The 143,832-nt window shown below is 42.0% G+C and overlaps 5 protein-coding genes across 11 annotated transcripts; 2 read left to right on the forward strand and 3 right to left on the reverse strand.

Moving 5' to 3' along the window:
- Window positions 1-3,404: 3,404 nt before the first annotated feature.
- Window positions 3,405-30,635, reverse strand: PNISR (PNN interacting serine and arginine rich protein). 4 transcript variants are annotated; one of them, XM_057410840.1, is made up of 12 exons: window positions 30,617-30,635; window positions 18,413-18,531; window positions 16,981-17,166; window positions 14,061-14,284; window positions 12,214-12,400; window positions 11,753-11,943; window positions 11,022-11,159; window positions 9,928-10,027; window positions 9,172-9,225; window positions 7,734-7,904; window positions 4,012-5,107; window positions 3,405-3,765 (listed from the first exon to the last, which is right to left on the reverse strand). In XM_057410840.1, the coding sequence occupies exons 2-12, from the start codon at window positions 18,498-18,500 to the stop codon at window positions 3,735-3,737; spliced, it is 2,466 nt and encodes an 821-aa protein (XP_057266823.1). In that variant the 5' UTR covers window positions 18,501-18,531; window positions 30,617-30,635; the 3' UTR covers window positions 3,405-3,734. The 4 variants fall into 4 exon arrangements, with proteins under 4 accessions (XP_057266823.1, XP_057266822.1, XP_057266826.1 ...); XM_057410839.1 differs by lacking the exon at window positions 30,617-30,635 and adding an exon at window positions 30,166-30,281; XM_057410843.1 differs by lacking the exon at window positions 30,617-30,635 and having other exon boundaries at window positions 4,012-5,104; window positions 18,413-19,283.
- Window positions 30,636-36,305: 5,670 nt separating this feature from the next.
- On the reverse strand, window positions 36,306-86,119 carry USP45 (ubiquitin specific peptidase 45). Of its 4 annotated transcripts, none has more exons than XM_057410844.1 (18): window positions 85,999-86,119; window positions 76,937-77,046; window positions 74,651-74,820; window positions 73,429-73,532; window positions 72,825-72,925; window positions 64,927-65,072; window positions 63,552-63,647; window positions 61,379-61,509; window positions 51,690-51,777; window positions 48,222-48,303; window positions 47,265-47,356; window positions 45,140-45,196; window positions 43,309-43,452; window positions 41,267-41,936; window positions 39,487-39,584; window positions 39,015-39,101; window positions 38,406-38,559; window positions 36,306-37,454 (listed from the first exon to the last, which is right to left on the reverse strand). In XM_057410844.1, exons 2-18 carry the CDS (start codon window positions 77,034-77,036, stop codon window positions 37,321-37,323), a joined length of 2,454 nt encoding a protein of 817 aa, XP_057266827.1. In that variant the 5' UTR covers window positions 77,037-77,046; window positions 85,999-86,119; the 3' UTR covers window positions 36,306-37,320. The 4 variants fall into 4 exon arrangements, with proteins under 4 accessions (XP_057266827.1, XP_057266828.1, XP_057266829.1 ...); XM_057410845.1 differs by lacking the exon at window positions 85,999-86,119 and adding an exon at window positions 85,778-85,969; XM_057410847.1 differs by lacking the exons at window positions 36,306-37,454; window positions 38,406-38,559; window positions 39,015-39,101; ... (1 more) ...; window positions 41,267-41,936; window positions 47,265-47,356 and having other exon boundaries at window positions 85,999-86,051.
- A 4,545-nt stretch (window positions 86,120-90,664) lies between these two features.
- On the forward strand, window positions 90,665-93,142 carry TSTD3 (thiosulfate sulfurtransferase like domain containing 3). The gene is made up of 3 exons (XM_057410851.1): window positions 90,665-91,042; window positions 91,303-91,462; window positions 92,728-93,142. The coding sequence occupies exons 1-3, from the start codon at window positions 90,799-90,801 to the stop codon at window positions 92,789-92,791; spliced, it is 468 nt and encodes a 155-aa protein (XP_057266834.1). The 5' UTR covers window positions 90,665-90,798; the 3' UTR covers window positions 92,792-93,142.
- Window positions 93,143-96,085: 2,943 nt separating this feature from the next.
- CCNC (cyclin C) lies at window positions 96,086-113,077 on the reverse strand. The gene is made up of 12 exons (XM_057410850.1): window positions 112,934-113,077; window positions 112,176-112,282; window positions 108,543-108,627; window positions 108,230-108,299; window positions 106,703-106,754; window positions 105,027-105,082; window positions 103,740-103,775; window positions 102,155-102,246; window positions 101,376-101,443; window positions 101,162-101,241; window positions 98,465-98,583; window positions 96,086-97,811 (listed from the first exon to the last, which is right to left on the reverse strand). Exons 1-12 carry the CDS (start codon window positions 112,963-112,965, stop codon window positions 97,757-97,759), a joined length of 852 nt encoding a protein of 283 aa, XP_057266833.1. The 5' UTR covers window positions 112,966-113,077; the 3' UTR covers window positions 96,086-97,756.
- Window positions 113,078-129,991: 16,914 nt separating this feature from the next.
- Window positions 129,992-137,464, forward strand: PRDM13 (PR/SET domain 13). Its single transcript, XM_057410852.1, has 4 exons — window positions 129,992-130,569; window positions 132,254-132,385; window positions 132,484-132,604; window positions 135,980-137,464. Exons 1-4 carry the CDS (start codon window positions 130,429-130,431, stop codon window positions 137,431-137,433), a joined length of 1,848 nt encoding a protein of 615 aa, XP_057266835.1. The 5' UTR covers window positions 129,992-130,428; the 3' UTR covers window positions 137,434-137,464.
- The last annotated feature ends 6,368 nt before the right edge of the window (window positions 137,465-143,832 follow it).

A 143,832-nucleotide genomic window follows, 5' to 3' on the forward strand; every position in this document is an offset into this window, starting at 1 on the left:
GCTGAGGGCTTCAATCTGCATGGCTCTTTTGAGTGACTGTCGGAGATGACACACAAGGAGATCTTCTTCCCCTCCTGCCTCCCCTTGGCAGGCTTTGGCCTTTTCCGATCCACATGGTGAGCTAGTTTAACACGCTGAAATGGTAAAGAATTCAGGCAGTTTTTAAAAAGAATCGTTTTCTGACACTTTATTCAGCCACAGGTCTCATGAAGAAGTCCCATGAAAATCCAAGCTCTCAGGAAGGGAGGGGTATGGAGAAAGGCAAAGACAAGCCATGAAAGCAGGAGCTGGCAGCGCTCCCGTGCTTTCCACGCAGATGACTGCGGTATCCCGGTTCCCTGTCCAGCCACGTGGATGGATGTTGGCAGCCACAGGCAGGAGCATGGCCTGCACAAACCACCCGGCAGCAGGTTTGGAGCAGTACAACCTCTATCCAAAGCCAGGGTGCTTCATTAACTGACCTTGCTCAGTGCACCAACCCTTGCTGCTTGAAATCTGCCCAAATACAGTGTAATTCATCTACTAGGTAATGTTCGGATTTACTTTTTTTAAAGCTAATTAAGGACTGCTGAAAGGTCTCGAAAGACCAGGTCTTGGCAGCAAATAAATACGTGGCAAAGCTGCTCAGTCTGTATGTGCACCGCTTCACTATGCACCTACCTCCCATGCAGCAAAGTTCACATTGCAGTGGACTTAGGAGTCATGAATGACACCTCAGAGCTACTGGAAAAAGCTCAAAGAAATGCTTTATGCTGAGACACACAGTCTCTTTAAGACACAAAACTAACCTTTCTTTCAAGTGTGTTTCTGCATATTATTTATGCAGATTAATTTATTACTTGCCATTTATTTAGCACAGCAAATGCAAAATCTGGAGAGAGCCAATCCTTCTGTTGCCATTGCTTTTATATTTGTGACTTCTAAAAATTTAGTAACAAGCAATTAAATACATGCACAATGGCAAGTATTTTACTTAATAGGATAAGCTGGTTTTAAACTGGAGGCAGCTATTCCATTTTTCTGACCACAGACTTCTAAGGTAACTGTAATTAGGAGCAGCAGCCTGGGCACCAATCTCTCCCACAGGACACAAAGTCTCTCCTCAAAGACACGAATGACAACAGATTTTTTCCCCCCAAACCCCCAATTATCCTGTATTTCAAAAAGCATGTAGTTGTTCAATCTTTAAAGCTGGAATATTTTACCCAACTGGCCTGTCCATGGCCACAGCCGGTTCCTGTTCATAGATGGCGCAAGGGGTGCCTTGGGGTTTGCTCACATTGGGTTTGCTGTATTCATCTTCTAGACAATTTGCATGGAAACCATTTTTTACTCGATTCCACACCATCCCTTATTAAAACAATTTTTCAAGGGAAGTGCCTGCATCTGTCATGCTGCTGCATATCATTCAAACTTGTACGCCCTGCTCTCCTGCAGCACACCAAAATGGTTTTTGCAGTGTTTATTTCAAAAAGCAAAAGAACAGAGCAGCAGCCCAATTCAGATTTTTCCAAAATTATACATTCCCATTGTGTAATATTTGTATGTTTGAATTTAGGAACACTTTACATGTGTGGAATTAAAGACTAGATGTCATGTTAGCTTTACCATTGAAAAACAGCCAGAAGGGAGTTTCTAATCCACAAAGAATTCTAATGTAGGTGAAGCTGACATAGCACTGATGTATTTTTAATTACTGGTGTGCTGAGTATGCTGTTTAGTAAGATTTCTGAAACAGTTAAATACAGAGATCGTATGCTCTTTTTATTGGCATACACTCACTACCCATATAAGTGCATTTGTGTCAAAAAATAATTCTCATATTTACAGGAAGTGACAGAATTCCAGTTGTTGGCAGAGTATATAAAGCTTTCCATACACAATCTTTTTTATTATTAGACAGAGAATATAAAATCTGAACTGAAAATCAAATTCAATGCATCATGGAAACTGTATTCCTCAATAGCTTTTCTTAAACTTAATTCCTGCCCTGAAGAGACATCCTTCCGAGCCATCTGTTACGCTACCTAGTTCTCATAAAACTCTCCCTTTTACCAAGAGCAAATCATGTACTGCGAATGGATTAATGTATCATTATTTATATCCACACCAATGCAATTAAAAGTCCTGTGCTGCAAATTGTGCCTTATTTTGCTAACAGGTATGAGCACATATGCTATGTAAAAGGACTTAATTGGGTGGGGGAGGTATGCTATTTATAACCAATTAACTTATTATTTATCTGTAACAGTGTTTTGATAAACATGCATCATGTATTCGCCAGCCATTAGCTTGCTTAATAAACATGTATTTAAAATGTGATTCTTTGCACTGAAGCAGTTTACTTCTAACTTATGAAAAAATTACACTGGCAAAAATGCTGCATAACTGAGTTCTATTTTTAGTTAAATGGATTAAACTGTTCATGAAGACATGCTCTGCAAGTTGCCCATACTACTAGTTTGTTTTTCTCAGAAGATACAGCCATCAAAGAGCTCTTACTTTGATGTTAAGCCTGTTGTCTTTTTCACAGTTGGTATCATAACCAGACCTTCTAGGCACAGATCCCCAATCTTTTCCTGCATTAATGCTCCTTGTTAACAGTCACTGGCCTAGAGTTACGTAGTGTGGCTTTTTTTGTTAATTAGTATTATTTCACACTCCTGTTACTAACAGCAGCAGTTAATTTCCTGAAGAAGGAGGTATAATCAGTGACCTTTTTCACTTTATGGTGACGTTAAAATGAAAAATTTAGTTACGTTGCTGTCTCATCACTGTGATTTACAGGAATCAAAGTTCTCGTTCGTAACACTAACAAAAAAAAGCAGCTTTAATGTTTACTACACATTTAATGCATGTGCCAAAATGTAAAGTTAACCTACTCTCAATTTTCTACTGTGTACTGAGTGCCATTTATAAATATATTCCGTAAAAACGTCTAAAATAGAGTCTTGTTCCTGTAATATCCCTGGACATCCAGAAAGTCCTCTCTGAAAACTGGGTGAGGAATATAGTTCCAGAGCTTAACAATGTCACACAAGATCAGTTAGTTGCACATATTCCTAGTGGGGTTCAGTCTCTTTCAGTATAGCTTGTATTACAGTGACCCATATTTTACACACACAGCATATATTACTTGCTAGTTCAAATAAAAAGGTTATTAAAAATCTATTACACAGATCTGAAGAAAAAATAAGATGTCTTTGCTTTGTTCTTCCACCCCCCAATAGATTAATTTCATCATGTCCATGGATTACATATTCTGACAAGTGGTTTACGTTAAAATCTTTTTCAAGTACTTTAAAAACTGTTATACCAAAAAAGCTGCCTTTTTCTTCGCTTATTTTTTTCCTTAAAAAAAAAAAGTACCTTCTACAATTTAACACAAAATTCAGGTGCAAGAATTTTAAACAAAAAAAATGAACTAAAGAGCTTTATTGACATCACAGTACATTCAATAGTAATTTTAAGAACATTACAGCTGAAAGAGAATGGCGTGGTTTATATTCTTAATAAGCACTACCGTTCTTGGGGAGAAAAAAAAAAAAAAAGGTAATGCAAAGAAATCCTATTAGGTATTTAATTCTGAGCAGCATTTGGAAAAAATACACTTATTTACAGATAAAAAAAGGATTCTGGTTTCACCTACATAGCCACAATGTGCCTCTATAATGAGACAAGCCTTTATAACTCATGGAATTTTTAAACATCATAGCACTGGTGCCATAAATTCCTCAGCGTTTACGACGAAGAGGAGTCATTGATCTGAAAAATAGAAGGAAAAGGGGGCAAAAGTTAATTGGAAAAAATAAAAGACCCCCAAACCCACAAACACTTTAGGCTTTAGCTATTAACAGTTTTAAGAGATTTTTCCAAAGTTACTTTTGCCTAAGACAAAAAAAATTAACAAATACCATACTTTATTAAAAAACTTCATATGCCGTACACATGAAGACGAATATAAAAAAATAAAAGTAAAAAGTCAGACAAAATACTTAAAAAGTATACTACCTTGATCGTGACTTAGACTTGTGTTTGCGGCTTGCCTTCTTACCAGACCTTTGAGATTTCTCCATGGAGCATGACCGAATATGCTTCGATTTCTTAGCTTTCTTTTCTTTGCTGCTTCCTGGCGATTCAGAACTACTCCTCGCACTAGATTCGGAGCCTGACCGTTTTTTGCTATCTTTGGTAGTAATTCTTTTGCATTCTTGCCTGGAATCCTGTCTTATTATTTTCACACATATGGACTCACCGCGAGTGAAAGTTCTTTCGCTGTCCCTTTTTCTCTTTAATCTACTGTCGTCATGACTACCAGCCTTACTTTCTTTTTCCTCTTTTTTGGACCTGTCTTTCCTTTTTTCTTGATCTTTCTCCCTTTCTCTGTTCTTTTTTCTGTCCTTATCTACAGCTCCACCCTGCTCCTTCTTCCTTTCTTGGTCTTTACCCTCACTTTTATGTTTGTGCCTATTTCCAGGAGGGCTTCTACGCTGGTCTTCAGCTTTACGCCTATCCCTGCTTCTGCTGCGGCTTGCACGGTTAGCTCGCCTATCTCTGGAACGGCTACTACGTCTATCCCAGCTTCTCTCTCTTGAAGGACTCCGATTTCTTCGCCTCTCTCCTCTTTCAGCACTGTGATTTCTACTAGATCTTCTCCTTTCCCTTATTTTCTCCCTGCTCCTACTTCTCTCTCTCCTGTTTCTGTGGGTGTAACTCCTGCTTCTGCTGCGCCTAACTTTATGTGAAGGTGTCCTACTGCGACTGTGCCTCTTCTTCCTTTTAGGAGAGGAAGAACGTGAAGAGCTGCGACTACTACCTGAGCTAGTGCTATAGGATGAACTAGATACAGTGCTGCTGCTGCTACTGCTTCTGCTATTGCTGCTACTGCTACCACTGCTAGAGCTTCCTGACCCACTCCTTCCTGTCCTCTCTTTACCCTCTTTTTTAAGCTCTGTATCAGGAGCAATTGCATTTGGAGATCTTTTCTTTTCATGAACCATATCTGCTTCAATTTCTTTTGCCTCCTGTGATGCCGAGTTACTATTTTGTTCTTTGTTGATAAATTCATTCATCTCTTTTGAAACTTTTTCACTTTGTAGCTTTTCTTCTGGAAAAAAAAAAAGTGTGTAAAAGAAAAAAAGCAATTAACTTGGAGTGAAATGACAATAATTTCCATACCATTACTTTTGGCAAAACCAGATTTCCAAGCATCTTTCATAATACTTACAATAAATACACTGTCTGCCATCATGCCAACTACCCACCAAAAGACTTGTTTTCTCTTTTTGTAACTCTAGAAGAGCTGCAGTCCTGGTTTAGAAAAAGTGCACAACCCACTTTTAGAAGTCCTTGATGTTATTTCCTGTTTCAGTGGCTGAAGACAAAGTTCTCTAACAAATACCCTGGAGCACCAAAACTCTCAAACTCATCTACACAAACATTATTTTTCCTCCTGCAACTTACTAATTCTTTCCTTCTCCTTCCTACAACACTCCTCTAGCAGTACCTACACCTCCTGCTTTCCTTCCAGCCCCACTTATCTGGGTTCAAGTAATCACTGGCTGGTCTGAAGAAGCTGCATTTTCCATAGAGTGCACAGGCGGGCTCTCAACCTCAGAACAGCAGCTGTACCTGCATGTTCTGTAGGACCACAAAAAGCCTTAGAGGAATACCTTGTGCTGTAGTGACATGTTTGTTTTTTTTAAAGAAAACACTGGGTTTAGAGTGTAAGATAACTTAGATTAGTCCTAAATGCTAACAGGTACCAGCAATTCAAATTTTTCCTTGTTTTTATCGGGTTTATAGCAAATGAATTCTAAGGAAGGTAAGAACAGTATAAAAGAGAGACTTACAGATAATTCTTTGCTTAAGATTAAGCTCAAAAGTTAAGACCACAGTATTTAATGTGAATAGATTGTGAAGCTCTTACAAAACAAAAAATTAGTCAGTTTGGATTGTATGTAAGCTTGGTAGTCAGCATGGTAAGAAGACAACAGAATGTACAAATACGTTTCTTGAAAGTAACATAATATCAGGCCAAGATCTTCACAGAGAAAAGTACAGAAATTCAGACCCTCAGAGCATTTTCCAGAGATTTCCAACCTTAAAAATAGTTTTACTTATTTCTATTCAACCTAGGATCCTTTGCATCACTGGCCAGGGTTTATCTCCTCTTCCCATTTTAAATTGAGCTCAAGAAAAAAATATCTGACATACATTTTTAGCCAAAAAAAACCCAAGCACAGCCTTTTCATGTGGGCTATCACACTGATGTGGACTGAATTAACTTATGGAATAAAACTGCATCTGTAAACCCAGTGATCTTAGTGGCAACTGAGAGTCAAATCTAACCCACAAAAAGAATTCCACCTGCTCCCTTAGATATTAGGTGATAAAGGCAGAATCCAGACTACGTTAGAAGATGACGTGTTGTATTGTATAGTAGAAATATGCTGCCTTTCCTAAACACCACTACTGTGAGACCCTGAATTTAGTATTCTTTGGTATTCTGGATGTATAGAGTCAGCTTCTTTACTCCAGAGTTATATTTCTGTAAACAGCCTCATGGAGATGTCCCCAAAGTGACATACGGCTTCCTGCACTAGGAATACAGCAGTCACAGGCCACTACTCAGTCACTCTCCATAAAAAGCTATCCTATTATGCATACATCTTACAATACGCAGACAGACAGGAATATTAAGGAACCCAAAAGTTTAGCTAGTTCAGCCTTTTATTAAGAGATCCATATGTCTTATTTCTAGGCCTTTAAAATAAAAAGAGGAAGTCGTCCATCTTGAAATAAGAAAAAAGTATGCTATTGTAATAGCACTTTATTTCTTCTGCAGCTTATGAACTTAGCTCATGACTTCTGCCCACTGTATTTGTGGGTTGATCTACGCTGCTCTTCAGCAGTCCAAGGTGACTGTGATTCCCTTTTGACCTACATTATTGGTACAAAAGGACAAACCTTACCTTGCACAGAGAAGAAGAATTAAGTTAGAGATTTGGTTTTGGTTTGTATTTCAAAATCAAGCCTGCCACCTTACGAGAGGCGAAGCGTGAACTGACTGGATTCAGATATCTTTCCCCAGTATTAGGTATAAAACCCCAGTTATGAAGAACCAACATGTGGAAACAAACCTCTGCTACAACTGAGAACAGCGAGTTTGAAGAAGCTGCAGCCTACCACTGTACGTTCCGAATGGAGCACTGCTCAACATTATGTAACAGAAAAGCATGGTTTTTAGATGATGCAAAATATGCTTTATATACTTAAAAGTATATACAACTTTGAGGAATCAAGTTTATACAAACTCCAGTCTGGTGCAGAAAGGTGAAATTTACAGTCTAGTCACAACTGAGATACTAATAATTTTTAAAAAATATATTATACACACACATGAATTTTTATAAAGCAATACTAGTATTTATATAGTACAATATCTATAGCATATAGATACGCACCATGCCTTAACTCTGAAGTAAATATTTTATTGAAAACACTACATGGATTTTTTTTCTTCTTATAAATAAAAGCAGCAAACCCCATTTTGATCAAGTAGCTCAAACCACCTTTTTTGTGAAAACTTTTAAAAGAACATTATTTCTAAATTTGATAGTTATTGGCTTAAAATGTATTTTCTCTAAGTAGTAAACCCCATATACAGCAGTATATGTAGCATATGTGTATGTATGTAAGCAGTGTATGTAAGAAGACATTATATGATTTACCTTCTAGCTGTTTTTCTAGTAGTAGTTGCTGTTCTCTCTCTTTTCTCCAAAATGCTTCCTGTTTTTGCCTGATTCTGTGTCGTAATTCCTCATCATCAGTATCAGATGATTCAGAGCCTCTGTCACTCCTCTCATCTTCACTGTCTCCTGATCCATAACCACCCAGTCCACCTGCGTGCATAAAGTCCAGTCTATCACGAGGAAAGATTAAGCTTTGTTCCTAATATTTCTGTGGGGCAAAGAGGAGAGTAACATTGCCCTTCCTTCACTTCCTCTTCTCTGATGAAGTCACTTTATTCTGGTAAGCGCCAATGGTGTTTGACTGGTGTGACCAAGGCCCCCATATCTGCATTGATGCTCACTGTCTGGTTCTACTTCTTCTGGAATGTTTATTTTCAGCAGGCAACCACTGTGATCATGGTACTTTTTCCATTGCATGGAAGAGCAAAAAAGCTCTCTGTGGAGATCGTAACAGTGCCTGCCTCTGTATCAGCAACTGGACAGAAAATGCCTGGGACCTTTCCCAGAAGACACCTCTGAAATTACTTCAGCCGCCTCCGCAGTCCAAGGCTACAGAAATTCTGAATGCCATTTCAGTTTTCCTATATTGATTTAGAAAACACTGCACTTTGACAGGTATGGAGATGGAACAGAAATGGACTTTCTTCTCCCCTAGAGATATTAATAATTACTGGACTGGTAAGAAAGATAAAGTCAATTTAAACAACTGACATGGAGATATTTTACTTTCTTTCAGGCTGAGGTTCTTATGATCTTATTGACTTAGTTTTAAAACGTGAATAATTGTGATAACATTCAACCTAATTAATCAGAATTCCAAGTTACAAACACATACCTGATCACTGACACTGATAGTCTTAGATAATAAAAAGCATATTGGGAAAGATCTTTTGCTATTGTTTCTCAAACTGGGATTTCAAACTCTTTTTCTTGTGTTGTTTCTTGTAATATATCATATGGGAGCCTCTGTGCTTAATTAGGTAAAATGATAATACCAAAGATAAAAAAATATTTTTATTTCTAGACTTTCATGTTAATCTATCAGCTTTCTCTTCCTGCTTGGAAGGATCAAAATAGGAAAGAAATACAAACAGTATTCCTCTCTCTGAAGACTGCAGTATGCTTCTGAAACAATCATACTTCGAAAAGTAAATTTATCTGAAGTTTTTATGTATTTTCAAAATTAGGGCAAGATTCTCACACACTAACTCACACTGACTAGTCCTTTACTCCAAAAACCATCCCACTTATATCATTAGGATCACCTGTGGAACAAACAAAAGTGCTGATAAAGTTATCAGAAAGTGACCCATACTCCTGGGCAATGAAAATCTAGTTTCAAAACGCAATTCTAGAAACGCAAGGCAAGAGTGAAACTCCCCCTTTAAGCCCTCTCAAAAATAAGGAACATACTTACCGAGTCCAGTGAGGGAAGCCAGTGCACTGGACTGTGCCAGCTGTTTTGCAGGAGCTTTGTATCACATCAACAACAGGAACAACATGTTAACACAAATAGCCACGATTTCATAGTCATGAGTCTATGGTATTGTTAAATCTACTACTATTGCTGTTCTTTGGAGGGAGAGAAGAAACATTAAAAATGCATCATCCATTTAAAACCACTTCTAGATTTTCTGACCACGAAGATTTAGAATTTAACTGCAAATTAACAGTGAACAGAAAAAAAGACACAAATATACTCATAAATCACTTTCCAAGTTACAGCATCTGCACATCATTTTCAAGTTTCAGTAGTTACATGTTTAGATTACTCAGTTATGTTAAAGAAATCTTTTACGCAAGTACAATATGTGTTAATAGTGAAAGGAAATTAATTACTAATTGAGGACTCAACGCTTGTCTCTTTTCACTTCTGAACAGCTAAGAACTTGAGATAAAGATGACAGCATTAAGAAACAGCTACAACTCAAGAGACATTGACACACAGGTACCATTTTATCTAAAATGAATTGTATGAAAGAAATGAAGTAACTCACAATACACTGCACAGGATGACAGTACATGATCACTGGTTTTGAACTCTACCAAGTTGGATGCATTATACTAAAATTGTTCTTGGGGAGTAACTATGGAGTTTAAGTGTTCTAGAGACATGCAAATATAGAATATTCACTGAAGAAACTAACAAAAAACCCCAAAAGAGCTGGCATACCTTTAGTTGCTTTACGGTGAACATCTTTGGCCACATAATAAATTTCTTCATTTGTGACATCTAGGAGAATCTCTGTCAGCAGCATTTTTGTCAGCATCATCTGAAGTAAACGGTATTTACAATTAAAGGCCAAAACACCTTGAATAAATACTATGTTTAAATTATGTCCATAGAGTTTTCCTTCTTTTGATGGCTGTTAAAATACTCTCCTACATGTGTTATTTTATGACTTCTCGGAACATATGATTTAAAAACATAGGTCTGAAACTGTTTAAATTTGACCTGACTTCAAAAATTTTAGAACAGTTTGTATTTTGACTGTGAACTGTATCCATGTGTATTACACACCGCTGATTCCTAAAGTCAAAAATGATACAATGAATATGTAAATCAGAAATGTACTTGGACTGACCCCATTTATTTTTCAGAAAAGAATAAAGAGCACATTTAAGTCTGATATGCTGTCTCACTGACCCCAATCCTGCAAAAATCATCAGAGGTAACTTATGTAGGATTTTATTATGACATACTTCCTACAAAAATTGAAAATGTTGGTAGCTAGTTCTCCAAGCTGCTCTGCCTGGCCACGTGCTTTGCAAAAATACAGGGCTTTCAATTAACAAGGTTTCAGTTGTACAATTAGCATGCTACTTTGATTTCAAAATATGAAGTTTCTAAATTCCTGGTGACATAGAAAAATTGTTGCTCATCTAGGACTTTCTTGCAAGAATACATTTCTAAAACTCCCTTTCACAGGAACTGAGGTTTAAGCATAGATTTCAGACACTTAATCATCAAAAGTTTTCAGAAATTTGGCAAATTAAGCAAAACCACAGAATTAATAATGATCAGTGTGTAGAAATCACAGTCATTACATTATTTCACTGTTGTGCTAAATACAAATTATGTAACCCATATCCTTGTATATATGAGAAAGAGCAATATAGAGACATGCAAATATAACTCTGCTTTACAGTATGTGTGCTATACCTCTATTGATAGCATCAAGCAGAGAAAAAGTGTTTTACTTTGCTGTGCCTGGAAAACAGGAGCAAACAGACAGAAACACTTAGTGAGAACTACATTATTAATACCATTTGATACTCCTTTTCCTCCTCTGTCATTTCTGGTTCGCTTTGCTCCTCTTGAGGAGCCGGGGATGGACTCCTGCTGGTTTTCCCAACGCTTACAGCTTCTGTGTTTTCAGCATCTTCATCTTCCTCATCACTGTCCTACAAGAACAACATCATGTATTTCAGGGAAAACTTAGATGCCAAGCTCATTAGTGTCTATTGATGACAGTCAACTTAATTTACTTTGTACTGAAGTCTGTATTACAGTTATCATAAAACTCTCCTTCCCCCCTCCCAATAAACATGCAACTCCGTCTCTACCCACAGGAGATAACAAAATACAGAGTTGTCAGTTCACTGCCAGAGAGGTACTGAGAACTGCTAACAACTGAGATAACTGCTAAAGTGAACAGAACATAAGGTTTCCTAAATGGGCTCAGTTTAGCAAATACAGGTATCTAAATTTTTCAGCTGCTTCAAAGACCATGCATGCTCCCAAAATACAGAAAAGAAAAAAGCCCAATTTCATCCTTGCTTCTTTGCTACACACATCAAATAACATACTTTTACCTTTCAGACATTAGCAACTCCAAAACACCAAGTAATTATCTACAAAGCAGCAGCTTAACCTTAGTTTTAAGCTACAGAACCAAAGAGAACCAAGAATACACAGTCTTTCTTTTGAGGAGACCAGGAAGTTGATACCTTTCAGGAAATACAAACCTGAGCAAAATGCAACCACTTCTACTTACAAATTTACTTTTCTGAGGTAACCGTGGGCCATCCCCTTCTCCAGCCTCCTCACTTTCCTTTTTTTCTTTTTTAGACAACTGTGAACGTTGCTGCTCCATCCTCTCTTTTTCCAACTTTTTCTGTTTTTCTCGTTCCATCTTTTCCAGGCCCTCACGAATCCAGGCAGGCAGAGTTCTACGCTTCACAGCATCTGCATAAACAAGGTTTACAGTTCTGCAAGATGAACAAACCCTTCCCCAAAAGAAGAAAAAAAAAAACCAAACCAAGCAAACCCAAAGAAATAAACCCTTCACCCCGATCCAAAAATGCCACACATCTGATTGTGGGAAGAAAAAAAAACAAAGCATTTACAATAGCTTTGCCTTTCCCTTCTTTTGTACTTTATATATATATATGTAAAAAAAAAAAAAAAAGTCTTCAAATTTTTATTTTTTTTTATTAAGGAGTGGTTAACATGTACCAATCTGTGGAGGCTCCTGCTTCACAGGCATCGTGATAGGTGAACGCTGTCGGTCTCTGAATGAGGGTCTTTCCCTTCGATTTTGAGGAGGTGCAGAAGGTGCTGGTGGACCTGGTGGTCCTGGCGGTCCTGGCTGCCAATAAGGTGGGTGAAAGCCACCTTGAGGTGGACCAAAAGCAGCCCCATGCTGAAAGAGTAATGCAGTTTATTTTTCTTCACATGGTAACACTAAATACAGCATGTGTGCAAGTCCATGCAAGTAGAAATCCACGATTTCTAGGCTACTAAGAGCTCTTAATCTCTTTCTGTGGTCCCCAAGAAACAAGATTTCCTTAAATATTTAATGTGTCAACTTAGATTGAAGCAGAGATCCTAACAAAGCTGAAAGGGCTTCAACCAGTCTCCTTTTATACTGTCCTAAACAATAAGCCCAACAAGCACCACCTATCTCCAGCAGTTCCTTACCAGCTTAACATCAGAGCATGCAGTTAAATGAAGAGTATACAAAACTAAAAAGTCTAGCTATGGGCGCAGTCTTTCCTTGTAACTACAACATGAGGACAAAAATGGAAAGTTCAAGCTTTTATTACAGAAGTGTTTTGCACTGTGCACTTCCCAGAAATCTTTCATGGCTGCTGCTAATATGGCTGATTAAAATATTAACTGCATCAATATGCAAGTACAGTAGAGACCCTCGGTACTGAGGAAGCTGTATACAATACAAAAGTCACAAGTCTTGAAGCAAAGATGGGGGGATGGGAGTGCTTTAGTATTTTCTGCCCAGAAATGCCTAATTAAACTATTTAAGAGGAGAGTGTTTAGGAAGAGAGTTACAACATCAAATCTGGTTTTATTATATTTTACTGTGTATTTAAGTCACTAGTGCTAAAAACACTCTTCCACTACAATTTCAGCTTGAGCATCTTCCTGTTATTCACTGCAAAAACAAGTTTTCTGTAGAATTTAGAAAAATTAATTTTAAGAGTTGATCTCATAATAGTAAACAAAGGAAATTATACTAAACTACTGTATTTGAAAATTACTGGTTCACTTCCTAACAATATTGCTGAAAAGAATTTAATAATAAAGTAGGCCAGAAGATAAACACTCATTTCTACCCATCTTCACTTGGGTTTGTTTATGAACAGGAGGTGTTTTAACAGGTACAGATGGTCTTTTATAGCCAAGTTTTGGAAGAAAAATACTGAAAACAGGAAGAAGATCAAAAAAATTTTGTACTTTAAGATTTGCAATGCCCTCTGCTATTATGAGCACTAAAACCACCTACAGATTTATTATGCTATGCAATTTATATGCCAGAATGAAGAAAAAAAAGTGTATGTGGATTTTTTAGAAATACCATTGTTTATTCAAAGAATCACAGTAGATAGGTATAGAGAAGCTCAATGGATCATCTAGTCTATCTCCCTGCAAATACAGGACTGTTCCCTATGGTACGTTATCTAGTGGTTTTAGTACATATTTCTGAGATTATTTTTTTTTCCTCTTCCTCCTCTGTTTTTTTTTACTGTTTCTTTTTTTAACCACAAAACTACACAATGTTAATTTCTATACTGGAACATGATGATTCGTTTTAATACTGCAGACAACAGCCATTTCTCATTACTAGTATAGGAAAAAAAAAACCCTTTCGCCTCAGAACAGAACTGAAAACTCTGAAGTCTCTTCTGCAAGGTATTTGGTAAAAATGTATCTTAGCAGATAACAGATTCTGCAGATGTTTGTAGAACTGAAGAATGAAAGTCACCGCTAGATGATATTAGAGGAACACATCCACGGAAGAGACTCGGCACGCCTACAATATTAAAGCAACAAATATGTTTCACCTGATAGTCAAACTGGTTCACTGGCCCCATTGCAAAGTTATCGGGAGGTCCCCCAAAGTTGTGATTGTTCTGGTTAAACATATGCCTGTTGTCGGAAGCAAATTCCCCACTGTCCTGACTGTTGCTGTCTTCGGACGGAGGAACAATTTCCATCTGACCTGGGGTTGGAGTCATCCACTGCTGATCTGGAGGTGGGTGAGGGGGCTGGTGAGGCATTCCCCATTCTGTTTAGGATTTAGAATATAATTCAATACCAAGTTAGTACAATTTATGAGTCACCAATCACTCAACGTTTTTGTACCTCTCAAAAGGTTCCTTCCTCAAAGCAACACAGATGATGAAGTTATGAAAAATCATTAATCTACAGACTGTTCCACACTGTCTTAACAATTTCTTCAACTTACTGAAGGAAATACAAATAGCTGTAGCTGAACTAACACCCAGGGGCTGGGGGCAGAACTGTATGTACACAGACACACTGTACATCTGTTTTTATAAATTTCCAATGATACTCAGTCCATAGCACTTATAAACTGTATAAATTGTAGAAGAAGTGACCCTACTTCTCTACTTCAACTTTCTAAGTAATGAGCTATTTTATTCCTTCACATAACAGGCTTAGAAGACCTGTTAAGGAAAGCTAATGGTTTTCTGAGGAGCACAGCCACTGAAACCTGCTTTCCAAAGTCTTCTGTCTTAATAATGGGTGATTCCCAGGATTCTCCAATATCTAGCAGAGGTCCTAGCATAAGCTACAGTCATAACCCCTCAAACGAAAGTTACAGCTGGCTAACAGAGCAAGAAGTGCCTAAGGAATGAATTAATAGGTCATACGGCCATAACCTTTGTCTTCCTAGGAAATAAGTCTAAATACTCCTGAAGTATTCTAAAGGACAGAATCCTTTATCCTTTAAATACAGCTTACAAGAATTATTGTTAATAAATGCATTAACATTTGACACTATTTAAATGCTCAATTTACATCAAGTCAACTGATATGGAGAAAGATTAAGCTTTGTAGAAACAAAGTAAATATGTGAAGAGAACTTTGGGTAGCAGTGCATGGTATGATTCAGTTTGTCTACTTTTACACACTGAGAACAACACTGGCTAAATTAAGGGAAGCTAGGTCATATCTTCATCAGCATGGTCTTTTATTAGCATCCCAAAAAACTGGGAAAACAGCATATCCTTTGAATGATATACCCAATCATAACAAAATGCATTGGCACATTGTTTCCTGTCAATAAAAAGGGGTTCCATTCTTCTCACTCCTAGATCTAGGCTGTTTTCCTGTTCTGCATTTTCTGTGTGAGCTTGGGCACCAAGCATTTACGATTATCAGTAAAAATGTCTTCCTCATTTTTACTGTTCTGTGACTGTTTGCAAAAGATACTATTTAAGATATTATTCTCTTTCACCTTAGAGACAGCAAAGCATAGGATGAATATGCTTTATGTGAGCATACTCGCACCACAGGATCATATGAAAAACGAAGTGTCCAATGACACAGTATTTCTGTGAAAACCTCTACCTATATAGAAATACTGCTAGAATACACACTGTGTATTGCCACATAGTAAAGTTCACATTTTTGCATATGGCTACAATAACTTAGAGCCCAGAGCAGGCAGGTGAAACTTATGCAAAACCTGATGGCTACACCTCCCTTTTGTAAAGCATACCTAAGAACTGCCAAGGACATTTTCAGCCTACTTCTATGAAGCACTGCAATAAAACAAATGTGAATAGTCACAGTGAAAACTGGAGGTGTTACTCTTTCAATCATTAACAGAACCAAGCATGAAGTGCAGTTTTCACCAAGATGACAGAAAGCATGCATACAGGCTTACTAAACACCTTGCTCATGCATTTCCAATTGCATTAAGAGAATGGTGAGGTAACAAACTTTCAGAAAACAACTTCAGAAAAAATTCAGCAGAAAATACTCAATCTCTACCCCATGCTTATTGCCAGTGTTACTTTATGAAGTTTTAAAAAGAAAATGAATTTTTGGCCAAAACTGAAGTTTTGAGGAAGTTATAAAGAACTGAAATAACTGATATTAATAGAAACATTCAATCAACTTGTAACTGAAAAATTATGCAGATGACAATCAGATACATAAGCAAAAAATGGAAAATACTAAGTATATGAAACTGAGAATCACAGAAACAACTAGGTCAGAAAAGGCCTTTAAGATCATCAAGTCCAACAATTACCCCATGACTGCCAAGTCCACCACTAAACCATGTCACTAAGGGCCTCATCTGCACGGTGTTTGAACACTTCCAGGGACAGTATTCCACTACTTCCCTGGGAAGCCCATTTCAATGCATGAAAAAATATTTTACAGATAAAATTTTGCTCATCTCATTTTTCAACATTTTAACGCACCCAAACCCAGGATCTACAAGCTATATTGTGAACTCATTCTACATGTCAAGATTACGCAAGAAGCAGGTATTACACTACAGGAGAAGGCAACATATACTCTTCAATTCTGAGGCATCCTGTTGCATTCAGTGCTGCTGTTCCTAGGGCAGTGGGATAAGCAAAACACAACATAAGATGTAAGAATAAGAACCCAGGGAAATAGATAACTGCAATTCACACTATCTTTCTGCAACAGTCAGGGACAGAACAAATCTTTTGCTTATGTATATTATAAGCACGATTTATTTTATACAAAGATTACTGAATTGTGTTATCAGACCTTTGTGTCTGTACTGTTACACATTTTGTGGAACACTTGACTGGGTAGTAGCAGCTGTGATACTCAGTTACGATGCTACTGTTAGTTTTGCATCTTGAAACCTAAGGGACAGGGCATATTCGCACCCAAAAATGTCTGACAAAATTAAAATTTCATTATATATTAAATAAAACTAAAAACGAATGCATGGGAAGGAAGACAAACCTGGCTGCCACATTCTGTTGAAGTTGGGATCCCCCTGAAAATTATTATGGTTGTTTGGACCAGACTCTATTCCTGAAATATCCTGCCCGTTCGGCATCATTCCTTGTTGTTCCACTACACTCTGTTGCCCTGAGGCTTCTCGCTGAGCAATCCATGCTTGAGCTAATGCAGCCCAGTCAATCTGGCCTAAAATAAACAGAGGAAATATAAAAGGTTAGTATTCACATGCCTGAAGTTTAAATGTTTCTCAATTACATGTATCACTGCTCAAGAGAAATGGTCAACGTTTACCTTCAGCAAGTACCATGAGCACCATTGAAACACACAGTGTAGAGTAAAACAAACTGAAAGCAAATGTCAGTGTACATACTTGCTGAAGTAGCGTTTCTCTGCATACGTTTAAAATGCCATAAGGCAGATTATTTTAGGTTCACATTAGCACTGTATGGGTGGTAGCAATACATTTTTTACCTAAGTGATTTAGTTTTGATATCAGAAAAAAAAAATATATATAGCCTTAATTTCTAAACTCAAGTCCAAGAAAGATGCATAGTTATAAATTTATAAATATATAAATATACATTTTGCAAGGTATAGCCTTTGTATAACCCTCTATTTCTGGAATGCATATTTCTCTCCCCCCTTTTTTTCTTTACTACCATTCCTTCCTGTAAGTAAGTTGCACTCTCAGAGGAGGACACTAGTCTGTGTATTATGCTCATTATCAAGTCACGAAATCTCTCTAGTGAAGTTAGAGAAACTGAAGTGACAGAAAGCAATGTAAAACCAGTGTGCCCAATCACCCAGATTATCAAATACACACCTTCGCTTTCTTTTACCTATTCCTATATTTCTCTTCATGCTTTGAACTGCTGTCACCTCACTCTCAATTTCAGGTTTATTGCTTTGGTGGGTTTATTTTTTTGATGGGGGAAAGAAATCCAAACAAGAGATCATGATCATCACTGCTGTAACCTAAAATACCATACCAATCTTCCAGTGAGAGTTTTTCTGTGTATAAACTTGCATTAGTATTTCTGCCACACAAGCACTGAATAAAAAGCAGATTTCCTCAAATAAATAATTAATCTTGGCTATAGAACTGGCAGAAATACAGATTCTGTAACTCACAGGGACAGATTCTGTAAAAGTACGTAAGGTCTAAATGTTAATCAGTATGACTGGTAAAATGTTGATAATTTGTCCAGGATAACTCAGGTTGCTTGTCTGTACTTTGCATATTAAATATTAACTATGTTAAAACATTTGGAATTGACGCTATTTTTCTAGTTCTTTAGAAAAACATTATAACTGTATTATCTTGGGAGCAGCTACAAAAAGGCAACTATCAGTCATGCTCTGAACAAAGATTCACAAATCCAATTGACAACAGGAAAAATAAAAGAATCCACGAAGCTTTCCATATACTTACTTGGATCTTGCTGGTGCTGAAATGACTGCATCCACTGCTGTTGGTTCAAAGGCCATTGCTGCCAAGGTTGTCCACCTTGATCCCACATCTTTTAAGTCTTTATATAGTCTATATTTCAACTAAAAATAATAGTTGTATGTTTAAATAGATGCCCATGAAATATCACATAACTGAAACTTACATAACTGCAGACACAGTTAAGCCTTGCAAAGCAAGCTGAAGCAATGCTGGCTTAATATTTTAAGCTGGAGGAAACAGTTCATCCTTTAGAGTAATATCTGCAAACATTACCATCAGTTTCAGAAGCCCAGTATGCTTTCTCTGTATTTTCACAAAGAAATTAACTACAAAATGACGTTCAAGGAGAGGTTTGACAAGTTTATAAGACAAGAACTCATCTGACAGTAAATGCAATTTAAAGTCAAAATGTAAAAGACATTAAGTGATATCCTTGCCTGTTTCTTAAGGAAAAGATGTGTATTTTTCTATACAAGTGTCATGCAAGTCTGTTAAGCGAGACAAAGGAAAATCACTGAATGGTAAAACACATCATTAATGATTGCACAGGTACAACAAGGTGTCCACATGCATTTTATGTGCTGTACAGGCTCACTGTAATTTCTAAACAATACATGCTTTGTGAGGAAGAAGAAAAAAAAAACCCACAAGCCTCTGCTTAGCTGCGCATTTACCACATGGTCTCTTAAAATCATGAGAAACATTTGTTGGTGCTGTGCTCCATGCCCTGAGCAGGGAGCAGCAGCTCTAGGACCCGATGGCTCCATAACCTGCTTTAAGTGAAGCTCCAGGACCAGCTTTGCAAGAATCTGACAAGGCAGAGCAGCCTACCAGGTTGGTATGCCTATAATGGAATGCCAGCTCTTTTCCCGTCATTTGCACCTCCTGCGTACACCTAACCTGCTACTGCACATGGAGGACCAGTGGCCACCTGCACTGCTCCAAACAGCTTTTCTGAAGACAAACCCTGGGCGCAGTTTTGAGAACATTCTAGAAGCTGTTCCCAAACACCAGTGGGGTAAGACTCCCTCTGTCCTACCCACTTCGCAACAGGCTTCACTCTCAAAGAACATATCCTCTTACCATTCACCAGACAATCCTTGATTTCACGCAATAAAACCATCAACCATGTAGGCTATTTCAAATACTCCAAACTTAAAAGAAACAGAAACATTCATTCACAGGAGGTGCACACAAAACCTCACTGTGGCTCACAGCCAAGTGCAATACAGAATAGATGAGTACAGCCTGTCAACTTCAGAAGAAAGTAGCTCAGAGCAGCCAGTGCCACTCAGGTGGCCAGCCAGGAACATAACCACAACCGCTCTTACAGAGCAGGATGCAAGCAGCCCTGGCTCTGGCAAAGCCAGACAGAGCTGGCTTTCAGCACACAGAAAAATAGAGTAGATCCTACTTCCAAAGGGATCTCATGCTTAGTGCTTACACATTCATACAAATAATTACATGACTGCATAGGAAGAGAGCATCACGTTGCAAAAACGCACAACAAAAAAAGCTATACAGAACATCGCGGGGTGTTGGGTCATGCAGAGGTGAATGCAAGCTTGTCTCTTGCATACTTCTGTCATATTTTCTTTTTAATCTGAAAAATTGGAGAACACCTTTGTTCTGAAACCACTTATATTCAAGCCAGTACAAAAATTATGCATGTACGGCTCAGAAAAATTCATTTGCAAATGCCTTTTGGGGGAGGGGGGGGACACAACACAGGACTGCAGGGGGGGGAGCTTAAAACAAGACCAGATCAATTTTACAACAGCAAGAGCACTGGGAAAACCTACCTTACCATTTTCACTATCTTTTCCTACAAAATTCAGTATGGTGGTTGTTTTTTTGTGGTAAGGTTTTTTGGTTTTTGGTTTTTTTTTTCTTTCGTCCTTTTTTCTTTTTTACATTTTTATCTGTACCTAGGAAATCAACTTTCTTATACCAATTGCGTGCAAGGCTGGCTAATAATGCACTTAATGCAACATTTAAGCAGGCCCTCACATACATAACTCTCCAAATACTCCTATGTGCATATTTCATACACCAAGTATGAAGTAGTAACCTCATATACTATTTCCACCCTAAAGAAGAAAAAGATAAGTTTCTTCCTCCCCTCAGTTCATCTTTCCATCCAGAATCCAAATTCTTTCAATTGTCAAAATAAACTTGTTAACATCTTAAACCAAAGTTGTAACAACTGTGGTTCAAGATAACCACCAGCCCTGAACAGCCTCTCCCCTTGTTCCCAGCTGTTAAATCACAAATTCAACTGAAGTGCAACCTCTTACATACAGCTTTTACTTGATAGGATCAGATGAGATTTAATTTTATAGGACTGTTTCTGTCCTAAAATCTTAGATACTTTGGATTTTTTTTTTTTACATGCTCCAGCTAACAGAATTAGATTGTAATAAACTTTTGTACCTGATAAAATGCTTATCAGTTATCTGTTTCTCATGGATTCTGCACTGAAAAGGACATTCAGTATTTGAGCCTTTTCTTGTTTATTTGCAGGCCTTGATCCTCACTGTGGACAAGCTGAAGCACCAGTTTGGAGAGTAAGAAGGCCAAAGGTAGCAAATGCCTCCAGATCTCCTGTGCATATCCTGTCCCTGAAATAGCAACTATCTTACCATTTTATAAAGTGTTCAAAGAAATTAACTCAACTTTTTGGTGATAGGGAGATAAATTATTCTGCAGCTATATCAACTGGCATCTGAAAAGGTGACCACGAGACACAGAATACAGGCAGTGACTTTAGGCAGCAACACCAGGCAGCAGCAACATTCATTCCCCTCCTGGTTTCCCTCTCAGCATAGGATGCTGAGGCCAAATCCACACTCCAAAGGACTCCACCATCTCCCCATCAGAGAGCAGCACTGACCCAGGACACCTAGCATTCATCCAGGCTGCTCCCAAACACGTTTCAGGTATCAGCACAGACCTGGGACTCAGAAGGCAGTTAAGACGTGTTCATTCTGGTTTGGAAGGTCAGACACTCACCCAGTGCCAGCTGGCTTCAGGGCCAGAATGAATAACCCTGTCAGGTTTTAGCTGTTACCGTACATAGCTGCTTCTTCATCAGTCTGCAACATAATATGGCCTAGAGTCTTCAAGAGGTTATCTCACCTTATTATTGCTATTTTGGGCAGAGAAATCAGGTGGGGGAGTTCATTTCTATTTTGATGCACAAGAAGACAGCAACAGCTGTGTAAAACCTTGAAGAACTTCAACATTTGGTTAATTCAATTTATGCCATCCAGAACAGACTGATTTAAGATCACTGCTATTTGAACCTGCTAAATTTTGTTCATGGACTGTATTTGAAAGCTTTTAATTCTGTATTGCATTTGTACTTTCACTATTTTCCTGAAGAAACGTTGATTTTCTTAGGTTGGCAACTATAAAAAATGCTGGCTTTCAAGCACACAGATTTATTACCAAATTCAATATAAAAGCTTTCTTTACTCATGAGGAATATGTACTACACAAATACTTAAGCAATTGCATCACTTTCTTTATGAAACTGAACACGCAAAAGCCCTTTTTCAAATATCATGTGAAAACTAGCCAAAACTATTATTAATTCTTATTTTTATTTCAATTTGATCTTCAGTATGCTATTCTTTGAAAAGAAACAAACTAGATATGAAGGAATATGAGCATCTTAAAATGTTTATAAAACTAACCTTAAGGTATATTGGCTAAAAGACCACATGTATTCAAATTCTTTAATACTGAAAACGAAATGATATATTTTAATATGCTCTATTCAGAGACAGTGAACAGAACTGGTTTGCTGTATGGCCTCTCCATCTGTACGGTGACCTGAAAGAAAGGGACACCATTGCTAATTCCTCCGTTTTTTGCTCCCTGCTTGGTTTCCTGCACCTTTTCAAAGTTTTCACTCACTGGTATAAGGTAAACATGGAAAAGGTACTTGATGTACAATCTTCTCAGTACAGAGAGGCTACAGGCATTCAAAGATGATTTACTGTCTTTACAAAATATTCTGCTAAGCACTGTTTAATGGTTTCATCTCCTATTAAGTTTCTGAGGCAAACAAACTGGCTTTAGTTACTCCTTTTTACATAAAAGTAATGTAACTTTGTATACTGTTTGGGAAACTTTACTGCGTATATAAAACTCTTAAAGAGAATCTCATTGTCCCAGGAGACATCTCTGACAGTTTCCTTTGCTAATGATGCTAATTTAAAGATGTCGAAAATAAAAACAGTCTGAGGCAAGTCTTCTGATAACGAACAAACCAAATCGACACTTTTGAACCTCAGTGCCATACAATGAAAGGAAAAGGGCACAAACTGTTTCTAAAAGAACTCAAAAAACACAGCAAAGAAAATGTAGCCTGTTTCCAGCAACTTTACATTTACTGCAAGGGATTCACACCCAACCTGGGGAAAGCAGAGACAACACCAAACCCAAAACCAATAAACAGTGCCTCTCCACCAGCCAAATAGGTAACTTAGAGCTTGAAACAGTTGAAACCTCTTGCACTAACGTATGTGGACAAGAAGCAAACATTTTCCTGAGACACATAAAGTAGTAATAATGGAGAAAAGAGAAGCAAAGTCTTCTCCCACCTAATTAAAATCTGCACTGCCAAAACTAACTTAGGGTGCTGCCACATGAATTATAAATGAGTTTTAATTTCTTACAAAAAGAAAATAAAAAATCAGCATCACCTGAAAGAGGCTTCACCTATCACAGCAGGAGGCTCTTAGGCCCACTAATAACAACACATGGCCAAATACACATCAGAACAGCCAAATCGCAGTGAAACAAGTTTTATTTTCCACTGAAGGGGGGGAGGAGGCGATGAACACTGGCTATAATCTACTAAATTCAAACCTTAACAAGACGTTAACAGAGAGGTACAAGAACTGAGAAATCATTAAGACTCACCGGTTCTAACACCACCAGTGCTTACAACAGGCTTTGAAAAGCAAACAGGTTCAAAGAATGGATCGATTTTACAGGTACCTATTTGCAAAGGAAAATGCAGATACTACCCCTCTCATGATGATGGTGTAAGCTTTTTTTATTTACCTCTTCTATCCTCCATTTGGACACAGCGCTTCTGCTTTCTCTAGCAGACACAGAAGAACACTTATTGGTGCTTAAAGAGACATTCCTGATGTTAGATCACAGAATAAGAACCTGAATCTATTAAAAATCTGTTTACCAATGAAGACATAAGCCAATTCGGGATTCTTTTTGTTTTATACAGAGGCACAATCACACAGGAAAAATATCCCATCAATTCGCATTTAATTTCAGTTACATGTCATCATGAAAAGTTACATGTCATCATGAAAAGTTAACATGAAATCTTAAGATTTTGCTAGAGTATTTAAGAGCAGCCATGTTCTGAAATACATTCTGTCATATGTTTACAAGGGTCCTGGGTGCAGCAGTAGCAGTCATGTTTCTCCTTCTTGGTAGCTGGTGCAGTGCAGTGTTTTGACTTTCGGCCTGGGAACAGAGCTGATAGAGAAGTTCTGGTTTGGCCAAGGACTTTCTGAGCCTCATGCTCTGCCAGGGAGGAGGGGAAGCCAGGAGGAAGCAGAGACAGGACACCTGACCCAAGCTAGCCAAAGAGGTATTCCATACCACAGCACGTCATGCCCAGGATGTAACTGGGAGTTAGCCGGAAGGGCTGGGGGACTGCAGGGTTGGAGGAGGTATCGATCAGAGCTTGGTCAGGCTGGGGGGGGCGAGTTATTGATCGGCTGGTGCTGAGGTGTTGTATTCTCTTCCCTTGTTATTTCCTTTATCATTGTTATTATTGGTAGTAGCAGTAGTGATTTGTGTTATACCTTAGTTACTAAACTGTTCTTATCTCAACCTGTGGGAGTTGCATTCTTTTCGATTCTCCTCTCTGTCCCTCCGGGAGTAGGGGGAGGGAAAGAAGGGGGGGAAGTGAGTGAACAAGCTGTCTGCCTGGTTTTAAACCACGACAACAAGAAAAAGATTCCTATTCAAAGGAGGGACCAACTGGAACTCTATTCAAAGGCAGGATCTGCTGAAGTTCTATTACAGCAAATTACTGGTACTAAATGTGCCACCTTTGAAAGGATTTCTGGTGAAAACTCCTCTGTTGACAATAAAAGCTGACAACAGCAGCATAGATAGGACTTGCCTTGATCTCCAGCAGACAGCAACCTCTGACAGCCAAGAGCACCCACGAAAATTTAAAGTTGGTGTCAAAATCTCTACTATACTCCACTATTTTACCCAACAAAAAGCTAGGTTGAGACAGAGAAAGAATAGGTATTTTAAAAGACAACTTTCCACTTCTCTCCTCAATTGCGATGTGCATCTCAGCTATAGATTATACCTATTCTTTTAGGAAAATGCCATCTCCTTCAACATGCTTATCTGTCTGCAAAGTAAGTTATTATCTGATACGGTTGTATGATGTGTCCAGACACACCACACATACTGAAAAGTATTAGACACTACTTACCAGTAACCAGAGTTTTGACTGATAGTTCACATGCTCACCTTTTAACTCTGGGAGACTTCCCCAGCACTCCCTATAAAACACAGTTACCTTGATATAATCTGACTTTCACAGAGATGGGGATGCCACCCTGTCAAATAGAGCATGGTTTCCTGACAATTTCCCAATGGCACAGTACTTGGTGAAGGAGCCCTTCAGTTATTTGCCCACATGTAAAAAATGGGCCTGTTTTTTAGACAAGGCCACCAACCGAACTTGAGCTCTACCAGGCTCACTCAGATTCCTCAGACAACTCTACACTGGCAGCTTTGTAGTCTAAGATTATCAAATCTGATAGCCAGTTCAATAGCACTTGTGCAGAGGTAACTATGCTCAGCCCTCTCAACCATACATAGGAACAGTCTTAGGGAGCAAGGCTCAGTCCTGTGAAGTTCAAGAGACAAAGCCCACTTATCATCCTGGAGATGCTATCTTTCTTATACACCTATGACATTGGTTGCAGGAGAACTGAAAAATATCAGGAAGTTTCACCTGGAAAGGTAAGCAAGACTTGCCCCTACATAAAATTTAAGAGAGCTAATGGATAATCTCAATTTCTCCAATGGATGCAGATAGTCTAAGACAAGAAACACAGATACTTACAAAGTTAGCTCAGCTCCAGGTGAGCATCAGGAAAATAGCTAACCATACCTAGTTGGCCAGGCGAGTACATCAAGCACACTCTTTTTTTGCTCTAACTTCCTGTTGTGACATTATGCTTCTCCTCATTATGAATGTTACACAGCAGAACACCTTGCACACTGACACCTTCTGCAGAAGAAGAGATTTGGAGATTCTGAATGGGTTGTCCCAAGAAATTCATGGAAGTGAAATATCTTAGCAATGAAATACAATTAATCTCTGGAAAATGAAATTAAACAGGGTTATTTGTTAGAAGGAAGATTACCTCAACACCAAGAAAGAAGGAGAGAGCCTGGGACTCAAGCTGTCCCTAGGAGGAACAGAGCAGGCACCTTTTGCTGTGTCATGAGCTTAAAAGATCAAAGTCAGGAACTCTTACATTAGACATCAACATCATTTGACTAGATCTCCAGGACACACAATCTGGCAGTCTGGTTTATTCAAGCCTGTAGACAGGTAGACTAATAATATGATTCCAGAGCCTACAGAACCAAAGCCAATAATCAAGTGCTTTCTGATGAAGAAGAGAAGCTACTGCATCACCTTCCTGATAATGTTACTCATCACCCCTGAACGCCTGGTCCACAAGTGATGCAAGATGGCCTGACAAGTTTTACTTGCAATCTGAGCTCTAACACATAGCTGCAGAAGTTCTTGCAGTGACTGAAGAGCTCATCTTGAAGGCCTTCCAAATAGGCATTGCATTTTAGCAAAGTGTCCACCATCTAAATAAAGAAAGAAGCTGAAACCACAGGCAATCATGCATGCTTTGAGAACACCTACATAGCTAGCCTTTGGACCCCAGGATTTAAATGCAACACACACTTTTTGATATTGCCTTCATAGAGTAAAAAAAAAAACAACAAAACAAACCTACAGATCCTGCATCTCCTCTAAGACAACCTGCCACTGCAGCCATGACTTTTGGCTATCTTTTGATCTACAGAGCAGCTGAAGGAAAGGATCCCAAGAGGTAGGATTCCTGGTTTGTAATAAACTGCAAATACTGTTTTTGAAATGAATTAATATTAAATAATCAGTGCCATTAGCTTTCAGCATGAGTTCAAGACAACACAAGCAGCAGTCTCTGATGCTCTTCGTGGAACTCCTGGGCTGCAGGGAGTTACCCATCTCACATCCACAGAAGGATCTCAAAAGCACCACATACTGTGTGGACAGAGTTTCTCTGTCCCCTATAGGCTTAAGCCTGGAGATGGACCTAAAGGAAAAAGAAGATGTCTCAGAAGTAGAGGCCCTTGAAATCAAAAGCCTGATCTCTTGACCTTTTGTATAAGCACCTTGTTCTAATGTAAGGTATCTTCCTTTCATTCAAGGTAGTCGAAATTGACTTTGTGAAGTTTTAGCACAGTGACTGAAGGTTTACAGTGAATTTCTGTGATGAATTTTATGGAACCACTCATTTGCACACAGGCTAAATCTAACCATACATTCACAACACCTAGAACAAAGCAGGTAGCAGAAAGACAGGAATCAGACCAACAACATGAAGAGTTAAAGCTTGAGAGCTGCTTCTCTCCCACCTTCCCCCTCCTCCTCCCACTATGCTATTGCTTCATTAGGGTCATGACAGCAGAGGCATCACTGATGAGGCTGGAAGGACTAGTGGATAAATACAGATACAACCCCAACAGTTCACATGTTTCTCCCAAGGAATGACACAGAGCAGCTCATCCATGTGAACTGGAGTCCAAACTCAATAAAGGACACAATGTATAGATTCGAAGAATATCTATCTCAATGTACTCCAAACTGGAAGGAAATTTAAAACTAAGCACATCTTCCACTACTGTGCCACTGGAATAAAGAATAATTTACTGTAATAATATGTACACAGCAGGTGACTGAAAAGAGAGGTACAAAAGAAAAATAGCCTCACACAGCCAGAGGAGCCCTTCTACCAAGATGAAAAATTTAATGCAAAAGGGTACCACAAGAATCATCAGCTGGTGGTCCTAATGGGGGGGACCCACATAAATCAGAACGCCTCTGCAGCTGAAAAGATCTGGGAGTATGGGAGCATTCTGCACCCTATGCACCTGTGTAAGAACCAACTCTAGGCATTACTCCAGAAGGGCTGCAGACACACATTCACTCAGAGTCAGAACAAATTAGTACTATCTTTCAGACAAAAGCACACCAGCTTCCATTTCGTTTGGGAAAATGAATATTTAGTACTGTATTATACTCAGCTGCTGCTTAGAAAATGAAACTTTTCTGGGGTGAGATAAGTTTGTAATAAATTAGGAAAAAAAAATTAAAATAACTATGTTGACTGCTACTCTGTTTCACCTATCACACTTTAAGTTGAGCACAAACTTCTATACATCCCTTAGGGAATTACCCTAAACTGTTGCAGATGTTTAATGCCCAGAAAGTATGGATCTTTCTCTTAAGAGCTAGTAGCTAAACTGATGTGTCTGCTGTGTCCAGCCAAAAACATGCAAAATTCTTCCAGCCTATTTACATCTGTGCATTACTAGAATGCTGGAAGTCAACTTCACTTACTCCACTGCATCAGCGTAACTTCAGTTACACCCATTCTGCCACATCAGAACTATTCTTTCTCAGACTGAAGAACAGAGGCCTTCCAAATGTGTAACCAAGATACAAAATACAGAACCAGAAAAAGAACTGAAGAAAACAGCTTGTTCTGGGACAAAGTTTTCCAGAACCAGGTTCACACATCAGCATGTCTGACTAATACAGTGCTACCAAGATGAAGTAGGCTGAGCAAAGGCCAAATAAAAAAAAAAAAAAAGAAAAAAAGGAAAAACAAAAAAAAAAGTACTATGAAAACTTCTTCAGTGAGTCATTCAAGAAGTGCTTCCACAGTCTGCTATTTTAAACTTCAATCTACATATCCACTCAGCTGAAGCCAACCCTTTCAAAAGAACAAAATGAATTTTGGGGGAAGTCTGATCTGCTTATTTTTTGCACATATCATTCCAACAGAAGACCTGATGCTAGATCTGCAATTAGCATTATGTTTTTTCTGAAGTGAACTGTCCATCTGCAACTTCCTCCTTGATGAATATGCACTGCACAAAGAGTACTACCAATAACTAAACAAACAACCAACTACTCATTGCTGGTCAGGAGCAGATATTACCCTCAATGATACACATTATCACTTAAGGAAGAGAGCTCAGCTAGTGATGAAAGAAGGTTTAATAAAACCTACTCATAGTGTCACTTGTTGCCAAAGGCAGGTATCTCAGTCATGAAAAGAAGGGAGACAGGACACCACTGTGTCCATAGTATATCTGCATAATCCTGCACCTAACTGAAAATCAAACACTGTTAAGACTCCTCCCTATCACTATAGATTACATATGGTGAGCTGTCCACTAAAACACTGCAGAACTATGTTAAATTCATGGACTTAAGCCCTGCAATACCTCCGAGCCCAAAAGTGGAGAAACCACTCTTTGAGAGCAGGAGTTTGCATGTCACTCTGACAAAGACAATAAGGAATTCTTGTAATGACATAATAGCAGAGATGACACCAGGTTTGCTGCTGCCCCAGACTAATTAGAAATCAGTAGCTTGTCTTCTGATTGGTCACTGAATTGTCAGCAATTCCAGTACCTTGTCCCTGGACAAAGCTGAGGCTCTCAGTTCCCCAGTTTTACAATCACAGGGAGGCACAGCTTCTGTCACCTTCAGAAGCGGCACTATCTCTTAGCATGGCCTGACCTTTGAATTTGAAAGGGGTTTCTTACTTCTACACATGATACAGCTATTCAGCTGGACTGAACTGTTATTTGTAACTTTGCCTTTGTAAAATGATGCTTAAATACTGTCTGCTGGTAGACATGACTTCTGCTTTGAAGACTACCATTCCTCATCTTTAAAAGGTGGCTGACACTCTGCCTTAACACAAATCCTTTAGGGCATACCTCGTTCCCTGTATCCCACACCTTTCAATATTTTTTGCATACAAACATTTACAAGTATGGCTGTAAGAGAAGAAATAAACAATAACCAAGGTGGCTGAATAGTCTGTATACTAATTTGTTCCAGCCCTCTTACCATTTTTGTGGCCTCATCCTTAACTGTAAAGCCTAGCACATCCCATCCAAGTTTAGTTCAGTGTTTAACTTTGTGGGATTGTCCGAGAATCTGTGCATAAGTGATCAATGCAAAAGGGCTTGCAAACCTGTGGTTTGTTTAGGATCAATGTAGAAACATCCTGCGTTTACCAAACTACTGAACCAGGTTCAGGTATCTTCAAAATGTTGCTGCATGTAATTAAACTGTTAATGTTAGTTCTCTGGAGCCCTCCAGCGGAATGAGCTCACGAGAATCGCCACGAAACCCATGAAACAGCACAAATATTCCACGGAGACATTTTATCTGCAGAAGCCAGGCTGCTGACACGGTCAGCTACCCCTTACTGGTGCTCCTTAGCTAGGCTACTGACTGCATCAGTAGACGTTCTCCCCTACACATCCGGGAGCGTTGCTGCACGGGCACCGAGCAGCACCGGTCCCTCGGCGCGCCCGGGCCGGCTGCGCGCTCCCCCCGCGAGCCCGCTTACGTGCGCTCCTCACGGGCCGCTCCCGGTCACAGCGCTGGGCCACCAGCACCCGCGGCGGCTTCACTCCCGGCACGGGCGGCCCCGGGGCATGCGCACGGGCAGGTAACGGACCGGGCCTCCGCGGACACCGGAGACCCCGCAAGGAAAGCGGCGCATGCGCGCTAGGAGGGACCGGGATCCCGAGGGCTCCCCGGCGCCGGCAGCCCTTCGTCCCCCCACCGCGCATGCGCCGCGGACCACCGGGCGGCGGGGGCGGTCGAAGAGCTCGAGTCTGCCCTTCTCACTCAGGCCACCGGCTTCCGTTCGCAGCTGCACGCCCTCCAAAGACTGCCGGCCCGGCTCGGCTCGGCTCGGCGAGGAGGAGAAGGAGGAGCGAAAGGGAAGCTCGGGTCAGCTCGACAACCACCGGCCCCCGGGAGCGCTGGCGAGCGCAGCCTGCCCCGTTACTTACACTCTCCCCTGCCTCCCGCCGCAGGCGCTGCCGCTGCTATCGCTCCACCGTCGCCTCCTCTCTTTCACTCCCCGTCTTCCCGAACAAGACAATATGGCGCCTAGTGGCGGTCACCCGGAAGTAAAATGCGTCACGGCGTTGACCTTTGCCTGGAACACGCGAGCGCCTCTCGCCACCATTTTTGCTAAGGGCGCGCGGAGAGTCGGGTGGTGCATCCCTTGCTTCCCCCAGCGGCAGGAAGCGAAGGGCAGCGGGAAGTGCCCGGTGCCGCCATCTTGACTGTGGGCAGCTACACCAGTTCCTGTTTGTCGCCGCTCTCCATGGCAGCCGCGGCAGGGGAGAAAGGCGGGGTCGTGATTCTAGCGGTGTGCCCCTCCAAAGGAGCGGCGCGGCCTTCCCCATTCCGCCTGTATGCGTTAATGTGAGGGGAGCCGGGAAAAGTCGTCAGCCCTGCTGTCTCCACAGGTGATTGCTAGTGAGAGTGTCCCAGGGTAGAGGAGGGCTGAGTCGGCATGAAGAAGTATATAAAGTTGTTTTGTTAAGCGGGTGTAACTCTGGGTAGTGGTATTGCACTGAAATCCGTAACATACACGCTGTATGGCTGCAGGGTGTCGGCGTCCTGAGTAAGTCGGCCAGTGTGTGCATATGTGGAGGAGGGCAGTTCTTTAAGTCTATTGAATATCCAAATTAAAGTTATAGTTGCATTTTAACGTATGAAGATAAGCCAAAATTGGTATATAGTTGTTGTATCGACATGAGGGTTGTTTACCTAGGCAAGGACTTGGTGGTTGCATTGCTTTTTGTGGAACAGACATTGTCATTAGCTGGCACATTACTCATTGCCATGGTCACTGCCTGTCGTTCCTTCAGTGTCATCTGATGTAAATGCCTAAAACACCCATCGTCTCTTTGATCATTGGATAAATTAATACATGAAGTAGCAAAATAACTTTTTATAAATCTGTAGGAAAGTGTTGAGAAACTTGTGTTTTACTTCATGTAATGATTTAAGTGTGAGATTTGTTGGTGCCACTTACGCTACGTATTACTGTTAGCTGAAGTGTTCTAGAATTTTCTCTTTTTGTGTCACAAAGAATGGCTAGACAGAGAATGGTTTCCATGGATTTAAGTATTCTGGAAGTTCTAAATCTGTGCAGCATTGACTGACACACAGCTGGAACCCTGGAGTGATGCTTATGAACGGATGAGCTTCAAGCTGCTACTGAAGCTGGGGATGTGAGGGGGACCCACTCTTTGTCTTGCTCTTATCACAGAACTAGAGAGCTTGGTTTGTGCAAAGGAAAGAAACTGTCTTAATCTCTGACCTGTGCCACAGATGGTAAGGCAGGGGGAACAAATGGTGTAGGTTAAGGGTATGGACTCATCTCTGGGTAGCTTCTCCAAGTGCAGCGAAGTTGTGACACAAAGTGAAAGGAAAAAATACTGTCTTTTTAAGTTGAGGGGAAAAAAATGGAAGCTTTGTGAACTCAATTGTACAGCATACAGCTTATATTTAAACAATATAGTTTTCAAATGGTTGGATGTTCTATTTATACATTTGTCAAATATATAACATAGATAAAAGACGAAATGAATAGAAGACAAATGGCAGCTTTATTCTGAGAAACTTGTTAAAGCACCTAGGACAGGCTGGAAAATTGATCAGGTTTTCTAAATACAGTCTGTGTTTAAGGCTCTGTTTACTTAATAACATTTGGAATTATAAATCTACAAATTAAGTGTATCGGAATGCTATAAATTCTGAAAATATTCTTATTTAAATACCTGCAGAATAAAAGTAGGCTACTAATTCAAACAGATGAAAAATAAAATGAATGAAAACAAGGTGAAATTTCTAATATGCTTGATTTATTGCTCACAAGTATTTTGGACTTAGAAACGGGTTTTTTTGGTTACTTGGATTGTCTTTTGTTTAAGTGCAAGAACATATGAACGTACCAGGGATTATCTGAATGAATAAATAACAGTAGAATCAGAATTCAACTTGGTGAAATGGCTGCCACTGACATGGTGGTTTCCTTAGAGTTTGCTGTAATGGTCCCCGTGTTACACAGCTCAAAACCAAAACACTAACCTAGCAAAGCAATGGGGTAAGTGTTAAGAAATCATCAATGTACTCAAAATAAATACTTTTCTGTTTTCTTTTAAAAGCAGTACTGCACATTTTTATTTTATACTAGAAAAAAGAAGCTGCAATAGATGCAAGAAATACTTTTGACACTTGCAAAATAGTTTTTCTATGAATATCAATGAAGACAGGAGTATTTATAATTTTATGTCAATGGAATTTATGTCAAGTAGTCTTAGTAGTTGCAATGCATTGGAATTGTTTTAACAAATTCACTTAGGCTTTTTATATAAGGTTGTGCAAAGTAAGCGTTTTGACTTACACTGACAGACTGCTGTCTGAAAATGTATTTTGTAATCACATAATCTCAGTTAACAAGAAAAAAACAGATTTTAAATCATATTGAATAGTCACTTACCCACTGTTTCTGCAGTTTATTTATACACCAAGCCCAGCTAAAACAGCTAGCAAAATGACATCCTAGGACAGAGTAAATAGATACAGAAGCAAAAATAATCCATTCTGAAGTAATTAGACTGAAATGGTTCTGCTGAGCATTAGTGGCATCTCTTTATTATTTCATATGATTTCACACATAAATCTTTGTACAAATGCTTAAATGTGTACAGGGCACAGCAAGAGAGCTTCCAGCTGATAAAAACTGAGGAATATCAAATCTTTGTTTAACCAGGACTGCTGTGAAGCTGTTCAGTAAAGTATGCTGCCACTTTTTATTTAAAAGTGGATTTGCCAGTTTTTGCTAACAGAAGTGTTGTATTCAAATACTTTGTTCCCATTTTAATACATCTTCAAGTTTCTTCTCAAGAAATTATTCCTTTCCAAATCTTAGGGGTTTTACTAGTGTGTTCAAATAAGCTTTTTATAATGGGTTGAGAATGCAGATGTGTTAATTTCATATGTTCCTTTGTGATTCAGTTGGTGTTAAGGTAAAAAAAGAAGTCCAAAGAGAAGCAAATGGTGAAATTAAGACATTTCAGCCTTTTCATGAATTTATAAACCACTCTCACCTGCTACCACTTGAAGTCCATAAGCAAGAGCACTTCATTGATACAGAGCACGCAGATGGGAACAGGGGAGCAGGGTTTGGCATACTGCATAATTTCATTTCCTGAACAAAGACAGTCACACTGCATACATTTTGGGCAAAGAAGTTCAGGGTTGGTTTGCTGTTTTTTTTTCTTCACCACCGAGTTATTTGTAATCCTCTCTTAGGAGAACAGACTTATACAGACATGGTGTCTGTACATGTACTGGTGTAGGTAGGTTAGTATAATAAATCTCACCATCACCTGTTGCCATATTTAGTATAAATTGTACCTAAATCCAAAGGTAAAAAGGTTCTTTCTGAGGAGAAAGGCTTTATAATCTGGACTAATTCCTTAAGTGATACAGCCATCTTTATTGATGCCTCTGCTCCGGGGAAGCTTTGTAGGGCGTTCCAGTTGTCCATATGTGAATCAAGTACTTCTCTAAATTAGATTTACTTACTGAAGAGTGAGCAACTGTTTACTTTGCTTCCTTCCTCATTGTTTTGAAGGCACTGTCTTGTGACTGGTTGGCAGAGAGCTGCTTGGGAGTCACAGGTTTTCTCAAGATACCTGTACTGCAGTCTGTAGGAAGAGGCAAGACTGCAGTTACAGTAGCTCTTCCAATAGGAGTGTTTCTAGTTCAAAGAGTGCAAGTGATGGGACTTGGAAACGTTATGGTTAAGGATCAGTGAAATAAGACATTGACACAGGCTTATAGAGATCCAGGAAATGAACAGATGAGGCTCATGAGGAAAACGGTGGTGCCCTTGTGAGAACAGAAGGGTGGAACAAAGAGGGAGCCATTTCTAAGTTACTCCACATGAAGATGCAGGGTACTGCACTTTTTCAGGGCTTGGGGGAGGACCACAAAGGTACAGTGCAGCTCAATGAAGAGAAGGCGCTATAAGGCTGAAAAGATCTTTGGTCTGGTAACAGAAGATTCTAGACTAAAAAAAAAGATTAATATAGGTCCTTAAGTTTAGTAGTTTTAGAGAAGTCAGCAAAGCTAGGACCAGGGTTAATCTAGTCAGTCTCTCTGCTTTAGGGTGGATAAAATACACTCATGTGTGGTCTCCTAGCAAGACTGTGTCACAGAAGTGAAACTCAGTATTTGCTGTGATTCTTGCCCAGAACCAACTGGTCAGTTTTGATCAGCAGTATACAAAGAGGGCGAAGGTGTGTGTAGGTGGATGAAGGGTATAGGAAGATTAGGAGCCTAAAGCAAATTAATATATTTTAACTAACTCTGGTATAAATGTTATTTTTTCTTTCTTAGTGTAGACTCAGGTTAAGAAGTGTTTAGTTGGAATACAGATGGCTAAAGTTGACTGCTTGGTTTCTGTTTTAATCATAGAATCATAGAATAATTAAGGTTGGAAGGGAGCTTAAGATCATCTAGTTCCAACCCCCCTGCCATGGGCAGGGACACATCACACTAAACCATGCTACCCAAGGCTTTGTCCAACCTGGCCTTGAACACCGCCAGGGATGGAGCATTCATAACCTCCCTGGGTTAGTCGAGAACCTGCCAAATTTGCCTCACAGTCAAAACTAAACCCTGCAATTCAAACAGAGAGGACATCAATGGGCAGGAGAAAAATGTGGCCTCAAAATGATGATTTTAAAGAAATGTCATTTCTGCAAGGTCTTGCAGAGGGATTTGGTCCACGAAAATAGAGTCAGTGAGTCCATAACAAAATAGAAGGTCTTTGCAGGACTCAGCCTGAAAGAAAGAAAAAGGGTGGGGGAAAGAGTGTAAAAGGAGAAAGACAGACTTGTATAACCCAAAGGAGCTTAGGGATCAGTGGAAGAAAAAATGATTGCACTGGCCAAAATGTATAGCCTAATTTTGACCTAAACAGAGCAGTCTTCCTTTGGAACATAAAATCTTGTGCAAGCAGGGCCTCATTCCAGTATGACCATCAGCTGTATGGCCTAAAAATCCTTAGTGCCTTGCACAAGTATGTACAGGTAATGTGGCTATAAAATGTATCTCAGCAGTTTGAGCAAATGCTGCTATGGCAGGTTTTGCTATTTTCTTTCTACAAAAGAGTAAATACAGTGAGATGAAACCCGGAAACAGAACTAAAGAATAGGAAAGCTGTCCAAATAGGTATGATGACGTGTGGTACAGATAGTAACAGGGACAACATGGGTTGCTGGTTTTTGTTTGGGGTTTGGCTTTTTTCCAACAAAACACATTTCCATAAATTAAAATAGTAAACAGAAATAAACATAATTTTTTTCCCTACCAAAGAGCAAGTTGGACAGAATGGAACTGTTACAGAAGTAATTTGTATTGAAGTAACTGCTTATTAAATAATTGCCACATAGCTTCAAAGTAGTCATCAGATTTTGAGATTATGTATCTATTGCTCTCTGAGATGGCAATGAGAAATTGCCAAAAGAAGTAACAACTCCATACAGGGGAGCCAAACATGATACGGAAACAAGTTCTGCCACCAGGACACCTGCTGTCCTCCAGTGATGACAAATGGAAGTCCAGACACATATTGGAGGGCAAAAGTCATCATTTACTGTCCAACTCAGACACAGTGCAAAAATAATTTATAGTTTATTACTCCTGTGAGAAAAGTATTCAGGAACAGATAAACAAATTCATGTTTAGATCCAAAAGTAACAGAATTACCCAGTTACACTTAAATTCCATACATATTCATACACAAGCTTATATGCTGTACATTGTCATAAATACGAAGTTGAAAATTTACTAAATACAGAAGTATTTGCAATTGTCTTTCCTAGCAGGTAAAATGACCATATATATTGATGTATTCATGGTGTGCATATATACACACGTGTGTGTATGTAAATATATATATATATGGGAAGATATACATATGCACACCAAGTATATATTTAAACAGGAATACATTGCTATACCAGTGCCAGCTGGAGACAGCTGAAAGGGTACTGGGTATCTGAGGATTCCCTGTTACTTTGAGGAAGCCACGTTTTCCCAATCTATTCCCAGCTCTATTGGGAAAGTGCACTGCAGCCTTATCCAGAGACAGCTGTTGTTACTCCATTCTGGAAGCACTGTGCTTTCCAATTACTACATGCGGAAGCAACACGATTTGACAGGTTCTTGTTTACAGGATTCTTAACAGCTGACAACCAACCCAGAGATGGGAAGGGTCTGGACTAGATCACAGAAGCTGAAATACTTTATATAGTTACTTTACACCACCAAATCCAGGCACTTAACGCTATCAGTATTTTTATTCTCAACTGTTCTAGTACTATGGGTGAAAGCTTATCTTTATCAAAAACAAACTTTCTATAGACTTCAGTAGGATAGGACGTCATCTTACATTCTAACAGTACTGTATTTTAATTAATCCAGGAATTTTAAATGTTTGGAAAAGTGCATACTTCAAGAGAACAATTCAGATATTTATAATAGCTTGACTGAACTTCAAAGTCAACATATGATAAATTCTCTACAAGATGAAGGCACAATATTTACAGGTACTCTTACCACTGCAGCTTTAAATAAGATAAACTAAATAACCACTACCATCTTTAAATTAAATCGTTGAGACTTATAGTAATAATCTTTCATAAAAAAGTAGATATGCCTGTGCATTTAGTACTCTTGATTCTGGAACCATCTGAACATGGGCATCACTAACATACACCCACTGTCCTCCTGACGCTCCCATGGCTTCTTTTAAGCCTGAAATGCAAAAGCAAAGTAAGTTGTTTCTTGTCTTTCATGTCATTATCAAACAAATACAGTGGATATGTCAAAAAGCCCCAAGAAGAACTCATGACTTAGATGCAATCCAGTATTTTCAGTTTGAAATTTACATGCCAGAAAGTGCTGTAAGAGAAACTGGTGGAAGACAGAGCTTACAAATGTACACTTCCATTGCTTTTTTCCTATTTTGGTCAAAAAGCCTAACATTTCAAGTAGAGCGTGCTGAGTTCTAACAATAAGTTATAATAGCATACAACCAGTTCCGACACCGGTGTGAAATTAAGAACACAGAAAGATCTAATCTATTCTAATAAACACTGCATGGGAAGCGTAAGACTGAAGGAGACTTCAGTTTCAAAAATCATATTAAAAATTTTACTTCTGGGAAATGAGCTTCAAATGCAAAGTGACACATCATAGGACGGACAGGATACTGCTTGGTTCTCACTTGCCCCATGAAGGGAAAGAATATATTTACCTTGCTCTGACAGCTCAACATTCTTCCCTCCACAAGTCACTCACTAACAGATTCTATCCTAGAATCTGACTTCATTCTGTATATCCAAAACATATTAATGAGAACTACTGTGTTGTCCTCAAAATTCAAGCAGAAACCCTACAGCAAATCTCGCACAGCTATTCATCTGGACATAATACTTTGACTAGGAAAGAGACAGTTTTCCATTAATTCTCTCTTTAACAGCTGAACCAAAATTCCATTATTCACTCAGCTCTATGTGGGATTAATACAGAAGTAGGTCATGTAGTGGGTGTAACAGAAAAAGAGTAATTTCCTTATGTGATACAGAAATAACAGAGTATTCTGAGCTAAAACAATTATTTGCTATGAATCCCCTTAATGATAAGGAGCTGTAGCCAGTGCTTGCTTTTAGGTTTACTCACAGAGAAAAGAGGCTCTGTACATACCCAGAACATTTTTAGTGGTAGAAATATGCTCCAGTAATTTCTTGGAGGGTGTCCTGACTTTTACATATGCTGCATAATGACCACCTCTCATTGACCCACTGTGCTCCACTATTCCATAAAGACTGTACAGCACTCTTGCACCATCCGTAACATTCTGCATTCCCAGAAACACAGAAAATAAAAAGTAAATTATTTCAAGATGTATTTTACAGATATCTTAACTAGCTACCAACAGTATCACTTTAAAAGAAGCAGACAGACATCTACAGCTTTCCAATGGTGAAATACATCTATTAAAAAATACTCTATTAATTGAATTTGGTTACCATGGAAGCAGCAATACTTGCTTAAACGCTGTTAGATACACTAACACCATCAGGGCCCCATAGCTTAATTAATACTAGTTAATTTCTGTGATATTCTTGATATGAATGGAATTTCAATTCCCAGTTCTGACCTGAGGATACTATTTGAAAAATTTACCCTGCAATTTCTCTAGGAAAGGAAGGAATAATAAACATTATCATCATCATTATCATCAATCCAGTTTAACTTGTGCTCAAAGCAACAGCCTGAAGTACCATAACAATAAAGATTTGAAATGGGTACCTTGCAAGATGCAGCACAAAATGGTGCCAAGTCTAAAATCAGTGGGAAATCCACATGCCTATTCACTTTCCGTAGACTCAAACCAGCCTTCAAAAGAAAAGGAAAAAAAAAAAGACTGTAAAATAAATATTTTTACTAGGAAGCTTTTTAAAGCTAAGGTGCATTATTATACTATTAAAATAAACCAAACCCAATAGTAAGATTGTAACTGATTTAAACATTCTTTGTTATGCTTTCAATACAATGCCTGCTACACATAAGCATGATGGACACGTAAGAGGTTTCCCTGGATACATCTGAATGGCTAAATGCACTCTGAAGGTATGAGACAATAAAAAAAAAACAACACAGACATGTTTCAGATAGTGGTTCTCCATATAAAAAGCAAATATCAGTATACACGACAACACTGAAAGAACTGCTTGTCCACCAGTGGGGCAGAGGAATATACAGGAGGGTTTTGGCCTTTTACCTGGTGGAATCTTTTCAGATGGAGAATAAGAATAGCAGGAACTGAAGAAATCAGCAGCTGTTTCCGAGCATTTGTGTAGACACCTTCCATTTTCTTTTCTGTATTTATGAATATCAAAATAATTTGTAAAGTGAAGGCAGTCACACAGAATTTTGCTATTTTTTAAACATCTGACAGAATACTCTATGTTGCAGTGATTGTGTGCATGTTATATAAAATGCAAGGGAAAATTTTAAGAGTAGCAGAAAAATATTTCCTCTTTTTTCTAGTTTTTAATAAACAATCTGTCAAATCTGAGCATTATTTTAGCTCTTCCTGTGCAGATCAGATCAAAAGTTGAAAACGTACACTATCCAGGTCAGCTTGCACACTGAGATACCAACATCATCTGTTACTACAGCACCCAACTTTCCTGTTAAAACCATTTCATTTGAAATTAATGGATGATCACTGGAACAAGAATTGGAAGGCACACGTCCCTTTTACCTATGCTAATGTCCCAACCACTAAGATAGAGGTTAATTTTCCATTCTTCAGTTCTTTCTGAATGACTACACACTTTGTAGTCATTTATGTTTATTTAAAAGAAAGGTCTGAGGAGGGATGTTTACTTCAGGCCTCATAACCTGCTGACTTAAGCACACAGGACTGGGATATGTGGACTCCGATCTCCTCTGGTGTGGAGGAAATTGAACCTGGGGCTCTTGCCAAAAGTAGCTCAGTGATTAGCTATACAGTAAAAGGGAACATGGCATCAGCTTTTTTTTTTTTGCTGACAAAAAATAATTTATTTACTGGTTTTACACATGTCCAAAGGAGAATATTTCATCTGAGGTAGAATGGAGCATTTCATGTAAATGCAGGTGACTTCTTACATCTTTTGTTTTAGAAAGAAAAGAATAATGCTTAGTTGTGAACAGATTTTCCTCTTCCATTTTTCATTGTGCCTATGGAACCAAAACATTATTTATATAGCACTTAGTCCAGTAGTGAATGATTATAAAATACTACGCTTAATTATTTTTCTGAATTTACTCATGCTTAAATTGTATCTCTTTTAATAGCTATAAATGCACAGCATATGGGCAATTTTTTGTTACTTTACCTCCCTTTATATTTTTACAAATTATCTTAACAGCTTAATTTTTTATCCTTCTGAATTACTATACACCAAAACAAATCCTCCAGTCCTTTTTAATAGGTTATTTTTCATGATTTTAAATTTGTTTTTCTCACTCAGGTAACCCTAACGGTCTGCTTGGGCTACACAAACGTCAAGGAAACCATTGTCACAAGAAGGTAGTTCTCATCTCCATCCTTACAAATCTTTGTGTTTCCCCCCCCACCTTCATCACAAGTGTCTTTTTTTCCCTCGTACATACTTAACTACGTTACTTCCCTGAGGATGTAAGTTGCTACAGCTGAATATTACATACAGCATTTATTTCAAAGCTTCTAGTATTGTAAGGAACAGAAACAGCAGCGAAGATTAATATTGAACGATGCGTCTACTCAGTTTATGGTCATCTTTAAATTAGTTATCTTGTGTAAAACAAAGAAAATCTGCAAAATTAATTCTAAGTTATATCTGCAGTTATGTTCTAATATAGAATTTTGTCTTCGCCTTGTCAGGATTAAGTTTTAAATTGTTAAAAGTTTTACTTGGGAAGACATTTCCTATTTAGCCACAAGGGGGAGGCCCATGCTGGAGCAACAACCCAGCAGCACAGGTTTTGACAGGCGATTTTGTGAAGTGTCCAGACAGGTACAAGCACTTTACCTGTGGAGTTGGTTTTCTTCTGATACTTCTGCTTCTTTTCTGTGCAGCTCTCACATAAGAGCTTGTTGTTCCCCATTAGGAGCTCCACAGAGGTGAACTGGTAGAGGCAGGACTGAACAGAACATTCCTTTGAGCTAGTTATGTAGCTTTGGGAAAGTGTCTGGAAAGCATTTTGAGGGTTTTGGGACAGAGGGGATTTGTCTCCTGAGAACATGGAGTTATTTGATAAACCTGTTGCTGGATCTCCACGGCTCGATTTTTTATCTTCATGCATAGTATCACATAAGCTGAGTTTGGATATGGCACTAGAAATCATCCCTTCGTTACTGTCACTTGGTTTGTTGTGGGGCATTTTAACATTTATGTGGTTGACATGCAAACCAGACATGTTGCTGGATGGACTGAAAGCTGTTTGCTTAGAAGCACTTTCGCTTTCTGAGGCTTCACTGTCTGCATCAAAGCTGCTTTCAGAGCGGCTGGCTTCCTTCTCACTGCCATCCGTCTGACTTCCATTTACAGCAGAGTCAGCGGTCATGTCTTTGGAATACAGAACACCAGAGCCACCTTCCAGCTCAAGCTTTTTGTTTTTTTCCTGTATTATAACAGGACTTCTTTCTTCTTCATTCGAGGAAGCTTTTCTGGCAAGCCGTCTTTCCTGGTTCAACTGATTCTGTAAATTATGGCATTATTGTTTCAGTAATATAGAGGAAAACAGATCTGTGATCTAACATAGCTTTTGAAACATGACCAATTCAAAGCAAATTCAACCTATTACTTTATATTCTCCATCTCTCACATGTTTAAGCTAGTTGATTTCCTTAAGATCTTTTTAAACCAATTTAGGATTAGAAACCTACACCCCAGCCAGCTAAGAGCATTACACTTACTGCAAGATCAGTACTTCCCCCCAGCTAATTACATTCAGTTTGACAGCTGTGATGGCATGTTTGAAGTGGTTTGAAGCTTAATCTAACTTAAGCTTCTAAAAGTTCTTAAGTTTAAGCTAGTCCCCTAACCTCCCTTCAGAGGCCTTAGCTGATGGGCAGCTCCAGAAGAAAATCCAACTTACCTTGTAGGCATTTGTCTTAAAATTAAATAAAGCATCCCTGGCAGTAGTATGTTTGCTAATTTGTGTATCATCTGAAATTGCTTATTTTATTTTATCAAGATTGCAAGAAGGAAAAAACCCAAACCACTACCTTTGCTACCAGAGAAAACTAGTACTATAGATTAAAAAAACCCAATGCTGCCATAATTTAGGTGATTTATAATCATTCATGGTTCTTTTCTTTCTTTCATTTGGCTGCTTTCCAAAAGAAAGAAGCAAAATAAATTAGCAACTTTTTTTCCCCTTTGCCTTATAAATAGCAAAGGGAGAGAGGAACTTGCTCCTCATTTCAGGAGAAAAGCCTTACAAGGAGTGTTCAGGTATTCTGTTAGTTTACAAAACCACCAACAGGACACACCCCAAGTTTCACAAGCAAACTTACAAACCGATAAACTGAAGTCACAGAATATGAGCAAACACTGACTGAATTCAACAGCTGTTTTGGATTATAAATTTAGTGCAAAACAGATCTATTACACCGAAAATAATAGTAGTAACAGACTAAAATAATGATAAATACATATCTGAAAAGAGAACAGAGAATCACAAAGCCTCACCAATTAGACAGACATACTTCATAGGTCAGTTTATCTGTTCTTACTGAAAGCAGAGTTGTTGCTTCTTCTGTATTAGTCCATCTAGTCTACTTTATTGAATGATATTTTCTTATTTTTTAAAACATTTCAGTAATTGTGCTTGCACTTATAAGTATTAACACTATTATTCACACTATGTTGTAATTTTCCATGTCTATTCTAGTATAGATTCTAACTGGCCACATAACCCAATATGGACAAGAAGGCTTACTAAAAAAAAGTGTTAATAAGACACTCTATGTATACAAAAAAACCCCATTGGTATGTGTCAAAATTCTCACCCCTGAGCCATAGAAACTTCAGAATAAATGCAAGATTTAGTGTATTTCAGTTCTTACCTTATCTTTTGTTAAAGCATGTTTCTTGACAATTTTGGGTTGATTATTCAGTGTAGTGACAGAAGAACAGTTATACTGACCAAGATCTGCCTCTTGTACACTTTTACCTTTACCTGTTCTTCCCAAAGGCACAGGTTTTGCAACCTAAGAAATTAGACAGGAAATTAGGGAAGGAAACATGCAAATTTTGTATTCCTCTGCAACCTACAGAAAAGATAAATGTAGGTGTGTTTTTTTCCTTTACTGTAGAAAATAGTAACCAACATAAATCCAACTAACTGGCCCCTGAATTGTGGTACAAGACTACTTTCTCATTTTATTTATCATAAACTCACTGTCAACATCTTTGAAGGATTGAGAGCCACAAAAACAGGAATGATACAAAATTCCTGTACAGAACACATGCCAAACAATCTGTTTTAGTATTGTATAAGCACATATGTGTAAGTTGTGAATTTATCAAAGAAGACATAGCTCCACATCAGATAATCTCTGGAGCAGCCTACCACCATATGACATGATGCAGGAACTGCCGCACGTCCCCCCATCACATTAATGGCAGCAGCATATCTAGACTATAACGGAAAGAGATGACCATAAAGTAATGCATGTCCTCAGGTAAGTGCAGCAATTGCTAAAAAAAACCCAAAACATAGAATAATAGACTAGTTTGTGTTGGAAGGGACCTTAAAGCTCATCTAGTTCCAACCCCTCAGCCACAGGCTGGGACACCTTCCACTAGACCAGGTTGCTCAAAGCCCCATCCAACTTGGTCTTGAATACTGCCGGGGATGGAGAATTCACAACTTCTCTGGGCAACCTGTGCCAGTGTCTCATCTCTAACGTGAGGAATTACCTATGAAGTACTTGTCTGCTTCTAAAATTAATTTCTTGCACATAGAAACATACAGCTAAACATTATACTTGAACTATCATATAAAATTAATATGTTTTAAAAGCCAGCAAGTCTCTCTCTCAAACAGAACCTATGAAGATCCCATGTTTACACATGTGAGCCAGAAGCACAGGGGCCCACATACTCAAAATGCTCTTAAAGCTTTAACTCCCACAGACATCTGCACTCAATGCAGCAACAAAGATGAAGAATTTCTTATGAGCAAAACTGGTGTTTAGAGTACATTTTATACAGGATTGAATATTACATTAAATACTCTTCCTTAAATATACATGAACATATGCAGGATGGGGGAAGAACCACTCTCAACCCACCCTTCCTACTCTCAAATGGAAACACCAAGTCTCGCAAAAACAGAATGTGTGTGTGTGTGTGTGTATATATATATATATATACACACACACATATATATATGCTTTCAAAAGAACATAGTTCCTCTGCAGCTAATGGAGGCATTTTGTGAAATGCCAAAAAAAACACCCCAGAATATATTCAAAGCCTATCCATTTTTACACTGTCTCATCCCATAGGTACACTTCAGCCCAAGGGATTCGTGTTCTCTAGATGCAGAACCATATGCTAGAATCTAATTTTCTGAACCATCAAAAAAAGAAAAAAGTTTATAATAATTCTATTCATATAAGTATATAGTAAAACTACTGCCAAATTAAGCTCATCTTAGGCCTACATGTAATGTAAATTACTATGGTCATTTGTTGTAAGGTTGGACTAATTTGAAAATATATGCACTTAAGACACTGTATGTCTATATATCTATTTAAAATCATGAACAGACATATGACAGTAAAGCATACATTTTTAGGCTTGAAAACAAAACTGTATATACATAAACATCTTCATAAAGGTATGTAAACACAATCCACTGAAGCAATAGTTACTTATTCTGTTTCTTACCCTCTCCTCTATTATAGGTAGTGAAAGATCAATGAAAGGTTCTTTTACTGTTGAAATCTTGAAAAAAAGAGAAAACGCATATTAAATGCAGAGAACGTTATATGGGTTTAGCACATAGCTCCCTTTTTTAAACGAACTTATCAGAAACTATTAAAAAAAAAGCGAAAGAGTTAAAAGCTGTATCAAAACTACAATGAAGAACTTCCCAAAAAGTTTATTTATTTATTTATTTCAAATTAGCTCTGATTTTCTCTCTTAAGACTGCACAAAATTACAGCATACAGATAAAAAGGGGCAAGGCCATTCATCTGGGCATGAACTGCACCTCGAAGCAGGGTGGTGCTCAGTTTCACTGAGCTCCAGGCAGATTTTCAAGTCATGTGGGCCTTCTACATGGTACAATTCTGCTGAAAGCTAACTTTTAGAGCTTCCTGATCCTGGATGCTTCTGCACAGGCATTTGACCTCATACACTGTTAAGCAGCAGGGACTGGTTAATGACTGTTAATGACAGGTTCCAATCTGATCCTCTCAGAAAAGGTTAAGTCAGGCTTACTCATTACAGCCAAAAGATTTATTAATTTTTTTCATACCATAATATACTGTAGTTGTTAAAATAAATCCAATTAGTGGGGGAAAAGGGAATGAAAAAAAAACAACCAAACAAAACCCCTTCTTTCTTTTTTGTACTTAAGTTTTGTCATGGCTTATAGAAGCCATATGCAATCTAAGCTGAAACTGGAAATAACCTGGCAAAGCATACCTAAGGAGATTTTCTCTCAGTACTTTCCATCTGCCTTTATGACTAGAACATACCATCCAAGCCTGTTCCTTAAACTCTCTCCCTTGCTGTTCTCAAATTCCTTCCAGAACTGACTTATTTTATCTCTGGAAAGACTCTGAAAAACAAGGCCTTAAAAAGAAAAAAAAGGATCATGTAGATGTAAGTTACTGAATACAATCATGCCCTCAATTACTGTCATCATTGTCCATATCTTGTATTTGTGACCCTATCTTCCACCTGTGACATCTGATACAGACAGTAGGCTTATTTTCACTTGTTGTGCAACTCAGCATGATTTAGTTCCAGTGAAGCAATAAATGAGTCCAAAACTACTGTAACTATGATGGCTGACTGCCTGATGAGAGATGTTCAAACAGGGGTTCCTCTAAGGAGCAAGTGTGCATGAACAAACATTAGTCAAAAATACCTTTGCCAATGCAGGCAAAGGAAAGCGAACGCTAAACTCTTCCTCAGAGTGTTACAGCTAGCAAATTCCTGAGTCCTGTGCAGGCAGAATATAGGAATCCAACAAAAATAAATGAGACATGCAAAATACATACAACCTCTATTTTTTACACTGTCAAAGTTCTTCATTGATACTAGTAGCACAGTGAGGTGTAATCTGCACATCACACACAGGGAAGTTTACCTGGCACTGCAGGACTGTGCTTAATTATTCACACAGATTGATTTGCTTAATCTCTATAATATGAAATATAATGTTTTAAACCAAACACAAATGTAACATTCAATTAGAAAAGTCATGCAAGTAAGATTTTTCTCTTCCAAAGTTAAAGAAAATTATAAGGATCATGGAAAGTATTTATGATGAAATGTCAGTAATATTAATTATGAAAGGAATATGCTGTTCGTTAGGTTATTATGTTAATTATCAAAAATACTTCAAGAAAATAAAAGGTAATTTTAGCATTTCCCCACTCAGACTAATTCAAAGTAATTCCCAATTTTCAGATATATCCCAGAAGACCAGGCAGGAGGATTTATGTTTTAAGATAGGTATGTGTTTTAAAAATATCAAATAAAATCGTAGTGTAACACAGATGATTATAGAATTTGGAACCTCCAGCCTCAAGTTAGATGTAAAATCAAGGCCAGTACTTGGATCCTTTTTGAATTCAAAGGACCCCTCTTCTTAGGTTTGGGAGGATAATGCTTTATAGAAGGAATAAATCATTTTAAATGAGAAACTTTCAATAAAGTCTTGTTTTTACAAACAAACAAACAAGTATAAAATTGGCAGTACAATTTTATACTTTCAAGACAATGTAATCAAACCAGTATGTGATCTATTCCACATCAAACCAAATTCCAGAATACCTACATTTTCACATTCCTCACACATGACAGTGCTAGTCAATTCACCAACAAAGATCCTATCTATGAAGTTCATCTTCACACCCTCTCTTCCATATGCTGAAAAAACATTGCCTTTTTTAAATGTGAAAAATAACAGATCCAATGTACTATAAGTACAACAAAATTCTTTCCAAGATATATTATGAAAGCACAATTTTTAAACAAACTCAAAATGTTTTGAACACAATAACTAATACATCATATACTGTATTATCTCAACATTTTAAACTATTTTAGTGAGATGGTTCCCTTTTATCCTTCCCCTCCCCACCTACTGTAACACAATACTACCGTATCACTCAAGAAGAAGCCTTTAAAATGACATTTCAGTTTTCTTTTTAATGTATTACTTTGATAAAGATACTATGGGAAGGGTGACTTTCAAAATAGCTTAATCATTATTAAGACTTTAATTAAAAAGAAATAAATCCCCAAATTAGAACTTTTGCATAAATACAAAAAATTTAATCGAAAAACTAATTTTAAGAGAACATGCCTGCTTTTGAAACAGCTTCTTATCTCGGTTTTGTAATCAGATTTAGTGTCACAGTATCTCTGACAACTATTTCTGACAGGAATCAGTGTTATTTATATCAGTGGCCTCTCCGAGTGATACAGTAATTGTGGCTTTGTAACAAACCTGAAGATGCGGCAGGCTATTTTAGGAAACAAAATTAAATTCTATCTATCATTAAAAGAGGCATTATTAATACAGTGAAAGCCTTTATACTGAACACAAAGATGTAAGTCAGCCCATACAAAGCTCTATACTTTAGATACACACTGGGTGGCACTAGCATAATACATAATAAAAGTCTTGTAACTACAGTACTTCAGGACTGCTGTTTGCAGTAGTCAGGTTTGAAGAAAATGGCATTTAGAAACGTGTATTTTTAGAAGTTTTCAATAAAGAGTTGCATACCTTTGACTTTTCTTCTGGTTTCTTCATCTGCTGTCTTAGTAGTTGGATTATTAAATGCTTTTAAGATACCAGTTTGTATACGCTACAATTAAAAGAAAAAAAAAAAACAAAACATTTAGCAAGTATTGTAAGCCTAAACATTCTAAAAGCTACTACTATATTATTAGGTTTTATCTTGTCTTATTTCCATACAATAATTGTAATTCAGTATTTTTAATCTACTGTTGTTATTCACTAACAGTGTCAAAACTACATAAGCTTAACTTTAGTAAGTAAAGATCCAAAAATTTCCTCCCCTTAAAAAGGGAGCCATTGTAAAGCACTCAATAGGTTATCAAGAAACTATAAGTTTTTCAGTGAATAAATACTATCCATTTCTTCTACTGTTAGGGAAAAAATACACTGAAGAATGGACTATTACTGATGGACTAGGACACAGAATACTTGAAGACAGCTAAGTATCTTTAAACAGCCAGACTTCAATGACTGTGTTTGGACAGTACTTTTATTACTTCTGTTTATTTTCTAACACTGCACATTTCAGAGTTATGTTGGAAAACCTTAGGAGAGATAGAAAACTTTTTATGAGTCCACACAGATGTCATCAGCATTTGCTCAAAACATCCTAAACCATACATTTTTGAAAGAATCAGAAAGAAGCAAATTCATACGGGTAGCTTGAGACAGGGGGTGCTCCCTTCTCCATTGCTCAGTTGCCCTGGCACAAGGAGATGCTGTGTTCCTAACAGATGTATCCTAGCAGTAGTACAAAAGGCTGCTCAGCCCAACCTCCAGTGTGCCCTGGAAAGGGAAGCAGGAGGATGAACTGGGTGCCCTGACAGGAAACTGCAGCATGCATGACACGTACTTCCCTTTTCCCAGCAAAAGTACTGGCTCTCTAATCCACAAACTCTAGTAACATGTACAAGTCTCCCATGCTGGTGTGCAAATTATGTTTATAATTAAATGTGTCACTGAAGTCACACTTGGAGCAAAGTAACCATCTAGAGACAAATGGTGATACCAAACCTTCTGCAAGTAACTCAAACCCTGTGTCCTAACAGGAAAAGAATAATAAATAGCTCTTGTTTGCAGGAAGCAAAGTACACTTTCAAGCCATATATCACAAAAGCATTAGGATGACAGGCAGTGTTGGAGGTTTGGTTTCCAGTTCAGGCACCCATCAGACCAAGTCAAACTCCGACCTTACCAGTATGTGACCTGGCTTGTGAATTAACTCCCGCTGCCCCAAGCTCAGCTTTGTTCATCTTAAAGCCAACAATATACTAAAAGGACTAATCAATAGGTAATTCATGAAGTTGAGCACCATAAATGGGTTTAGGGCCATAAGCAACCCTTTTGTTGGGATTAGCGCGTTGAACCATTTATTTAGGTCAAAGAAAGACACAGTCTTTGAATGGGCAGGGTGCTGCGGACAATGGCAGCAGACATTAATCAATTAGCAGCAGGGTTCAGCCACTTCAGGCCCCGGTGTGAAACCATCTCCAGCCCACATTGCTGGGAACAGCAGACACTATGTCATCTTTATTGTAGTATCGACAAGCTTTTATCTTAAAAGTCCACTGGTGTGCATATGCACTTGCTAAATTTTTTTAATGGAGACAGGAAAATGTTCAATGCTGGTGTCAGATTCAAGATACAAAACCAGAGGAGAGGCAAAAGTGTAATATGACTTTTTGTTAGTTCCTATTACTAGTGCCGTGTTATGCATTGTATTTATTTCTCATCAAAACTCTTGGGGTTTACAAACAATGAATCCGATCAGGATAGGAAAGCAGGGACAGCTGTACAGGTTCAGCTCTCTCTCAGGTGGACAGCAAAGCAGCCAGCTGTCCTTTCAGTGGGGATATTCCTTCTTCTGAGAAGTTTAAAAGTGGTGTGAAAGAGAAAGGTTAGTGGCTGTAACCCCTGCTATAGGGCTCTGGTGGCAGACACGTTGCTGCAGTCTGTGTCCTGCCAGAGCCTGCGTGGTGGGGAGGCCACGTGGGCAGCTGCCTGTCTCCTGTGGCCAGCAGAGCTGCTCCTGCCTGTGTCCAGCCATCATGGGCCTGACATTTGGTGTTTGTCACACCATCTACAGACCTGAAACACGAGATAATTACAATTAATAGAGTGCTTTTGTACTGTCCACCACAGAGCAGCCCAAGGTGATTAAGACTGTTTGCAGTGATGTACTATTAGAGCAGCAGAGGGGTGTAATTGCAGGGACCAGCCTTTCTCTGCCTGGTGATGGGGTGGCAGAAATACTGCCCCAAATGTCACTTAAAATTCTCATTGGCTTCTATCACTCCTTTGTGGCAGCTCTGTAGCTGTCACTGCTCTCTAATAATAAAAGATTCAAAAGGCAAACACAAATGCAGGTTATCATAATGACAGCACATTCACTCATGAAACTGACTTGAAGGAAAATCACAACTGCCTACTGGAGAAGCTTAGTCATTGTAATAATTCTGCTTTCAGTGAATCCTCGTTTGTGAAGCAAATAACATTTTCAACCTTTTATTACATGAAAATCAACAAAGAAAAAAAATGAAGATTCCCTCTACTGCAAAAACATGACAACCACTTTCTACCTGAAGTCATCTGCTTCTGTTGTGTGTCCTGTTAAACACATACTCTTGTAAATGTGACAGTGTCGAAGTTCAGCTGATTCTCCCTGTAGTTCTGTTCATGATCAAGTATACTGCTGACAAGATCAAGGTATATTAATATTCTTTAAGGACGGTGATTTGTTCACCTCTAGTGCCAGGAACTGGGCTCAGACACAGCTTTGTATCTTATCTGCAAGATAATTCAGCTCCCGAGTCCTAGTCCTGATCCCGATCATGACATTCGTCACATTACTAAGTGGAGGGAAGAGGAAGTACACTGGTCAATACAAGATTTAAGGCCTTCCTTTTGAGACTTGGCAAAGAATATTTACCAAAATATCATCTGAAAAGGAGGGTCCAAGACTAGGGCAGCTGAAATGTGATATGGTCAAAATAGTTCAAGCAAGCAAACACACTTTCTTGCATTCAACAGTGCAAGAGGCAGAAATAATGAAGTAATTTTTCATATCATTAACTGCTTATATACTCAGCATACTTAAAAGCAGGTTTTAAGTAATGAAAAACAGCACTGTATTTATAAAACAAGTAGTTCTTCACACTTTCAAGAGGATACCCCCAAAGTCTTTTTTGATTCATTTTTTTCAAACACAGACAATTGAGATTCCTGGAGTAATCATGATCTACTTACCATACTCTTTCTAATGCTGACTGAAACTTTAATACCTATAAACATCTTTCAAATAAAGTCATTATTTTTCTCCAAACAACAAAACCAGCCACTCTTACTTCATTAAGTACATCTTTAAAACATTGGGAACATATGAAAAACATTGAAGCAATGACTAGTAGTTCACTATATAGTCAAGTAAGTTCTTTAAAAACACAAAGACGTTACCTTTGTTTCTTCAATCCTCATTGCATCCAACAGATAATGCAGAAGCTCCTGGCTGTCCTGCTGCTGGAACCCCTTAAATCGAGGAGCCCTACAAAAGAAGCAGTGAAGAATTTACATTGACCTTGGGAGGTTCTTAATGAGACAATGTCTACATCACAATCTTCAGGAGGCCAGGGGTACAAATAGGTAAAATCCCTGCTGGAACTCATGGTGCTTTTGGAAGTTCCTGCTGTGGCAGCAATTACACCAACAAGACTGCATTTCAATCTGAGTAACATTTTGACCCTGTTGGGTATAGCTTGACTAAAATACAGCTTTGCCAGTAGAGTTTCATGCATGCTAGCAGAACCTTCCTGACCATCTACATCAGTAGACAGCCATCATCACTGTTCAAAAACTGTAGATTCCCTTTTTTACCACTCATTGCAGCATAGATTACACAGAAATTGCAAAATACACTTATAATTACATGGATATATCCTTAAGGTGTTATCTTTGCTAAGATAACCATGGCGAGAAGGCTCCTACATCCCCACCTTCTTGCAACTCCAAGTGAGGAATTTTATGAAACTGTCAGAGCAGCCAGAGAAACCAACTTGGTTACTCAGTTTTATTAAACACATATTGAGCCAGTTTTCATTTCCAGCCTCAGACTGCATGCTCTGGATGACCAGTACATCCATCTGTAAACGCGTGTCACTATTTCCTCTGGGCACAATGATCTTACTTGCCCACCAGACACCCTCTTCACCTGCTGTAGGTTTCCTTCCACTCACACTAAAACTGCTCAGGCTTGCCTTGGAAGCTTGTGCTCATGGATAGGAGATACTAATAGCAATCAGAGAACACATCAAACGTGCAATGTGCCTACAACAGTAGAACTTCAAGCTGGGCAAGATGTCAAGATACAAAGTTGTGCAGAGTGGCTCTGGGCTACAGGCAGGCGAGTGACACAAGGGTCTCAGTTCTGAACTGCTCCCTGAAGGCAGCGTGGGATGTAACTGGAGAAGGATCTAAGGTGACAAGGCACCTAAGGTCAGTGCCTAAAATTAAGTGGAATCAATCTGGACCTGCATATGCAAAACAACGTGTTCACATTTACAAATACAACATTCTCACACTTGTACTTTGTATCTACTTTTTGACATAAAGTTGACAGTATCCCTAGTTTACAGTGATTCAATGATGCTGCTCTACATACGAGGCTTACTATAAAATCTACAATCAGTAGAGCGGTTGATTTTTTTTAAGCGTTCTCTTTAAAGTCAATTTTTTTTTTTTTTTGCATGTACAGGTCAACCTAAACAACTATTTTCAAATTAATTAAAAAAAAAATTAAACTTGAGGGACTGCTCTTAAAAATGAAGCATTTTAGGGGTTTTATGAAAAATGAATTTTTTTCTTCTATTAAAATCAAATGTTTTATTTCCAATTAATTTGATTATAAAACCCCAAATAAATTTTGAAAAACACTGACTCTATTTTGGTTCCAATAATACAATTAATATACATTAAAAAAAAAAAAAATACATGTACCTGCATGCAGTTTCGCTTTTCAATTTGCTAAAATAGTTTTCTCATTGATTGTTTCACTAAATGGCCAGGAATCTCAAAGAATCTCTTTTTAATTTTTTTTAACCTGTATGCCAGTATCAGTTCACTTCTGAGAAACCCAGTTAGTTAGCCACAGTGTTAACATAGACCTCACAGCAGCCTTCCAGTATCTGAAGGGGGCCCATAGGGATGCTGGGGAGAGACTCATTAGAGACTGTAGTGATGGGACAAGGGGTAACGGGTTAAAACTTAAACAGGGGAAGTTTAGATTGGATATAAGAAGGAAATTCTTTCCTGTTAGGGTGGTGAGGCACTGGAATGGGTTGCCCAGGGAGGTTGTGAATGATCCATCCCTGGCAGTGTTCAAGACCAGGTTGGACGAGGCCTTGGGTGATATGATTTAGTGTAAGGTGTCCCAGCCCACGGCAGGAGGGTTGGAACTAGATGATCTTAAGGTCCTTTCAACCCTAACTATTCTCTGATTCTATGATTCTATGATTAGTTTTATTTTTGAGAAATGCCTTGTTTTCCTGAGACAGTGAGAATCAGTGAGTATATTCAGCTCTCTCCTCCAATATATGCACATTAATAGCTCCAGTGTACAGTGAGAAAACAAAATGTTGCATTTACATGACTTGGATCCTTTTACTAATAGAGATTTTTTTTTGTTTGTTTTTTGGCCACAGAAGCAGGCCAACAGACATTACAGTAAAAAGGAAATAATAATAGTAACTACTTGACAAAGAAGCAAGCAAAAAGTGCACCGGCGTTACAGGAGGTCTTTCTCATTGTAGGCACACCTCACAGAGCTACATCTTCAATGCAAATCAGATAAAAGCCCCACACGTACCTTTCGTTACTGTTTATGGTTTGCAGTGTAACCTCCCACTGATGAACATACAGTAATCATTTCAGATGAAAACTGATTTAATAAATAATATTTCAAGGGAAAATAGTTTGCCTGTACATTTCATACAGTTTATTTTGTTTAAATGAAAGAGGGGGCAGGGAGGGGAAGAACTCAGCTATGGCAGTTTTTCATTTCTCTTAGTCTTTCACTTTACTAACACACAGCACATCTACAGCACATCTACAAGGACAAGATTATTTAAGCTTCTCTGTACTTGTACTAAATCCTCTTTCAGCCGCACACCAATCTACATGCTTGAATTTTTATGGCAATAAGTATGGTGGGAATGTAACAGCTACCACTTAAAAAGTGAAGTGGCAGGAAAAGTGACTTGTAAAGATGCTATGTAAGGTTTGAGTCATTTAATTGGACAAATGATGTAAGTGTTAACATTGCTTAATGTATACGTAATCAGTCACTCATGTACATGCATGCTATGTAATGCATATAATTCTAAATATCTCATGTTCTGTATAAAACCATTTGAGATTAGTGCATTTGTTTTCTGGGGAAACCACACATGAAAACCAAAAACCCACAATAAAGAGGAGGAAGGGAATTTCACACCACACAATGAATTTACTGGAAACTCCCTACACTTTACAAACCAGTATGAGGGAAAGAAAAAAAAAAAAGGAATTAATCCATGCTGATACACAGAAATCTGACAACTAAAAGATGTGCACTCTCGTCTCCTTGCAAATATGCTTCAAGCAAGATCCTTGGCAAAAGTGAGGGACTTGAAGATGGTTGGTTGAGTTGACCGCTCACAGATGTGCTGACATATGGAAGCCAGTGCCAATGCAATACAACCTGTTGTACAGTGTCAGCAGGATAATGACAGAACAGGTTGAACCCCTGCTAATGGCCATAAGTGGTGAAGGACAACTGTGACATCTACATGCATGCTACTTATCTAGCCTCTCCTTACTCAGCTGGAGACCAGTTATAACTGCTTGACTGTCAGTTAAAGAAATACTACTCATGTTCATCTACTTCCTAGAACATTTTAATAACAACGTAATTTTTTAAAGGAGAAAAAACAAACAACTACAAAAAAAAGTCCTCTAAGCATTAATTCTTTTAATTCTCACATTCGAGGGAAATTAAGCTATGCTTCAAAAGCAAAACTGGGCTACAATTACAGTCATTCAATCATACTGCACAGAACTCCCATACCTTTACTGTCTCTAATAAAAATCCTTTCACAAATCATCCTTTCAATAATTACTGTATTTGATAAAAAGATAGCCTAATACCTTGGAAAACTTCAAAAACAATAAGTGCTTGGAAGAGAAAACAGACCATACTAGTTGATTTTCTCTGCAAAATGCAGAGGAACCCCTTTAATACTGCTATACACTATAGAGAAGCAAAGAAAATGTTTACCTAACATTAGCCTGAAGGAATAAATTCTGCTTATCTGCAGATGAAGACATTAATCCCTCAAGAGTGAGCAGTTACCAATGAAAGTTACAAAAAAAAAGATGCAAGGGACCAGTTTGTAAAAGTTACCACAATTCACAAGACTTATCTTTCCCAGTTACAATATCAAAATATTTATGCACTGACATTACAGAATAGCTAGAAGAGAATGAAAAGTTTTGTTCTTCCTAAAGCAATGGTTCTCATTAGCAATCCCAAGTTATATGCAGCACTGTGACAGAAAAAAGACTGAAACCTCACATCATGATCCATCTCATCTCAAACCTCCCCACAGACATAAGAGCTTGGCTACCATGAGGCACTTGGTAAGAAAAAGCCCAACCAAACATGGGCTTGCCCCCACATGTATGGACAGACAACACTTAGCTCTCCTTTGGACATGCCAGCTGAGTTCTTTCTATCTTTTTTTTTGTCTCACCTTCCCCTCAAAAAAAAAGAAAATGAGGCAGTATCTCTTTCTTGCAATGCACCAGATCTCTGGTACCTGTGCAAAAAGCACTTGTTAAACATAGCTCTGAATGGATATGATAGCTGACATGATGCTACAACAAAACCATTTCCCACATAACAATCAGAGGGAAAATACAACTCTTTCATACCAAGTAATGAAAATACCTGTCTGGGGAAATTTTTTCCTACCAGCTGTTAGACAAGTGAAGGCCTTTATGCATGAGGCCTTGCATCCCTATAAAAAATGGTTTCTCTTTATATGTATGTCTCACTCCTCTTTAAGTCTTGCTAAGATTTTTCAGCAGAGCTCTGTGATAGCAAGTTCCACAGGTTAGCTCTATAAAATGTCTAAAAGAATCCCTTTTCCCCTGGCTCTAAATCCGTTGCCTTTCAGTTTCACAGACAGCTCCTTGAACACTCAAGATGGCAGTTAAATAAGAAAGCTAATTCATCTTCTATCATTTGCTGTCTTCTCTTGCTGTCATGCCTCTTTTTCGTGTCCTCACCAGCCTAAACTCCCATCATTGAAGTCCCTCTTTACATGAAGGCTTCTTTTTTTTGTTACATCTCCCTAAAGCTCCAAACTGGCTTTAACTTACAATGCTCTATTCCAGTTAACATGAACATTGCTACTGAGGATACACCTCCAATATACCTCATAAAATTACAGCTTTTCTCCTTCACTGTATCTACAAGCATAACTTACACAGCTCACCAATACCACACGCATTGCAAATACTTGTGTTGTCCAAAATGTTGCACAGGTCTTCCTCTGGAGTAGAACAAGTGAACACAAAACTCAGGAACAAGTGCAGATGATTCCTGCCACTGCACACTACTTAAATATGCCATTCATCTGCTTTGCACTCATAAACATCCAGCTTTGTTAACTTGTACCTAAATTAAGGAAACCCTGACACAGCCAACTGAAATAAAGATGTGTGATCTCTCAGCTGCACAGAGAAGATTCAATCTCCTCTGACCAGTGAGGTCCTAAACATGACACAGCACCATCAGCAAGGCATGTGGAGGCACAATTGGCCAAAGAAGTATCAACTGTGTTCTACTGCTATTACTTTTAGATGATAAAAGTCAAAAGAGAAAAATAAGCAATTTGGAAATCCTTTCTAAAAAGATGTTCTTCTCTCTACCAATATTATTTTAAAAGAAAAGGCTCAAAAAGTCTCATAATTAATATGAAAAATACTGTTTCTTTCACCCTTTAAATCTTGTACAACATTACCTCAGTTTCCCTTTGCATTTCCTCTCAGAGGGGATAAATGCTCCAAGTATTGTTTAGGTTTCCCTCCAAAACTAATTAATAGTGTTAACTGGCATGACCTCCATTCTGTCAGTCCCACCTCTGTCTTGAGTTCTTCTTTCTTCACCTGAGAAGGAAGGATGAATGCTCCCTGGGGAGGAAAGACCTATGACCAGTAAAATCTTTGTCAGGCAAGTAGTTTTTCCTGCATGCTAATGTAGCAATATACTACTCCTATAAATAATTACTCGGCCAAGGTTCAAAGCAGCTAAATTCTCTAAGTACTTTCTGGACTCATCACTTATATGCTACAACATTTACTTGCTACACAAACCTAAGCTTCCCTCCATCAATAAAATTATTCCATCATAACAAATAACAGATATAAAATTCATGTCCTCTTAATACATCAGTGTTGCATTAGTCACTAAGTCTCCAGATAAGTCAGAAGTCTGCAGTCCTGATATTCAGCATAGTGGAAAACTAACAGAAGGGCCCCGTAGCTATGCTCACAATCTGTCCTCACAAAACATCTGACAGCTGCAACACTAACAAAATTAACAGTGGATGAATTAGTACCAGACGCTAAACAGTTGCTACAGAAAAACTCATCCATTTCTTTTCGTCTTCTCCCCTTCTTCAACCTGGCTACCCCACCACTTGATAAAATTAACACTCGGTATCATTTTTTTCTTTTGTTATTTAATAAAAAAAGGCACCACAAATACCCTTTTGTACACAAGACAATGAACTTCACTCTGTGATCTCCACAGACTCTTAAAGAAGTGGTCTGACGTTGAAAGGACAATGTCCCAGTTCTCTTACTGCTTCTGAGCAGCAAATACGCATCCACTTCCAGAGTTTCTCACTTGGAGGTTTTGTGATCCTACCCAGTGCCGTGACAGAGCAGCAGTGGAACAAGGCAGCACCTGCTCCTTTCTTTACAGGCTCTCTGCCCACACCTAACCACTTTCCTACATGCCTTTGCCACTCCTTTTTAGTATTCCCTTCCTTACCTGCTTCCTTAGGTCTTCTTTCACTTAGCACTTTTCAATTTTTGAGTGAGGATGCCCAGTTCAAATGTGAGCATTCAAATGTTCACATACTGCAATATCTGAAGCAGGTGCTGTCCTGAAGTCCTACAATGGCATCAAAAAGAGCAACTCCAGATACTAAATTCAGAAGCATTGTTCCAGCACTGAGCTGGAAATGAGGGCGAGTGTCAGGTGTTCAGTTACACAGCTACCTTTACTATACCTTGCATCAACTGATCCAACATCAAAACATGCCACCATTCACCTAGATTTAAAAAAAAAAAAAAAAAACACACAAAAAAAAACAACAAACAAAAAACCCCACCCCACCCAAACTCATCGATATCAATTTAATAAAAATTTGTATAATATATATAATCCAATTATGTCATCAGGGAAAAGCAACCATTTTTAAAGGGTCAGAATGCTGCTACACATGAGAAAGATGTTATTAGGAAACTGTTTTAAATTGCTGTGTTACTTCTTGGCTAGATAGCATACTGTAACAGCCCTGCCAAGAAGATAAATCGAAGTATATAAAGAACAGAAGCATACCTGCTGACAGCTTCAGCATTTCAACCATTCATGTTTGCAAGTAACCTAGTAGGATTGGGAAGCAACTATAGTAATTATTAAGTAAAACACCTGTACTCTGAAGAACCACTCTGTGTGCATGTCCCTGTTTTGCAAGCTATGAGCAACTTTCAAAACATTGTTATGGTAAAGACTGGGAAGACAATTCCTGGGTCACTGAGTCCACATGAAGACAGGCTAAGAAAGCTGGAGCTGTTCAGGCTGGAGAAGAGAAGGCTGTGTGGAGACCTCACAGCAGCCTTCCAGCATCTGAAGGCCTACAAGGATGCTGGAGAGGGACTCTTCATCAGGGACTGTAGCAATATTTACAAGGGGTAATGGGTTAAAACTCAAACAGGGGAAGTTCAGGTTGGATATAAGGAAGAAGTTCTTTACTGTAAGGTTGGTGAGGCACTGGAATGGGTTGCCCAGGGAAGTTGTGAATGCTCCATCCCCGGCAGTGTTCAAGGCCAAGTTGGACAAAGCCTTGTGTGACCTGATCTAGTGTGAGGTGTCCCTGCCCATGGCAGGGGGATTGGAACTAGATGATCTTAAGGTCCTTTCCAACCCTAACTATTCTATGATTCTATGATTAACATGACTTCTTGGCAGGATTCAAAAAGCAGTTTATGGAGAATGCTGCAGCAACAGAGACTTCTTTCTAACTGGGACTCATGCAATCTTGCCACGACCTCTCCTTCATTTCAGCTTTGCTACAGAGTAGAAACCCATCTTTAAAAAATTTAAAAATGCTTCATAAAAATGGCATGACAGAAAACTTCACTCATACTGTTCAATATATCGTACTTCCACCACTGCAGACTGCTGTTTTTGTTGACATTCTCCCTTTCTTTTCTTTCTTACATCACCATCAACAACAAAATAATCAAAAGACCGAAGCCTCCTGTCATACCTGTGCAGACACTAACTGCCCATGAACACTTCTTGCCAATAGGATGTGGCTGACACTTTTGTTACTGATACTAGAGCTAGAAAGCATTTATATCCAAGTTGTGTTCTGCAAGGCTAACAAAAGAAAGAAGTGGGAATGAAGGCAAGAAATGGCAGAAGCCGACAGACAGATGTCTAAACAGCAAAAGTCTGCTGCCCACATTAACATGTTTCAATTTTAGCTGGTAAAATGGTATATGCCCATGTTAAACAACAACAAAAAAAAGAACAACTAGGTATCTGAGATTTAATATCAATACATTGTGTAGACATCACTTGATGACAACACAAACACACATACACAGAAAGAAGAGCAGATACAAAATAGCTATAATTTAAAAAATACAGTGCCATCTGAAGTGTACTGCATCATGATTATTTTACAATGAGTTTGCTAAGGTGGGCTTCAAAACATGTTTTACATCATCTTTTCCCTTCTGTCCTCAATACAGAGAAAAAACTACTATTCTTATTTAACCATTTTCCTTTCATTTCTTGGCCAGATTTTATTCTTATAATCACATTTTTTGAGTCACCCCTGAAACAGGAGAAGGAGTGAAGAAAGAACTTATTTTTTTTCATGTAGATAATGTCAAACAGAGAACACTGCTGTTACACTCAAAATCACTACAAGGACAATTTATACACATTTCCTTTTACAGTCAAAAAAATCAACAGGAGTCAAGTACAACAGAAAAATATAATACTAAGTTTCTCAAGTTGAATTTTGTGGATAAAGAAAAAGCAATAAGTGATTTCTTTATCAGAATTACATTGTCCCTTCTTTAGTCTAAAAACTTTTATTTCTTTATACCAGATCATAAGCCCCCGTTTACAGAGTGAGGTTACCCTGAAATGACTTGTAAAGTCAGTATTTAAGTACATTTATCAACTTTTGAGTAGGTCTTCTACAGGTGTTTTAAAAGGCAAGACTGCTTGCATCATAATTGAAGGCACCTACAAAGCACCACTGTAAACATTTTCCACACCAAGAAACAGGAGTTTCTTTAGGGCTTGTAAGCTCTTTGCAATCTGGAGCCATATGCCATTTCAGTACTGCTTCAAGTCCTTACTTGTTAGACCCTTTTTAATTCTGAATTAATGCCAAGGTCAGACATCATAACAGAAGTTTCCCATTTAAAGCTTACCCTTTTTTTTTATAAAACACCTACACACACTTTGCAGTATTAGCACAGCTTTATTCTAATATACAACAAAACCTGAAAGTGCATTCTATTTTCTTCAGTTTTACCACACCTTCTTCTGCCCCCTCACTTGGTTCAAACCCACTGAAAGTTACTGGTTCTGGACTGGGCCATACATCTGAAGAGCAAGTAGGTACAACCCTGGTGCACAACAAGGAGCCCTGCAACTTAAAACATGAAGACTTTCTGGACTACCTGGTAAAAATCTAATGGCATCTTAGAAAGGACAATAGGCATGGCACATTTAGAAACATCACTGGAAACTGAAACTAAATAAGCAAGTAAAAGATACTGACAATACATACTTTTGACAAAGCTGGCTGAACAGCACTTTGGGAGAAAGAGGACCTTTTCCAGCCTCCCTCATGCTGTGAAGGAACAAGAACATCGCTGAAGTCAAAGGTCCTGGGCTTGAGAGGTTTACCACCAGAGGATCCTTCAAAGCAAAGGTAAATTGTACATCAGATTTCAAAGTTAATGATATAAAAGACTTATTTCAAGTTAGTAGATTTATGATAAAGAAAAATACAACTTTCAGACTTAGAGCGTTCTGGGGTTTTTTTCTTTTCTTGAAATGTTGATGTCACCTATATGATTGAAATAGTTGAAGAGAAAGCTTATTACTTAAGCAGTAACAGTAGTAAAGCCAAACAATACTTGTCAAGTAAATTGGTTGGTAACCACTAGTTTTAGAAACAAGGCATGTCAATGAGCCAGTCTGATTCTCACAGAAACAGATTACCTCCTGTATTACCCACTTTACTCTCACTTCTGTGTGCACTGAAATTCAGTTGGAGAGACAACACAGGTGGCCTGTTCGATGGGCCAGCATGAGTTGGGGCCCAGCGGCACTTCGTCTGCTCAACCTTAGGGGGTTAAGGGTGGCCTCTGACCTGAGATTTCCACACATCCAACAAACACAGAAACATACCCTGTTCCTTCAGACATGAGGTGCCCGGTAAGCACCATGTGGTGGTTCATAGCAGGAGCCGACAGCAGACCCTGCAGGTCCGCCATGGCAGTGAGGAACAGGCACAGGATGCATTCCGCATAGCCCATCCTGGTGTGGGATTTGCCCCAGCCAGTGGGCCCAGGGGCTGGAAGAAGCTGGTCAGCAGCTAACCCAGGCAGTCTCAGAGCAGCAGACACTCCTGCATTGCTTACATGCTATGTGTGTCTCAACAGCCACAGATCACCAGCTCTCCCTAACATGCTCCCAGGTTCATACATGACCACAGGGCTTCCTACTACCTGGCCTGACTCTCATAAAAACAGATTACAACTGCCAGACAAACAATTAGAGAGGCTGCCTCATCCAGAAAGGAGATCCACACAAAACATAAGCACTAAGGAAACACATAAGGTATTCCCATTACATGAACTATCTAAAGGTAGAAAAATGCCCTCTATCAAGCAGGAAGCTGAGATTTCTCCATTAGCATTAGTTAGACTGCTGACGCACTCTAATTGTGTGTTGACATACAAAGACCAGAAAACACAATCTTTTCTCCAAAGATCTCATTTACGTTGTAAACACTCTCATTAAACAAAAAAAAAAATAAATCTTTCAGCCTTACGGCTGTGCAAGTTTTGCATCAAGCAAATAAGCCAACGTACCACTGGCTTTCTAAGTCTCTAGGCACAAACAAGCTCCAGACCTCTGTTGTGGCTCAGGATAACTTAGTGAAACATGCGGCTGCTCAGAGGAAATACTGGAGGAAATACAGGCAACAACACAGTGAATTCCACACTGTCCTTGCCTGGAGAAGCTATGAACATTACTGACAGCAACATACAGAAATCTTCATCATCTCAGAGGTAGCTGAAACAGAATCCTACCCCTCAACCCTCGCTGCCACCAGAAAGCTCAGGGGAAAGAGAAAAAAAAAGGAAAAAAAAAGGAAAAATTAAAAAAAAAAAATCCTCTGTAAATTGCTTGCTTTAGCAATTTTCTTTAGATACAGCCTGGAACAGCAGTATATATTCTTTGATAATAACCACAGGAGTCTCTTCCCCATTTGAATGGAACTTGAGGACAAGAAATTTGGTCCTCACCAAAATTTTACTTCTCCCAGTTTAACCCTCTGGCCTGTGAAGGCTACAATACATCTTAAAAGCCTTACCAATGAAGGGCTGGACAGACTGGAATAAAATATTTCATGAACACTTTCTAGAGCCATATATACTAATTCCTCTATCATACATTCACACTGAAGAAATGAAATTGGAAACAAAATGAACCAATCACTCTTTCTTAAGGTCAGGCATTATTTGCTACTTCAGTGTCACAAAATGTGAAAGGAAATGATGATTCCTTCTCCACAGCTGAATAATTAGTATTGTAAAAGTAGCGAATTCACAGATACCGTAAGCCAGCTAAAACAATTAAAAAGCAAAAGAAATAAGAAGAGTGTGATTTCCCACCCTTCAGCTTCTTCCCACGTCTCCCCAGATTTGTGTTTCTCACTGCATACTCACCAATTGGGAGTCTGAAGTATGACAGATTTTTAACTTTGTTCCTTTCTCCTTCATCTCATACATCAGTTCATTTAGTACGTGAGTCTGTGCCAAGTTCTTAAAGACAAAAAACCAAACCCAAGAAACACAAGCTAATCTTTCAACTATACATTTGTGTTAGATAGAAATTCTAGCTTCGGGGATAGACAAAACCATATATATTTCATAAAATACATGTACAACTGAGGTTTAAATCAGACTACTATAAAAAGCAGGTATCACCCTTATATGACCTGAGATCATTGATCTCAGACTGTTTCTAAAATTGTATCTACTTCTTTTTCTGTAATTCCAAAATAGTTTCCTAGTAATAACTTTATTATTTTTGATGAACAAGGTATTTTATTATACTTTTGATTTGATTTTAGTTTATTTATAGTGAGGACATTAGTACCAGAAATCATTTATTTCTCTAGATCCCCTCCATCATGCGCCAAGAAGCACAGAGGTTTGGGAACACTGAAAAGCATTATCTCTCCAAATTTAAGAGAGAAACCAACATATCTCAGCTTTGTTTCTTTACTTTTGGTTAACTTTGATTGCAGATCACTGAAGTTTCTACAGTGCCATAAGTATGGACAGAGAAAAATTTGCAGTAATTCTACTCAATACACATGTACTGTTTGTTTGCTGAGTTTTGTAATCACCACCATAAACACAAGGTAAAGCGTGCCAGTTCAGAACACTTTTGTAACAGTTCTCTCTCATCTATGATTATTTCACTCCTGCCTGCAGGCATACGGATGTATCTGACAAGCAATAGGATGGTCTAATATAAAACCCACTAAGACTGCTGCTTTTTTTTGAGGATGTTGAGGTAGTTGTACACTAAAAATGTATTAGTATAGCTCATTCCTCTTATTCTGGTCAGAAAAAAAAACAACCATAATCAATAAAAGTACTTTTATAACTGCATCCCTTGTAGGGGCTTAAAATCATCACAACGCTCTGTGCAGACATTTACATTATGCATAAAGTACCACTTTTCACACCCACCAGTACGGTAAATACTGTGCATTACTCATGACGACTAATGCTGAACTACAAATAAAACCATATGCTAGAGTACAACCCACACACATACGCAGTGTGTAAAACACTTTGACATTTTCATTTGCCTCATTACTGCAAAAAATGCTACTGATCCAGGAATCCTTTTTTGTTATAATAGGAAATGTATCCTGAACAGCAAGGAATAAAAAGAATTTGAAAAGGACCTTCAGAAAGCAGAACGAATACTGGTAACAGTCAGAACCTTTTCTGAAGCCCACAGTTTATACATATTAAGTATTTCTGAAATTTATTAAGAGAAAGCCGTATGATCTTTCCATCTTACCTGCATGACAGCATTAAAAAAGCATGTATTTCCCAAATTATTTATTCCTTTAACTGGAACTGATGAACCATTTCCAGAACCTTTTCCTTTCAGTATTTCACTAGTTTCACTGTTCTCTTCACGGAGTCTTATGATTTTTGATGAACCTATAATTAAACTATATGTTAATATTACTATCATTGTACTATTATAATTACTTTTAATAATTTTAACACTAATTGCATAGTTTAATCACATCGGCTCTTCCATGGATTATGTTTATCCTTTTTAACATATGCAGAAACATATCTCGGTACTCTAAACTGCTTTATGAAATCTGAAAAAATAAAAAAAAAACCACCATCAGCAGTTAAAATTCTGGGGGAAAAAAAATCCCTCCAACAACTACATATATCCAACAAAAACCTTCACATAGTGAAACTGTAACTTCTTCAATTAGCCAAGCAATAAAGCAAAATGGCCTCTATTAATTTATTAACAATAGGCAGTTAAGATGTACATTCATTAGACACACTGGAAACATTAAACACCTTTGAAGAGAGGTAACCAAAAGCTGCCACCTGAATGCTGCAAGCCTTTATCAATTATCGCACGCTGTTTGAATTCCCTCATACAACTTAGTGAACAGCCAAACTGGAGTTATCAGTTTCCCCAAAAGCTACATTTGCTCCTCGACCCACCTCCTTTTGTCACAGCCTCACAAACTGCTAACACAACCCAAAATACATACAGTGCTAGTGTTTTAATTTCAAACAACAAAAATTTCATACGTCTGTAGTGGAATATGCTACTAGTATAACATCCCCATTTCCCTATTTCCCTTATTATTTAAATAGATGAGGGGCAGCAAAGTTGGACAGTCATTAACTTGTAGCCTAGAGGTAATGGGAAGACTTGAGATAACAATATTTAGCCTCAAATTCTACTAGCAACTTTCATATCTTCATGGTTGCAAAATTAAATGTGAACATTACTGACATATGCAGTGTCTTAAATATTGATTAACAATGCATGTCAATGTAAACGAGTTATGGACTTAATAAATGCCAAGAACTGTGATGCTGCAATCTCTGTCTTGACATATGAATTCATATATTTGTTTTAATGAGTTTCACATTGAAGTCTCATTACAGTATTCTTGAGAAATAACTAACAGACCTATTTACATTAATGAAATGCTCATGCCAAAAGGTTCTTTTATGTACACTCCTAGGTAGCTTCATGCTTACAAGACGAAAAAATATAATTAAATAAAGAAGAAGTCATTATCTTGTCATTTGGCAACAAGCTTCTGATGCAGTCTGTCTGCACCCTACAGTGCCACAAAGGCATAATTATTTTTTCAAATTGTACCCGAGTTTGTCAAAATGTAGTTAAAGGTGCTTTGCTGGTTAGGAACATTTTGAAATGTTCTCGGTAATACCACTTACACAGCTTTAAAATACACTCCTTTCCACTCATATGTAAAATTAAGACAGTACAATGGCAAACTAAGAGACCAAGCTCGCCATGAAAGAAGAGATAGAATGTTTTTCAGCACAATGAGTGACAAACATCTTGGGAGCTGCTCACACTGGCAAAGAGTCACTGCTTTATGGGCTACGTGCAGTAACACCTTTTAACTGACACATTCACAAGGGGCACGCTACAATGTCTGAGACTTGTCCACCCACAGAGGGCTCCAAAAGAATCATAGCAGGAGAATGGGAGCTCAAAGTGTCTGCAACAAGAAGGCACTGCTCACTCCCAGAAATTCCACAATGTAAGACAAGACTTCTTCCCCATGGAAGAGTGCCATACAGAGCAGGGCTGGGGAGAAGAGATGGTTAAAAAGGGAAGAAAAAAAAAAAAAAGCCAAAATTGTGTAAATAATTTGTGTATTAGTATACCACAGTTGCTGCATTTATCCATCGGCATTCAAAAACATCTGGGACAGCATCTTAAAGTAAACAATGTTCACAAGGCCATCTGGACAAAACTGCAGGCAAAAATTAAACCATAAGCATATGGAAAAGCAGATTTTTCTCTTCCCTTTAGCAGTACAGGATGACAAATGTCAAACCTAGATCTGTCCACGCTTCACTGTGCTATGCTTTGCAGCACCACCTGGCTCTCCTTGCACAGCCACCAAATATGGACAGCACTGCCACAGCGGACCATATCTGCAGGGCAAACTCGATAAAAGCATTTCACTTCATGGTTAAATGGCAGCTTCACACAAGTAGCAAGGTTCCATTTGCTGAACCTTACATATAAATTATTTAAGGGAGAGAAAACAAAGCTGAGGCATCCAGCTTTGTGATAAGAGCTGGATGAATATGCAATTATAAAGGACAATAAGAACCAGACATCCGACTGGCACAAAGCTGGATAATTAGTATAGGGATAGGAGAACTAGTAGTAAATTAAGAAATCTAACAGTAAATTAAGATGTTGTTACTGAAGTCTATAAACCTCCTTTCCTGCAGAAAGTTTTAATTACTGTCTCTTGATTTTTTAAGGATTTTACAAACACGATCCATGTAACATTTTACTGGGGTCTTTTTATCTGTGAAACAGTCTTGCCAGAAAAATGTTGCTTTGCTACTACACAAACATTAACTGCTGCTTCCCTTATTCCATGCAGATATTTTTAAGGACAGAGACAGAGGAAGGACAGCAGTTTTTAATTTAACTCTGCTCAGTGTCCCCAGCTCAGTGATACATGACAGACAGGCCTGAAGCTGAATGTTTAGTTGACATGTGAAGAGTTGGTCAGTCTTAACAGAAGATGCTGGTAATGACTATGATAGCTAAATACTTCTACAGATTGGGGCTGGAGGGTCCTTCTGCAAGATTAACCCAAGGCTACAAGCATGCTATTAATCAAAAGGCTAAGATGTAATTTTTTAAAGTGAATTTGCGCTGAACTGTTTCATGGACTCTTGCCGACTCAATCTCACTACCCTGTAATGTTTTAACAGGCATGCTTTTGGATATGAAAAATCACTTTTAAGCCAGTATAGACACAACAAGGAGACCAGCAGAAAGATTCCATCAAAATGGTTGTCGTCTGCTGCTGCCCACAAGGGCCTTCAGCTCCTAGCCAAACAGGAGAAATGAAGTAGTCCAAACCATCCGTGTGCGATACCTGTTATAGAAGACTTTGTTAACATTAATGACAGCAAGGTGGGTGAAAGGCACAGAGTAATTAAATTCGTAGACTGATTTCTGTCTGTAGCTATTAGATCTTTTAGAGTTGACATGGTGACCTTCAACCCCTCTGTCCATCTCTGCAGTGGGGACAGCACATGTAACTGTGACTGTTTTGGGGCTCACACATTCAGACTGCACCTCTCCGTCAGACTAGTTCTGCAGTTTTATTGTAGAGGTGGCCTTTCTAATCCAGTCACATTGGGAAAATTCTCACCCAAGTTGTGCCTATATCATCAAAACCTCCTTTTCCCTTGACAAAAGGTACTCAGCTACTGAGATGCCCTGCTGGAGCACTCTGCCAAGACTCATTGCCCAGCCCTCCATTCTATTTATCACACCCTACTGACCACCTCTTCCTAGGCACCAGGTTAGTGACTGCCTACAGTCCCACCATAGAATTACAGAGTCCTAGAATGATTTGGGTTGGAAGGGGCCTTAAAGATCACCTAGTTCCAAACCCCCTACCATGGGCAGGGATACCTTCCACTAGACCAGACTGCCCAAAGCCCCATATAATCTGGCCATTGATGCCTACCTCCAGCACTCACTCTGGCTCTCACAAAGCCACATTTGTGCATAGGCACAGCCTTCATGCTTGGCAAAACTTCCTGACATCACCCTGCTCTCCAACCCACTTCCTGCCAGACCCACAGGAAAGAGGACAGCAGAGACTGCTCCTCTGCTACAGCTCTTGCCTTTTCTTGCCACTCTTCTTCAGCTTTTTTTTCCTGCTCACCTGCCATCTTATCTAGCAAGCTTTCTGAATGCAGGGAACATCATTTTGTCCCACAGCTGCACAGCACCAGCCTCATGGATATGTGACTGAGATTCCTAAGCCCAACGTTAACATAGACAATGATTCAGTCCATGAAGCAAAGCAAGTCACCGTACCAGGTGCACAAAAGCACACGGTGCTCACACATCCACTTGCAAAAGACATTCAGAAAACTTATCACAGGTTCCATATCAATTTGTTTTGCCAGTATTTCAAATGTTTGAAGGCACATGGGCTTCTGTACCACTCTTGCTGAAACTGAGCTGTGCTTGGGAGTGCAGATGGTATGCAAGCAAAAAGACAAATGATATCCAGTGTTTCTTTCAGCCAGGGGAGTGTGCAGTTTTGCTCATCTTTTCAATGCAACTTTTAATTTTAATTAAAAATGAGAGTTCCAGGAATATACACTTTTATTCCAAGGTCAAGCCTTTTCTCCTGAATACAACTGTATTGTATTCAGGAGAAATCAGCTGAAGGTCTTCACAGTAAAAGCAAGGTTAATAAATTGCCTTTCTTTTACCAAGTTCTCATCATGCTATATTATGAAATGCTACTAAATTGTCTGGAACGCCCTTTTCATTTAAAAATTTTTGATTTTTTTTTCAACACTGTACAATAACAGGATCTGTTAGCAAAACAGCATGGTTCTCTTCTGAAATGGTCACTAGCTTTACATTTGAAAAGCCCAATCTTCCTTGCAATGTTACAATCCTGCCAAATTAAAGATTCCAAATGGCAATTCTATTTCCCTGATTCTGCTGGAATGTTATAAACTGGAAAATACACCTGCAGAGTTTGAACAAGCAAGCTACTCAAGTACCATTTTTATCCCTGCACTCACATGACTTGTGCTGCACCTCACAAATAAGTATGTACACAGGAAAGGGAAGACTCTGTGGAGAAAAATGACGGAACATTTAAAAATTTTTTTTGCCAATTATTAGGTTTTCATTTCTTTGCAATGTGCATCATTAACAGCATCCCCTAACATGGAAGTAAACTTGAAAGAAAGCTTATGACCAGCAACAGAAATGCCTTTTTGCTGAAGCATATTTCATATTTGGAGAATCAAAATACTCTGCTTTACTTTGCTAGGTAATTTTAAGTAGCTAGAACAGACTAACATGACTTCAAGCTCCAAACTACCATTTTTTTCAGTGTGATTCTTTGTCAAATGCTAATATCCACAGATGAATAGAAATCTGAAAAGTTATTCACCATACTTTTTGTCTTTCCTTACAAGTTAACACCAATTACTTGTACTGTAAAATTATATATTTTTTAATCTTTGTTATACATCAGTTATATTCATTAAAACAGAGATCAAGTTTCTGACTTTCACCTACTGGCAAATCTGAGCAGCTGAACTTATGGGGAAAATCTCATTCCTCTGCTTGACCTTCCCAACAATAAATTTAACTACAAAATTTGAGATAAATATTCTTCCTTCTTATGCTATTGCCACACAAACCAATTTAATTAACTGCTCTATAAAAAAAACAGTGTGCAATCTCACGTCTCCACTGATGTCTAATTTGGCCTTTGTAAAGGAAAATCTGCGTAATATTCACCTTTAAGACTGAAAACCAATTTATTTTCTCCAGCAAAAGAGCAGGCACGCAGACCGCAATGTCTCAGCATGGTTTCTGTGTACTACATGTGCATTATGTCCATGTGAAGCTCACAAGTGTGCCACACGGACAATACTGCACCTGCCTTTCTGTGAAAATCATCATGGCCTGCTAACCTTTTCCACAAAACAGATTTCTGGGTGGTACACCCTAGAAAGCAATCTTGCTTTATTCTTCCATCTTGTGCCCAACATGACCTCTTAACCAAACAGACTCCTCTAAAACAAAACCAAGAAAAAGGAAAACAAAAAAAAAAAAGCAGGCATTGCTGGGTACAACAAACCATAGGATCAGATGCGAAAATCACACAGCTGCAAGCATTCTTTTGGGAACCCAGCACTGGGATTTATCTCAATCGCTTAATGTAATTACAAAAGTCAGTCATGTAGTAGTAATGTAATTTGCACATTTTTACAGCTGAAGTGAAGTTGAATCTTTATGAGAGGCCGAGTGAAAAGCAGGGATCCTGCTGCCACACTATTCCACCACATTAGTACCAAATGACAAGCATTTTGCTTTTGTTTATTTTCCAAGATGCATTAATTAGGAAATCTATATAACCCTCCCTTACATGTTTAAGCTGATTATTTTATCTTTCAATGACTCCTGCACTTTTGAGAACCAAAAAAAACCTAGCAGTCCTCACCCATTACTCAGATCCATGTTCATCCTGCATTTCTGCAGAAATTTCTACAGCGTGCTATTTGAAATTTAATGACGCATGCCAACCAGCTGTTACAACAGAAAGAAATCCAGACAGAAGATGAATTGTTGCTACAGTGTCACATTCTTATATGAAAATTAAGTATCTTCACTTGGGCTGCTTTCTTCGGAAGAAATGGAAAAGCAATGGAATAAAGCACAAGACTGATTTTTAAGTGAGAAATATGAACTATTCACTGTCAGTCTTACATTACTCACAAGTTATTTTACATTTATTTAAAATTAGTTTATTTTTTGAATGGCTGAATGTACAAAATAAATTTAAAAATCTAAGTCAACTAAGAATTTAAAGGACGGCAGTTACACTACAAATATTATTGTAACATGAAATAAAATGCTACACTAAAAAAAAGCCAAATGATAAATTATTAATAGAAAAGTTAATTTTCACTGTTATACTTTGTGTTCTTTGTGTTTTGTACAATAACATGAATTACATTTCAATTTCTGATTTAATTTTTAAAAAATCCTTAAAGGCAGTGTAATTTAAGGAAAAGGAAAAAAACCTTACTTAAGTTACATTTATTTAGAGGAAGTACCAACTGTGTCAGCCCAAGTATTCGACATAAAACAGAAAATGCATTGCTGTTACATTTATCAAAGTGAAACCAGAATGACAACTCTGGCTGGGAATTCCCAACCCACACATACCGTATTTATCAATACACAGCTGTCTCCCAGCCTCTTCCAGCGAGAAGCCTGGCCCAGAGCAACAGACCAAGCCAGGTAAACAGCTTTTTCCTCTTTTCCTTGCCACTTAAAACCCAACAAATCATATTTGGGCCAATGTTCCTAGAGCTCTCAAGAACGGGACCCAGACTGCTCAGCACAGCCATACTCTGCCATGGGGAGAGTGTCACAGAATCATAGACTCAACTAGATTGGAAGGAACCATTCAGATCATCAGATCCAAGCATTAGCCCAGCACTGCCAAGTCTACCACTAAACCATGTCACTAAGGGCATCTACATGGTTTTTGAACACTTCCAGGGACAGTGATTTCACCACTTCCCTGGGAATCCTCTTCCAATGCCTGACTACCCTTTCACTTGACAAATTTATCTCCCTTGGCAATTGCTTGTTCTAGCAATTAAAACCCAGTAACATAAGTGAACACAAAGCATTACATCCATCAACAAAGTACAAGAAAATCCACTTAAACAAATTTAATTAACTGTGGAAAACAAATTTAAATAAGAAAAATTTTAAGATGTGACACACCCACACTAGGAAAATACAATTATTTTATGCTTCTATATAGTTTTTGTGCATTAATTTATATGGCATCTTATTTAAGATAACTTCTTTACAATAAACTTTCCTCATTAAAGACAAAACTTGGAAAAACAGTGCCCAAAGTATTTTTTAAACATAACCACATTCCAGGGAAAAAAAATGGCATGTTTTGACAGGCATTACTTGAGCAAGTAATTGTGCAATTAACAATTGCATTATACTCACACCATACCCAATTTTTCAGTTGTATGTTTAACATGACTAAAAATCTGAAATGCTGATTTTTAGAGGCAGCAACTTACAGATCTCTCCACATAAAACTATTCATGTAAACTTACTTGGTTCAGCCCTGGAACCATGTTTTTGAAGAAAGTCAACTATCTGAGCCAAAACCTTTTTGTTGCAATGTGTTGACAGCTCTTCATCACATTCGTAACACCTAAACAAGAGAAGAAACAAACAGAAATTTAGGATAACTGGATACACCTCCCACCTCTAACAAACCTCACAAAAAACTTCACACAAATTACTTAAGCTCCAGGTTTCAATTTTTCATACTAAAAAGAGGAGTCAAACTGAATCCTCTCATCTCCTATAGGCTCTTCTACAGATCAGTCCCAATTCAGTGTGATACTTACAGATTTAAATAATCTGAGTTTATAGTCTTGCAAATAAGCATATAGAAACAAGCAGGAAGGACAGACTGCTATAACTAGCCAACTCACTACAGAACATAATGGACACAAACTTCTATCTTAGTATTGATTTGTGCCCCCTCTGAAAGTCCTAAGGACACTAATTTTCTCTCCAGAAAGCATGCCTTTCCTTTATATTCATTTTACCTGTCAGAATCATTCTTTATCATGAGAAGACTCTGCTTCAAGTTATGCTTTTTAGTCCTTATATATAAGCATATACGAACATCTGTGTACTCGTTCTTACCATATGATCCATGTGCTGAGGTTGATAACAATGCAATGAGGTTCTGTGCGTGCTGTTTGGAAGTGTTTCAGAGAATGCTGGCCTTCAGAGTTCTTACTACAACCCTAAAAACAGAAACACCAGCACAGTAAGGACTAAAAAAGGGAAGTAGGAAAAGACTGTATTATTAGTAAATAAACTACCAAAACTTTGCTTTTCAAAATGAGGCAGAAAACTGTAGTGCCCTAAATACTCATTCAGCATTCCCACGGATTGAGAAGGTTTAACATTCTTTATAATCCAGTATTATAAAGATATTAACTTTTTTTTTTGTTGTTTGCACTAAAAAGCTACTCACAACACACCATTTATATACAGCAACTTCAAAAGAAAACATTTACAATTTTTCAAGTATCTACACAATGGGATTTAGAAGAGTCAGGACTGGTCTCTGAATGAGGCATGATTTTTGGAGAATATAAACAGCATATACATGAAAATGCATAAAGTTAATTCCTTTTCAAAGCCCTCCTTAACTACAAATTTTCAGAGACAAAATATATGGGTTCTCCTCAGATTCAGTTAGCTACCTTCTGAAGCCTGCAAATAGCACAGTCCTTTTCAAAATTAAATCTGTTCAGATAATACCAGGAGCTGGCTTCTGTCCTTACTATGGCAAAATCTACTGAAAGTTTAAGAAAATTGTGAAATGCTTCATTCAGGCAACTGTTAGCTAAACGAAGCATGATACTTCTTGTAAATTGATTTTTTTTTCTGTATTTTTACTTCACTCAGAAGGCAGAAACCTGTGCAAGCCTTTGAGGTCAGGATCTGCTGTTATAAACTCTTGAGGCCACGATTTGACACTATAACTGATCCAGTCTAATGGCTAGCTCTCACAAAAAGCAGAACTGTCACTTCGGCACAGTCCTTTCTCCCTAGTTTCAGTCAAATCTAGCAACTGAGTGTCCACAATATAAGTTGATTCAGCAATATACATATTTACATGGTTTTTCATTCATTTGTATTTGTGGGATCCAAAGGTAAACAAGAACACTGCTGCAAACAAGACACGATCAACCTAAGGCTACATTCCACTCCACTGAAGAAGCTGAAGAAAGCATTTATGTCACACTGTTTCACTGAAGGCAATGAGATGCTCGAGAGACAAGGATCCATACCAGTCATATCCTTTAGGAAATCAGGGCCAATCCACCTCCACAAATTTACAGCATACGCTTACCTGAGAGCCACATTTGAGACACAGCCATATGTCTGAAGGTGCCACAGGTTCACCATCACTCATCCGTCTCTCCTTCAGACATTCTGCACATATTGACCAGACACTCTGAGCTACCGCCCTCTTAACATGATGCACATCTACTGCTTGGCTCACATGCTGGCAGGTTAAGCCTAGAGAAAACAACATATACTTGCTTTCATCCGTTAAAAATAACAGCTATGAAGGGGAACACATGTACACTAGAAGAGCAGAATCTTCAATGGATTTAGCATTTGGAAAAAAATAGCAAAGAACTAAAAGGGGAAAAATCATCCATGCTGCTCCCCATATACTGAATTTTATGAAGAATCTATTTCAGTCTTTCGATAATGAAAATCCTTTTTAAGTCAATAAAAGCCACCTCTTAAAAAGAGATAAACTACTTTGTACAAAAGTACAAGGATTACTTCTGTACAAAATTCATTTCCCTTCTTTTTGTTTGGCTTTTTTTCCTCTGTGAGCAATAAAATACTGCATAAATCTATTTTTGCATGCAACAACATAGGCAGTTGACCTCCTTTTCAATCTATAAAGAAAGATTTTCAAATACCTGTGCATCCCTATTACAACTGTCCATTCTGCACATTCATATCAACCACCATCCTTCTCTGTCATATTTTTTGCACAAATTCCACTGTAATATTACACAATAACATAGGTTTGATGGAAGCTCTAAAGGCCATCTTGTTTAAACCCTCATATAAGCAAGACCAAATACAAATTTAGATATGGTTGCTGATGGTTTTCTTCAGCTATGAGTTTAACATCTTCAAGAACAGACTTTTCACCAACTCACTAGAAAATCAGTTTTCTGTCTGAACATCCTCAGGGTGAAAAGAAAATAAATTTTCTCATACCTAGCCAAATTTTCCTCGCCCTAACTTTTGTCTGTTACATTTAGTGCTTTCACTGTAGACCTTCTGGAAGAGTCCAGCTGTGCCTTTTCTATAACTGCCTATTAGGCAGTCAAAGAAGGATACTATACTTTCACACCTTTGGCTCAAAAAAGCCATTTCCTTTAGCCTCTCTTCACACACCATGTTCTCAATCTCCTTAACCACATGGAGGAGGTGAACCACTGCTGGACCCACTCTGACAAGTCAGTATCTTTCTTGTAACAGAGCCCACAGCTGGACACAGTACTCCACATGAAGTCTCACAAGTGATGGGAAGACAGAAAGAATCAGGTACCTCACCCTGCATTCCAGTTAATTTAGTCCAGCATATAGCAGGCACAAACCACACTGCTTGCTTTTATTCAGCACGTGCACTGGGAACCCCAGACCCTTTTCTGCATAGCTACTTTCAAGCCACTGATTCACACCCTGTAATTGCATGTGGTTATTTTGGCCCCAGTGCCAAACTCTCCACTTGCCTCTGTTGAACTCCAAGAAGTTTCTGCCACCCATTTCTCCTGCCGGTCTAGACTGCTCTGAATGGCAGACCTATCCTCCAGTGCTCTTCTCAATTTGTTGTTATGAAGATGACAGAGAGTAGCTTCACAGTGACACCACCCATTTCCCTTAGCATCATCAGATGCATCCCATCTGCTCCCATGGACCAGTTCACTTAACAGTTCTCAATCTTCTTGTAATACGGGAAATGCTTAAATCCCAGAGTCTGCCACTAGACTCAGGGACCAGGGAGCACTGAGTGCAGAGCTCACATGTGAAGACAAAGGCAGGATTTTGTTCCTTAGCCTTTGCCCATGTCCCCTGTCCCTACGTCCCCTGCCCCCTTAAGCAGCATGCTTGCACTTGCCTTAGCCTTCATTTTACTGTCACAGTATCCATACAAGCCCACCTTACTCTTCACCCTCATCAGATTCAACTCTAACAGAGGCTGGTTTATCTAATCCCATCCCTGCACACCTGGGGCCCCTGAAAGGGCAGCCCAAACCTGCTTTCACCTTCTCTGCCCCTCCTTTTTGCCAATGAGCTCAGCTAGAAGCTTCCCATTCAGCCAACCAGCCTCCTGCCACATGTGCTTGACCTTCCCTACACAGGAAAGGACCATTCTCCTGCTTTGAAGAGGTTGTCATCAGGGATCAAACAATTTTCCAGAGTTGCCCCTTCGGGGCAGTCATGCAGTGTAACAACAGATCATGTCATAAACACTTGACTGGGGATATTTCTGTTATAAATTCAAAAAAGAAGTGTCTCATGGTACCACTGATTTGTGGGTTTCATTGGTCAACACACTTATTAGCCCTCAACTTCAAGACCAAACATCACATAGTGTATTTACCTGAAATATCATCTGAAGAGTCCTCATCCTGTGGCCTGTTAGGCCTTTTGCTTCTCTTTGGTTTCTCGGGGGTGGCTCTTGATGGATCTTTCACCCGCATCTGTTACTTACTAGGAAACAGAAACAGAGGCTGTTTTACTGTCTGAACACTTCATCAAATGTAGTGCATTTAAAGGCATGAAATCAAATCACACATTCAAAACTCATGAACACAGTTTTAGGCTTTGACTAATGTCCGCTGTTGTGTAACAAGGAGTATGAATGTGCCAGGAATGAATTCTTAGGAATGCCGCAAGATCAGTTCGTTACACTACATGACATTATAAATTGTATCTATAGCTACAGGAGACACACTTCCAGGCAATGGCATTAAATATTTGAGATAGCAAGATTTTCTTCATGTTTGTTATTGTAAGATACTACAGAGCTCCAACCATACCCTACCAGAAAAACTTCATCAAAAGAAAAGCTTCTCTTCCTTATCATATCTCTCTTTGGAAAGGCTTCAGTCACCATTTATCCTTCCACATTACCTAAAAACTTTTGAGCAATTTCAAACAATTTAATACATACAAAAGTCTTCCAAATCTCATGAGTGAGGACAGACTGGAGTGCAAGCTGACACACACACCCTCCCCACCATTTAATAGCAGAGAATACATATAGATGAAGTCTCTCATAGGAAATTAGGGTCATTAATCAAGGAGTCCTATGAGGAACAGAAGTAAAGGATAAGTATTTGCCACTAAATTTTAAAAAACAGTCTTCACAGATTTCAGCACACTGTTCATTTAATCAAAATCCAAATATGAATTTACCAAAGGCATGTTAGCTGTGTGTCACACAAACAGCTCCTGAGGCTTAGTTTACAGGCTTTTAATAATATGACTCATAAACAGATTTATGTTTTCATATACAAAGCATATGAATCAAATATAGCCAAATATTCATACATTGCAAACCTGTGGACCATTCTGTTATGAAAAAAAAACCTATGTCTTTTTGTATACCCCAAACAGATTAATGTCACCTGAGCCACCACTACCAAGCATTTTCAACTGTGCTAATAAATTTACGTATAGGAAACCTCTAAATTCATAAAATCATAGAATGAATCGTAGAACCACAAAATGGTTTGAGCTGGAACGGGCCTTAAAGCTCCTCCAGCTCCAACCCCTGCCACGGGCTGGGACACCTTCCACTAGAGCAGCTTGCTCCAAGCCCCTGTGTCCAACCTGGTCTGAACACTGCCAGGAATGGGGCAGTCACAGTTTCTCTGGGCACCCTGTGCCACTGTCTCACCACCTTCACAGTAAAGAACTTCTTCCTCATGTCCAATCTAAATGTACCCTCTTTCAGTTTAAAGCTATCCCCCCTTGTAAAAAATCCCTCTCCAGCTTTCTGGTAGGCATCATTCAGGTACTGGAAGGCTGCTATAAACTCTCCCCAGAGCCCTCTCTTCTCCAGGCTGAACAGCCCCAGTTCTATACTTGGGAATAGCAAAAGATATATTCTTGCTACAGATCACGTAGATGATTGCCAAAGTTTAGAAAGTTTGTCTGTCTAAGGTTTTAAATCTCTGTATATGCATTTAGACCTTTGTACTACTGAAGGTTTGAGAGACAGGGGAATTGACCTGTATATTGAACTCACTGTTCCCTCTCTTATCCATTAAGCCAATCAGCAGAACAGTTGACAATATGTACATTAGAGCACCATCATTGCTGGTATTTGAACAGCCTTCAGTGAAGCACAGCAGGCAACCATACCTCAATGCTCCTGTTCCAGGTTCCTACACATCTTGACAGACGTCTCTGCATCTGTCACACATACTGGTAGTGCTACAGGTTTTTTGCACAAACAAGTAGAGATTTATTCTGGACAAGTCAAATTTCTGTAGAGTATGAAATAAACCTTTACTCTTTGCTTAATGGCTTCATGTCTCCTCAACCTTTCAAAACGCACTCCATTTTTTTTGCAGAATGCTATATTTACATAGCAGTCAGTTTATACTATATTAAACAGCATGGTCTTCTTAAATTACAGATTTCACGATCTCCTGTACTTAAGGGTATAAAGCTTCCAGCGTTTACACATGCAAGTAAACAATGACAGTGAATTCAGCTTTGCTCTTTTTGTAGGTTTGCAATTTGCATCCATATAGTAAGGAAAATGTCAATATTCCAGCCCTTGACTATTTATAGTCAACAAACGTTAGCATGTCTAATGTACATCAACAGCCTTCTTAGAACACAAAGAAGTGCTTCCAACCCAAACTTCAACTGTGTGTTTCTGTACTGACACCTTATCACAGATACACAAGCTTTATGTGAAAGTAGCCATCATCACCTGTCATTGAGACATTCACTAAACAGTAAGGCAGATATACATCCACTGTTAGAAAAGCCATGACTTGACACTAAATTATGTAAAGAGTCAATAGCAGAGGCAGCAAAAATGTCCTCCCTAAAGGAACGCAGTTGTGTTTAGCTTACTCAACACTGACATAAACAATCTACAGGTTAATTTCAGCATAACAATTTTTATCTCTTTGGACAGATTACATAAGACTGTCCAAACCACAGACTTCACCCAACGGAAGTCATGTTGAGAGCTCAGATAACTTAATGAAAGAACGATTATGGACTAAATTAGCTGAAATACAAGCAAGCTTTTCCACCTATGAAATCCTGTGGCACATAGGACAGGTGATACAATCTGGATCTGGGCACACACAACCCACCACTAAACCCACTCTCCAGGGTCCTTCAGGACACATGGAAAGGACAGTGTCAGCAGGTACCCGCAACAACTGAAAATGTGGCATTTCTAGCCCAATATAATGAACATGGAATTAGAAATGAACACTGGCATAAGAAGCCAGCACTCACACTGCAGGTTTGGGAACCCACCGAGCAAACACTTTCAGTCTTCTTTCAGCAAGAGCAGGCAGAACAAATGATAACATGGACCGTTAGATAAATTAGTTTTCCTGAACATACATATAGACAGGCATCCATCAGACAATGTTTACTGACCTGTGTGCACTTGGAAAAGCCACAGCATGTCAAGGACCTAGCCAGCCAGGGTCTGTGCCTGATTTTGAAAACCATGTAAGTGGGATGGAAGGGTAAGAGCAGCTAGCTTCTCAGCATGCATCTACAATGCAAGCAGCACAGTATATATGCAGCGCTATCTGCCCTTTTCCAATGTATTTTGGGATGGAAAACATGACAAAGAAAAAATCTCATTTAACAATTAAAAACATGATCAACATTTCAAAATTAAAATGTTTACACTAGGAATTTGATTATCACACTTAATTGAAATAAATAAGGAAGAAACCTAAGGTGCTACAGAAACTACTTCTCAGAAATATTTCAGTTTACAGGAAATAAAAGATTTTATTGGCATTAAACCCTTGAACAAACATAAATGAAATAAAGCATAAAATACAGCTAACAAAAAAGCAAGAGAAAAATTCTGTAGATTTCTGTTGACTATAGGTATAAGTCATTCACGACAAGCAGGCAGAAGAAAAATTAACTATTTACACAAAATTAACTTGATACATTGAAGATTCAAAACTGTGGGAATAATCCTATGATTTGCCTCTTTCCAACCCATTCTCCTATTTTTTTTAATATGTTCAATGACGAATTTGTGACTACAGCTGTCAACTGTGGAGTGGCCTAGGAGACCAACTCTCCCTCTTCACCTGTAAGAAAAGAAGTCTCCATGACTTCCTTGCCTGGAAGTTTCTTTTTTGTGTTGGAAAAACAAATACAGGAATGTTTTTATTTTGTATACAAAAAATTAAGCTATAGTGCAAATGACACTTGACTAATGAATCAGACAAACAGAAAAACACTGATTCTGGGGGTAGAAAAAGCTGAGTTTAGAGGGTATGTTAGCTCCATCCTGATCTCTTTTTGCAGACAGTAAAAATCTTAACTAGAAATTATGCAGTTTCATGGGAAAAAGTTAAAAATAGAAAGAGATAGATCTCTTCCTTTTAAACAATAATTTCATACAAAACTAAGAACAAGTTCTTGCCAAACTCAGATTCTTTGAGGTCAGTTTGAAGTGTAATCATCATCACCTGAAATTCTCCCTTTGCTTTTTACTTCTTAAAAGACTCCTAATGCCAGTCTGCCTACAAATAGCTGATTAAGATCAAAAGCTCCTCACTACAACTGCTCATTTCCACCTTTGTAGAAAGAATAAACCACTTCAAAAGCAACAGAATGATCTGCCTACAGAATTTAAAGAGCTTCAAATCTGACAAAATGCCAAAAAAAACATGCTAAATTCATTACGTTAAATCTAAGGTATGCCTAGACTGTTTTAAAGTTAACTGTGCCTAAAATAGGCTATATTTAACAATGTTAATATGTTTATATTTAGAAATGCACCTTCTTCATAAAATACATATTCAGAAACTAAAAAGAGCTGGAAGCAATTCCTAAAATAAGTACTTGTTATTTTTTTTATAATTTTATCTTTTGCTGGAACTCAGTAGAGCTAGGACCAATAAAGGATATAAAGTTAGTGTGAACTACAATTCACTTTTCTGTTTGAGGACAGATAGATGTACAAGCAAACTATGTCTTCACTGACTAGACTCACCAAAATCTATTACCATCTTACCATCTTGCACTCCTGACTTAGAGCTTGAGTCCCTCCTCCTACAATGTCTACAGCTCACTTGCTACAGTTTCAAATGTGCCACCTTAGTGAGTTTTCCAGTGTTGTACCTTCACTATGATACATAGAAGAAACTTGAATCAGATCATCAGTATGTTAAACAAATAACTTGCCATGCTGACTGCTACCATATCACTGGTTCTATCTGCCAAGATCATGTTCTCTCCCCTTATGGTGGTGCCAGCCATTTCAGGCAAGTGCCACATTTTTATTCTTATTATGTGTTTAATACCTATCACAACCTACCTGATCCTTGATTAACTGGGAGGATTACAATTTCATTACTGGAATGCAAACAAGATAAAAATGGTGCAACAACCACCAACTCATCTAAGCAACTTACCCTATGAAATATAGCCAAGTTTGTCTACAGATAGTCTCCAGGTACTATTTTGGATAGGGGTAATATTTTACAGTAGGACTGCCAATTACCTGTGAAACCAGCGTTGTTAATTATTTCATCAGTGAGCACCAGAATTCAAAGAAGCTGGGGCAAAGACATTTACCTCAGCCCCTCAATTCATTTGAGACACCCTAAATTCCAGCTGCCTCACCACTTGTAGTAAAACTTTCATGTTAAAATGATACCATTTTAGGTTGCTAATGCAAAAAAAAAAAAAAAAAGAAAAGAAAAGCAACTGCATCATAATGAAAAGGCATGGAGTGAAAAATCAGCCATTTCACTTAACTCAACAGAACTGTCCATTTGTCAACAGCCTCCTGGCCAAAGGGGCTGAGGAACAGCACAGATGTGCAGTTAAATCCAAATGCCAAGATGCTCCGTAGTGCATCTGTGAAGGGCCTTTATGAACTCCCACGTAACTGTCAGACTATAGAAAAAAGAGCCTTGTACAGGTCAGTAATGACAGATCCTCAGCAGAACTGCTACATGTTTTGATGTAAGCTGCAAGTTGATCTATTTTGGATGTCTGTTCCAAGCATTACCTGTGGCATTTTGGCTTGCTGCTAGATCAAATGTCACCCAATCAGAGCAAGAACTGTGTCCATCACCGTTAGCAACTGGGCAGTGTCACCCATCAGTGGACCAGGCAGCTCAGCACTCTGACAGCCACCAAAACCTTTGCGGCAAACAAGCCCCCACTGCCTGCTGCAGCAGTAAAAGGACCAGAACTGCTGACTGGTAGTGGCAGCAACACTTCTTCCCCTGGAAAATGTCATCTGAGATTCTGAAAGTGTCTTCTCCAAGATTTCCTACCCCAAAGGCACATCACACATCCTACACTGTCACTGGAGCTCAAACGCTAACCCTGACATTATATTACAGTCCTAAAAGGGTGAGACACTGATGCACTTTTTGCACAAGGAATGAGATGGAGCCATCAGACCACTAGATACAACTTTCCAAGTGACAGTAAAAATCTTGCATTTCTCAATTTTATTAATCTTTTTTATCCAGCTGACCATGCTAAACATGGTCTGATGACATTCATGTTTGCATCCTGAACAATCCCCCTCAGATTTCCTCCTAAAACCCACTTGCCACAGAAAAACTACTTCTAAACATGAATAGAAACCAGATGTGTCCAGAAACAAGAATGAAGAGACCCTGTAACTGGGTTTATGACTAAATGAAGGATTGAGTGGGTAAAAGGAGTAGTATTTTCATGACATATTTTTGCTAGCATCTTACAGCACAGGTCTGACAGAAAAATTTCCGGGATATCTGTCAATATCCAACCTCATAAAGCAAACTGAAACTTCTGTTATGTTCTCTATCCCACCTTAAATGTATTAAAAAATAAATAAATATGAACACACCAAGAGGGGAAAAACATCTGATAGATGCATTCATGTCTAACATGGATTTTCCACAAATTCACGCTTTAAAAAGCTGAACACTGTTAAAGTACCATAAAAAGAGCCATGGCTTTTAACTAATGATGTTAGCCCACAAGTGAAAACTTTGTTATGTGGAAAGGTAGGCAGATGACACTCTGTGTTACAGCTGTAACAGTCATTTTTCTCATTTTTAGTAGCTGGTGCCGTGCTGTGTTTTCAGCTTTAGTCTGAGGACAATGCTGATAACACACCGATGTTTTTGTTGCCAAGTAATGCTTACCCTGATCAAGGACTTTTCAGTCTCCCATGCTCTGCCAGTGAGGAGGAACGCAAGAAGCCAAGACGGAGCACAGACAGGACATCTGATCCACACTAGCCAAAGGGGTATTCCATACCACAGCATGTCATGCCCCGTATAAAGCCCACAGCACCCAGCATTCCCAGGCAGTCTCCCATCCAAGTACTAACCAAGCTGACAGACTATGCACATTGGTGATATGAACACCAATGTAACAGTGCCATCACCACAGAAAATCTGAGGGCGTAACAACTGAAACAGCTGGAAAGTAACCACTGAAATCTTGGCAGGATAACTATGTGGACAAAACCTAGAGAAAAAAAGTGATCTGACCTGTCACTAAGAGAACATGAAGGGCAACATCAGCAAAGGATGAACTTCAGAGAAATGCTAATTCTGTGAAGCCTGAAAAAAAAAAAAACGGAACTGGGGATGCAACACAATGTGTGAAATAGCAGGCTGAAGCCCACACAAAACAATACGTTAAGCTGAGACTCACTTTGTACCCATGCCTAAAAGGCTGAGTCAGAGCAGATGAAGGAAGACAACCACTCCACCTAACTTCCCATTTACTCTGGAAGGGTGCTGTGGGAGTGAACTGAAGTAAAACATAGAATGGTAAAGAACTATGGAAAACTGGTTTGAGCTCTTTGAAAGTCGAAGTCTTGCCACTGAGAGCAAAAAATTTCATTGCAACTTCTTCCTCCACACAAACTGCCCCAGTTTCCTTTGATGACATGTGTAAAGTGGAACAACTTGTTCTTGATCCACGATTGATGCTCACAGCAGAACCTGTAAGATGCCAGCTGCATTTCTGTGAATCTCGCAGGAACAAAACTACAGAGCACCCATTCTTCAGTATTTCACGAAGAAATCTGACAGAACATTTACAACTGTAGTAAACTGCAGTGCAGTTTCACAAAGGCATATTCTGCTACCAATCTGCCACTACTATACTTCCATTTAGAAAGCTAATGAGAAAAGAAAATGAGAGCAGAATGAATCCTCTGAACACAACTCTGCTTTACGTGCTTGTGTAAGAGGATTATTTAATGGAATTGGGAAATACCTGTAGCTAAAGACAACACGCAACAAGAACACAGTCTACACCTGGATTTATTACCATCTGCTTCTGCATTCTTGGTATCTTACTTTATTCTTCTGCATCCGTGTTCAATACACTGCTGTGCATATCCTGTTTAACTATGTGAGTAGCAACATTCTACAGCAAGAGCACGATGAAGTTCTAAACTAAGGGACATGAACAGCAAATGGCAGAATGAAGTCCTAAAAACAAAATAGATAGAATCAAAACATTAATGCAAATACAACATGCAGAGTTGCAGTTATGGATCTAAAATACCATCTCTCTGGTTGATCAAGAGGACTGTCACCACGCTGTCATCTAACCACCAGGCACATACCAGTCTGCATTAGCTGAAAACCAGACTTCAGGTAGTGGAGCATGGGCACTGTGGCCACACGCAATGCCTGCAAAAACACTTGGTGTGGAGAGCTCCACGCAGCTGTGGCAGCAGGCCGGGCAGTGGCATCACCAGGCCGGCATATGCCACGCTGTCAGAGCAGGGCAGAAATGATCACGCCAGCCTCATGACACGGAGCCACAAGACCATTTTATAATTGCATTCACTTGCTAACTTGCCTAATGCAAAGTGAACAGAGCATATGTTTAAGCCCGATGCTACCAACTCTAACTGAACAGGCCGAGATGCCTATTGCGGGTCATGGAGACAGCCCGGTGCTGCTGTTTTCATGTCACAGTAGGGTTAGCCTATTTCAGACCGACACCGAACGGTCAGCACCAGCAGCTCGCAGCCAGCTACCCAAAACGAGCCCACGCGAGCCGTAGTTGGCCATCAGACCGGAACACGTAGAGAGAAGCGCTTCTCGGTACCGGGAAAGGCGACCTGCCCGGCCCGGGGCCACGGCGAGGCAATGACCCTGCCCGCCCTACCGCAGCCCGTCACCAGCGTCGCGCGGCATCCTCTCCCCTCCCGCGCCCCGTCCGGCTGCACCTGCGCGGCGCCCTGGGGACTCGGATCCGCAGGCCGTCAGCCCGGCCGCCGCCATGGTGGGGCGGCGCGGCACGGCCCGGCTCTCCAAACCGCAGCAGCCGCGGGTTAGCGCCGAGGCTCCGCGACCCCGGCTCCGCAAGGAGGAGCCCGCGGCGGACACGGCTTCCCCCGAGCTGGGCTGGCGCCCTTCCCCTTCCCCGCCCCGAAGGCCCTGCACTCACGGAGCAGCGGGCGGGCTGCAGGCAGGCGAGCGCGGCGGCAGGAAGCGACGGAGGAAGCTGGGCCGCAGCCAGGGCCGCGCCGCGCCGCTCCGCTCCGCCCGGCGCGGCCCGCCCCCGGTCTTGCCGCGCTGCTCCCCCCCCCAGCCCGAGCCGTTGCCCGGACCCCAGCTCCAGGCTCCCGGCGGGCCCCGGAGCTGTCGCGGAGAGGGCGGCTTGGCTCGGGGGGTGGTGCCGGTTTGAGGGCAGGATGGGTCTCACGGGGAGGAAGGGCGGTGGGGAAGTGAGGCTGCCGGCCGGGTCGGAGCGTATCTGAGCCCGCCTAGAGGCAACAGGTCGCGGCAGGTCTGGCTGCGGGGCACCTTAGAAACTCAATGGAAAGAAGGGAGGGGGTGCAGAAGGGGTTACCTTCGCACTGGAATTTGGTGAGATCTTGCTGAAAGACCTGGAGATGCTGCACTGCATTTGCGTATGTGGGGAGCAAGCTAACAGGTTTGCATGCTTGCAAGGGTGTGGGTAGTTATCCAGAGGTTATACAGAAGGGTCTAGGCTCTGCCTAGGTTGTCAAGACAGCCACTGTGGGAGGGACGGGAGTGATCGGAATCAAAGGTGCAAATCCTAGCTGAGGGGCAGGCAGAGTAAAAGGTGTCCAGCGCACAAGGGAGAAGCTAGAAGAAACTGGGATTCAGATTAAACTCAGCATGTGGCTAGACAGCAAGGGGGGCTTTATTTGGAAGAAACCAAATCTGAATTAAGGACTAAGAAAATAGTAGTTTTATTGGAATAAGATTAACCAGTGATAAGCAATAGAGAAGAAAGGGGGAAAGGGTGAAGTTGCAGTGGCACCCCTCAAAAATCAAGGATGGAGAACCTCTAGTGTGTCTGCTCATAAGATGACAGAATGGGAAGGGAAGCATGTAGAAGTCATTGAACCAAGCAAAGACAGGATGTCAAGAAGAGTATTGTTGAAAGTGGTTGACAGATTACGCGGGATTTGATTTAGGTAGGAGGAATTCTTCAGGCACTTCAATGACAGTGGTGACAACTGAGCACAAAGATCTGCAAGCATGCTGCAGACCATGTAACAGAGGAGCCCCAGACTTGAGTTAATGGAATCTGTATAAGAAAGAGAAAGAATGTGGGACAATAATCTGAAACAAATTGGATCAATAAGTGGGTCCTTCCTTCTCCAGATGAAAGAGATTAGAGAATTATTGTACTGCAAGAACAATAACTAGATTAAAAGGTTAAAGAGAAAGAAGGTGGTTGTTATTTACTACATAAAATACACAGTAAGTTACACCTGAAAATTTGTAGAGGTAATATATTCTATCCATACCGTGTTAAAAATGGAAAATGCATAAATCTTCAACTCATATATAGATATACTGCCTCAAAGAGACAATTTGCAAATGCCTGTCAAGGCAGCCATATGGAGAGGCTGGCAGAAGGGCAGCTAGTGAACCAGTTATACGTGCCAAGTTCAATTTGTCACACTTTACGGTACTGAGAAGTATTTTGTTCTCGTTTTGAGAAGGAAAACTCTCATTAGTACAGAGTCAACAATATACTCCTCAAAATGCATCTTTACAAAGAAAATATCCAGCATGTCTGCCCTTACATATATACAGCTGGTGCATAATACATCTACAAGGGTATGTAGTAAATACAGAGTACTGATATAATTAAACACTAAACAGAGGGACCCTCATTTAAACTTAAAACATGCCTTGGCCATCAGTCCTTGGGGCTGAACGACTAAGAGCTTTCAATGCAAAAGCATATTGAAATTAGGGGTGCAGTTATTACCCTTGGGCCACAGCCCCTGTGTCTGCAAGGGGCAGTGGCAAGCGTGACAGTGGTGCAGGCAAGTGCTGGTATCACCTCTTCTCCTCAGGTCTAACACTGAGGGGTTTTTTTCTGATTACTTTGAGTGAGTTTGGCATCAAAATTCCTCATCCCTGTTCAGTCGCCAAGCCTTTGGTACTTTAAGGCTTCTCAACAGCCTGGCTTGGTTGTGGAAGTCATCGTGCCCAGGCAAAGATCAGCTTTTCATAGCTCTGGTGAAATCCAGGACTTCCCTGAACCAGGGGGATGCCCTGCTGGCCACACTTAATCATAGACTCCTAGAATGGTTTGGGTTGGAAGGGACATTCAAAGGTCATCTAGTCCAACTCCCAAGCAATGAGCAGGGACATCTTCAGCTAGATCAGACTGCCCAGAACAACATCCAGCCTGGCCTTGAGTGTCTTCAGGGATGGTGCATCCACCACCTCTCTGCGCAACCTGTGCCAGTGTTTCACCACCCTCACTGTAAAGAATTTCTTCCTCACATCAAGCCTTAATCTCCCCTCTTAGTTTAAAACCATTACAGAATCAGAGAACAGTTAGGGTTGGAAAGGACCTTAAGATCATCTCGTTCCAACCCCCCTGCCATGGGCAGGGACACCTCACATTAAACCATGTCACCCAAGGCTCTGTCCAACCTGGACTTGAACACCACCAGGGATGGAGCATTCACAGCTGCCCCGGGCAACCCATTCCAGTGCCTATCTAAACTTCCCCTATTTAAGTTTTAACCCATTACCCCTTGTCCTATCACTACAGTCCCTAATGAAGAGTCCCTCCCCAGCATCCTTACAGGTCCCCTTCAGATACTGGAAGGCTGCTATGAGGTCTCCACGCAGCCTTCTCTTCTCCAGGCTGAACAGCCCCAACTTTTTCAGCCTGTCTTCATACGGGAGGTGCTCCAGCCCCCTGATGATCCTCGTGGCCCTCCTCTGGACTTGTTCCAACAGTCCCATGTCCTTTGTATGTTGGGTACACCAGAACTGTACACAATACTCCAAGTGAGGTCTCACGAGAGCAGAGTAGAGGGGCAGGATCACCTCCTTCAACCTGCTGGTCATGCTCCTTTAGATGCAGCCCAGGATATAGTTGGCTTTCTAGGCTGCAAGCGCACACTGCAGCTGGCTCATGTTCATTTTCTCATCAACCAACACCCCCAAGTCTTTCTCCACAGGGCTGCTCTGAATCTCTTCTCTGCCCAACCTTTAGCTGTGCCTGAGATTGCTTCCACCCAGGTGTAGGACCTTGCACTTGGCATGGTTAAACTTCATGAGGTTGGCATCAGCCCACCTTACAAGCGTGTCAAGATCCCTCTGGATGGCATTCCTTCCCTCCAGCCTATCAACCGAACCACACAGCTCGGTGTCATCAGCAAACTTGCTGAGGGCGCACTCAATCCCACTGTCCATGTCACCGACAAAAATGTTGAACAAGATCGGTCCCAACACCGATCCCTGAGGGACACCACTTGTTACTGGTCTCCAGCCGGACATTGAGACATTGACCACAACTCTTTGCGTGAGGCCATCCAGCCAGTTCTTTATACACCGAGTGCTCCACCTATCAAATTGATGTCTCTCCAATTTAGAGACAAGGATGTTGTGTGGGACTGTGTTGAAAGCTTTGCACAAGTCCAGGCAGATGACATCAACTGCTCTACCCCTGTCCATCAGTTCTGTAGTCCCATCATAGAAGGCCACCAAATTGGTCAGGCAGGATTTCCCCTTAGTGAAGCCATGCTGGCTGTCACCAAGCACCTTGTTGATTTTCATGTGCCTTAGCATGCCTTCCAGGAGAATCTGCTCCAAGATTTTGCCAGGCACGGAGGTGAGACTGACTGGTCTGTAATTCCCCGGGTCATCCATTTTCCCCTTCTTGAAAATGGGGGTTATATTTCCCTTTTCCCAGTCGTCGGGAAGTTCACCTGACTGCCATGATTTTTCAAATATGATGGATGGTGGCTTAGTAACTTCATTCACCAGCTCCTTCAGGACCCACGGCTGGATTTCATCAGGTCCCATGGACTTGTGTATGTTCAGGTTCTTAAGATGGTCTCGAACCAGATCCTCTCTAGCCCTTCCCTGTTGGTGAGCACGAGGTCAAGCATGGCACCTCTCCTTGTCGGCTCCTCTATTACTTGCAGAAGGAAGTTGTCTTCCACACCCTCATCCCATCACAACTGGCCCTGCTAAAGTCTCTCCCCCTCCTTTTTACAGGCCTCTTTAATTACTTGAAATACGCAGTCTTCTCCATGCTGAACAAGCCCAGCTGTCTAAACCATTCCTCATAGGTGAGGTACTCCCTTCCTGTCACCATTTTTGTGGCCCTCCTCAGGACCAACTGATCCATGTCTTTCCTGTACTGAGGACTCTAGAGCTGCATGGGTAATGACCAAAGCAGATTTGCCCTCTACGGGGCAGGATCACCTCCTTTGGCCATGCTGGTTTGGATGTAGCCCAGCACGACTGGCGATTGTATGCCAAGGTGTAAATTTATCAGATGCGAGCATGCAATTATTTTATCAACTGCGAGTCATAAATTGTCATAAATCTGAGAGATCCACAAGAAGAAGGAAAAAGGAAAAAAAGGAAAGAAGGGGAAAAGGGGAAAAAAAAAAAAAACAACACAAAAAAAAAACCCGCCAAACTAGCTGTTTTGAGCTCCCGAACGTCCCAGCGTCGGAAGGTCTCCGAGTCCCCGCCTCTGAGGTGAAGGCGGTGCCGCCTGGTTGGCCGTCTCCTCCCCGCTGGCGGGGCGGCCCAGCGGCCGCCATGTTGGGAGGCGGGCAGATGGGGCTGAGGGGTTGGTGGGGGGCAGCGCGGGGCGTACGAGCGGCGAGCAGTGGCTGGTGGCCGGTGGCAGCGCTCGGTGAGGCAGGGAGCGGAGCGGTGGCTGGTCCTCTCCCGAGGCGGCCGGCTGGGGAGCCCCTTGTAAAGATGTTAAACACACGGGGCGATGGGCTTCCTTCCTCGAGAGCCCGGGGGAGCGGGCGCCTGCGGTGGTCTGACGGGCTGCGCTTCTCCACCAGGTCCCGGGGCGGCGGGTGCCACCAGCCGTAGGCTCTGCGCCGGAGGAGCGCCGAGCCTGTCCTACCAACAGCTCAAGGACTTGAAGAAGACCAGCGTTCTCCACATAGACGTGCGGGAGAGATGGGAGATCGATAGATCTGGGAAAATCCCGGCGTCTATCAACATACCGCGTGAGTTACTAGCACTGCTACATGGAGACATTGGGTGTTGTCAACGTACGGTGTAAGTTACTGACATTGCTGTGGGGATGTTGGGTGTTCCCCTTTGCTTGTTGATCAAGGTGGTGGTGACTGAGCAAAGGGGAGCTATGCTAGACAGTTGCTAGTATGTTGTGAGGCTAAATTTTTCCTCCAGAGGAATTAGAACCTTACAGTGTAAGCTTGCCCGTGGATGGAGAATAAAGGAGGCTTTTCTTTCCTGTGTTTCCCAGTGGGTGAATTAGTGGAAGCTCTACAAATGGACCCAACGGAGTTCAAGGAGCGGTACAATCAAAAGATGCCATCCAAGTCGGACCCTGTGGTTTTCTCCTGTTTGGCAGGAACCAGAAGTAAACAAGCACTTGGGTTTGCCATGTCTTTGGGTTTCAACAGGTATGGCTTCTGTAAGGATGGGATTAGCGTGGCCTTCCCCCATCAAGCAGAATGTTTACCCTTGCCCACTCAGCTTCTTGTGGGCAAGGGTAAAACTTTAAATGGGGAGTATAAACAAAACTACTGATGTTTGAGTTAGACACAGCCTCTTGCTTCTGCTTGAAAGACACTGTTGGGCATTCCAGGAAAGTGAAGTGTGTCACCTTGTGAAACCCCCTTGGCATGTGCCACGGGTGGTGCAGTCTCCTGCAAGACCATGCTGCCAGTGACGACTCTCTCACTAAGATGATTTGTTATACAGCTTCATAAGCACTAGCCTTGAGGTGCAGGATGATTGGAAAGGTGGAGAATTGCTCGGTTTGATAGAAGTATGATCTAAATTTCTGAAACCACACCATTTGGTAAATTGCAGTTTTACCTGTAGAGTTCACTGTTGACAGAGTACATGTTCACTTTCAATAAAGCATGGGATTGTTTGCCAGGATACATTGCCATGAAGGCAATGGCTAAAAAGAGAATGAGATTGATAGGGAGTGAAAGCAAAAACAATGTTTGGTTGGCAGAACTGTTAAGCCTGTGCCAGAAGGTGGCTCGCTGAAGACTTCAGATAAAATTTTAAAAACTGTTGGTTTGCTCATGTTTTCACTGTGCTGCAGTTTATGAACTGGAATATCCTTGCTAAGGCTAGTAAAAAATACATAACCATGTTCTTATTTTGTAGATACATTGTTCATTGTTTTAGTAAGTGCAGATATCCTGCATTACCTGTTTTTCATGCTGCCTAATTGGAAGAGTTGGTTTTGTGCAGACACTTCTGTTGGATCTGTAGATCATGTAGGTTTGCAAGGAAGTAAAGATCAGTGTTCTGTGTTTGATGACATCTGAAGTATTCAACATAGCAGCGTGTAAATCTCCCACTGCATTGAGCCTGTTCTTTTTAAAAAATGAAGTGGCAAGCTGTTCCATTGACCTGTCTGCTGCTGCTTGCTTGATGTTTGATGTCTAGCATTGTGCCAACTGGAAAAAAAGCATTATAGAACACACTGCATGGCAGCAGGCAGCATTAGAGTATAAGGAATGTTGATCTGTCTCATTGGAGCTAGGTACCAGTGTATTTGATTGCAGAGAATTTCTGTCAGGTCAGGTTTTGTTTTGTTTTTTTCTCTGATTAGTTTTGGTTTGGGGTTGGATTTTTTTTTGCCATGTCCTCTTAGATACTTTTCTCAAGAAGACTCCTTAACATTGTATCTTTTGTATATTTTCAGAGTTCAGCAATATGCGGGTGGCTTTGAGGACTGGATAAAACATGAACCTCCAGAGACAAAATGAAGGTAACTCGCCCAGCCCTTACTTCATCAAGGCTTCAGGATGGTTTGTAGGTTTTGGCATTCAAGCTACGTGTATTCCACTCCCAGAATACAGCACACTCTTCTTTTCTTGCGTAAATGGACACTCAACTTCAGATAGCCATGCATGTTGGTTGCTTGGTTTAAATTATATTTAAAGACTGTGACATGAACAAAGAACATTGAATTTGTTCAACCTTTACTTTGAGCTATGTTTTTTGGTGAACGTATGTAAAGAAAACTTAAGAACTTTACTAAGATTTTTGTATGAGGTAGTTTATGGCTGTTTAAACTAATGATGATAGAATAAATAAATTTAGCCTTCCCCAAGTAACTCTGTTTGGTGGTTTGTTTAGAGTAGCTAAACTGCAGATATTCTCATGGAATTGGGGTAACTTTCCTAAGCATGGATTTATTATACTTCATGTGTAGCTGGAGTTCTAAAATAGTTGTTATCAAGGAGTACATAAAGAGTACAAATGTTTAGGTTTATATTTACACAATTGTAAGGCCAAAACAGCACTACTGATCAGAAAACACAAACGGAAACTGACCTGATGCTAGAATATTTGCTGTTCAAAATGTTGATTCCTTATTTAGAAGTGTATTAATTTTTATATGCAGATCTGTTTCTGAGCACAAAATGCTGTAGTGTTCAGTCGACAGCTTCTCTCAGCAGCTCAGTATCAAGTGAGAACTTGACTGTACTTGAAGTTATTATTAAAGAGAAGTAATAATTTTAGGCTGGAAAATGTAAGGAATCCAAGGAAGTTACTAAACCCCCTTTCTTCTTTTATGTACGTTAATTTGCATGTCTTCAACTTTGAAAAACAAACCAACCCGGTGCATCCCCACCTGTAAATACGCATAGTCATCATTGTAAGGATTTTTTTGTTTGCTTGGTTGTTATTTTCAATTCTGTTAGCATTTCAGGAGAACTAGCAAAGGTGAGTTGCTTTGAGCTCTAGAAAATTGAAGTCCTAGCACAGAAATTCAGGACTCTGCAGGACGTCTGGAAGAAGGAATTCAAATTTCTGGTCCTGCTCTAACCAGTATTGCAGGCACAGTGCACTTATCCTATGGCTCTTCCATTCTGACAGTGCAGTCTGCATGGTGAGAAGAGGACCTAAAAAATAAACCTTCTCAAGTTTAGAGAACAGAGAAGAAAAAGTAACTAATCTTAATAGAATTTTATTTCTAGTAGATCCAGCAGTCTCTGCAGTCATTTGTTTCTAGACAACTGTAGCTGGCCCAGCCAGCTGTGTTAGCTGTGTTGCTGGACAATGTATCTTACAGGGATTTCTGTTCTCTCCAGTAATAATTAAAAACCATGTAATGTAGCTGTCGTAATAATGAGTGCATTTTTTTTCAAAATACCATTGTCTTTTTAGTGGTCTTATTGCTACACTTTATTTTCAATCCATTAAAAAAAAACCAAACAACTTAAGAACCAGAATTTAGACCAATTTCCAAAATAAATGCTTTAGTTTAACTGATAAATTAATAGGAGTAAGATGAAATTAAAATGCCAGGATGAGTAAGGATGTTACCTTGTGGTCAGTTACTCTGCACTATCTTACTCTGGAAAGGTCTTTTTCAGACTGCATCAGGAGGAGTAACAGATGCCAACAGTTTTGTTGGATTTAGCTAAATCCTATGATTTTGCCTGTTTACCATGACTTAGACTGTCAGTTCCACCAGTGCTGTGGGCACATAGTCAAAGGGACAGCCAAAGCTCACTGTTGGCTGTGTTGTGCCAGGACTCACCAGGACTAATGATGCCTTTTGCTCTAGATCACTAAGGTCACACGGAAAATGTTTATCTAAATGTGTAATTAAGCATGCCTAGCTATATTGATTGAGACACCTGACTTCAGTGTGCAAATGAACAAAGCAAGGAGATCTCATCAACTACACTTGGTCAGAATTTAATCTAAGTGGCCAATGCTTCTTTTTGTAGTTTATGTTAAAATTTGTTGGGAATACTTAGCACTACATAACCTCAAAGAATGAACAACAGTTATATTGGGTCACACCAAGATCTGTATAGCCCATTATTTTCTGTTTGGCAGCAACCAGTGCTAAATATCTAAGGAAAACATAAAACAGGGTAAGTGTGCAGTGATACAATCCCCAGATTATTCTCATTTACTACTTCTAGTGCTCTGATACTTCCTTCAGGCTTTGCATGTCCTGGTATATTTGGGTATTTGTAAATTATCAATACAAACGCCTGGCATTCACAGCAGGTGGCACTGGGTGTAACAAGGTGCTGTGAAAAGTTTCCCTTTGTTGCTTCTCAGCTTGTCACATATTGTTTTCATTGCATGCTCCCATTTCTTCTGTCAGAAGTGATGAACAGTTGTCATCAGTCTTATCTAAAGATTTTTCTAGAGCTCAGCTATCTCTTCTGAGCTGAAGAGTTGTGGATTTTTTAATAGGAAAGCCACTCTGTATCACTTATTTTCATAATTTTTATTAGTTGTGTTAGATATAGTTTTTATTAATCTTGGTAGTTTTTTGGAACGCGTTTCTCAAATTACTTGTATCTTGTCAAAGTCAATGATCCTTTCTGTCTATGTATCTTCCTTATATGGATATACAGATATATTTAACTTGCTTTTCAAACTATGGTTTTTGAGTTAACTTGTCTGATCCAGTTCAGTTTGCTTCCATTTAGATTTTTCCTCAGGTCTTTGGCACAGATGGCCTGTGTTTGCTTTGAGACTCCACTATCACCTGTAACCATGTATCTCAGATTTTCAGCTACTTCTCTTTTAAAGATACACCTTATTTTTACACATTTCTCTCCTCTGAATGAAGCATGGTAAAGGTAGGGTTTTTTTCTGTCCGGTTGGTAGCAAAGCTGCTGAATTCACATCATCTCCAATCTCCTGTTGTTCCAATTTACATAATTATCCATCATCGCTGGTAGTTCTTTTGACTGCACTTCATATCCCTTCACTGTTTACACTGGAATCACAGCTGGTAAAACTATCCTAACCTCCCCAGTAGAGAAATTACTTCTATTTATCATCACGAAGTGGCTGAACTTTCAGCTCTGAGGTTTAGGTCACACAGCTAATTAAGGTGTGAACTTATGTCCACAAAGGTTCCTGAGCAGCAAGAAAACTTTTAGTCACTCCAGACATAATTCTTAATTAATGGTGTGAAATCCCTGATTTCAAAACATTTGCTCTCAGCAGATTATGTGGTACTGTGAGAAGACTGATGTTTACCTAAAGAACAGTTCCTGTTAAAGAACTCCACACAGCAGTCAAGTTGCATTGATTTATTTCTACTCCCCCAGTCCACATTACAAATAGCACATTTTAGACTTCAAGAAACAGAGGCAAATAGCCAAATTCCACTTCATCAATCAAGTGTCTATAAAAGATACGGATCAAATGACAACAAAAGTAGCAAAGACCAAGATGTTTGGGCTTGTTTGCCTAATGTTTTACAAAAATGACCTGAACAGAAATGAATGCTAGTAGCCAAAGGAGCTACATACAACCACACTTCAGTTATATTTCGCTGAATGACCAGCCAATTACAAAGACAGACAGTTACTCACAAAAACTGTTGAGGTTTTTTTCAGGGGATGGTTTGTGGAACCAAGATGCATCACAGAGCAAGAGTTTTTAAGAATTTCCCTCCAGGATTTCAGACCACTGATATGTGTTGTTTCAGGGAAAAAAAAAAATAAATAAAAAAGGAGAACCACGTGACTGCACTCTATCATTCAGTTTTGATATTTTTGGTATTATTACTCAAAATGAAGTTGTACAGAACTCAATTAGAAACAAGGTTACCCAAAAATCAAGAAATTTGATTTAGGCCAATTCCTGACTTCAGTGGGATAACTGCCTGAGTAAGGAACACAGGATACGGCCTTCTGCTTGAAGGAATCTTGTTTTCTCCAGCACATAGTTAACCAAGGAATCCCATTTCAGTTATTCTAAAAAGTTGCTCCTAACATCACAATTAGCCAGTACGAAGCTCACCGAAAGCCTGAACTTCTTAAATAAACTCTACTGAACCACACAAATTCACACTAACAGTGAAGGCAGACTAACAGTGTTTATCTCTTGTACAAAACAAAATCCATAAAAAATGGTAATCATATCCAGATTGGTACTTGATTGTGAACTATTCCAATTGTACTACACAGAACACTTACTTGCAGAAAAGAAGAAGTCATAGTATGTTGGGTTTTTTAATTTGTAACACTTGAAATGTTTAAGAAAACTGCAGAATCACTATATATATTGCACTTCTCTGGTCAGCTGGGCTACTGTGCTTCATGGCAAAAACACCCTCCAAGTACATCTACTGAGTAAAACAGCTTTCTGCTAATAGAAAAAAAAGGAACTGAATTTCCTTCCTGCAGCTTTCATTAAAACTGTAACAATATTCTTTGCTGGCTTTGTTTCTGAAGGATAGCTGTGTTGTTACTAAATCCACATTTATTGTTTTAAAAAAACAGCAGAACTCAGGGTAATGAATAAATTTAACATACAGGGCACTATCTTCCTTCAGTCACAAACAAAACGAAGACAACACAAGTCATTACACAGTTACACTTAGGCTTCATGTTACTGTCGCTTTAAAAATAGTTCCCTTCCACGGCAAGTTACAATTTCCTCAAAGCAAACAAACCAAATAAGGACCTACTTGTTTTGAGTGGATGGTGTTAACGTTTTGCAGCTTGGTTTAATGTTTGATTCCTTACACTGAAAAATCTTAGTACATCTGCTCCAGCGTCAGAGAAAATGATGCAGTTTTAGAGAAAAAGCTTTCAAAATGCTTGACACAAACAAGCTATTTATTCTTCAAGTTCTTTGTCAAAGATGTTACTAAAACCTTCTGTCCATTTCATGAACACAGGAAAGATCCCAGGGTGTCTTGAGTCAAAGTGGTCCATAAAGAAATTCTTTGGAATGTCTTAAGATTGGCTATAGCTAGAGTTCTGGCTACCATTTGGACCCTGTTCTCCTTCACTGTTTGGAAGAAAAAAAAAACAAAAACATGTTTTCAAAAAGATGCATCATATTACATTTTTGGTTTGGTTTTTTTTTTCTAAGTATTTTGAAAGTAGTAAAAACCTTTTGAAGGAAAATACTTCCAACATATACACACATAGATTAAGATATTCGGCTCAGTTTCATTAAAAATGCAAAGGTTATTCTCCACATGCATAAATAACTTCAGTCTATTTATTTGAAGAATAACATCAATATATCCCCATGCAGCTGCCTGCTGAATCCAGTTCTGAAGTCAGCATGTCAAAGTTCACATTACACAAGCATGTGCACAGGAATCGGCATGTACGGATATTTAAGCAGTGATATTTAATCACAGTAATTAAATATGACATCAAGCAGGCCTAGTTCCAACAGATCTGGCCCAGCATGGAGCCTCACACTGCCATTCTTTACATTCCTAAGCTGTATTGATTATATTCTAATCACATTAATGCTCTCCATAAAACAATGTATTCTGCTTCTCACTATTTCCTGAACAATTAGACTGGCAGTTTATAATACAAAGGTCTGCACCATAAAAACATAACACTATACCTCAAACTAAATATAAACTCATTCTGAATATTCCAGTTTTTCCATGTGAAAGGCATATTAAGGAAGTACAGTACCTGTTTGGAGGTGGTTTTGGTTTAGGCATTTTACTAAGAATAGTAGCCATCTCTTTCCTCTCATCAAAGTTCTTCCACTGCTCATACAGCTTCAAAATAACCCTGATTATTTCTAAAATCTGATTAGAAAGAAAAGAGATCCTAAGGTCAGACACAATAATGATTTTATCTTTGCCATAGTCAGTTTAAGTGTGCAATTAATTAAACATGCCCTGAACTGAAATAAAGCAGCACGATTTTCATATTATAAACAGAGATGTCTCATTTAATCTGGGCTCGCAATCAACCATTTTTATAATTAGGTTTTGATTTAATTTTGAAAGGAAGCCTGAACACAATACTTTCCCTCCCATTCAACTGTATATACCACTTCTCCCCTGCAAGCTAAACAGCTTTTTACTTATTTGCAACTACTGCCACAGCTTACAACTGTGCTACAGGGAAAATGCAGACACCTGGCAGCATGACTGCAGCTAGATGACAATGGATTACTAATATAATAACTGATGGCTAGAAATGTTCTATACACATCACAGGCACAGCACATGAAAAATAAAAAGCCCAAAACCGCAAGACATTGGTCTTAATTCTGTCCTTCCAAGAAATAAAGAGTCCAGGAGTGTCTGAATTCTTCTTATTCTTAGAATATTCTTATTATTTTACACTTATATACATATAATAAGAATAGTTGGAATTTCATATTCCATTTCTGGAACTGCAAGCATTCTCTACCAGTGTGGACATTTTCTATCTACTGAACCTCAACTGCCTTTATTTCCTATTAAATTTCTAATGCAATATTTTATATAAAAGCTGGACAATGTTCAGTTTGTAATTTGATGAATTATTCCCTAATTCAATAAAGTTGACTTCTTTCATAGAATCGTAGAATAGTTAGGGTTGGAAAGGACCTTAAGATCATCTCGTTTCAACCCCCCTGCCATGGGAAGGGACACCTCACACTAAACCATGCCACCCAAGGCTCTGTCCAACCTGGACTTGAACACCGCCAGGGATGGAGCATTCACAACTTCCCTGGGCAACCCATTCCAGTGCCTCACCACCCTAACAGGAAAGAATTTCCTACTTATATCCAATCTAAACTTCTCCTGTTTAAGTTTTAACCCATTACCCCTTGTCCTGTCACTACAGTCTCTAATGAAGAGTCCCTCCCCAGCATCCCTATAGGCCCCCTTCAGACACTGGAAGGCTGCTAGGAGGTCTCCACGCAGCCTTCTCTCCTCCACGCTGAACAGCGCCAACTTCCTCAGCCTGTCTTCATACGGGAGGTGCTCCAGTCCCCTGATCATCCTCGTGGCCCTCCTCTGGACTTGTTCCAACAGTTCCATGTCCTTTTTATGTTGAGGACACCAGAACTGCACACAATACTCCAGGTGAGTTCTCACGAGAGCAGAGGGGCAGGATCACCTCCTTCAATGTGCTGGTCACACTCCTTTTGATGCAGCCCAGGATACGGTTGGCTTTCTGGGCTGCAAGCGCACACTGAAGCTGGGTCATGTTACGTTTCTCATAAAAAAAATCTTCTTTTTAATACATGGACTTAGATTATATATCCTTGACACAAAAGTCACAGTTGACTAAAAGGTCCATGGTGTTAGTGTTAAAAAAATCATCCTTAGATTGTATCACTGGCAACCATGACATGTAAACATTCAAACATGTTCAGTACCAAGCTTATGGTAACCTTATCTGTCAAATGTAGGCTGGTTCTCCTCTGCTGCCAGTTTATTGTCACCCTGCTTTTACATGCATGACAGCATAATTCACAGAGTGCCTGATGCAGCTCAGCATCCACACTGTGCTTAAATTTGAAGACAAATCCTGGAATAAAAATACAATGCCAGGATACCATCAGTGGGCTAAAGGGCAATACTGAGGGCACAGAGGGCAATGGTGTGTTTCATCCGTAATACCCCATTTAATTCCAGACAGTTTCAAAAAAGGAAGACTGAAAAATACGTGCCAAGTGAAACAGCGTGATATGAAGCATGAGTGCTAAGCAAGCTCCAGCTTGCTTGCTGGAGCTAAACAAAGATTAAATAAATCAACCTAAAAACTGAAAGGAACTAGTGAAGATGAACAACATTACTGGTATGAGAACAACTGTGCCTTGGAACCTGATAAATTTAAGAAGGGGATTATTTGACACAGATTTTGCAATAGCAGGAACTCAACTGAATAATCTTGGCATTCCTCTATTTAACACTGACTGACGTCATGGTCCTGGTCATCCTGAAAGTGTTAAGCACGTTTTACGCTGCTATTCTAGGCACAGTTATAGGGAGAAAATCAGAACAGTATGCAGGCACAGTGCTGAAAGGTGAATCAGAAAATCACATGCACTAGAATTTAAATGTCAAACTCATGCTGGCAATCTTGGATGATGAAAAACACAGGGAATTCATTTTTCTGGAAAAAAAAATGCAAAGGATATGGGGTTTATATTTCCATCTGAAAAATGGCAATACTTACAACAGTTCTGTCCTGACTTTCAGTGCAGGCTGATAACCAAATGATCTGACATTGTCTCTCCCTCTCAGATACACCTAATTTCAACAGTACCTAACATATGATCACTGAATGAAGTTCAAAATCAGTACCGCAGACATGTAAGACAGTAGTTTTATAACCATGACTACCATTTCTGGTCAGTCCACAACAGGTGGCACGAATTACCTTTTCCATATCAACAGACAGCTCAGCAAACCATTGCCTTGCATCCTTCTGCTGGACAACACAGGCCACATGTAGGCAAGCTGCAAAGATCAGGTGACACGGATACTGAATAAAGATCCACTCTTTATACAGTTAAAAACATTCTATGTTTCATAAACAGCACATGGAATATATCCATTTAAACACGGCAAGAGACATTACTTCTGTTACTTACCTAGAGCTATCATGAAAGGAGGGTACAGCAGACAAAGATCAGTTCTATATGTGTCATTCACTATCCTCCTGTGCAAGAAAGAACTCGTAAGTATTGTCCTATTCACCTTTAGACTATATGATTTCAAAAACTGCTGTCAGTTTATACATATTTTGCCAGTTCCTCAAATGGTAGAAGCTGTGAGGCTGAAGGGCAAAACAGCAAGGGAAGAGACCTCTTCCCTTGTAAAAAATCTAAAGCCTTTCACTTTCTTCCTTGTAGTCACAGCAGAAGTCTATTCGGAAGTACCATAAATGTCTTTCTGCAGAGGGTGCTGACATTCACTGTAAAATAATTATCCATGTTTTACAAATAAATGAGAGCAAGCGTAAAAGTGGTACTTTCTTTCTGTACTTGAGAAATAGTTCAAGACTGAGAGTTCTGCTAACACAGCTGAAAACCCCTATATACTGCTTCTACCTTCTATTACAAGATACAGCAGAAAGCCCACTTTGATAGAAAAAGATTACCTCTACTCATAGTCACCATTCTGTAGTGTAAAAAACTGCTATTAGATCTAGTCTAAAAAAAAAAATTAGACCACAGTGACATAAAATCATTTCAGAGCTAAAGACAGAATAAGCTAAGTCAGGGACATATCCTGCACAGGTTAACTAGGGCACCCTTCATATTCAAATATGGCTAAGCCTGCTTTTGCTTAACCACCTTTGAAATATAACTGTTAAATACTTGCTTTCTTGCTGCAAGGAAGCACTATTGTTAATCACTCTCTTCATTACCATGCAAGAGGTAGCAGCATGTCTTCTTGGCCCATATCTTGTACATATTGGAGCAAAGGTCTATAAGGATGATATACTATCAAACAGCAGTCCTAGGAAAAATGTCAACGGGATGAAAAGTTAGGTTACAATGCAGAACATGTTGTCAGTTCATATTAAAACCATCTAGTTTACAAGTCAATTACTGATTTTTTTTTTTAAGTAGCATTCTGACACCTAACCCTGCTCTAATGAGGGCAGAGCTCTCTCTAGAATACCATTACATAGCATGGTTGCCAGTCCATCAACATCTTTCCCCTAAGAGACAGAGAAAGCCACATCTGCAGCACACTGAAACCTCATTTGCTTACAAACCCGTAATTCCCACTTGGAAACACAAAACACTGCCAGAAAACAGTCTGTCACTAAATACCATACATGGAAAGCATGCCAAAATAATTGACACTGGTTTGGAAAGAAAGAAAGGAAAGAAAAAAAAAATCCACTGCTCTCAAATCCCTTCTTTTCGGGCCCAGGTTGATGTAAACAAGAAAGAATAACCCTCTTGCAGAAAGCAGCCAACTATATACTGAAGGAGTACTATAGGGAAAAGCCACGTTAAGTTACATGTGCTGAACACTGAAGTGAAACAGTTATTACACATACTATATATTAGATAGCATACTGAAAAACTAAGCTAATTCCCAAAATCCTACTTCTTGTAAACACAGTTATTTGTATAAAACTCATGTATTCAAAACTCAAGAGTTACTGCCATACTGCAGAGGTATCTAGCACTAAATCTAAAGGTTATCTATAAAGGGGTTATAACAACTCTAGGCACAAACAAAAACTTTTGATACAGCTTCCTCTGTGTCCTGTTCCCAAAACATACCCTTTCCTGGTTGCTGCCTTTCTTGCTAGACTCCTCCCTGGCTTCTCTCTCCTCTTCTCTGCACTTGCACTTGGGCAGAATTACTCTAGTAGAGCAAGCTTGGTGCCTATAGACAGAAACTGAGCACCACTTTACCGAAGCCCCCTAAGAAGCCTGGGCTGCATGCTTTCAGCTGCCCTAGAAAACGCAGAAAACATAGCTCCGGGTTCTTCCAGGCAAGAAGAAAAAGGCATAGAAAGAATACAATTCTTCATGCTCTTGACAGTCCATTCATCTGGGGAATTAAGGACACTGACATCCTTGTCTCTGCAGCAGGACTTATATACAATTACCTTTCTTTTAAAAAAAGAAACAGTTCTGGAAACAGAACTTTGATTTTACCCATCACAACAGTGCCCTAACCACTGGGATGCAAAGCCAAAGGTGATCCTCCTGGCCCCACTCTCCTGCAATATGCCCTCTTTAAGTCCAGCTTCAACACAAGGAAGTGAGAATGCCCTCACTCAGCTTAGACGACAGCACAGTAATTATGATATTCTGCTGAAAATGTAAATGCTAGACCTGCATGGACATCATTCTAAAACTGGAGGGGGGCGTGGAAGAAGACAGCATAATGCATATTTCATAGCAACACAAAATTCAAAATATTCATCAGTAAAAAGTAAACCAAGGCAACAGTAAAAAAAACAAAAAACAAAAAACACCACTTACCATTAATTCTAAGAGATAGAATTCACATTCTAGTATCTGCAAAGAAGTAAAATCACAGTTAAACAGCAGCATGTTTCAGAGAGTAGAAAGAATTAACTACCACAGAATTTCAACACACATTTCCAGCAATTCTGAATGCATTTCATCTGAAGCTACAAAACCAAATAAAAATCAAATTACCATTAGCAATTTCCTTACCACCATTGTAACTTAACTCCAGTCCTAATAACAATGCATTTAAGCATTCTGGATCAACTTTACTAGGAGAGACTACCTAATTCGCAGTACCTGTCTAATTTGTTCCAACACTTGGCAGCAACGAATTGTTCCCAGTGCATTAACAATTAACAAGCAATAGAGAAATCCTTTTGTAGAATTAAAGCCTCTTCACCAGACCACTAACATGCCAAATGGCCTTTTAAAGTATTTTCAGATTTAATTTCACATTAAATGTTCAGTCCAATTGTAGTAATTAAATCAGCTCTTATTTTCCATAGAGACAGTGACGTATTAGTAGTACCAAAGAAAAGACTGCTTTGGCTATAGGAAAGCGATACTCCCAAATATATTTCCATATGCCTTTATCTCCAAAATAGCAGCGCAGTTTTACTGCGAAGACTTAGATATTTTATATTCTTGATGTATCATTTGGCTTTCTAGACTGGGTGAAAAGCCAACCAACAGAAAAGCAGTATTTGTCACAGTTGATCTAAACATAATTAGGTCTGGTTTAACCTTCACGATACTCCAGCACAGGTCAAAACTGGTTTCAAGAAAAATGATGAAAATTCTTAACATTGTGGCCAAGAATGCCTTGAAAACCACTGATAAACCTAAATTTTAAGTCATAAATAAATTTATTTTTCAAAAGCCATTACATTTTACAGGCAAAACCAAAACTGTTTTCTGTAAGCCAATTCCTCCTTTGTCCAAGCTTGGAAGCATGCTAGGTGCAAGGGCTATTTACTTTCCCTGCAGCAATGTATTTGTAAACAAGAACATTCAAAAAAGAGCTCAAAAAAATCCCTCTTATCATCATACTGCATTACTATTTCAGTAATATATATATATTATAGCATTCCTGTAAACAATTTAAGGAAAGGTTATATGAGATTTATTACTTTTAAAGGCAACTTCGGCAAAAGTCTATCCAAAACTCATTACAAGCAACCTGACATATGAGTACGAAAATATTTCTTTCTTAGAATTTAAAAGATAAGATTTCCTGCTGCAATTATTTGTCTTTTAATTTATTTGATCAAACTGTGTTTTGAACAAAATACTTACATGGTTCATCCTATAAGGAAACTCCTTCGGAAAGGCATACGAAAACCTAGTTTTCACTACAGTAAAGAAAAATCAGTATGTTAAATATTATGTAATTAACCCTTTTATTTGTTTTCCTTTCTGTTAGTTCATGTGTATATAGCCCTTCACATCCATTTGGCAGCACAACTACTTGCAATACAAAAGGTTTTTATTTGAAGGAGAAAAGTTAAGTTATAAGATTCAAGATCCTCAAACGGAAAGAGAAATACACCTGAAACCTAAATTTGCACAGGTACTCAGCCACTTGTCTGCTGCTTTGGGCATTATTAAATGATCTGGTCAACCAACAACAACTAGCTTATGGACACTTAACTTTCCATGAGTTATCATTCACAGAGCTATTGACCTACTGATGTCACTCTGAATCTGGTGATCCCATCAGGATCTCGGTTCCAACACTAAATCCAAATGAGATTTTCACATGGTGTTTTTTTTACACAGGCTTGATCCTCCAGCATGCAAGATTTTAAATGACATCATGGTCTCCACTTCCATGAAATAGAGCATTTCAGGGCAGGCAGAAGTTCTAGGTCTGAAGGAATAACGGGGGGGAAAATCTGCTATGGGATTCTGACACTTAGGATTTTCAGAAACAGCACAGCTCAGGACCAGATGTCCAAGTAAAATCAGCTACTGCATATTTACCAAAATCCGTCTTTCTCATTGATTCATCAAAACTGCCACATAGATCTGTGCTTTGAATTGCTACTGATGTAAAAAACAGCAACTCTTACTGCTAAATCCAGTACTGGTCTTGGTTATGCTGGCACTGAAGATGCGTTTCAATCCCTGGTGGTGGAACTGTCATATGGCCAGCCCCATGGACTGATATACTTACTACATGTGGAGGCTACAGATACAGCCAGTCACCTGTCCCCTCAATGGCTAAGAGGGATTTCAAAGTCACTGACCTATATTTTGAAGAGCACAGCCAGAAATCGTCTACTGAGAGCAGCTGGACCTTCTGGGTCAAATTATAATATTCTGTTAAGGAAGCCATCATTTTAAGACCTTGATGGATAAGATGCAAGTTACAGGAACTGGGAAATACAAGGCGAGTGGGAAAGACAGAGAATTAACTACTGTGTGATTTTATTGCATTTAATTTGTGAACAATATATAGGTTGTAAAATGTACTTTTATAAATACCATGTGCAAAGACTAACTTTATAATGAGGGGTGCTGGGAAAAAGGATTCAAAAAAACCAAGGAGGTATACAGCCTTCCAATAATTCTGAAAAGAGGTACTTCCATGAAGCCATATCTTTAATAAGACAAATAAAGCCCTAAGTTTCCAATTCTACCTTTTGAGTAGTTCAGAATTCAGTTTACTATTTGAGACTGTTTATAAACCTCAATAGTTTAATTTTATTACTTTGGTTTTATTTATGTTTGGCATAAGTTCCAATCAGAATCAAACTAACACAGAAAGGACCTGTCTGATCTATATTTAGAAACAGAAGTTATTTATTCTAAATGGCTTTAACTGGATCCTAGAAGTCAACACACAAGCCCCACCATGACATGGTAAGACACCTTTTAACAGCAAGCAAACATAAAAACCCACAAAGAAAATGTCAGATCTCCCTACAGACGTACCTAACCACAGTGTAATGGAAATCACTGATACTTACATACAGAAGTAGCAGCAGAAATCAACCTTGTATTTGAAACAACACCAAATTCCTGAAGAAAAAGAATGATAAATGACGTGAACCACCTGAAACACTATATACTCACACTGTTATCAAATTAAAATAATAGCTTCTTACTAAACTGGGCTTCTATTATGCAGTTAATTCCCCCCACACACCCCTTTTTCTTTTTAAGGTGAAGAGGGTAAACTCTTAGGTAAAGAGATTTTTTCATCAGTTAGTTACTTTGTTGTTTGAGTTGTGAGGAATAGTAAATATTTATGAAAGGAACTAAAGCCACAAAAGCTCAGGTTGCTAACACTCCACATACAAAATAGACAAGAGGGCTTCAAGAAAGTATATTGGTTTTCCTTACCCCACTTGGGAGGAAAAACTACCTTTAGGAACCTATCTTTAACTACCTTCCCTATTATGTTTCCATGAAGCCTTAGCTCCTCTGCTGAGACAGTCAGCAAGCTGAAAATTTTCTGTATATGCTGTTCTTCCAGAGAAGTGTATAGCTGAAACATTACTACTGAAGCTGCCCTCTAAAGCTGCAGAAACTTTAGCATAGGGAGGGCTGCACAGACTTCTGGTATTTGTTCTAAAATATAAGGTACATGTATATGTATACACTCTATGTCTGCACCTTCTTAAAGGCTTAAAATACTCTCTCCAATACACTTTCTCTTCCAAACACTGAAAGGTATAACAGTATTTGTACAGACAACAGCACCACATGCAGACACTGGCTTAGCAGGACTGCTTCTACCATCACTAGGTATTTCAGTTCCTCCTGTAAAATTCATTTGCATTGACATATCACAGATTGGCCACTGTGGTTTTTATTTTTTTTTTCCCATTAAGTAGACACTTCTCAAACAGCTGAAAAATTTCCTGCATTACAAAGGATTAAGAGCAGTGCCCAGCTGATGCTAACTCTTGGCCACATTCAAATTGGACTTCTAATGGTAGAGGCATGGAGCCTTCTCAACACTAATGGATCAGTTCCTTACAATAGTTTCTCAAAGATGACATATGAGCTACAATACACTTTTAATTCAAGTAATGAAAGTGTGGTAAACTCTGAGAATCCCTGACTATATGTAGGGAAAATATATGAAAGGGAAAAGGGTCATCAGGAAAAAATTTCAAATTAGGTTTTAAAGTCCGAGTAAACATAAATAAGGAAAAACACACCAGAAAGGAGACACTTCACAATTTGAGATATTTGAGTATGTAAATATGTAAACACTGTATCACAGTGAAACAGCCATTTAAAATACTCCTTCCAATTTTCAGAGGTCCTTCAGGGTTAGTAGTTCAGACAAAACTGAAAGATCAAATATTAAATAACATGTTTGAAGACCTTCTCCATCTCCTTTTCTCAAATGCTATAGAAATCTATACAAAAAAAAGAGAGAAGGTTTCAAACCCCAAAGCATGAAGAAAAATTTACAAGTTCTAAACGTTTTCTCTCTCTCATACATCACATAATTTACATTAAAAAATCGTAATACTTCATACCTCTACTTTGGATGCCAAAAACACACACGTAGGAGCCATTAATACTGGATCTATACTTTTTAGGGAATATCTGAAATGTTATAACAAAATTATAATATGTTGTTTCATACACGTAGAACGATTAATCTATTAAGAGCACCACACTTCCTTTTGAAAAAGCAAAGCTTAAGTTAACTTTATTAGCATAAAAGTTTTATACCATCCAGAAAACAAAAGTGGCACTGGTTTTAATACAGAACTGCATATTAAAAGGGCTACCAAAATGTGCCTAGCAAATGTTTTATTCTTGTACCATCATAGTAAACAGTCCTACCTGGCATAGAATCTCTTGAAGTAGACTGTAGCAGTGGCAATAACTTGTTGTCTTAATTTAAGATGTTCACCTAAAGCCTGGATAACTTAAAAAAAAAAAAAATGAACAGAAGCTTGAGTTGAGTTTTTACAACAACTTGACACCAAATAGCACAGGATCCAACATATGACTAGCTCTGGGGATGCTAAGGAGCAGCTGCAGTCTTCTCCCCCAGTACAGATACGTAGTTCTGGTGAAATAACGCGTTCCTGCAAACCTACAGACCTGCAGCTGAAGAAGCAGCACTGCATCCTGAAGCTTGTGGACACCTTTGAAAAGGGAAAAGTAACTTCATTGTGTACAAAGTGGGTATGATCTTTAAGAAGATGACAACACAAATCTCAGAGGGGTAAAGCTTGAGTATTCTATTTTAGAGCAAAACAAGATCAAACACTTAAAATATAAGTCTATGGCTTTTCAGTGCTGTGCAAAATGATGTTTTGGGTTCTATTTTGGGCTTTTTTTCAAACAACTAAAGCTGCCAACACAAACATGGTCATTAAATTTGGCAGAGACAGCAGGTGTTAAAAAAATGACATATTTAGTCCAGGGAGAGGGGGTGGGAGACCAGAGGAAGCAGTCAGCTGCTCCATCACAGTGGTCCTCTGCCAGTTGGCCGAGAAACAACCCTGGTGTCATCTGTGCAGGTAGCTCTTGTTTGGCCTCCCACGCAAAGGAAAAGTGCCAAGCAAATTAGATGCATCAAACTGAGATTAAGTGCAGTGGTTGGATATAGAGAATGGCACAGTGAAACACAAGGTTATTACCTGTTATTTTTCCCATACTTTTTTGCGGCCATTAGTCTGCGCAAGGCTTGGCTATGTTTCTCAGTCACTACTTAAGCACCCAAGTCCAGATTTTTTTTCCCTATGCTCTTATCCCATATCCCTTGGGAACAGTCAGGCTACACCCTACTCTCACTTCTAATGAGCATCACAGCATTTTAAAACACGCAAATATCAAAGGCATTGTTGGCTAGAAAAGGGTGGAAGGTAGGAGATAAAGGAGAAAACCACCCTGAACAGCATGGATGACTTTTTCCCCCCCCACAGGAAAAGGTAAGTAATTTGATACCCACTACAATTACCCAAAGCAACATTAAGTCCCTGTCCGTGTCACATCACTGCTTTCCTAAACAGAAGAATGCCAAATTGAGCCTAGCTGGCCAGGGACAGTAGGACAAGCAATACTGCCAGAAAGGAGCTTAAGCCTGGTATGCAGTATCTCTACAAATATTAAAATATTTATCCGCATACCTTGGGAGGTTTGAAAGGATTTTTTCCTTTGATTAAACCATGGGGCTACAAAGCTGCCCTGCTACTAGAGCATCAGGAAAAAAATCAAATATGCAGATAAACAGAATTCTCCAAATATGTTTCTTACTCCCATGGGATTTTCAGGAACAGTTAAGCCATCTGCTGTCAGAGAAAAATCAAGTCTGGTTTAGGGAAAAAAATGGACAAGAGCCTAGAGAGACTTAATGAAATGGAAGCTTGTATATGCTGGGAAAAAGTCCAATACTTGTAATTAATTTTTAAATTATTTTAAAAGAAACTACTGGATTACTTATTCCCTTCTGTTTACAATATAAGTGGTTTCAGTGGGGGGTTAATAAAAATTATTTAAAATCTGAGTATCTTGAGAAGGCTGTAACACAACCATTACAGCTTCTGCCCTAAATCAGTAAGGGAAGTCAATTAATGTGCTTTTCAACCAAAAACTCTACTAAGACTTGGTGATCCAAAGAAAGACATCAACGTCAGTTTCCCTTTTTGAACGATTTCAGAATATGACAGTTTTCTTTCGAGTATTAACATTCTGAATAGTTGTGCATGGCCATACAATCAGTTGGTGATCTACTGTACTTGTTTTCCAAAGAGAAGGAACAGGAAATTGCCTCTCTCCATGCAATTTTTTGGTTGCTTTAGGGAACAACCATGTCTTGGGCAGACACACTCTGAATGTGACAAGCCATGCCCAAGACTCATATCCTTACTTAGGTAATGCAAAAAGTAGGAGAGAAGAGGGGGAGGCTCTATGAACCCAAAGCAGGGTCCTGTTCAGAGGCAGGTGTTGATAATACAACGCATATCAAGGGCATGAAGAAGGCAAGCTCTGGCTGAGGTGTCACCAGTGCACAGCAGCCCCTGTCCATCCTCCCTGTGACAGTGGCTCACTTGGCTACCGAAGGGGTAAAAGCCTAGCACAACTCTCCTCCATGGCAGGTTGTGTTCATACACACACAAAGGAGATGCTGGCAGAGCTGTTCTCCAGCTGCTGCAGGTCGCACACTGTACCTTCAGGGGAGGCAAGGAGTGCCAAGAAAAAGAAGCCTGAGAACCGCAAACTGAAACCAACTTGTCTACCTTATAAAATTCTGCTTACTCAAGAAAAATACTGAAGTGAAACATTTTTAAAAGCCTATTTTGTAATTCAAATTGTTAGTGAAAATTAGCACAGAAATACAGTTTTAGAAATACCAGTACTCCATCTTCTCTTTTTGCATTATGAAGCTATGACACTTTGTTTTAAACTCAAGGAATTTCAGGAATTAATCGAATAGGTAAATCATTACTAGCTTGATTTCCTGGTGCTGTGTAAGTGATAACACAGATGTATCCACAGGAATCAGATTTGTATCATACACAATTATTACAAAAATAGCTATGCTAAGAGAGAAGCTGGGACAAGTATCTTTCATAGATACCATTCCAGCACTGACATAACATCTTTCAGCAGCCTTGGGAAAGTCACTTCTCTGTCTCCAGTCCAGCTAGATAGCATTCTCTACTTTAAAAGACTGCTGTGAAAAAAACATTTAAACAGCTGTCTATAAATAAACTGCTCCTTTGCAATATCCTTGCTTAGGGAGTGGTTTGGTTTTTTTTTAACACTGAACTATTGCACAGAAAAGAGTTTAATTGCCTCTGTAATCTGAAATGCTCTAGCACGATGGTTCATATGGTTAAATACTTTGCAGGACCAAGTTAAGACTTAGATAACTTCATAGGCAAGCCCCAGACACTGTGGGAGAACAGGCTGCCTGCCAACAGCTCTTGGAAACTTATAGACAACATGAGAGCCGCTCGGTGCTAGGGAATGAATGAGTCACAAGGCAAGACACAGGCTGTGGTGCAGGTTTCAAAGAACATAACTGAGCACTAGCAACAAGTTTCAAAGCTTTGCTCTTCAACAGGACTGCGCAAATGGGACAAAACACCACATCTTAATGGCCCACCAAAAGCCCAGTCTGAGTATTACGCCCTTCCTATACTAGCTTAGCAGGTTCTCCTTGCTTCTCCTCTTTGGTTAAGAACCTCTTGAAAATAAGAAAATGTACTAAGTGTACAAATTGGATTTGTCCTGTGACACATTAAAACATTATATGTGCAGCTAGCTTGCCTGTAGGTTCTCCTGAATTGTGTTAATACCACAAACAAATGCCAATGTTACTGATATTCTAGTTTTTTGTCAAAACAGGTTGTGAAAGCATATATAGCATCACAATGAAAACATTACATTCTCTAGGCAATTCAAACTTGCATTTAGATGTGGCAGACAACACATTTTATAGCAGAAATAAAACAGTTTTACCATTAGTAAAAAATATCTGTAGCTTCCAATATTCTTCTTCAGTCAGAAATTTCAAGTCTTTCTGGCGTTCCTTCAATAGGTCTTGTTTATCCAAAATCCATTGCAAACTAAAGGGAGGTAAAATAATGTCAGCAACTCTTTGTCAAGATTACACCTTTTACTGTATAAACGGACTACAGACTGAGGCTCAGGTTTGAAGGGCTAGTGACCTTTAACATACAATCCTCTCACGCCACCATTCTCTACAGGTTTTTACAGACACGAAAAAGCACTGTCTAGCAAGGACCAGGATTATTAGCCTTTACCTACAGCAAACTAAACTGGCTTTACAGACCTTACACTGACGCTCACCAGCAAGCTTTACGTTATATTTAGTACTTCACAGGCACCCATTTAAACCTCAACGCGCTCACCACGAGGCGGTTTAACGCAGACCGGCCTGGGTGTCCCGCCACCGAGAGAAAATATACCCCACCGCAGGGGCCGCGGCTGCCTGCCTCGGCCGCCCGAGACCCGGGCACGGCCCGGGAGAGCCCCGACTTTGAAGCCGCAACCACTGCAGCCGGGCTGCCGGCAGGGCTCCGCGCCGAGCAGGCCCCGCCGCCGCCGGGACCCGCGGCCCACTGCTGCGCCGCGCCCCTCACCCCCGCTGGGCCTCCGGCAGCGTCCTGCCCCGCGCCCCCGGCCCGGCAATGAATGGACAAGGCGTGGCGGCGGCCCGCAGCCCCCCCGCCCGCCCCCGCGGCCGCGGCACCCACTAGTGCGAGCTCTGCCAGAAGTTCCCGGCCATGGGGAGCGGAGCTCAGGAGCGGGAGGAGGCGCCCGGGCCCGCGATGCCCCGGCCCCGCCGCGCCAGCGCCGCCGCCCCCGCGCCGGCAGCAGGAAGGAGGCGGCCGCCGCCACCGCCCCGCGCCCGCCGCCGCCGGCCGGCAACACGCGGCACGGGGAACCGTTCCCCTGCGCGCGGGTTCCGCCTGCCCCGGCAGGCCCCGCTGAGGCGGTCGGGTCCCCGGAGCGCTGCCGCCCGCTGCGGTGGTGGGAGCGAGGGCACCACGCACACAGGGTGCACACACCGGAGCGCCGCGCGGCCTGCCAGGGCTTTCCCGCGCCATGCCCGCTTCATACAGACTCGAGCCGTTTCGGGACCTTCCTGTTCCAACCCCCTGCCACGGGCTGGGACACCTTCCACTACACCAGGTTGCTCAAAGGCCTGCCCGACCTGGCCTTGGACACTGCTGGGGATGGGGCAGCCACAGCTTCTTCGGGCAGCCTGTGCCAGTCTCTCACCACCTGCATAGTGAAGAACTGCTTCCTTATGTTCAGTCTCAAACTGCCCTCTGCCAGTGGAAAACCGCTGTTGTCTAAATTCAGTACCAGTCCACTCCCACCAAGGTCCCAATTGGGACTGCAGACAAGGCCGCTCACTTGTCTTCCACTGTATCTACCTCACTTAAATTGGTCTTACCCACCCCGAAGGTTCCAGGGCTCAGCTTGCTCCATGATGGAGTTTTCAATGGAGATAGTCTCTGGAGGTAATTTTATTTAACATCTAACGGGAAGAACCCAGACCTGAACCCTTTGCAAATTTATTTTCATGCTCTTCCTTGTGGCAGCATACAGAACACTCACAGCTGTCAACTTCTGATGGGATCTGAGATGCATATACTGCCAGGAAGGGTGCGTCAGGGCAGGAGCCGTGGGTCTGCACTGCCGCCAGGATGCAGCGCTGCCAGCAGGATGAGCATGGAGGGAGGAGGGTATGCATGGTGCCTTCATTTCTTCAAGCAGAACTGTTGCTAGGGGAAGTACACCCGAGTTTTGCAGCAAGATCAGTAAAAAAGGATATGTTTTAAAAGTCTGAAGGAGTCTAGCTGAATACTATCCATCATCTCCCAGGTCAGCAGGTCTACCTGGTATTTGGCAGCTGGGAGTGCTCAGCCGCCAAGGGACCCTGAGAGGTTGCTAGGACTGATGTGTTTAGAGGCCAAGTATCCACACTCCTATCACATGCTGGCTAAACCCCACTCCGTATTTGCGGAGAGGGCTCATTAATGCAGTTTGGCAGCATGTAGCAGTGTCTGACAGCCTTGGAGAGCTGAGATGGGGTCCTGGGCCATGGAAAGGGTAAGGTGAGCCCCAGGGGATGGGCAGGGATGGCCAGGGCTGTGGGTGTCCTTGGAGCCCTGGCACATGGTGCTGGTGTATGGTGTGCCAGCATGGATGCAGTAAAAGGGACGTCTTTGTTTCATGAGATGTAATATTTCACCCAAGCGTGTTTGCATTAAGGCTTCTCTCTAAATCATTAAGTTTTGCACTTTATTCCCTCAGCTTTCCAGAATAGTTTCCTAGTTTAGAATCAATCATAGAATCAACTAGGTTGGGAAAGATCCTTAAGATCATCAAGTCCAACCGTTAAATTGGATTAATTAACCATTAATTTGCTAATTAACCAAGAATATTAAAAAGGTGAATTCTTGGGGTCTTGAAGGCAAGCTTGAGCTACAGGTACTGGAGCCAGAAGTTACATTCATCCATTCCTCTCCCCTGTCCCCTACATGCACCGTATATGAAATCAGTGGATTGAGTAAGTCAGTCCACTGGGTATATTTCCCATTTCCACACCTTCTACTGCAAAATCAACAGGCTGAGCTGTTTACGCCTAATGAGGACCATGCTGTGGCATAACCAAGATTGGGGGGGGTTATTTCCTTTCACACCCAGAGACATACATGTGTGGTCTCACCCAGATAAATGCATATGCATCCCTCCTGCAAGCCCAGTTTTCAGGGCTGAATGTGGGCAGGAAAAGGAAGGCTGCCTGGACACAAGACAGGAAGACAGACAGGCAACAGCTGGCAGCAGCTATGGGAAGCTGCAGCCCTCATGGCCTTCCCGTTCCACCATGAACCCAGGCTGGGGCTCAGACCCACCCCTGCACCTACACAAGTCAGCAGAATTCCTGTCAGAAATCATGGTGATAGCAAGAAGCACTCCAACAGGGTATATTCTTGGCAAGATGAAATAACTTCTGGTATATCCTGCTGGGAAGGTTGTGCTTGGTGCTAATGGATCTCAAAACCTGTGGGCACGTGAGGACTATTTTTTGCATGGTCTGACAAAAGCTATTTGTTCTGGAATTTAAGTATGTCTCTCCCATCTGAAAACAGTGCATTGTTCAAAAAGCAGCCTGCTTGCTTCCTAGGGGTTCCCCTCACAGTGGGCAAACTCCCTCCATTGCTGTCCCTCACTTCAAATATCTCTCTCAGCTTCATTGGTCTGAACTGAGGGGCTGTCCACAGAGCCAGAAGTAAATATCCTGTAAGGCAGCCAACCCCACCATCACCAATAAGAAAGGAAATAGCTTTATTCAGCAAAATTTAACAGAGGAACTTTCTACATACTTGAAGAGATGAGAGAGAAGAGAGGGAAGAGAATTATTACTACCCATGGATCCAGTGACATCTCATTGATCCTATTCACCCAGGGTATCATCGATATCATCAGAGGGAGCTCTCCCTCTGACCGGAGACCTGCCCTTTTATGTTCATGTTCTTTGGGGTGTTATCCATCGTTTGCATGCGAAGCGTGAAGAGGTGTTAATATGATAATGATGGGTGTAGATTAGCGAACACATGCAGTGTCCCTCATATGGTGGTGTCAGCTATTTGACTCCCTCCACTTGAGTGTCCTTTGAGTTAAGCATTTTTCACATTCCTGTGGAGGCTTGTCAGCTTTGAACCATGGGTTCAGAACAGTCCTATCTACTCAGTATGGAGAGCCAACATCCTTGTTATTTGCTTCTTTAAACTCAAGGCCTCGCATGGTCAAATGCAAATGGCGCCTGAAACAAGCTCAGTTTCCTGTCTCTGACTCTCGCTATGGAATGTGAGTGGTGTTTGAGACAAGCTTAATGTCCAGGCTCTCACAGAAGCTCAAGGGAGACGTTACTGCTCTCTACAGCTACCTGAAAGGAGGTTGTAGTTAGTTGGGATTGGTCTCTTCTCCCAAGTAGCAAGTGACAGAATAAGAGGAAGTGGCTTCAGGTTGCATCAAGAGGTTTAGATTGGATATTTGGAAAAATACCTTCACCAAAAGGGTTGTCAAGCATTGGAAGAGGCTTCTGGAGTCACCATCCCTAGAGGTATTTAAAAGATGTGTAGATGTGTAGCTTAGTGACATGGTTTAGTGGTGAACTTGGCAGTGACGGGTTAATGGTTGGACTCAACGATCTGAAAGGTATTTTCCAACCAAAACAATTCTGAAATGCTGTGCTACAGTGTGGCACAAAATATTTAGTAAGGACCGAGCAGGAGACTTGACACAGCTATGATAAATACCACTGCTTCACTGCACACTGGGCACGGGACAGCTCTGCTTGCCCTGCACCTGGCAACGTAGGGGCTGTCTAATGCTGCTGGAACAGGAGCACTTGGCATCACAGGGTCTTGCCAGCCCTGCTCCCAGACTGTCCTTTTCCCAACAGGACAGGCCTCGCATTGCATGACCCCGTTTCACAGCACTGCAGCAGGTCACACTAGTACCAGAGTTATGGAGGAAGAAACACTCCCTGCCCCACACAGACAGAAGCAAAAGCCTCTGGGATATACATTGCCCTACTCAGCCACCCTCCTGGTGCCCTGCAAAGGGACATCCTGCCATGCTGGAGATCCTTCCTGTGCCACAGCACCCAGGAAGCTCCCAGTGCTTTGAGGGGTCCTTCCAGCCCAGCAGCATCCCTTGAGCAAAAGGGCAAAGGCTCGTCTTGACTGCAGCATGCCGAGGATGCCCATTGCCAGGCCAGAAGTCCTGCGGCTGGTGTGGAGCTGTGGGACCATGTGCTTTCCCATGTTTCTTGGAGGATGTGGATACTGCTGTGGCTCCATCTCCCTGGAGGCCCAGCTGGAAGGTGGTTTCCTGGACAAGGGCATGGCGGGGAGCAGACTCCAGAGCTTTTTCCCATTGACATTGCTTTACAGCCTTTCTTTTCCAGAAGCAGTGCTGAGGATTGCTTTATTTACCATGTCCTCTCTGTGTGCTTTTGTCAAAACAGGCAAATAAAGATTTCATGAAGCAGATGTGCAGTGCTGCTGTGTGCGCCGATGTCTCCTGCCCAGCATTGGACCTGGCTGCTGCTCTGAGGGACGTCCAGATATGGGATGAAAAAATCGCATCCAAGAACCTGCAGGTAAAATTATACTTCGTTGTATTTGTGAGATGAAATTATCTGTCAGCTCTCACTGATCTCTTCCCCCACTACCCCCCTGATAAAACCTGTCACAAACATTGAATATACTTAGTAGTGCATCGCTACATATAAACTTACACAGGATACTTTGATAGATTCTTCTTTTCTTACAAAAATGCTTCTTCCAATCCACATGTCATAAATAGAATTTAAAATTATGGAAGGGTGATGCGTATTCCTCCTCATGGGTCCTCCACCACTCTTTCAAATACAACATTTCCTTTAGCCCCTTCCCTTAGCTGCACACAAAAAAATTAGTCTCTGCTAATACTCTCAGTTTTTTTACACGTTTACATATTCATCTAATAACTGAAAACAGTACATATCTTCTCACAGACCTGACAATAGGCATTCCTGTTTGCCTTCTTCTGTTTAATATCCCCTCAGGAAATGAACGAGTGGTACAAAACCAGATTTCCTGACTTTAATCAAGCTTTCACAAAACATGCCAAGAATGTGAGATGTTTCAGGGAAGGAACGGGGAAAAGAAATCTAAGTGGAATTGAAAACCCCTTCCAGCTTATGTTATGTCACTTCTAATGGAAGCCTTTGTTATGATTTCACTAAGTTAGGTAATGTGACAGTTGTCTGATATTCTTCTCAATAATGGTGGTCTTTTAGGCTATATTTTGCAATGAGGGAGGTGGATTGGAGGAGTGGTGACTCTGGATGTGACCGCATGTCAAACCAGTAGGGAGTATCCACAAATAATGTTTATACATATGAAATAAAAATTCAGCTGCTCAGTCATGCACATATCTGAACATAAGGATCCTGTTGTTTTTGAGTGACAATTTCAGGGGCAATGGATTTATACTGGAGAATTTTTTATTTGAAGCACCCTCCCCCCAGTGCACACACAAAAGACTCTCGCAAAGGCAACCATTTAATATTCTATGTAGAAGACATTCAGGGTAATTTCATTAGATGAGGGAACGACTTTCAAATAATGAGAGTCCAGTTTATGACATGAGGATAAATGAGAAGAGAATGAGGTGTTATTAAAAGCATCAGCTCTGTTGTGAGAACTCCTTGGTGAGGGTAGCTGGTCCAGAAAGATGCTCTCAGCCACCTCCTACCAACCTGCACAATTCTAAAAATCGCCAGCATTCCCATACAGTAGGATGCTATCTCAAAGGGTTTCCTTTCTGGGTCACAGACACTCTGGCATTTAACCCCACCTCCTCTCAGTAAAACAACAGGAACATATGCAGGATATAGTATCAAATCAGTGTTGTGTTGGATTGATTTTTTATTATATTTTCTTGTCTGGTCAGCTGTTGGTGCAGCCCCCGTCCCCACAAGGCTCAGGGGTTCCGTGCCTTTTCAGGGGGTGGCCTGGGGTAAAGCCGTATCCTGAGCAACATACTCAGACTGAGATGGGGATTAAAGTGTCCTTCAAGCCGTGTAGATCAACCTGCAGCCCAGACATCGGGTGGCGCTTCTCTGGCAAGTGGCCCATCAGGGAGGGCTTTCCTTTCTGGAAAGACCACGTTCACAGGATGAAATGCAGGCCCCCGAAAAGGTATTTGGGGATTACCCCATTTCCCTCTCCACAGCCCAGCGCTGAACAGGGTCCTGGCTTCTCCTTCCTCTGTGTTGGTGCTGCAAGGGGCAGGGTGACTGCTCTGGGCACAGGAGGAGAGGACCGGAGGTCTCTAAAATAGCCTGCACCTCGCAGGGAGTTTACCTTCCTCAAACCTTCAGTTAAACATTAAGCCGTTGTGGGCGGTGAAAGGCGTCCTGAGAAGTTAGGAGGCTGACCAAGGCTGCTTCCCAGCCCAGGGCTGCCTGACCATCACCTCCGGGTGCCTCGGGGAACCCCTCCGCATCCTAAACGCCTTCTGGAGAAAGCGAGTCTGCCCCGAGGGTGTCGGGGTTTGTACTGAGCTCTTGGCCCCTCCGAAACAACGGAAAGGATGCTGCAGTAAAACGGAACCGGCTTGCTGTCCCGCCGCAGCACCACGGGGATGTCCCGGTACTACCCCAGGCTTGCAAGAGTCTTTCCCCACCTGCCCGGGACTTCTTCCTTTCTTGCTATTCCTCCAGGTTTTCATTCAGAAATCTGCGTTTGACCCCCGGGAGAGCAGCTCTTCCGCCTCTAGCCCGAGCCGCCCGCGAATGCAACCCTGTTGTGCCGCTTTTCCTAGCTCAAATAAAATAAGGAACACGTATTTTCTTGTTTGACTCGGTAGCGTGGGACCTCGGGAGCCGGGGATTCTGCTCGGCTTCACGAAGGTACCGGGTAACCTTGAAGCAAGCCGGGAGGCGTCCGGGAGGTTGCTGCTCCTGGCCCGAGGAGAAACCCCGCTTCTCCTCAAGCCCTGATACTACCGGAGAAAAAATGAGCGGAAAACGGAGAAGCGGGTTAATTAGTTGCATCTTTGGCGGATCACGCTTGAGAGGCTTTTCCGGCAGGAGGCTTTGCTGCCTCGCTCGATCTGGCAGCAAACTGTTTCTCCCCAGCCCGTAAGCTGAGGAGGTGTTTGTGTCTGAAACTAGCTAAGCGAGGCAAAAACTATATAACCGGTGAGAGAAAATAAATCGCTGCCGCATTGTGTATTTCCGTATCTATATTCCCCCGAACAGGTTTCATGCATACGCACATCTCTATGCACATCTTTTCTACCCAGCTTTGCCGGCTCCCAAAGGGTGTCTGAGAAACTGCCATCTTCTTGCCCCGTGTTTCAATCGCCTCCGACACAACCGGCCCCTGGCCCGGGCCGGTTGGGCAGCGGGACCGGGGTGCCCCGACAGTAGTACCCAGCCGCTCCGCGCAAGTCTGTGGGCCGGCTTCTCCCGCGGACAGGCTGCGGGCGGAGCGCCGAGAGGCGGGTATTGGCAGGGACTGAGGGACTGGGAGAGCGGGGCTCGCTGTTACCGCGGGCACAAGGGGCCGGGTGACAGCCTCAGGTGCGCTGTGACGAATATCCGGATATTTCCCCTCCTGGGAACTCATCCCAGAGGACAGGCTTACTTTTGCTCTCTCGGAATTATAAAAACAAGTAGGTTTGGGGATTTTTGCCTTTTCTTTTTTTTTTTCACTTTTATTTTTTCTTTACTTCTTTCCCCTCCCCCTTTATTTCTTATTCTTTTTTTCTATTTTCCTTTTTCTTTGTTTTTTTCATTTTTACTTTTTTGTGTGTTTTTCCTTTTTCTATTTTTCTTTTTTTTTTTTTTACTCTTCTTCCCCCTCCCCAGGGTAAAGCACTGGTGGAAAAGAGACGTCCCTGCTATAGGACGGGGTTGCCCTTTCTCAAATAAAAACTGCACAAGGTTGTGGGGTCTTCCCACGGGGCGGGCACTGCAGCAGCGCTCATCCCGCAAGCCAGGATGGGGAGGAGAAGGGGTGCTGGCATCTTGGGCCAGCCCAGTACAGGGGGATGCGGGCACCTCGGGGACTGGCCTGGGTCTCAAATTCCAGAGAAAAAACTGTCTGAAAGGCTCATAAGGGGTGGATAGGAATCAAGTATTCCCTCCATATAGGGTTATGTTTGTGGTGAAGGGTCCAAACCCGCAACCGTCTGAGAGCAGTTTCTGTACCTGGGGATGAGCCCTGAAGCCCCGGGGGCTGTTGAAAACTCCTCCTAAGCGGTAGCTGAATGTGCACACTCGATTTTTTTTCTTCAAATACCTCGGAACACATTGTGTTTAAACACAATGGTGGTAAGCCACCTTCCTCAGGCAGAAATACGTGTACTGTAGGCATCAAAATTTAGTTTTAAAACCAGTGACTCAAAAACAGGGGTTAGCTTGACCCTGATATTTTGAGCTCAGCTTAATTCAAATCCGATTTTAAGAAGGGTTCGTTCTACAAAAAATTTAAGGAGCTCAGTTTATTAAAAAGACGTCCCTACCCAATACCATGCCCTGCTGGAAAAATTCAAAGGTAAACAGGATTTTCCTTTCTAGTTTTGGAAGAGCTAACCCTTCTGTATGTGTGTGCCCCAGGTGTACCCTTATTTGTACGTGTGAGAGACATAGAGACAGAAACTTTGAGGTTAATCTGTCTTCTTGTAAAACGTATATTTGAATATTTAGACTGAAAGATGATGGCACTGTGGAAGCTGAGGGCAGCAGTCCACAGGCGATCGGGCAAAAAGGCTGAATAATTTTATTTAGATTTTATTTTAATAGCACAAACAAAGAACAGAAAGAACAACGCTAAATCTACAGGCTGTAAACGAAAAATTATTTCCGACAGATGACACCTAGAAGTTCCTTTGGTTTCGTAACTCCGAAGCTGTCAAAAATGATGCATATTTCAGCATCAAAATATACAATGCCGAAATAGAAAAGGAAAACGGCTGTACTTCGTGGCATACTTTAAGAGAAGTCCTAGATAATGTGGGTTTATCTTCCGTTATTCTGCATATCTAAACATTTCTTTAAATACTAAATTTAGAAAAATTTAAATAATGTCTATTATTGAAATACCTAAATACTTTCTTGTTTCAGGTATGCACAGAAAAAAGGAAAAAAAAAAAAAAAAAGAAGAAGAAAAAACAAGCTAAACCACAGGAACCAGAGAAGACTTTTCACTTTGTCAGGTTCATTAATTAGAGAGCTGCACATACTAGAAGAAGCTGCGTTTTCTTGCCCTGCCTGCTGCCTCCACCAACGATTTCACCATGAGGGGATGTTTACCGGAGTGTAACGAACAGTTTCTGATGGCTCCATTTTTGCTAAAGTTCGGGTTTTTTTGTTTTTTTTTCCTTCTTGCTGATGGTCGTATCTTGAAAAGCATAAAATGCTGAAACCCTTTACAGCATTATAGTCGCTCATTAGGAAGTCAGCTCTCTTACAGCCCTTTCTCCCACTTGCTGGCAAAGCCCATCTCTCTCTCTCCATTTACAGCATTACCAGCCAGGCAGCAAGCTCTGCCCTACTCTCTGGTGCCACTGCAGGAACAGTGGGCTGTTCCTTCCAGCACCTACCATGTTTTTTATCCTTTTATCTCTTCCGTGCCAATGATTTATTTCCCTGCCTCTCCTCACATCAAGTGATGGAATCAGTGGGAGCGTAACAGGGGAAATCTCAGTCCTTTTCACCTGCCGACTCCTGAACCCAAAGCAGAGGGAATGGGTCCGTGCCTTTCTTCCGCCATGCCCCGGCCCTCACTCCCATCCCAGTACCGGTGGCACCTACTTCTTCCGAGGTCTTTGGCCTCCTCCTATGAGCCACCCCTCCCTCCGTCTGAAGCACCCCTCCACAGGAAGCACCCCTCCACAGGAAGCACCCTTCCATAAGCTCCAGCCACGTCGGTGTACTATAACGCTGCCCCTCGGGGAGAAAGTTTACAGAAATTGTGTGCCTCATTTTGCAGCTGTAACCTTCCTGTAATCAACAGTGCTGATTTTAAGAGATGAGCTCCCCTGTAACCTTTTGTGGAAAACGCAACAAATTTACTCTGTGTATAAAGAATTAATTTTCGCCTATAGCAGAGCTGAGCAGGGTGGAGGAGTGCTCTGAGGAGGAGGAAGGAGGAGTAGAAGGGATGTGGCAGTGGGGGTAATCTGAGGGATGCATGCTCTGTCTGCATGCTTTGGCTTCCTCTGTCGCTGCACAATTTCATCCCTGGAAGAGATTCAGGGTCGGGCTCTATCAAGCTGTCAGGGCGGATATAGACTGTGGAAATGCTTGGATAAGGGGACTCCCACTGTATTTAAAGCACCCAAACAATTAAAGCTCAGGCTGAAATGAAATATCATTGCTAGTTGCCTGCCTAGAAGTGAAAGGACCATGTGGTTTAAGTGGTACAACCACTGTCTTTACAAAGCCCGACTCAGAAAGAATACAGCTTCATGAATTGGATTCCCAGGGATATTTGTGATACTGGAAGACAGGGAGGGACGGCAGCACCTTCTGCTTCTTTACCCTAGTACTGTCTGGAGCACAGGAACAGCTTGATTCCTCAGAGCATACAGACCTTTACAGATGCTTCCCAGCGCATCAGTCCTCTCTATGTTTGGTAACCTATGGCTCTGTATGTACAGTATGCTTCTCCATAAGTCATAGCCCTGTCTCTCAAAGGCAGCCAGAAAGGAGAGGAAGGGCCTTCGCCCCTGCGCTCCTGTCATGAAACCCATGGGAAAAAAGGAAATTACAGTGACTCCAGCACACCGACTTCTAAATATATTTGTGTGAGTGCGTATACACACAGACATCTCCAGGTGCATATGCACAGACACGCAGGCAAGCTCGCATCCCTCCTGCTCACTAGGCGCCTGTGAATATACGAGTGAAACCTATGGATGCTGTAGTTGTAGGCTGCAGCTCTGCCTCTAACCCGAGGAGCCACCTCCGGGCGGCAGGACCTCTCGGGCATCACTTTCGGGGGCTCTCTGATGGGGCCGAGCTTTTCTCCTCGGGCTGGCCCGGGGGCAGATATTTGGATCCCGGGGGGGGGGGGGGGGGGGGGGGGGTAAGGGGGTGGTGGTGTAGGAACAAGCACGGGTCGCCCCGGCTGGGGTGCGGGTGCGCTGGCAAACCCGTTCCCCAGTCCCGGAAAGCTGGGGCTGATGTCAGAGACTTCTCCCGGGCTCAGCAGCGGCCCTGACTGTGCCCCGATCCCCGCAGCTCGCCACGCACCACCGTGCCGCACCACCACTCCTCCCGCAGCTGCTCCCGCCCGCTCTTTGCTTTGCTGTGAGGGAGGAAACGTGGGGAGCTTCAGTTCGCCCTGTCAGCCTCCTCTAAACCAGACCTTCCACTTGCAGGGGCAAACCCGCTCCGGAGAACACACTTCAGTCCTTGACATATGCTGCAAAGAGTCACGCTGCTTCTTTCCAGGCCAGCATCCCGAGCCCTGTTCAGTGCTGGGAATGGAGCACCATGTCCGGGACGCGGGGCTGAGGTCAGACCCATCTTCTCTCCCCACCCAGGCAGACCCACGACACATGGAAAGGTGTCGACAGAAGTGAGCAGCGTTATTGGCTAACAATGGGGTGCGGGCAGGACCTTTCCCACCGCTACAGATCTGCCCACAGAGTACAAAGGGGACACCCAGCTCACTGTCGTCGAGGAAAGCTGTGTTCCTATCACCCCAGCGGCACACGGGCTTGCCGGGGAGTCCGGAACACATCCGCCCGTCGGGGCCACCGGTACTTTGCAGAGGAGCGTAGAGAGGACGAGAGCTGCGCAGAGATACCAGCTCTCGGTCACCTCGCTGGGACAAAGTAACCTCTGCAAACAAAGACCCTGGTAGCGGTGCCGGCTCTCCTCCGTCTTGCTGAGGAGATTAAATGTCGTGGGTTTGATAAGCCACCGGAGAGCTTAAAAAACCATTAACCTAAGTAATGTTTTCCTCACTACGTTTTGGGCAGCCACATGCAGACGACCCCACACCCGGATTTGTCACAGCGTAAAGGCCAGGCCTGGGCTCTGCGCGTCGCCTCTCGCTGTGGTCCCACAAGTGGCCCTCAGGAGCAGGGACCTCCACCCGGCCAGGGCCATTCGTGCACCGCTGGCATGCGGGTGAACAGATGGGCAGGCAGCGTGGTGGATGTGTACGCACGTTGAGCAGCTTTGGGTTACAAAACCGCCCACAGACTCAGGGGGTGCTTTGGGTTGGAAGGGACCTTTAAAGATCATTTAGTCCAACCCGCTAGCCGTGGGCATCTCCCGCTAGATCAGGCAAGCCCGGTGCACGGAGCTCAGCTCTCTCCCAGCTCCTGACGCAGCAGGGCCACATTTCCAAACCGCGCATTTCCCCGGTACCAGTACTAGGATGGGCACGGAGCGGTGTCTGCCTGTCTCACATCTCCCCTTCTCTTCCTCCCTGCCTCCCTTCTCCTCTGGGATCCTGTTCCTTAGGCTAGAAACACCGGGAGAGGTTTCCTCGTGGGGTTTTTCATTCCCATCCCATGCAACCCTCAGTGTTTCTAAGCCAAAATGCAAGCTTACTATCTTGGGGCTGAGGGAGCTTGTATCCCTTCCCTTCCTCTCCCTTCCCTTCTTTTCCTTTCCCTTCCTTTCCCTTGCATCCCCTTGAAGTGAAAGCCTGCGCCGGGTCGCTTCTGGCTGCCCGTGGCCCTAACCCCGCCGCCACGCCGGGTCCCACTAGTGCCCGTTGTTGCCCCCGGCAGATGCCACGCTGGCAGCCCCGCCGAAGGACATTAGCCCGGTCATTTTCTGCCTCTCCTTTATTTCCTCAGTTTCTCCCTGAAATCTTTCTAAATCCCCCTTTTCCAGGGGGAGTGTCCAGGCGGGTGGAAGTCTGAGCACAATGAAACCTGAGAATTTCTGTCACTCTCTGCATATGGTCCGAAGTGCTTTAATCCCAATTAGGGGCGGCTGACACACGGTCCTATTCATCCCAATCAGCTCTTGAATACATTTGCCTAGAAATGAACTTCACAAATAGACTCTCTCCTAAATGTGCCCAACAGCAAGGAAAATCGAATTGAGGCAGGGGCTCATTCTGAGGCGATCGAGGGAGAAAAGGTATGAATTTATAAGGTACACCGAAACATTGCAATTCAGCAACAAGTTTACTGACTTTTATTTGCACCATGTCAACCGAAAGAACCAAGAGATACGCTGGGGGCTGCGGGAGGGGGAGAATCCGGTTAAAAGGCAACTTTAGACAGACTTTGAATACTTTATGCGGCAAGTTTCACCTCCAATTGAAACTGGGCTAAAAGAGAGAAAGACAGAAAAAATCTCAGCCCCTACACTGGAATTTTTAACGAGCACAAAACATGTTTAAATCCTATCTGGGCTGACGCTCGCGATTAACAATACGAATACCAAATCGGGCTCCTGTCATCTGCCCGGGTTCCCATAGAACCTGAATTACTATTCAAAAGCTGCTTTAATATCCCACCCGCATCTCGTCTGCACAGCACAGCTGGTTGGGGGCCGCCGGCCCGACCCGGCTCAGCCCGGGCAGCAGCCGCCGATCGGCCCCGCCCGACCGCAGCAGCGGGCACTGGCACCGGCAGCGACACGGCGGGAGGCGGTTGTTGCCCCTGCTGCTCCTGCCGCTGCCTATGCCGCTGCTGCTGCTGCTGCTGAGAGCACGGGAGGAATTGTTACTGTGGGAAGGGACAGAAAGGGGGAAGGGGTAGAAAAGGGAAGGAGGTTGGAGGGAGAGTGGCTGAAAGACCGAAGGTGAGCGAAGTGGAGGAAGAGGTGTACAGGAATTGCGAAAGAGAGGGGAAGGCGGGGACGGGGAAGAAGCGAAGGCAAGGAAAGAGGAGAGGAGATAATTTTTTTTTTTTAAGAAAGGAAAAAAGATAAAAGATGTTCAGACCTCATTGGTCTCTTCAGTTTAAAGGTGATTTCCGAATTTCAGGGTCTCACAAGCCGCCCCCTGCCCTCTGCCCAGTCCCTTGCATCCCCATCCCTTTGTAGCGGGGCCATGGCGGCAGAGCCCCGGGGTCGGCTCCCCGCTCTGCCCTGCTCCGTCTCGCAGGCCGGGGCCGGGCCGCCCCGTCGGGGCCAAGCCATTTGGGAACGAGGTCACTCCGGGAGCCGACGGCGGGGCCGCCCAGCAGAGCCCGGCCTGCTGAATGAACTTGCAGCATTTGTTGGAGCCTCCGCTGCGGTGCTCGGCGGCATAATGAGTCGGGCCCTGTATACAGGCATTCATGCTGGTCTGAATGTGGTGTTGAACCTTCTCTGTGCCGGAGAGGCTTGATGGTTTGAATGGAGCTCCCTGGTGGGACATTGCTCTCTGCAACTGTGCTTCTTTGGATGACTGTTGTTCCTTAACATTCATGCCTCATTATGGGGCAACCTGTTAAATCAAGGAGAACAGTGTGCCAAAGTGTTACTCAGGGGCACCGGCAGTTCAGCAGTGGGCATAAATAAGGGCCGCCGAGGAAAATAACTTTCATCGCATCTCTGGGCAAAAGTGATCTCGCTTTAATGATGCCTCTAGTAGCCCGGTTTAAGTCTATAAAGGAATAGTGGAATGTTTTGATTGAGTCTAAACATTGTCTTTGAATAAAGCTGAAACCATGTAATTAATGTGTCTTTTTAATAAGGGACAATACGGTCGTTCAAGCTATTTAATTTCATTTAATTTTCCATCCCATTTGCTCCAAAGGCTGCTTTTACTTTTAACACCCGGCCTTTCATGCTGCATCTTGCTCCAGTGGGCACATTAGATCGGTTTCACCCTTCCTTTTTAGGGAAGGAAAAATAAAAGAAAATGTGGTTCCTTTCCTCTTTTGTGGACAATTTATTTCACTTGGGGAACTTCAACTTTGAGCCACAGGACAGAATAAAAATTGGAGAACTGGTGTGAATGCTTCCAGAGCAAGGGCTTTTCTTTTCTGAGTGGATGGGAACCAGCCACAATCGGCTATATTAATAAATAACTTTCCTCACAGTCGGCTTTTACATGGTCCTATTGATAAAATTGTTCGCGTGTCGTTCACGCTCTTTGACTCATTAAGGCCTGGGAGGGAGCTGCTCCCGAGGCGGAGCAGTAGGGTACCTTGGTCGCATTAAAAGCCCTCTCTCTCTCTACCTCTGCGGCTCCCGGAATTTCAGGCCGGTCTCATCCTCAAGTGGGCAGCCCAGAGGTTACAGGGACATGTTCATGGCTTAAATTTATTGCCCTCGACTTCTTGTTTATCCATTTTTCCCCATTCAGGCCACTGATCAAAGGGGTCATCTTCAGTTCCCCACATCCTCTCTTTCCCGCCTCCTTTCCCTACCCTGGCGAAGTGAAAAAGACAAACACACACACACACCCGGCCTCCGCTCTCCCGGGACAGTCCCTGCCACTGCACCCCGGAGAGATGCGATCGATGATCATTGATGCTACGGGGGGGCAGGCGAGGCATCTATCTCCTGTGCTTGCCAATACGTATCATTAATAAAACACAGATTCACAGCCCAGTGCCGGCCAGCATCCCCCGGAGCAGGCGGAGGGAACGCCCCAACCCGTCCAGGTCCAGCCCGGCCGGAGGAGCTCAGCGCTGCGGGCGGGACGGGGGGAGCCGTCAGCCCTCCTCTCCCCGCCGGTCCCAGCATTGACACTGACATTTCAGGGCACCAGAGGCCGGTGCCTTGCGGGACCGGAGCGAACAGCGCTCGGTGTGGGCGCATGTCACGACAGCAGCGGCGGTAACTCGCCGGCCTGAGACTCCATCGCTCTCCCTGAGCAATGAGAGGGAAGAGCATCTTTGCAACCGCCAACTCCTAAGACGTGCCCGTTCAAAATCGCTTTCGTCGCCCTTGCGTATTCCCGTGGCCCGTGCTCCCACGGTGGGTGCCACGCGTAACGGCGGCAAGCGGATCCAGGGTAAAGCCCACAGTAAGGATCACGTCGGAAGTGATGTGCCAAGTTTCATCTTGCAGAAAGCGGGATTACTTCAGAAGAGTCACTCGGTTACCTGGCACCTATCGGCAGATGCGCCTCTAAGCGTAGCTTCTGGGGGGTTCTTTTGAAATGTATTAGGTCTGACTATTAGAAAAACGCCGGGGGGCGGGAGGGGGGTGGGGTGGGGGTGCTGGGGAGTAGGGGAATCCGTATCTGCAATTGCTTCTGAAAGCGAAAGCATTGGATAAAATCTGCATGTGAAACTTCTCCGCAAGAGAAAGGTTCAACAATCTTCTTTTTGGAGAGTTACGAGGTACGGAGAGGAGAAAACATTCTAGCGGGGACTAGACCTGGCTAGAAAAGCGAAAATGGATCACTGAATTTGTTACTGTACACTTTGGTCTGACAGGCACAGCTGGGATGTTGCATGTGCCTGAGAAAAAAGTCGCACACCTTTCCTCTTCAGCTCCTGGAAAAATCTTGGGTCATTTCCCCAGCTTGAGTTACAAGATGACGTAATTCTAGCACCTCGTTGTATCTTAATTAAAATATTTATGCGAAGAGGAGGGACAGAGACACACTCTGTTCGAACGGCGTCCTTCTGGCTTTATTTACAACCGCTTTTTGCAGGTTCCTCCTCTGAAAGCAGCCTCGATGCAAGCCATTTTGATTGTGGGAGAGGAACCTGTGGATGTATTAAACCAGGATTGCAGCCACAGGCTGCTTGCTAGACATCTGTGTTGTCTGCTGGTCGTGCCCCTTCATTTCCCCTTGCCTGTATGTCTCTATTTGCTCTTGTCCCTTTTTCTTCATCGCAGGAACTACAACCACAGCTTCCCAGCGCTCACAGGTGCAGCGGGTTGTGTTTTACAGGGGCTACGACGGCTCATATTTTGAAGCTATTCATTCTCCTTAAGGATCAAAGCTCTACTGAACAGATTACTGGCCTGCAACCAACCCACTGAAATGGTAATATGGTCGTTCTTTTTAAAAAAGAGAAAGTGTAGGTATTTTCTGGTGTTTTCCCATCAAGTACCTGCCCAATTTCTGTATGGCACACGCCGGGAATCAATAGAAGTTAACAAGTCCTCAAAACATTCCCCATCTCTTTGTTTAATCTCCTTTACAATAAAGCCAAGGGAAGAGAATTAAAAATCTTTGAAGTATATTAAACCTCAAAAGGCTCAGCCAAGTAGACTTAAAATAGTCACTTATTTTCCAAAACTGGTTTGTCGAGGAACAATAAAAGGAAATAAAATTTATGGAGAAATTATACAGTGGATTTGTCACTTAAAATATCGTAACTGTCTCGGGGACAATACCCCATGCTGAGGATTAATGGTCCCTCCAGACCTTTGATTCACCAGCGCCTTTTCTTTGCCCTTGACAAATTGGATTTTTAGGAATGGGAAGGTCGCCTGGCCCATTGTCTGCCAGCCATTCACTCCGCCTGATTATGCAGGAGGGTTAGGGAAAGGCTCCATGTGACCCTCTCGGATGGGACTCCGCAGCTGCTCAAGGAGCCAAACTCTCTCACCAAACTCCGCGCCCCGGAGCATCCCCCTGCCAAGGGGTACCCCTCCTGCTCCCGTTGAAAAGCCGGCGCCCACAACACCGCCGCGTCACTCCGCGGGCGGGGATACGCCGCGGCTCGTCCTCCCCGCCTGCCCCTGTCACTCCGGCCCCCTTAAGTACTTGGGGTTCCCGAGCGCTGGCACCCGGAGGCAGCGATGCAAAGCAGCAGGGCCCCGGCCGGCAGCGTCAGCGCCGAGAGCTGCATCCCTGCGGGGCTGCGGCTGGGCCCTGTGCCGGGCTCCTTCAAACTGGGCAAGTACCTGTCAGACCGCAGGGAGCCAGGACCCAAAAAAAAGGTATTTTCCGACGGTCTCTGCTGCACCGCTGGACCTTGCTTTTCCTTCGTCCGGGGGAAGACGGCTTAGGAGAAAAGGCTGCCATTCTAGCTCCCCCCTCCCCGTCTTCGATCTTCCCTTCTTAGAGCAAGCCAGGAAAGGGAAGGGAAGCATGTCCAGAGCGTCCCGAGATGTCTCCTTGTGGCTTTGCCAGGAGAACCCGCCCATACCCTCTCCCCCCCCACGCCAGCGCCGGGGGTCAGCTAGCCCGGCTTGCCTCCGCGACGAGGCCAGCGGACCAAGCGGCTCTCCCGGCGGAGCGGACGCTCTCCCGCCTTGAATACAGACGTGCTGAAAACGTCGTCTCAGCCCCGTGCTGGTGCCCGGTGCTGGAGGGTGCTGATGTCTCCTCTCTGCCCCCGTCCCGCTGGGCTTCGTTCATTCGGGCATTGCCCCTTCCCGGCAGGGCTGGCTTCGTAACCCCGAGCCCCGGTGAGAAGGGGACATGCGGCTTTCTCAGTCCCCGGGTTTTGTTCGAGGGAGGAGCAGATGCACCGATGGTGCCTCTGGTGCAGCTGGCTCGGGTTTGTGCCCCGCGTCCCTCCATCTCTCTCCCCAGCCGAGAGCCCTTTGACTGGGGCCGCAGGGGAGAGGGGGGCAGCGGACCGGGGATCATCCAGGGCAGGGGGTGTGGGTGGTTGGGGGCCGGGGCAGCCCGCAGCGGCTCGGCCTTCTCGGAAAGCCTCAAACCCACAAACCACCCGCACAGCCGGAGCGGGAGGGGGTGATTGCCTCCCGGCTGTCGGCACCGGGGTCAGTGCGTGTCCGAGCAGGGACGATGCTCGGACGAGGCGGTGAAGGGTGCTCGCCCCGTCCATCGGGCTCCTCAGGGTACTGCGGGTGGTAGCCCTTCCTCGACCCCCCGGGCAGCCGCGGCTCACGCGTTCCGCTCGGATTTTTAATGGCCTTTAATTGTTTTTAAACGCTCTGCCAGCCCACTCAAATTTATTTCTCATCTGGCTCCCTTGGTTTCTCGCTTTAGACCGCTTTGTTCCGGTGACTTTTATTGCACGGTCATTCAGGGAACGGGCACTTCATTTTCTCTTTGTATGGGCAAACAGATTATGAAGTATGGGGCTACAGAGACTTTGTAGCTAGGCAGAATCCTTCTCCCCTTTCCCCCTCCACATCTCCTGACAAGTCGTGTGTGTCGCGATTGTGTTGCACCGACTCAAAGACTGCACAAACCCATAAAAAAATAACATCTTACCTGGTCATTTAATACAGCATTAAGCTAATTGTAGCAGCTGCGACTGAACGAGGTGCATTTGGACTAGTGGGATCTGAGGGTAAAATCCCATTTCCCCTCGCAGTGCTGGGGACGGGGATCTTCTATCCCGACTCCTGCAGAGCAGACCCCCCCCCCCCCCCCCACTCCCTCCTAGGCTGGCCGCAGCTCTCCCAATGCACCTGCGAGCCGGAAAAGTTCCTGCCCAAAGGAGGCTGAGGATGTAAGGCCGACAAAACGAGATGCTCTGGTCTCTGCTTCCGAGCTCCGATGCCCAGGCACCTGCCTGGTGTAGGACAGCAGGCTCGCAGGGCATGGCAGAGCGGGCAGGCAAGGAGGCAGGGGAACGGGTAAGCTGTTTGCTTGTTTTCTCTTTAGTCTCGCGTGGAAGTGACAGCGGTGCCGCCTGTCTTCCAGGTGCGGATGGTGAGAGGGGAATTAGTGGATGAAGCCGGGAGCTCAGCTCTGGAGTGGATAGGGTTAATCCGAGCTGCCCGAAACTCCCAAGAGCAGACACTGGAGGCTGTTGCGGATCTGCCAGGAGGACAGGTACATCACTCGCGGCTCCGGGCCGGCCTGGTACTGCTCTCCATTACCTGCCTCCCCTCTCAAGCCTCCTGAAGAAGTTTCCTTTTCCCCCTTTCCAGATTTTCTACCGGGCGCTGCGAGATGTCCAGCCGGGAGAGGAGCTCACCGTTTGGTACTCCAACCCACTGGCGCAGTGGTTTGACATCCCTGTCACGGCCACCCCAACGCACGACGAGAAAGGTACAGATGCAACCATTCGTTTCCGAGCAATCAAATTAAATTAATCAAACCAGATCCTCTTAATTATCACCTTTGGCGGGAACTCAAACTGCGGTAGGCAACAGTGGGTCCTTCAAATTGCTCCCTTAGAAAACATTAATGCCAGCACAGCTGCAGTGACTTTTAACCTGCCATCCTTTAAACTAAGACTCCATCTGCTTATGTTTAAAGGGTGATCTATTAACTCAGTAGCGTATGGAAAGGCCCCCGTGCCTCGAGTCATTCCGACTTCGGTACAATTTAATGATCTTTTGATAGGCAAATGGGATTTCTGTGAAACAAGGCTAGTGTTACGGTGCGAGACAGCAACTTGGCCTCACAGTCTTTAAAAATACCTCTTGCATCTCCCATGTTCCTCGGTCAGAGCTTCAGAGCCTATTTTCAGGTTATCTTGTGGGTAGGTTCATATAGTCAAACCCAAACGGGCATTGGACGGTCCCAGTAAATTAGGGTGTATGAGGTAAAAAATTAAGTCGGCGTCAAATCAGGTTCAGATAGGGAAATCCGAAGATACCGGGAAGAGGAAGACACCGGGCTGTGAGCTGAGACTTAGCTGGAATCACACTGGTGTTCACAAAAATTACAAGGTGGCAGCGCATTCAGAGAGAGAAAAGAAGACGAAACTAAAAGGTGGCCGGCACACCCTCCTGTCCATACCGGGGCGTCCGGCCGCTCCCCCGGGCGGCGGCGGCTCTGCGACCTGCGGGAGGGCAGTAGGCCACACCGGGCCACGGCTGCTCAGCTGGCGACGAGAGACCCCCTTGCTCCTGCACGACACAGAAGATGTTTCAGCCGGCGGAGTCCCCGAGAGGTGAGCAAGGGCTCGATCCGGGGGATGTTGAGACCTCCCCAGCCCTCGAGGCCTGCTGCTCCGAAGGGAAATCGGGATCCGACCCGGAGGGATGAATGCAGAAACACCGGGCTCTGACTGCTCACCTCCTGCCCAACTCGTGCGATGTGCAAGAGCACAAATCCCTCCTTACACTAAAACTTCACCCGGAAAAGAAACTCATCGTCACGTCTCTGTCCCACCCTTCCACGGAGAGCAGTGAGGCCGTGGGTCTGCGGAGAGTCACCCCTTCGAAAAAAACTGCTCTGGCGAAGTTTTGGCTGCAGGAAGGAGGACACGGGGCTGGGTTTTGCCCCCTCTCCCCGCCCAGCAGCCCCTGCCGGCGGATGCAGCTCGAGGAAACGGCAAGGAATCTCGGGCCTGCGAGATGCAGCAGGCGTGTGGCATCTTCCCCGCCCCGTCGAACCAAGGCTTAACTGCAGACTGACCCTGCGGATCTGCCGTGTTCCCGGCCCACCATTTCCAGGCTAATTAGAACGGGCTGAGAATAAGCGCATCAAATGCTGAAGTGCTCTTCTTTTAAGGACAGTATGCTGGAAAAAAACCTCAAAGTCCCACCAAAAACCGCCAACCAAACAACGGCCAACCTCCCCCCCCCCCAAAAAAAAAAGAAAAAGCCAACAAAGCTCAACAAACAAACAAACACCACCACCACCCCCCCAAATCCAAAACCAACAAAACCCCAAAAACAACACAGCAGAAGAAAGTCAGAGGGGGGTTTGTTTGTTTCTTTGCTTTGGTTTTGTTTTTCTTTCTTTTTTTCAGAACAAACAAAATTTTGCAAATCTTCTTTTCCAAATCTTCATTTATTTGGGTTTACTGGGATGAGAAAGGGGTATTTTTCGTTTCTTTCTCCACCCCCCCCTCCCGCTCCCAAGCGATGGTTGCTGGACTAGAGCTGAGCCTGAAAAAGCCTCGGCCCTGGCTCGGTGGCGCACAGGAGGCCGCCGGTCCTATCAAACTCTTGCCGAGGACAGCCAGGACCGAACCGCTCCGCAAAAGCGAACGACGGCAGCGGTCGGTGGCCGCAAGCCGTTCTGTCCACAGCGATCCTCCGACCGGTTTGCTATGCACGGCTGTGGGATTGGGCCGCGGTTCTCCCTCCCGCGGCCGCTGCCGAGCAGATACGCTCCCTCCTCCCTCCAGCCCCCCTCGACGGGGCGAAAACCCGCGTCCAAGGACTTGGTAACGCCGCGCAGCTTGGGACATCCGATTCGCAGCAAGCAAAGGAGGGCTGAGCACGACAGCAAGCACACAGGAGACGGGACACTCTCAATAGCCCCGCATCCGTCCACGCGAGTTCCCGAGGACAGCGAAGACTTCGTGTTTCACCGGCTCAGCGGCCACCGGCTCAGCGGCCACCGGCTCGTCCCTGCCCCAAACGCTGAGTTAAAGCCCCTCGGTCTGGTTGAGGCCACCGTGCCCGCCTCGGTGACCTTCTGACCAGCCCCATTCAGCCGTTGCCCCGGCTGAAGCTGCCCCATTCCTGGTGGTTTGTGCCCCACCCCACCCTCATCGTACCCCAAGGGATCCCCCTAATTGTGAGGAGCTGGTCCCAGGCCCGAGCGGCCTCTCGCTCTTGTGCAGCACTTGGTCACATGGTGAGGATCGGCGGGAGACGGGGTGAGGATGGGCAGCAGTTCGTGAGGGCCTCGGCAGCTCCCGAAACGTCTAAGTAGTATGTTGTTGTGACGAGGAGAGACGGGGCAGGAGAAGGAGTAATACTATGTAGACATAACACGAGAGAGAAGGAAGGAGAAGGGAGAAGGAAAGAGAAAGAGAGAAGAGAAAGGGAAAAGGAAAGGGGAAGAGAGAAAGATAGGATAGGAAAGGAAAGTAAGGGAAAGGAAAGGAGAAAAAAAAAAGAGAAAGAAAGTGAGAGAGGGAGAAAGAAAAGGGAGGCAAAAGGAAAAGACATGAGGATACCCGGGCAGGCAGGTTGCCCGCAGAAGCAGCGTTTCACCGTCGGGGCTCGGAGATGCTCCTTCTCAGGAGGACAACCCTGGCAAGGCAGAGCCAGGAGAAGGAAAGAGAAGCCTGTTCCTCTGCGTGCCGGGGAGTCACCAGGGCTGCTGCCACCGAGGTCTGTTGCGCTTTAGAGAAACCGAAGTGTTTAGGGGATGGGGCACAAAGGGCATTGTCCTCTGAAAGGGAACGATTACATATGGCCCATACATATCGGATATTGTCTCGCCGCGTAATGAGGGGCTCACGATCATTAGATTGGCCTTTGTTCGGTTCAGCCGACTCCCTGACATACGCTACCTCCTTTGCAAACGCCAACAGATGGCCCCCCCCGACAGACTACTCGCGGCAGCAGCTGCTCCCCTCTGCCTCACGGCGATCGTCCGCGGGAGCGCAGCTCTAACCGCGCAGAGCCTGCACCGCGCCGCGACAAGGCGGGGGAGCGGGGATGCGCGGCTAGGCGCTGAGATGCGTGGGGTTGCGCGGGGGCCGCTGATGGGCCCTTCTGCTTGCCTCCGCAGGTGAAGAGCGGTACATCTGCTGGTACTGCTGGAGGACCTTCAAGTACCCAAACAGCCTCAAGGCACACGTCCACTTCCACTGCTCGCTGAGCCACGGCCGCCCCTTCCTCCACCACGACCACGGCCGGCCCGCTGCCTTCGGCCTCCAGCCCAAGGAGCCGCCTGCCGCCGCGCTGCGCGCCCACCCGCCGCCGGGCTGCGGCCCGCGGGAGCCCGTCAAGCGCGAGGCCGCCGTCGCTTCCCCGCCGCTCGCCAAGCCTGGGCTGCCCAAGCGTGCGGCGGGCAAGGAGGAGCAGGAGCGGGCTCTGGACATGAGCGTAGGGGCCGCCCGCGGGCCGGGGCCGCTGCTGGGGCCGGCGGGCGGCAACGGGCTGGCTCTGTGCCCCGGGGCGCGCTCGGCCTTCCGCCCCGCCGGGCCGCTGCGGGAGGAGGCGCGGGGCGCCGCCGCCCTCGGCTTCTCCAAGCTGCTGGGAGGGCTGAAGGCGGGACGCGCAGCCTCCGAGGCGCCGCCCAAGTGCGGGGCGCTGCCGGGCGAGGCCGCCCCTCCGGCGGCAGCGGCCGGTCTGGCGTGCGGGGGGGGGCTCCGCGCCTTCCCGCTGCTCTCACCGCTGGAGGAGGCCTCGGCCTTCCGGCAGGTGGAGCGGGGACTGCCAGGAACCGCCCTGCCGCCCGCCCGCTACCCACCGCTGCCCGGCGGCGCGCTGGAGCGCTTCGCGCTGCCGCCCTTCGAGGGACTGAAGGCGTACGCGGGAGAGTGCGGGCTGCCCGTGATGCCGCTCACCGTCTACAACGGAGAGCTGCTCTACGGCGCCGCGCCCTACTACCCGCTGAAACTGCACCTGGGCGGCCTCCTCAAATACCCCGAGTCGGTGTCGTACTTCGGGGGGCCGGCGGCAGGGCTGCACGCCGCCGAGCTGGGTTCGCTGGCCAGCATCGACCGGGAGATCGCCATGCACACGCAGCAGCTCTCCGAGTTGGCGGCTGAGAAGGGCCGTGGGCGGCTGGAGGCCCTGCCAGCGGCAGCTGCGGCCGGCGGGAAGCCCAAGACCGGGCACCTGTGCCTCTACTGCGGGAAGCTGTACTCCCGCAAGTACGGGCTGAAGATCCACATGCGGACTCACACTGGCTACAAGCCGCTCAAGTGCAAGGTCTGCCTGCGGCCCTTCGGGGACCCCAGCAACCTCAACAAGCATATCCGTCTGCACGCCGAAGGCAACACGCCTTACCGCTGCGAGTACTGCGGCAAGGTGCTGGTGCGGCGCCGCGATCTGGAGCGGCACGTCAAGTCCCGGCACCCGGGACAGAGCCTTGGCAAGGCGGCCGAGGACAAGAGTGACTCTGGCTACGCGGCCCCCGAACAGGAACAAAAGACTGACAACGAGAGCGACGTGGACGTCTGCTTCACCGACGACCAGAGCGACCCAGAGAGCGGCAGCAGGAGCCACGAGCAGTGACGCGGGATGCGACCGGGGCAGAGTGGGCCGGTCCGGAGAGGGAGCTCTCCCCTCCCGCTGACTCGGAGCTGGGGCGGTTCCAAGGGAGGCCGTGTCGCGGGGGAGCGCGGGCTGGCTGGCACCCGCTGGCGGCTGGGCGGCCGGCAGTTGGGCCGGGAAAGTAAGGGGGGCGAAACCTTGGCGGGCCTGGGATCCCACCAAACAGACAGCGCACCCCCATAGGCGCCCGTATTTTAGCGGCCATATATTTTTATTGTACCTTTGTGTGGAGGAAATTGTGCCTTCTGGAAGCGATTTTTTATTATGTGCTCTCCCGCCACTTGTTCCTGCGATCCAAGCCGTAGGACGCAGCATAAGACCCGGGTCACGGGCACCTCTGGCGTCTGTACACCTTATCTGACACCTCAGATGTGCTTTCTCGGGTCCTATTAAAGCAATACCAGCAGCTTTCTTGAAATAAATAAATAAGTAATAATAAAAAAAAGCAACAAAAAGCCACACTTGCAGCGCTGAAGAGGTTAGCATATAACAGGTGCACCATTTGATCAAGTTGCAATTATTTATAACAGATGATATTTGAGTAACAAATGTAAATTACATATTGAAAAGCATGAATCTAAAAGCACGCACTATATCATTTTAAGGGAAATACACTCTCTGTTCGGTAGAATACAAATGTGGTGTATGTTTGTTTTCTAATGAATGATGTACAGTGGATACAGTATTTTGGTCTTGGTTCCGGTTTGTCATGCTATTTTGTTTTATTTTATTTTATTTTTTTTCTCTAAATAAAGTTACTGACAAACTACTGTTTGGTTGGTCACTGAAGCGCTGCAGGCAGGATCTTGTATTTCTCCATAACGCTTCTGATGATGAGGAGCTCGGCGCACATCCCGCTGGCTTCAGCTTCGAATCATGCTCTAAAGTATTCGTCCCATTGAATATTGCGTCTGAGTAGTTTCCTTCTGTCACTCAGCAAAACGAACAGGCAAAACCCAAACAAACCCCAATCTGTTCTTCCCCATGCCTACGATTTTTGGAAAACAATTTTCGGAAAACAATTTTCTTTTTTTTTCTGCACAGGGTCAGTGGAGAGATGTTAAAGGCTGAACATCATTACTCTGCTTTATCTATGTTCTGTCAAACGTGCCCCCTTTGCAAACCCTTTTCTTTAGAATCGTTGTTACTTTCATCTAAGGAAAAAATCTCCTTATAATGTTGGCATGGGAACCTGAAACTCGTTCAACTTATAAAAGACTTAGAAAATTATGTTTCCCTTGGAAAACACTCTCTAAGTCCCTCCCTCTTAGTCTCAGCCAGTGCTTTCGGTGGGAATTTGTGCTTGGGCAGGAGGAGGAGACGGGAGAGAGACCCACGTTTTGCTTTTGCATAGCTCCCAACTCTGAAGCAGATGGTACATCTCTTCGATTGATGCTGCGACCCACAGAAGGTTGAGAGTTTCCAGGATCGGGCCCTAATTCAGTCCAGGGTGTAGGGGACGCGATGTAAAATGCAAACAAATTGCTTCCAGCATCTGAATCACTCTCAGATGCAAAACTGAAAGAATATCAGATCCTCTTTTTGCTGACTTAAGGCTAAAAGTGCTTGGTAGTAATAGGAAATGTGAATTAAAATACCAGGCTTGTATTTCCTTTAAAGCTGTAGGCTTTAGGATACTATTATTATTTAAATTATTATTAATTATTAATATTTTAACTATTATTATTTTAATGATGATGATGTCCGGGCTAATGCACTAAATACCCGCTCACTCGATTCGTTTTTATCCCAGGACACAACTTGTGTTTCTGTCATGAAAGTGAATAGAAAAAGTGTCTCCCGTGGAAAATGGGGTATTGTTCGTCTGTCAGTTGAATCGAAAATCCCGTTGTCATGTGTAGCGGGACCCGGAATTTAACCTACCATGTCTTTATTTCCACATTTATCTGTTGCCTTCTCAAGGCGGGAACCTGGGGAGAGCTGCGTCATTTGGGCTACGAGGTCGGGGAAATCCTGGAATAATAAAGCTGTGATCTGGGAATTATTTACATGTCAGTGGAGGTTGTGTGTTTTAATAGAGGTGTCCCATGACATCGTAATACTTGGGCTACCTTTACAAACAAATGTACTCCTGGCAGTCAATTTGAATTAAAAGTGAATTATCAGTCTGTATGTCTACAAATGAATGCAGTCGTTGAAAGAAGCAAACCACAAACCGAAGCAAGTATTTAGCAACCCCGAGCAGCCAAAGTCGAGACCAAAAAAAAACCCCAACGAACAAACAAAAACCCCCAAATTCAAAACACGTTTTGTGTTTTTATTTTATTTTATTTGACTGCTATGTAGCTGATAAGCAGAAACAAAATACACTAGGAGAAACGGGGAGAAATTCTGCCACATTTAATTTTTCGGGCCCCATCCCTGCGACCTCCCCAGCGGGGACACGCGCCCCAGCACCGACCGGGTCCCACCGACTCCGTGCAGTGGGCAGAGGGCCAGCTCCGGTGATCCGCCCGGGATCCGCGCATCGGCCGCAGCTGCACAAGGCGGGAGAACAGTGTGAATCCTGAGCGTAGTCACCGCGCTCCAGTGCGGCTTCCGATCTGTCAGCTGCAGGATGCACTGCGCCAGCCCTCTCCTGAGGAGAGCTGGTTGTTACTATTTCCTCTATTGTCCCACTTAAGCCAGGGACGAGGCGACAACGTCCTCCCGAAACCTCCGGGATTTGGGCAGCGCCAGAAAGCCGGGAGCAGCGGGGCCGGAGCGAGAAGCATCCCGGTATAAGGCTAGGACCAGCAGCTGCAGCCCTCCGGAGGTCTCCGGCTGGCCCCTCGCCCTGGGCCTGACCGCGGGCCCTGGGGCGGCTGGTCCAGGGCTCCGAGAGCAGCGTCCCCAGCAAGGATACCAGCAGCCTGCTCGGACGCTGATTGGCTTAGCTCTCTCAGGTCCAGCGCCCCTATTGGCCAGCCCTGATATGTGGGCGGGGTCCTGGCGGGCCGGAGTGGGTCCGGAGCATCCATCCTGCCGCGGGCACGGCGGGTTCGCCTGTGAAGTCCTGTGCCAGTGGTGGTGGTTCCTGCGACCTGGGGCCTCCCTGGAGGCAAATGTGTGTCTGGAAGGACGTGAGAAACCTGCGGGCTGTAGGTTGAGTGTGCTGAGATGAAGGCAGAGCCAGCCTCAGCATAGCGTGCTCCAGAGTTCACGCTCGCAGCATCTCTAGGTCTAGCGTGTTGCTGTCTGTCTGTCATGAGGACTACCATTTGCAACTAGTTAGAAAACCCCAAACCCATCAACAAGTTTTAGTTTCTGAATTCGTAATTACTGGTAGGTGGAGTAATCTGAGTATGTCCTCTGCATTTCATAATATGAAGAAATAAATTAACCAATTTTACAGGAAAAAAGAGCATACTGTGTTTGTTGATCTATACAGAGTGGAAAGCATAGGTGAAAAGAATGATGGTGAGGCTGAAGAAAAATGATCTTTTAATATTGCTCATCGAGAGTTTGTTTGCTAAAAGGCTGTAGGGATTAAATGACAAGATTTCCCCGTTGATTAAATATCACTGTTTTATTTCCTATGAGTGAGTTCAAGTTTTCTGAGTAAAGTTGAACCGGCATTAAGGAGAAGCTGCGTTCTGTGAAGAACAGAACACTATTTGTTTGCTGGAAGTCAAGAGCAAAGAAGAATACATATACTGGGCTGGCTTTTGGACATTACTGGGAACTAGTCTAAACAATTTTGGAAACTGGTCTTCTAGTTTCCAAAAATTCCTGCTCAGCCTCAGGTATTTTTGTGAAAACAATTGATTTGAGAACCTTTTTTTTTTTTTTTTAAATTGAGGGACAGTTTTGATGATTTTTAACTTCCCGTGTATTAACCTGTTCATAGAAACAGCATCAGGAATTCTGGGTGCATTAGCAGGAGGTGCAAAGCACTGCCAAGATGCAGATAGTAAGAATCTGGGGATGATTTTGGTTTCCAACTGAATTTGGTTTCTGTATGAAACTCTGCATTGTATCTTAGTAGTTAATGCTGTAATTACTGTTGTGTTTGTAGTCCAAGAATATATGTACAAGGATCAATGGTACTATGAATGACAAAGCCATAGGGCAGGGTCTTACTCCTCTAAAGTTGCTGAATGGGTTTAAACACAAGACTTGAGTTTATAGCTGTAGCCAATCCATCAAATTACCTGATTTTGCAAAGGTGTTGAACACCTGCTCTTCCCAGTGAACCATGTGGGACTGATTTAGAATTAGTTAGGTTCTTTGAAATACTGGTGAGACAGATATAGGCTGCTGTAATGCAAACGAGTTTAGGTTTTGGACCCATTGCTAGTACAATACTCAGGGACGACTTGATCACTTCTGAGCAAGGCAATGGCTCTATACAGTTAAATATAGTTTAATACAATTTCTATATAGAATACAGTTTCAAAGCTTTATGTGTTAAACTCATATTTTAAATTCACACATGCACAGATGTGATCTGATCAGAAAGTTCTGCTACAGGTATGAAAATGTGCCCATTTTTAAGGATCCCTTTCTGCAGCTGCAACTCTGATGTGACAAAGAAATGTTTTATCAATTCAGAAAAGCCTATGAATCAATTTGGGTGCATTCATGCTGCAAATATATTCAGGGAACTGTTTTTCTCTTTTCACTAAAAGTTATGTGTTTGGAAGTACATTTTGAAATAGAAGCTGTATATGTAAGCTGTATTTTCATTATGAAAAAGGCTTCCTGGAGCTGCACATGATGAAGTGAGCAACAGGCTTTGGATTCAAACTCCCTGTGTGACAGAGACACATGAGTACAGGAGCAAGTCTAGCTGCACTTGGCTTTGGGTCAGGGAGTGGTGGAGGTCAAGGTTCGATTTTGATCTTTTTGTTTTCCTCAAAACTGTCTGAAAAGAATTATTTTAAACTTGAATACAAGCAGTTACTTTCCAAATTATCACCTGAAGGTAATGAGCAGCATGTCAAGGTTGGGTTTGAACTCATTGGAGTTCATTGGACCATAGCAGATAAAACCTAGGAGCAACAAAATTCTTTCAGGTATATTCAAAGTCAATTCAATGAGGAATGATCCTACAGCATGTAGGATGTTGTAAACATGTATTTTACAAGAAACAGAAAGAAGTTTCTTAGCAACTGAAAAAACATAGATGAAGAAATAGCTCACAAGGTTTGAGGTATATATTCAACTATGTTTAGAGTGGATATCCTGAAATATTACGGAAAGCTCTCAGCAAAGTTCACAAGGTTTTTCTGCAGAGTTGCAGCTAGGTGTGGGGTTTGGATGTTCCATAATTTTAAAATCTGTTTTGCTGTGGAAGGTATTACCCTGCTTCAGGGGTAATGGAAGGGCTTGTATTTGTATTCTTCTTTAGAAATTGTAGCCTGCTTGCTTCTGAGAAGAGTGATTTGATACCAGGTAATTTGAAGTGCTGATATGAAATGAAGAAAATGTGATTTAGAAAGACAACATCAGTAAACAGAGGTTCAGAGGGCTAAGGAATAATTCATAGCTTTTTTGTTGTTTGCATTACTTTAACCTCATTGTATATGAATAAAGAGTTGCATGGGGAAAACATCAGGAAAAATGGGCAGCAGTGAAGTCCTTATACTCTTGTGTAGTTTGTGAAACCTGCTGGTGGGTCCGAGCAGCTGGAGCCTGTCTTTGACTCTGGAGTCTGGTTCTTACAGGAGGAGCAATTTGTTTTTTTTTTTTTAGCTCTATTCAGAAAATTGGAGTGCTAATAATACATGTCAGCTCTGAGTCCTATTTATCTGTGTAGAACTTCCACTTATCCATTTTCCAGTACACTAAACTATGCAGTAGCTCACCAAAAGACATTATTAAAAAAGCAGACAGTGTACTACGCAGTGTACTTCTTTAGTATATTTACTGAAAAATCAAAGAGGCTGAATACTCTGGGGTTTTCAGGGGTACTTCACCGAAGATTCTGATAGCTACAGCACAGGGCTAAAGCACCCTGTTAAGAATGCACATTTGCAGCTAAGCAGCAACTTAAAATTGAGTCCCAATAGCTATGCAACTGATGGTTTGCCTACAGTTTGTGTTTTGTATCTGTTGAGAGAGTGCCTCCTTGTAGAAATTATCAAAATAGACACCTTTTAATTGAAACAAAGGACTCTGGAGGCCATATTCAGTCCCTGGTCTGAGTTCAGGCAGGATTCTGGTGCAGCCTTGCATTGATAGCTGTCCTTGGGTCAGTGCCATAAGGCTTTGCACAGGACAGAATTCACTACATCGATAGGCTGTAATTTTGTAACCTATTTTTCTTTTTTTTTTTTCTTTCTGTTTTTATAACAGAAACTTAATTTAACATCCTTTTGTTTTGAGTTGCTGACATCCAGCTTGCTAAGAGTAATG

Source organism: Pezoporus wallicus, unplaced genomic scaffold (genome assembly GCF_028554395.1).
Source record: "Pezoporus wallicus isolate ANWC-B61680 ecotype Strahan unplaced genomic scaffold, APGP_CSIRO_Pwel_v1 contig_747, whole genome shotgun sequence".
Classification (NCBI taxonomy): domain Eukaryota; kingdom Metazoa; phylum Chordata; class Aves; order Psittaciformes; family Psittacidae; genus Pezoporus; species Pezoporus wallicus.

Excerpts from the sequence above, each read along its gene's own strand:
- PNISR (XM_057410840.1), bottom strand. The coding sequence starts at position 18,500 with ATGTGGGATCAAGGTGGACAACCTTGGCAGCAATGGCCTTTGAACCAA. Across the intron at positions 14,285-16,980 it reads CAACAGAATGTGGCAGCCAG|AATGGGGAATGCCTCACCAG; the intron begins GTTTGTCTTCCT and ends AATCCTAAACAG. Across the intron at positions 5,108-7,733 it reads ACTAGAAAAACAGCTAGAAG|AAGAAAAGCTACAAAGTGAA; the intron begins GTAAATCATATA and ends TTTTTTTTCCAG.
- PRDM13 (XM_057410852.1), top strand. The coding sequence starts at position 130,429 with ATGCAAAGCAGCAGGGCCCCGGCCGGCAGCGTCAGCGCCGAGAGCTGC. Across the intron at positions 130,570-132,253 it reads AGCCAGGACCCAAAAAAAAG|GTGCGGATGGTGAGAGGGGA; the intron begins GTATTTTCCGAC and ends CCTGTCTTCCAG. Across the intron at positions 132,386-132,483 it reads CGGATCTGCCAGGAGGACAG|ATTTTCTACCGGGCGCTGCG; the intron begins GTACATCACTCG and ends CCCCCTTTCCAG.
- TSTD3 (XM_057410851.1), top strand. The coding sequence starts at position 90,799 with ATGGGCTTCCTTCCTCGAGAGCCCGGGGGAGCGGGCGCCTGCGGTGGT. Across the intron at positions 91,043-91,302 it reads GGCGTCTATCAACATACCGC|TGGGTGAATTAGTGGAAGCT; the intron begins GTGAGTTACTAG and ends TGTGTTTCCCAG. Across the intron at positions 91,463-92,727 it reads ATGTCTTTGGGTTTCAACAG|AGTTCAGCAATATGCGGGTG; the intron begins GTATGGCTTCTG and ends GTATATTTTCAG.
- USP45 (XM_057410844.1), bottom strand. The coding sequence starts at position 77,036 with ATGCGGGTGAAAGATCCATCAAGAGCCACCCCCGAGAAACCAAAGAGA. Across the intron at positions 38,560-39,014 it reads TTTGTGCTGCATCTTGCAAG|AATGTTACGGATGGTGCAAG; the intron begins GTACCCATTTCA and ends CTGGGAATGCAG. Across the intron at positions 37,455-38,405 it reads TACCACTAAAAATGTTCTGG|GCTTAAAAGAAGCCATGGGA; the intron begins GTATGTACAGAG and ends TTTGCATTTCAG.
- CCNC (XM_057410850.1), bottom strand. The coding sequence starts at position 112,965 with ATGGCCGGGAACTTCTGGCAGAGCTCGCACTA. Across the intron at positions 112,283-112,933 it reads TTCTGGCAGAGCTCGCACTA|TTTGCAATGGATTTTGGATA; the intron begins GTGGGTGCCGCG and ends ACCTCCCTTTAG. Across the intron at positions 106,755-108,229 it reads TTTTGGCATCCAAAGTAGAG|GAATTTGGTGTTGTTTCAAA; the intron begins GTATGAAGTATT and ends CTTTTTCTTCAG.